The sequence below is a fragment of the Leptosomus discolor genome, chromosome 1 (genome assembly GCF_034619465.1).
Source record: "Leptosomus discolor isolate bLepDis1 chromosome 1, bLepDis1.hap2, whole genome shotgun sequence".
Lineage (NCBI taxonomy): Eukaryota > Metazoa > Chordata > Aves > Leptosomiformes > Leptosomidae > Leptosomus > Leptosomus discolor.
The window spans coordinates 15,241,344-15,385,522 of record NC_141391.1 but is presented as its reverse complement, the minus strand read 5'-3'; the positions used below and the strand labels follow the sequence as shown (position 1 = coordinate 15,385,522).

Genomic DNA, 144,179 nt, shown 5'->3' with positions numbered 1-144,179 from the left:
CAAGATTTTTACTGCAGAGAAACATCCTGCAACTTACTATTTACGAAACAGTTTATATAGAACAAACATAATGCAAGTTCAGTGCTCTGTGCTAAAAAGATGGTATTTCCAAAGTAAAAGGTGCGGGTTGGTGATTTATAGGTTCAAATGGCATCTAAAATTTTTGCAAATTATAACCTATAAGAGTAGTCTAAAAAATGGCTGATTTAAGATTACCTTCCAGATTTTAAATCACCATTCCAAAGACAGCAATCCTTAGAGCTTCAAGTACATACAGCAACTAAATTTTTATTTACACAAAAAGACAGTAACCCTGTGCCTTTGAAGATAACTTTGCAAGTGTTAATTGAGCTTAAGCAGATAGAGTCCTGCCTCCTCAAGACTGCTGACAGGTGCAAGGCCAGTAATGTGTCCAGGGAAAAACTACTATTTAGTTTTTATTGCAGCTATTTAAAAATACAAGACTCAAGACATAAGTCAGTATGCATCAAATTTGTTCCTTTTGCTGCTTCTATTTTAGAAATATGAGACTAACAGATGATGAGGGGGGCTTAAAGCACATGGCAGAACTATCAGATACTCTGTCGTGTGGCCACGAAGAGGGGAAAAATGTCACTGGTGCATCAGGCAAAAAAGTGCGGTGTGAAAATAGGTAATTAGGTATCTGTCTGATCAGGCGAAGCAGAGTAGAGAATACCCTTATGTATTGTTTACGTAAAATGTTGTATTTCACGTAATGTTAAAACTGGAGTCCTTGAGACAATGTACTATTGCGGGATCCTACCAGAAATCCCAGCATGTGGGGGAGCTGAGAAGAGAGGTACATGTGGCATTCCTTGGGGACCCCATGTTTTATGCCACCTTTTGATCTAACAGATGGAGACCGAGGATATTATGGTCTGATAACACTAAGGTGAGGATGAAAAGCAGTCAAGAGAAATAAAAAATTAGATTTGACACAGGAAAAAGTAATAAAGAACTTTCAGAAACAGATTTCAGGAAAAGTACATAGATAAGTTACAGAGAAGACCTAAATATGAAACTGAAACCATGCCCACTGAATTAGAAAGAAAAATAAGTTCTTAGTGAGAAGGTAAAAAGGGACCACAGCCTGGAAAAACACAAAGGGATTATGAAAACAACACTCTCGTAATGCTGTATTGATGTTTTATATAATGCTGACATCTTTCTGTGGGTCCATAAATACTTTCTGCCCAAGCTCATGGTGGGGAGGAGAAGGAAGGTTTCTAAGCACCTATCTAAACCCCACTTACATTATGTATCTAAAATATCTCCCCCCTGCAAAAAACTCCTAACATTTTTGTTTGCAAGAGAACAAATACAGTGATTAAATCAACCCAGATAATGTAATTTTCTTCAGATTTTCTAAAAAGCAATATAAGTTAATTTCCAGTATTTTCTTTCAAGAACAGGAACTTGTTTTTAAAAGACTCACACCACAGTGATAAGTAAATGGTATATCTGGATTAATGTATCGGCATGCCTGAAGAAGAAAATACTAGAAGATGATTTTTCACCTCCTCCCACTCAAAGCTAGTTCTTACTATATTTTCAAAAAATGCACATGAAGACTAAGTATAGAAAAATGTGCCAACATTCCTCACCAAAAATAGGCAAAGAATGGGAAGATGAAATTTTAAGAGCAAATGGGGTATACCAGCTGTTCAGGATTTAGAAAGGGAACCCTTCCAGTCCTCAGAACAAAATGCGTTACTTCTGTGCTGAGGAAGATAGAGCAGAATCAGGAGTTAAGCTGGAATACTTGGCAAGTGACCCTCCACTCTTAACACGAGGTATGTAACCTACTGACCTTCACGACAGGGGCTGGCAAGTCATAGGCTAGACAGATAGCCTAAAAAAATTCTTGCCTAAAGCAGGAAAAGGTTTACCCACTGTTTGAAATACATTTATTTTCTCTCTGCTTGCCAGAGTGAAGAAGAGGTACCTGAAGGGGGACTTGAGATATTTTTTGCATCTTATATATTTCAATTGTTTTAACAGCTGGATACAGTGTTTGGAAAATAGATTTTGCTGACAAGAAGGTGGCAATGTCTAGTGTCATTGCATATAAGGGGGAAAACCTATGCCAATTCCAGAGAGTTGAAATGGAAAAGTTAGACAATTCCCAAAGCTCCATTAAATATTTACACACAGTAAAGTATTTGCAGACAAACCAGAAGAACTGAGGACTTCCCACTACCCCCTTGTAAAATATTCCTATTAAGGAAAATCACTTTGGCAATGTCAGAGTTCATATTCTGCATAAAATCCCATTACATTATCACATACAATTTCCATGAAACTTTGTGTGTCATTTACATAATCAAAAATACAATTCCAAAGTGGTGCCATAAAATCATGTGCTGTTTGCTTCTGGTCTTTCTCCTTTAGTGTCTTATCTCCATCTACAGACATAATCAAGCATTATGAGCAGGTAATGATATGGCAACAAACTAGAAGTCAACCTTATGCCATGGCTGCAACCAGAGCAACCCATCCCATGGCGCTCTCTGCGCCTCGATCGCTTTGCTGTGCAGACAGCACATTTACACAGGCTCGGGGCTGTGCTCTAGCTCATCTCCTGCGCTCTCAGCTTTAATTTGTAACACAGCAAGAACCTCAGATCTGTCCTAAGCAAGATGGTTGCATCAATAGAACAGTGTCTTTCTTGAAATATTTCTGAGTAAGGTAGTACTATAATTCCACAATTAAGGCAGTTGATTATGTCTGGATACATGATCAGGTCAACTGGATGTCACAGACCATTTAAAACCAATTATAGCAGCTTGGTCTATGGATCGATGCAGGGATCAGGGAAAAAAGTGTAAAAGGTGACAATTTAGTAACAAGCTAGGTAAGAATCTTTTCTTTAGTAGAAGAAGTCATTCTTTAAGATATTTCAACCAGGTGAAGATACACATATACGAACTGTTGATATTAAAAATGGTAAATTAGAGGAAAATAGTTACAACACAGACTTTTTAAACATTAATTTATTCTAAATTTACCCAATGTAGTCCATTGTCCTGAAGCTGAGAGCAACTTTAAACTGGAGTTCACATTTTGATCATTAAAAAATGCCTAGGAAATTCAAATAAGAGAATAAAAGTTAATGAAATGAAACATAAACCCATCATTTATAGTGCCTTGGATACTTTCAAAGCAAATTATAATGATCCAATTAGTAAGTGGATTCTGTATGATCTTTCAGTTTGGATACTAAATATCACACCACCAAATACAGTTTTGTAACTTTGTTTTTGTAACTGTGTGGGGTTTATAACTTTGTGTTTGCCTTTTATATCTTCATGTACGTATTTATATATTCAGTATTAAGGTTTTGCAGTAAAGTACTTTTAGTCCAAGAACACACAAAAAGGCTGTATGAAATCCTTGGAGGTACAGAAAATGGAAGAAGAGAGGAAACAATTCTATCTCTGCATGCAATGTTGTTGAAGTAAAGAATGAAATGCCAAGTATGATTGTAAAATTTATATTTTTTAAATAAATTTGAAGCTTGGAGAAGCATAGAGACACACAAAAATTATTAAACAGATACAGAAGAAATCTGTAAGTTATTGAAGCGATGGAGATGTTCCACAGTAAGACTTGAAATATTCAATCTTACTGATTTGTCAATTAAAAAAGGGAGATATGCATAGTAATGTTGGTAGCTGACAAGTGATAGATAAGCCAATTAAGAAACCCCACACTTATGTATAGGCATACAAGCAGAGTGAATAATCATCGAAGAAGCTGCTAAGAAAATTATGAATTTTTCAGTCTCTGCATCACCAAACCTCTTTACCACCTCCCTGTGCTACAGAGATCTGACTATATAATGTAATGGTGTCTTTGTTCTCAGTTAATTCACAGCTACTCGGAGATCATCATCTCCTAGTGATATTTTTACACTTTTAATTCAAAAGAGAAAAGCATTGAGAAGGTAAATGTGTATTTTGTAAGCTTCAATAATTTGAAATGTTTATCCATGGGAGATGAAATATTGGTGTGTTTCTGTGTGAACTTCTTTAAAATACAAAGAGGCTGAATCCTTTATCCAGGATAACAATATAGACATACAACAAGTCAAAGAGTTGTTTTTAAAACAACAGATGTAAAAACCACACTGTTTTTAAAACCACAGATTATTATTCTTTCTGTCTGCAAACAGGTGAACACATTTGTCTTTGCAGACAACAAAAGTGGAGGACACAGAATCAGCAAGGGACTTGAGTCTCAAAAAGCCGAGAGCCTAAAACTCCAATATAAAGCAATGGTATCCAATAAATTTTAAAATCTTGTATTTTCAGATATATGGTGCATATGCATGCCTAATCGCACAGTGTATTTACTGTGACAAAGCAGTAATAGCTGTGAAGAAGGGTACTAACTGCACACACACTGTTTAAAGTCTCCCCCTGGGTGGACTTCCCAACATCAAATGTGGTGGCCAAGATCAGCATCCAGTTCAGATTCCCATTCTTGGGAATCTTGAATGATTAAATTGGTCCCTCTTAAAACAGAGTAACATTAGTACAGACTAAAATATTTTTACTGGACAATACAGTGGATCCACAAAGCAAGATTTGAGCACCACACCTAAATCACCTACTTTCAAGGAGACAGTGAGCAGGCAAATAGCATGCTAACAGAGCTACAACGTTTGCTGTTATGCAGTTTTCCAGTAGCTATAATTTCATGGGTAAAAAGTCAGCTTAAAATATAAAGGAGTTAGAACTACCATAACAAATTCATCCTTTTGGTAGGCCTTAAACTGCTGGTCAAAACTGAATGCTTGTGCCGTGATCCGGCCTTGCATGGACCTGAAATGGAAAAACGAGACTAAATATTGTGCAGACTTGTTAGGTATTTATTCACCCTACAAATTGGCCTAGGTAGGCTACATAAAGCCCTATTCTGACCAGTTATTACCCCTTTTTTTTTTTTTTTTTTTTTTTTTTCGTTTTCTTCTTTTCATTCTCACTTAGAACCGCCTCCCGCCCCGCCTCGGAGGGGAGGGGGAAGCACAATCACTACTCAAGCAGCATCAGAGGGACGCTGAGAAGCTGAAGTAGGCCCTGGAAGACGAGGATAAACAGTCCGCTCCTCAAAACAAGTGCTGAAAAACACTGAGGAGACTTCCAATTAAAGGGAAAATAAATTTTTAAAAAGAAAAAAAAGGGGAGAGAGACATGGACCCGCCGCCACTCCAGAGCGGGAGTCCTAAGGGCGCAGTGGTGGCCCCAGCCCTCAGCCCCCAGCGCCGCCCGCCCTTTCCCCTCTCTCCCGCGAGGCGCCCCCGCAGCGGGCTCTTCCCCCCCACCATTTGAGGAGCCGGTCCCGGACGTCCCTGTCCTGCAGGGAGGGGAAAGCTTTCTGGGGCAGAGGACGGAAGGCGAAGGCCGCCGCGCAGCGCCGGTCCCCGGCGGACATCTTCCCGCGCCGCCGCGGCTCGGCGGTTGCCGTGGAGACGGCGCCGCGCGGGCGGTGCTCTGCCGCCGCGCTCCCGCCGCTGGGCTCGGCCCCCTCACGATCGTTCCGCCTCCCGGCGCGGCCGCCGCGCAGCCTTCCCCCTCAGGGCGGGGGCCATAGCTGTTCTCCTTCTGACAGGATTTCTTTCGTTTTTACCTATAAAATCCCCTGATTAAACGTCAGTCTTCTCCCCTCCTCCCCTCTGCTCCTGCCTATGGAGGGGGAAAACCCAGGCTGGCCGACAGAGAGCTTGGCAGACCGGCACGCAGAGGCAGGGGCCACCCTTGCTGGCTTCGCCAGTGCCCCCTCCAGTGACATCGTGCGGAAAGAATTATGAAAAGCGCAAAGTTATGAATTATGAAGCTTTAAGGGATCAGGGCTGCTTGTTGCTTCCCAGGGTGTTGGGCCATTTGGGAATAGCGAGGCCGTGCTTGCAAGCTCTTCCCAGGGGAAGAGTTAAGGAAAGTACATCGTTACTTATGGAAGTTATTTTTAAAAGTCCATTAAGGCGAGAGACACCTTGCAAAATTTGGGGAATTTCCTGCTCCTTGCGTGGAAAGCAGTGAGAGTTTAAGGCTGCTGCACGTCTCACACTATATCCTTCAGCAATCCACCCCCCTCCGAAACTAGTTATCACTTTGCTGCAAATCTCCAAAGATGTAGTTTTCCTATTAACCTGTTGCTTGGGCTAAACAGCAGCCCCATTTCTAGGAAGTTTTGTTTGTTTCTAATTTGAAAAATAATAAAAATTAAGTGGAATCATATTCGATTTGATTAGAAAGCAGAAGCGAAGGTGCAGCATGCCACGACGGCAGGGAGCAAAGCTGAAACTGCCAACATGCACTCCCTTGTCTCATTGGCCTCTAAAAGACATGCTACAGATTTAACTTGTAAGACATGTCAGTGAAACAGACTCTTACCAAAAGAATCCAGAAGAAATAGATATCATAAGCCTGTTAAGAAACCCTGTTTAAACATAGTTTCAGTGGAATTCATTGCTCGCTACACACTCACTAATTTTGTAGAAGACTGCTTACACCAGCGGGCTGCCGTTCAGCAGACCAAGTTATTGTGCAGCAGCGATGTGACATTCAAGCAACCATTCCCCTGTATCTTCTCCATTCTGTTTTCTCCAGGTGTTTTCCCACACATTTCCTTTTTTTTTTCCCCAAAAATTTTACTTAGACTTAAACGATAGAAAATCAAGCTATGCTGTACTTCAAGATATTTAAATGGTAGAAACCATTCAAGAGGGGATAAAGAAAAACTGTGGTTTTCTTCTTGATATTTTGATATGATCTACAGAGGAGGCACCTGAAACAAATTATTGTAACTTTATTCTGAAGTTCTCCACCTACTCCAGCACTAACCCACCTGTTAAATTCCCCTTGCCACTAATATTACTAGCCAGAGATTAAATAGCCAAAGTGAAAGAACTGGTTTGGGCAAGGAGTGATGTGTAGCAACAACTACCAAACACATAAATTCTCAATTTCGAGTTGTCAGACTCAAATACAGGGTGAAAAAAAAAAAAAAAAAAAAAAAGGAAAAAAAAAGAATGAAACTTTAGGTCTTTTGGGGCAAAAGTTTCTACTGACTTTACTGAGGATTTTCTCTGATTAAAGTGTTGAATCAACAAGCATATGCTTAAATCCCACTGAAATCTAGAGTGTTTAAATGCTTTGATGAATCAGGGGTAAGGAAACGAGTAAGGACTTCAGGATTGGCTCAAGAGGATCAGGACAGGAAGTTCTAAACTACGGAGTTAATTTCTTTAATGTTGTGCCATCTACCTATTGTACTTTTATAATTCAACTTTTCCAATTTTAAGCAGTTTACAATAACAAAAGTTAAACTGGGACTTTCAGTTTAAACACTGACCTCATTATCTTCTGATGTCATTCACAACAGCCTGAAATAGAAAGTCAGGCACAGTCCTCTTTTAAACACAAACTTGGTTTTTAAAAAATTGAGGATCTTATGGTCTCACAGAAGATATTTGGAGGGTGGAAAACACATTTTTCTGCTGCAGAATGAAGTTTCAGAAGTATCTATTATTAAGCAATAGTAGTCCCTCACTTTTGACCAGACTAATTTTCAGCATTGTTTGTTTTTCACGTATTTACTTATATATGTGATTTTGAAGAGTTTTACAGTCCTGAATAAACTGTGTGCCTTAAGTGCAAAGCAAACAAACCAGTCTTTCCATGGCAAACAAAAATCAAATTACAGAGGACCAGCCCTATTGCACTTTTGAGAGGTGCATCAGTCTTCAAGGCAAAGGTCAGTTGGTGACGGAGTGGCAGCCCGTTCCAGTCAGGGAGGTAGCGAAGAACCTGAACAGCAGCTCTTCCCTCCCTCCTGCAGAAATCTTCAGCATTGCTGAGGGATAGTTAAGCCACATGAATTCACTGATTGGAGGAGGAAAGGGATAACTGTCAGTATACATCTGTGAAATAAATTAATCTTTCCAGTGTTAAAATACTGTAGGAAAAGTCTGATGGAGAGTAAACTAAAGTCCAGATCCTGCATCTTGTCTGTAATGAGGACTAGAATCCCCCAGAATCCCCCAGAATAGAAAGCACTGTACGCTACGATGAAGCTCAGCTCCCGCAAAAGACTTTCAGGGTATCAATGTCCAAATCTAGGCAATTGCACTGGTAAGAGACTCCAGGTCCAAGTCTGCGAGAGAGACAGAAGTCAATTAAAAATATCTCTAAATTAGCAAACAGAAAAGACTGTGGTATATCTGAACCCCCCCTTTACTCCACCCCCACTGCAAATGTTATTGTTCAGTGACCCAAGGCTGCAGGGCAGGGGTCCTTGTCTGCTCTAGAGCCAGGCAAAGGCGAAGGCACACACCAACACCTCTGCTTGCAGAGAGCTGGCAGAGGTTTTCTTTTAAAACACAGCCAAAGAATTCATGGTGGCCACCTTCATACCATACACCTCAAGCCCTCGCACTTCGAGCCCTCACCCAAGAAGAGGGAAATCTGGATTTTAGCCTCTTTCAGCAGGAAGAAGCTCACAGCTTTCACATCTAGCTACAAGGGCTGGTGTAATGTCCCCTGAGTTAACCTGCCACTGCCCTAGCAAGCTTACTTATGAATCACAGTGTCAGGGCTCTGCAGAGACTCAGCAACCACTTTTCCCCAGTGATGTGGCTACCTGCACTCAAGGCCAGCTCTGCCATAACTTTGGGTCAGATGTCTGTGAGAAGAGCTGGGTGGGACAGAGCTGTGAGGTGCCTTGATAGGAGCCTCAGCCTCTTGGCTTGGGAGCTGTGTTTCAGCCCCAGCCGTTGCCCTTGTTCCTCGCTGGAGCTGCATGGGCGACATGCCTGTGCCTGGCCGTGAACCCCACTGATCCTGAGCCTGACCTCAGACTCGACCTGTCTCGTCACTACGGCCAGGTCTGATGACATGGACTTGTGGGTGAATGTGGTCACCATCACCAGACCTGTTTCACTGTTCTGGTTGGGGTGCTGCTGGTTGGGGCTGTGTTGGGGGGGGGGACACATGGCACTGCCCTACCGGGCTCACTGTCACCCTCGGCTCCCAGCTCAGCCCATCTTACAGAGCAGCCCCCTCTTGCTGCTGCCGGGCACACACTATGTGGTTGGAAGATGGCTGTGCTTATGCTAGGTTTGCCCATGTTGCCTGTTTTAGTTTAAACAACTGGGTATTCCTGAGTGACTGTTCCATTAATAACCTCTGCTTCCAAAGGACATGCGATATCTTGCTTTATACATGCACTGCAGCCTATTGTGAGGCTTAATTCAAAAAGCAACGCTGAAATAGATAATTTACAATTTGCATCATAAAAATATTTAGAGATAAGCAGAAAAGAAAATATGTGAGGCTAAATACCAAAAGTGAGTTTAGACATCAAAGCATTGCAATGCCTGAATTTTCTTTGGTCCTCAGAAAAGAAACATGAGATGCTGGAGGAACACAGTAAGAATTAGAGGCCCAGGAAACCCAACACAGTGTTTGACACCATCCAGGCCTATCTAAAAGGGAAACAAAGATGAACCAGGCACTTAAGTCTCATTTCTCATACAATTTATGTACTCTCCTGGAGATTTCACTGCCTTAATGCTCTCCTTTGAAGGCTGGTGTCCAAACACCCTTTCTCTAAAGCGGATATGGCTTGCTGTTTCTTTTAAACCCAGCAGAAGAGAAAAGGGTTACTGAGCTGCTATTCCTCTTTTCAAGCAGTACATGAGCTGTTCATATACACAAGTAGCAACTGAGATGCCCAGGTTCAAATTCACCTTATGCTTTGAGAGTGCAGTGCGATACCCCCTTTCTTCTAGGACTGCAAGCCAAAACCACACAGCTTACATACATGGCTTTCATACACAAAAGCTTACAAGGCATCTGGGTAATTGTATCTCAGGAATTGTTGTTCCCTATGTAGAAAATAATGTTTTACTGTAGTAGCTGGAGAACATAAACATGGTTTTGTCTCTATAACTTCTTGGTTTTTAGGAAGGAAGGAGCAACTCTGGGGCCTGCTCAAGTGCCAAAGACTGCCTGGCTAAAATGAAATATTGAAGTAATCTTGGATTTAGGCATGCAAATCTTCAGCAACCTTATTTTAAATGCTTTTTACTGATTCTGACTAATTGGGTTTTTTTCATTATTTGTAGACCATTGTGTAGCCATACTGCAAGGTATTCTGCTGGTTACCCAGCACAGGTTTTACATATATAAAGAACTAAATTTTGCCTATAGACATGCTTTTGTTTTCATGGATTTTTGATACTCACAACTCTTGTGTGAAAACAAGTTCCTTTAAGGTGTAACAGTTCCTCTCCCTTCTAGGTGCATGAGTACAGCAGTACCAGGCTACAGGATGTGCTGCTTTTCTCTGGACAGTGATCAGGGTATTTGTAGGAGGTCTAGATGCTGGAGGTTTGATTCAGTTGCTTGAACTTGATGTCTTCTACCATTTAAGATCCCTCAAGGGACTGGAACATCTTCATGGGGCTGTCAGATACGACAGAAGACCTAGAGGAGACCTATGCTCCTCCAGACTGGTGGCTGGAGGTCAGGTGGGCATTTCAAATGGCACTAGACCTAGAGGTGAGAGCTGAGTCCTGAGGGTGTGTTTCAGCTTCAGAGACTTGATTTTAAATGCCTACTTGTAGAGGTTTACAGGTCAACTAAGCTTCCATTATTATCAGGGGAGATCAAGATCTCAATTTAATTGCATAGAGAGGCATTTCAGATGCCCAAGGTACCTTTCAGATTGCCCCAGATACCCCTTTTCTGATTTTCTGGAACGGCAGCTAAAGGCTAAGTCTACTCTAAGTAATGGTATATCTGCTGGCTCCATAAAGGCAATATTCTGCTTTGTCTCAGATGGAGCTCAGTGGCCATATGCAGGCGTCTGAATTAAGTCCCAAGCCAGTACTGTCCTTAGAGTCAACGGATTTATTCAGGTGATGAGATGTCTACCATAAGGTGAGCTCCACACACATCCTGAACTCCATACTTGAACTCTATTGAATGTATGATTGCATGGCTAGCTAAAGTACATGGCACATGTATACATCTAGCCATGAGGCACCTAAAGTTAGGATTCAGGGTTGAATTCCTGCTGTGGAGGTGCTGGCTGAATGCATGAAAAAGCACACCTGTCCCTTCTATTGCAAACTTACTTACTATCCCTCTTAGCTCTGGACACCTTAATCTCCACCTATACTGTTGATAAATCATCTAAGACTATTACCTTCCTGTCATTCCTGAGCATCTGTCATTCATTAGTGGCCATCCCAGCCCTAACCCATGACACTTCCCCACCAGTATTTTGTACATCCCAGTTTAGCCCCACTCCCCCATACCTATAAAAAAATTACAGCTATCTCCAGGATCCCAGTTCCCGTGCACCTTCCCTCACTCCCTCCCACCTTTGGCACATTGTACCCAACCTTGGGTTACTTTGTTCCTTCTCCTCCCTCTGATCCTCAGAGGTCTTTGCATCCTATGCTGCTCTCCGAACCATAGCATTTGTGTCTCACTCACAGCTCCTTCACTATACGTACCAAAGCCAGAGAGTTGTTGAGTTTTGTTAAAAATAGTGGGCGGAATATCACCACTATCTTTTTCATATTTTTTTTTTCTCTGAAAAGGGTTGTATGCAATACTATTACTATATTTAAAAGGATTCTTTTTGCATATTTTATATTGGAGTACTAAATTAGAGATGAGTCCTAAGCATAACACTAATGTATACTACTTGGGTGCTTATTCTGTTACTTATTCACCTTGATATTCCTTGACTGTCCTTCTTATCAAATGGAATTTTATAGAGTTTCCATTTTTGAGTTATATAAAATTCAGTCAGTGCTGAGGGCTTTACAGGGAATGATACTGCATTTAAGGAGTTTATGAAAGGTTTCAGTGAGGAAAAAGGAAAACTTCATTTCAGAAGGGAACTGAGTGTGGTTATCCATCAGGATAAATTTACCAAAAATATTGTTAGGGTGACTTTAGAGGAATGTGTATGTGTTGAAACTAGCAAGCAACAAGCAAAGGCTTGCTTACAGTATTGATTTTACACCAAGAGGGATACTTCAGTGACAAATCTCAAGGTAGCTTGACAGGAAAGTTTTGAAATTAGGATATTTGGGACCCACAGAGACTTTGATTTCTCTCCTGCAGTGCATGTGAGCTGAGTGTTTACAAACATGTCCCATGTACACAAGCTACCTATCAATACACTTTGCTTTGAAAAATTTACCTAGCAAAAAATCCGAGGGGTCTCAGCTGCTGTAAAAGTCAAAGGCTATGAAGGGTTAAGTCTAACTGCATTTTTTTCCTCATCAGGAGGGTGGGATTAAGGCAAGGAGGGAAGCAATAAACATGTAAGATTTGGAATGTAGCACTGTTGCCTAACAAGATCTCTGTCTTTGACATTAAATTCAGTCTTTTTTTCAGGGCTGGCAGGCAAGCAAGTTCTATTGCTGTCTTAAAGGCTGGGTAAGAGGTCATGTGATTTTTGGTTTCATAAAAATAGCTTTTATTGCAAAATCCACTTTCCTTTGTCTGCTGTTTATACTGTTTAAACAAAGTTTATGACGCGTTATAAAATAAGGAACCCAAATGTTGTCTTTCATTCAGTCGGACAAGCATCCTTCATTGCGTAATCATGAATCTTAACCTAGGCCATCTGAGAGACCGGCAATCAAAACCCTGAACCGGTCTGGGAGGGTGGAGAAACTGCTCTGGTTTTGGATCTGTTTACTAAAATTATGAGGTCTTTGCTGAACGGCAGTATTTGACCTTTATAAAATGCCTTATGTTTGAGGGGTTATTTTAAACCATTCAGTCTAAATTCCTATGCAGATTTTTTCTTGCTATTGTTTTCAATCATGTAAGGAAATCTAGTCTATTCTATTCTTCCTAGAAAGGGGAGGAAAGATGGGCTCCACTGTGAGTTTCTTCTTTTGGGCGTTGGAGAACTGGAGTCAGTTCCCAATGCGACCATAAAGCTTCTACTGCAATTTAAGCAAATGATTTAGCACCAGACCCACAAAGGACATAGAAGGTAGCATTGTTGGGCTGAGATGCCCATCAAGACCCAGATTCTTAGTTACATGTCTGGGCTACCACTTAAAAACATGAATAGTCACCATTCTTCCCCAAATAGCCACACTCTAAGCAAAAAAGTTGCCTGAACTAGCCAACAGGAAAGAGTATCTGACAAAAGGAGAAGTTTCGTATGAATTATGAGAACCGAGGCATGCCCTTGGATGAAGTCTCCTTGATTTCATTTGAATACTCCGGTGACGAATTCTACGGTCATTTTTGTGCTCTTCAGCCCAACAAGTATTACACTTCTACAGTTTCAACAGCGAGACTGACAAGAGATCTGTCCTATACTGCCCTCTGATCTGGAAGTTATAAAAGGTGATACGCATTTCCCCTGCGGGTAAAATCCAGCTTTACCCACACAGATGAAAGGATAAGGGTAACACAGCCACTGGCTCTCTCATTTTGTGCAAGATTCTGTCTACCAGGACAGCTCTAGGAGGGCTTACTGAATTGGGCTTGGGAAGTCACGTAAAAGAGGAAAGTCTACGTTTTGAATCCTGATGCTATTTAGGTGTAGGACAGATGTTCCATAAAGTCAAGATTAAGGTTGTTGTAGGCTTGTCCACTAAAATAAAGAAAATATCAAGAAAAATGTTTTTTGAGGGAAAATTTTCTTTTTTCTTTTCTTTGAAGTTTTATAGCCAACTATTTCACTGTTTTCCTCCACAATTATGACCTCCATAGCAGCCAACACACTATCAGCCAAGACATTTATTTCTAGAGGTAATACTAGTATCTCCTGTCATGGAAAAGGTAGAGTAAGTGAGATATTTCATGCAATTTGACCTGCTCAAAGTGCGATTAAGATTCTGCCAGAGAGTTGGTGATAATGGGTTCCTCACTAAGCATCAGGTGCTATGACTGTCCTTGTTCACCTCTGCAAGTTCCACTCTAGGACAGTCAAACATGTCTAGGGACCTAGGGATAATAAGTACCTGGAAGCAGATTGGCACCCATGTAATTGTCTGAAGAAAAAGGTTCTTGTTATTCTACTCAACCTAAGAGACAGGCTATAGCAATCAGGACTGATTGAAGAGCGAGGGTAGCCTTTCGAGGATATCTATTTTGGGTGCGTGAAGGCAGCACAGCCTGAAGTCAACAAATATAGGGTCAATTTAGGAGACACTGGTGTTGTCAAAACAAAAGCATCACCCAGTTTGAACAAAAACTTGACGTTTCTGAATTTCCTACAGAAGAAACAGGAAATAGGTTTGGAAGTAGGTAACTATTTTGGTTTGAGTTCCAGGAATTCTGTGGTTAATTCTCACCTGTTGGTGAATCTGGGGCTTTTTGTCAGTGTTGGAGAAGTCTACAGGGTTTCTAGTAGCCAGGAAAACCCCATGGAGTCTCCCAGGGCAGAGATGAAAGTCTAAAACTTGGGTTCCACAGCTTATGATGAAGGTCAGCAAGTGGTTTTCCTCAGTGCCAGGGTGAAGCCCTCATTAGAGTTAGAAATTTTAGGCTCTGAGAACAACAATATAGAGTCTAGAAATGCAGATCTAGCTGCACAACAGATCTGTCTTGAATTCACAGGCCAGGGAAGACCGAGCTTCCTGATTATCCTACCAAGCAGAGGTTTTTTTGACGTCAGGAAACTAAGAGTCTTTTTGTTCAGAATTCTGCATGAGTTTTGGTGAAGTTGGTTTAGATTCATACAAATTGAGATTATCTAATGAAAGCGTGCTTATCCAAAACCTCCAGTTACACAACAGAATAAAATAACATATCTGACAATGTGATTGCTACGTTATCTTTGCAAACTCCTCCTCCTGGATCAGTCGGTGTTTTTCTTCTCTATTTTCTATTCTAGGCTGCTGTGTGATTTGCTGTGCAGTGTTAAATACTGATCTCCTGATGGTAGTATGCCTCAGAATCCATGTTGAAGGAAGCAATTCCTCTCCCCAGATGCAGGTCCAAGACTGTAAGGAGAGTGTGGAACTCTTGTTTATGGATATAAAATGTGTGGCCTAAATCTTGTGCATGTCCTCTGGTAGGAAACTAAATCAGAGAGCTCACCACTTTGTCTACAGGTGCCAATAGATAAGAAGATACCTACACTAGTTTGCTTCTGTAATTTATCTGGTGAGAATAAATTTGCACCTGCAAAACAATTAAACAAAAAGGCTGCTGCAGATCCACAGTAAGCATAGCAGGATAGTGTACTTTGCAAGGGCAAAAAATTGTTGTAGAATGTGCCCTTATATTGTCTTCCCCACCAGCTGTTTCCATCTTCTTTTAGTCCTTGGGTCTTACAAATCATGCTGTGTAGTTAGAACGTCTGCATCAATCCCTTCTTCCCTTTGACTCCACTCTGAAAGAATCAGTATGAAAGAGATGAGCTTCCTCTCAGCCTTCCAAACGAGTGTGTATGTCTCAGTTACTAGATCAATACCGTCCTGATAGGAAAAGACAAACTCATTCTAAGATATGGGCCAGGTAAGAGCCTCACTTGTTTGTTATTCTGCACAGTATCATTTAAATAAAATGATATGCAAATGCTTTCTTAAAGTGTTTCTGAGAATATATGCCTTTTACTTGGAATAACAAGAAGCCAAATTGAGGCACAGACTATGAAAATTGATGGAAACCAATCAGTTCTATTCCCTGCGAAAGAGACTGGATTGTCCTTCCTATTCAGCTGACACGGTGAGAACGGATAATCTTATCAAAGAGTCTGAAAGAGAAGTGGCAACATTTTACTTTTGATTTTAATACTTTCTGTATTTCAGTGTCTAAATTAAAGTTTTCATTGCTAGAGCTTGAGCTAAGAAGTGATTGCTAAAGGTTTTCTATTTACAGACTTCAAAATCAGAAGTCCTGACAGAAGGATGTGAAGTCTTTTTCTGCTGAAGGATGCATGATTTACAGTGCCTGGTCTGGCTCCCAGAGGTAACAACAGGATCATTGCCATTTTCTCTAAAGTTGCAGTTGTCTTCCTATCCTGTTGTACTTCAGCTGAGGAATGTTTAGACTACAGCGTAAATGTTTGGGTATTAAGACCCTCTTAGAAAAAAAAATGGATCAGGGAAGCAGCATTTAGAGAAATTATTTATATAAAAATAGACCAAGAGGTCCTTGCCAAAATATAGATGAATTGTGCCAGATGTGTGCATACAATAAGAGTTGCTAATCTTAAGGAGAGGTGTTAAGGGTTTTCAAGCCCGTACCCAAGACACAACAAGTTGGGAAAGGATAAGGTGCTCTTAATAAATGCGCAACTTCCTTCTGAGCTTACAAAATCATCTTTCAAACGCATTCAGAATGGTACATTACCTGATCCTTTACAATTCTATCTAGAGATCTCCATACATTTCAGAAAACATTATTTTTGTAGAGAGCTTGTAGGCATTTCCTTATTCCGTAAGCACCAAGAGATACAAAGATTTTTTCAACAGAAAAAATTGTTCTAACAGAACTTATTATGCCTGACAAGCCTGGAATTTGCTGTAAGGTCTTTTTTTTTGTTTTTTCTCCTTGAAAGGTTGTTTTGTTTAACTTAATTCATAAACAAGCTTTGCTACTGTGGGGTTTTTTTGTTGTTATTGTTTTGGTTGCGGTTTTGGGGTTTTGTTTTGAGTTGGATTTTTTTCTTCTTTTTCTATTCTTGCTAGCCATTTCTCTTCTCCATTTTAGGTCCCTGAAATTGTTTCTGATGCTATTCCTACTACAGATATTGAGTTCTGCCTTTTATTTCAACAGCAGAAGGACTGGAGTCATACATATTATTCATATATGGTAATTAGGTTTTCAATCTTAATATGTAATTTTAAAGAACATACTTCAAATTTTAGATTTAGAACACACATTGAGAGTTACTAAAGAAACAGCAGAGTATTCAAGGGATAAACAAGGGGTCTCAGGAAGCAATTTTTTATACCTATGTATTTATAGCCTCTTATTTGTCATAAATTAGATCAATGATGACAAATATCCTGTGAACTGTAATTCTGGCAAATCATCTGGCATATCATCTGGCTATAAGGTAAAACTGATTCAGTTGGAAGCACTGAAGGTCGTATTAGATATTATGTAAAAGATGGCCCCTGCATAGAAGTATTCAGATGTTAACAGAAGAACTTCAAACTCATCGGCTTCTAGTTCCCTAAGGAAATTGAAAACATAGGGTTAACTTGTCCCCCTTCATTATGGGGTTATCAAGCAACTTAAAAGGTTAGCAAGCTCTACCTCTCCCCCTGGGGAAAAATAAACATAAAATTAAAGTGAATAACCTTCCTAAGACCCTGTTTATTTTGAATATCTTCCTTATTCCAGACTTTTATTTTACCAAAATCAACACGTTGACTATGTGGTAGTGAAGCATTGATAGTAAACCTGAACACTCCCTGCAACATTATCAGAACAGACAGATTTCTCAAACTCTCATCCTGTCATTGGACAAAAGCCCTTAGCTAGACAATACAACAGCTTGATTTGTGGGAAAGGCGATGTTAAGAGCCCTAAATTGGCATTAAATGGAATCGGAATTGTTTGCTCCTTTTCATCTCATTGAACATACAGACTGTTTGGCTGTGTTTATACTGCTGAGTTGATTCAAGCCTTGAGGCTGAATAGCACTGACTGGCTTGTGTCCACACCCCACAGGGTCAACTCCCTCTACAACTGACTCCTCTTAGTGACAGCTGAAGTGGTCGGAAATAGAGTCAAGAAGAGCACTCAGAATTAAGCAGTGTGACAATAAGTGTGAATGCCTGAGCTCATTACCTGGTCCTCTTTGGTTTAGCAGTATAGACACACCCTAAAGAAAAAAATACCCAGTTGCTGTGAAAACTTAAAAACAAGCTGCCAGAGCAACAGTGGTGATGAATCCATTCGATGTTTGACTCTGTAGGGGTACATGTTACAGCCTAGGAAAAAGGCTTCTCCCTAGGACTCTCAGTAATGTTCATGTCTGGAGAAGCGAAGCAGAGACCTGCTTCTCAAGGTCATGGTCACAGCAACCACGGGTCATGAAGAACTCTGCTGCAGCCGTGCTTACAAGGATCATGTACCTTGGTATAGCCTCGGCAGCTGTGCCTGCCTGCACCCAAGGGCTGGTTACCCCTCTTGCATGTATCTGCACACACACTCCTATACATATGAGAGACAAAATTCATATGCATATACATAGATACACAGACAGATATATGAAATAGAACCAGCACTGCTCTCGAGTTTGTATAAAGCCAGATTGTGCTATGGCACTAAGTATAATTTTAAACTGCTGCTAAGAAAGCTTGCCGACAATGGAACCGTTGATTTGAGTATGGTGCTTTTAAGATGTTGCCCTGGGCTGCTGTTGGGAAGCTGCTTCACAGGCTGCCAGATATGTCTTTTTGTTGTGTAACACCAGGGGTGGCTTAGGACATGAGGCCGTCTGAAATACTGGTTAGTCTGGGAGAAGCCAAGTCCAACATGAGTCACACTCATACTGTATCTTCATGCAGTGTGGGGGTGGGACACTGGCACATGCCATCTCTTAGTCTCTGTGTAGTTCTCAGCTCAGAAACAACTGAGCTTGCTCCAGAATGGAGCTTGAGTGTGAACTAACACTTAGGCAGCATGGACATTCAGGAGTTGGGCACAAAACTCCAGCAGACATGAATAAGACAGTATAGATGTGCTTTTTCTTTACTAAATTTGAAATAGCATTTTTTCCTATGTGTTAAAACTTCCATCTAGAGTAACTCAGGCCTTTATAGCAGAGTTGGTCAGGTTGGATCAGGAAAATCTTTTGGGTAATATTGAAAATTCTGCCTTGAACGATTGAGTCTAGAGCCTAGGAAGGTGTAATATCAAAACTCCACTCCAGTTTGATACTCAGCATGGTACTGCAATGTATTGTTTTCCCTTGATACCCTCACAATGTGATATGATATTGAAAATACAGCCAATTGTTCAATATTGATGGCCAGATTATCTTTGTTGAAGTTAAGCCATATCCTAGTCACAGAAACATATGATCTGGCTGCCTGATGGAAGCCCTAACCCGTGTTCACGCAGCAGTATGTCTGAGCCAATATATTTTATTAGACTCTTAAACCTCTATCCCTGTGCTGGAAGCAGATAGTAACACACAGGATGAGTTTAGACACTGACCTGTTAATGGTCTCTACAGTTTAACTGGTGGCACAGTCCCTGGCATGGTATGGCCTGTGCCAGCTAGCACTTTCCCAGACAATGTCCAAGCCTAGCTCAGGGCCTGGCACAGTCCTGAGACTCTTCCCAAATGCAATATGAACAAAGCCACCTGCTCTAGATGGAAAGAGAATTTAGCTATGTGGTTGCGAGATGCCGCATGCCCCTTACTTTCAGAGCTAGAGAGTTGGCTGTGGTCCGTTCTATTTACTGGTAGAGCTACAGCCAAACTGATCCATGCAGAGTCAGCCTAGCTGCTGTACACCCAGCATGCTGGTTGCACTGGACATGTTAGGAATTAGGATGCAGGGATTTCAGACTTCTTTGGTGTAGGTTTGGAAACACATTTTTTCATTTACTTGTGAAATCCCAATGCTTCAGTTACTTGGATAAAGGTGAATTGACTGTGAGTGAACAAAATATCTACAGGGACATGACTGGTTTGGCCAGGATATGCCACAGGTGCATATGCATTGGTGTTCATCAAGTTCTTATACATCCTTTTGTAGCTAACTTTGATAACCCCAGCTTGAGACCTAGTTTTAAAAAAACAAACAGTATGCCGAGAGAAGAAGTGAAGAAAAGAAGTCAGCAGAATTCTTCTGAGTCTGCCTACAATGGCATTCATATTACCCACCTTCTACACAGTGCTTATGTCTGAGCTAGTCTCTAAGCTCTTTCAAGTTCTTAGAGGCAAAGAGGTGCTTTTAGGGACTGATTCAACTGACCTATTTTAGATATATAGGGACAGATGAATTGTACCTTAAAATTGTCTATTTCTCTCCAGTTGTTATAAAGGAAGCACATGGCAGTTATCTCACACATAATTTCTACACATCTACAGGAGACATACAAAACTTGTAATTCCTCACTCTGCAATGGTACTGTACAATTATTTTAAACATTTTCTTCAACCCTTCTTCAACTCCATACACAGCAGCAGTAGGCCACCAAGGGGTAGCTTTTGGCTTACGTGGTGGCCAGGTAGTGAAGTGTAGGGGCGCAGACCTCAGTGCGATGTAGGTGACACAGGGTGGCCTCGGGGGGTGGCTTTGGGACCCTCCTCAGCACATGGCAAGCACAGTGGCCACGGACCTGGTGGGACTTGAGCTCTGTTACAGCTGCAGATTTACGGCATGTTAAACCTCCGGCTACTCAGCTGCCAAAGGAAACATGAGCGGCCACAGTAGTTACATTCTTTATAGGAAATGAATAAGCACAAAAGGGCAATCTGATACCCCACATAGTAATGTGCAAGTGCTGTCTTATTAGGGACAAAAGAGATCTGAGGAACAGGCAGAGATGTGGAATCTAGTGCTCCTGCTTTTAAAAATATGTTAATAATGCCATCCTCTTGAACCCTTCAGTTTTTCACCTCCAGAAAAAAAACCAAGAGTAACTTTTAGACTCATTTGGTTTACTATATCTTGCATTTAATAGTACCAGAAGGATCTTAAAATGCTGTATTAATTAGGGGCCAGATGTTGTATGCGGTGCCAAGCTAAATTGATAGCACTGTTCAGGGCTGCAAGTGCTGTGCCGCAAAGTTACATGTTTGTAGTCAGCTCTCGGGGGAAAGGTAACATGGCTGGCAGCTATACACCACTGAAAGGGAATTTTGACCCAGGCAGACAGGGAAAATCTGCATGATTTTAAGAATTATGTTATGGATTCTGGAAAGGATTTACACTTTAATATTCAGGAACTAACTAGGCATTTCCACTGGATTCACCTTGATCTCCTGCAACGTGCTCTGTACATTTATTGCTCTTTTTGGGTGCTGTGTTTGTACTTGGTTTATAAATCATACCTGAGATCTAAAATCTTTCAAAAAAATGTGGGCACCCGATTTCCATTAAAATGAATGGGAACTTTGAACGCTGTCCCTTCAGCTGTCACTAAAAGCTTCTGAAGCTGCCTTGCACTGTTACAACATTGTGTAAAACATTATTCATTTCAGTGTGCTGAATAGTTTATTTCACCTTTTCTCCTTCCCAAATGAAAAAAAAAAAAAAAAAAGCATTTCTTTTGATAATTTCATGGAAACATATTTGTCTTGAATTTGAATTTTTAGCAATAATACAAAAGCCAAATTAAAGTATTCTGCAGAGAGTAGCTCCACTTTGCTTCAGAATCATCTGTCTTTTACATTCAAAATAAAAGTAGTCACCGCCTGTATTTTCTATATTCCTAGCTCCATGCAGCAAGTCACAAAACTCAAGCATTTTTCTTGGCTTCTGATTTTGTAGAAGACACCAATATAAAAATAAGTATGTAAAGACATTATTAGCAACATATAGTAATATATGTATACTATATAGTATATATACTATGATACTAGTTACATATATTTTTATATCACAGTGTAAGAATATTGCAAAATAGCTTTTATAATGCTCCACCTCCCTGTGGTGTATCCCCAACATTTTTTAAATCTGTAAGTACAGATTCTGACCTATCAGCATGCTGAGTTACTAGGGATATCTGACTCCCCAAATGGCATCTGATCTGTTGTACCCACTTTGTTCTAGAATATAATCATACTTAACAAATGGCCATTTGGGTTTAGTGTAGCCCAATAACCTGCTTCATCTAAACTTTTAATGAAGAGATTTTGTCCTGTATATAGTTTCATTTTAAAATCTTTGATATGACCAATAGGGAACCTGAAAAGTCTTTCCTGGAGCAGCCTGTTTGTGTAAATGCTGCAAGCAAAAAAGGTCACTTGCAAAGACACGTAAAAGAATCTTAGTATTTACTGCTCTTGTTGGCATAACTGGGCCCAGATGACAGGACCTCAGAAAACAGACCCTTGCGGTGTTCTGCAGAGAGGTGGTACCAACTTTCCTTCATGCTGTTCTGGTGTTGGGTTGAAAGTATGGAGTTTTCTTCTGTGTGGGGTCTCTGTTCCCCCATTAACGGCAGATGCAGAACAACTTAGAACTGGTCTCAAAGTTTCATTTTGTGTTGGATGAAGAATGGAGATGAGCCACTCTCAAAACAATTTCAGCATAGTTTTCTGTATATTATTCAAGCAAAGTTTGCCCTGATGATGTTCTCATCATTTGTGTTACTGTAACACACAACTCTGCAATTATATTTGTACAGAATCTTTCAAACATTATCTACCCCATAGCATTTTCAGGAATCAGGTGAAAGAAGAGGTGAGACTGAGTCTGCTATAAATGGCAAAAAAAATTAACACAAACCTTGAGGCAATATGCTCTCTCCAACTAGTGTGCATGAAGGAGAGTTGCACTGGACCTTACATGGTGAATAAAGTAACACATTTAGACGACAGTTGTGCTGCAGGCAGTTCAGCAGATCTGGCTGTTGAAATTACCATGTGTGCCCAAATGGCTTTTGGCAAGCTCAGCACCTTGCTGCAGGTCTCCTGGGAACGGTGCTGCCCATAGTTAGCTCAGTTTGCAACTCCTCCTCCTTTCCTCTTCTCCTTCCCTGCCTGCCAAAGCTTGGGTCCAGAAGGCTCTGCCTCAGGCCCTGCAACCATTCTGCTTAGGTATTGATCTGGCAATGGATTTAAAGACAATAATTGAGAAAAGGAAAAAAAAAAAAAAAAAAGAATAGGCTTAAACTGAAAAGAAATCAAGCTTATTTTAGCTGCAATCAGAAATCCTTGAGATATTCATTGGTGTAGCCACCATCTACATATCTGCGTAGCCACTGTCTTGACATGCAGTGCCAGGTGCAGTTTCCTTGTTGGAAATGGTTCTGTGCAGTGTTGATTATAGTGTCATCTCCTCTCCTTTCCTGTCGTGTGCTTATGGCCAGAGAGAGCATAACGCTTCTACCAGGTCCCTGAAAAGAGGGGAAGGTAGGTGGGTATTGTGAGCATACAGGGGCTCTCTCTTTTGCAAGTATCTACTTTCTGTCCAATTACTTCTTCTTTGAATGCCCCTGTCTAATTCCAGTGAATAGCCTGGCCTTGGGAATAGCCTGGCAAAGAGCATTGCTGTGAGTGGTTTTACTTCCAGTGCTATCCATGAGGAGGCTTGTGAGTCAAAGCCCTAGGGTGCCCCAGGTGCCAGCCCTGGGTGTTAAGTAACATGTGCTGGGCTATGAAGTAGAGCTGAGCCATGGGGATGCAAATCTCCAGAGATGGGGAGGACGGACAAATGTGTGACTGTGACTCCTTAAGTGGCCCAACACTGGTCCACGGTTGGACTTGATGATCTTAAGGGTCTTTTCCAACCTAAATGATTCTATGATTCTAACACGAAATATCAGAGATTGTGAGGAAGGGGCCTAATAGGGGTTCAACGGCACTGGGGTTGGACCATGCGGTTGGACCATGGCAAGGAAAGGCTTGGGAGATAGCTGTATATTTATTAGAGTAGGACGTAACCTCAATAAGGTTGGAGAAGTCTTGTATATTCCTCTTCTCTAATTCATTGAGATAATGAGACAGCATAACTGCTATGAACTATTAGGGGGGGTGTATAACTATCTATCTATATATTAGAGTGACTAGAAGCCAGGAATAATTATTTAGTTCTCTGAAGGATATTAACTTCTGGGAAGATTCAGAATGACATGCACATATCTAAGTGGATAAATAAGATCAGGACACAGGTCCAATACCTAATCCATACCCAAAGTTTGGTTCTTGCCCATGCACAGAAATGCTACTACCTTGGGTTAACAGACTAGCATCAGTCCTAGCTCTAAGGCATCTGAGAGCCCAAATCTACATGTCCCTGAGTCTACGTGCTCTGAAAAATAAGGTACCCATAAAGTACACCTAACAATCGCTGGCAACATGGAACACACATCAGAGCAAGGTGAGGGGTTGAGGAGGTGGCCTTGGTTGCCTTTTGTGTAGGAGTCTAATGGTCAGAGCAGTCCTTCAGACAGTTAGTTTGCTGTAACCATTTGCTCTTACCAATAGAAGCCTTTCTGTCAAGTTTATCTTCTTCTAAACCAAAGTGTGTGGATCTAATAACAACGTGGCTCTTCTCATTTTGATTGTGTGAATACAAAATACGATTTAAGAAAACACATTGTGGAGTTTGATGCCAAAGCTGAGGCCAGAAGCTTTTGCATAGCATCCTCCTGCATAAACTCAGCCCTGCTTTTCCCACTCTGGGGCTGGGTCCTCAGGAACATGAAAAGTCCAGTTTTCAGAGAGGAGGCTGGGTGATCCTGCTGTAAGTGCTGCAGTAGGAAGGTGTGAATGGCACTGAGAGCTTTCCAAGAAGGAAAACAGAGAAGATAATTGGAAACATTTTTTGGTTGCAAAGATTTAACATAGTGTTAATCGCTTTAAGCATTGCCTTGTCAGATCGTTGGGCTTTGACAGAGCTTTAGTAGCTGGAGTAGAGCAAACTCTCTGGATTGTCTCTTCCAGCTCTTCATACTAAAGGAAGCATAAAAGGCAGAAATCAATCGCACTTAGATAGGAAACGCGTAAAGGAGAATTTCCTTGATGGAAAATAAAATTTATGGGAAATGTGGATGTTGTGGAGACAAAGAATAGTTAATACATTTGGGGGAAAAAAAGAAGGAAAAGTTCACATTTTTCTGTCACTTAACACCAAATATTCAGCCAAAGGAAAAAAGGTATGAATTAAGCAGGAGACTGCCAAAGTTAGTTAAAGCTTATCATTCACATATTGCCTAGAAAATGTCATCCATTACTATCCTAATTATTCCATATTTGGACTGTCTGGCATTCAGCGACAAGTCATTAGCAAGATAGAAAAGCTGCTATTGCAGTACAATCCGAACACTTCTGGAAAAAGCTTGCAAAAAATGAATAGCACAGAAAAAGTGAGCAAGATGTTCCTATTTCCTCAGGCTCACCAGAGAGCAAAGGTACGTGATACGAAGCTGAGATAACCTGAATCCATTTCAAAATCTTTTTAAAAGATGAAGGTTAAAAATACTTGCAATTCTTCTGTAACAGTGAGGCCAGGAGCCGATTGAGAGGGTGTTGCATTATTTCTTTTAATCTCTGTCCGGGCAGAGGAGACCAAAAGGAAGGTCTAGCTACAGTCCCTCAACAGGATGTAAGGATGATCTCTGTTGCTAATTCAACGTGCAAAGACTCAGCTGTTGTACCTTTACCGGGGAGAAATGCTGTCCTGTTTTCACAGTACAAGTCGAAGGTGCCAAAGATATCGCTGTCGACATGTCACAACACCCACTTTCTCCCATGCCTCTGCACTGCATACTGTTACTCTCTTCCTTTTGATGTGTGATGTGGCTCATCCACGGTCTTTGCAACAGTAGATGCTATTTAGCAGCAGTTTTCCATGATGTGGCACTGGCTGCCGTCTGAAGATTTGCCTGACAAATTTCCTTCTGTCTCCTCACCTAGCCTCAGCTGTTTAATGTATATAAACTGGACATCGAATCTGGGTTGGAGTGGCCTCTCATCTGACATGTGCATCAGCTTTTCTGGGAGAACATAGCTTACAGGAGTATTACTACAGCACTTAGTATCTGACAGGGCTGTGAAGGGTACGCTGATTGCATTGCCTGCTTATTTATACCAGCAATGGCACAAAAATCGGTGCAGGTGGAATTGGGAAGTCATATGCCTTGATAATGATACACTGTCCATGTTTCATAGGAGTATGGAAAAGTGGTGGTGACAGCTGGGTGGCACTGAGTTGCTTTGAAGTCAGATGCCTCCCATATTCCAGATACACTGTCCTTTAATCTCCTAAGAGCCGTGCTGGATTTTGCTGTGCTCTGTGTGACTTCATCTCTTGCTGTGACACTCTGAGACAGCCTCCTGCTGAGGTAGCAGAATTGGTCTGCAGGCTTCAGAGCTGCGTTGTCAACACACAAGGCTGGGCCAGTCTATTTTCTAGCGCAGTGAGACTAGGAAAGGACCACCACTTTCTTTTTACTGGTTGTCAGGATAAATTGCCTGCCAGCATTATTGAAACATTAATTAATGTGCTGCGCATCCTCTTCTGTGTGCACAATGACTACTCCACTGTCAGCGAAGAGCAGGTTCCAGGCCGTGTCTTTATGACCTCTCATTTAGCATAGAGGCTCTGGGGGTGGCAGGAGGGAAAGTAGCTCTCGGGAATATTATTGTTATTCCACCTACTAATGGTTCTTCTGCACTGGAAGAACATTCTTTCAGTGATTATGTGTGATTTGCAAATAATAAGCTATCTTAGAGTGACTCAACCGTGAACAAACATAAATATGTGAAAAGGCATTTTAAGCTGTGTCTCTACAAATCTTTACATGTAATAAGCTTGAGTGTGACATTTGATCCAGTAATCATTCTGAGACTTATTGAGGCCAGAAACATAAGCCACAGTAAGTGCAGATTGAGACCACTCTATATTTGACTAGCTGTTTTCCTGAGAACTTTCTGACCTAAGTGTGTGACAGAAGCTTTCTTTTTTAAATAACTTTATGAAAGTTTGCTGGCATGGCAAACCAAAAGAACAAGATACAATAGCCTCTTGGTATAAATCTCTGTTAATGAGATCAGGACTAGAAACCTCATTGTTCAACTCGCATTCTGTCTGAACGCAATCTGCTTCTCAAATTATAAATCAGGGGCAAGACACTGTACCATTGTGTAACCCTACACCCCGGCTCTGGAATGTTTCCTAGTCACAAGAGGATTGTCATCATTTCGTTTACAAGGGAACTATCAAACAGGCTTGGGCCATAGTTGGTCTAAAACTCCCCCTCAAATGAAGACAAATCCCACCCCCCCCTTGCAACAGGGTATTTTTGTAACAACAACGCAGAAGCATGCATTAAAGTGTGTCACATCCTGGAATCTAAAAACAAAAGAAAAAAGTTATTCTATCTATCACCCTCAGAAGCACTGCTAATTACTAAGGATTAAGAATTTGTTTATATATGCCCTATATATCTCCATTCCTTTAGAAAACAACACACATATGTGTAATAAGATCCAATTGAACCAGAAGGCTTAGTCGTGTCTGCAAAGGTGTATTGTGTGCGCAAAGCCTCTGCAGTCCCACAAGACCCTACAGCACATTGTGCTTCAGAAAGCAGTCCCTTCTGACGATCTCAGACAGTCAGAGACCGGGACTTAATCACAGGGTGCGGATGGTGCAGTAATTTTGAGAGGTCTGAAGGACGTAATTGCTTTCACATTTTCATCCAGCCTTCTAACAATCCAAGAAAAAGGGGAAAGAGTGACTATATTTATTAGTGGCTTAGGAGCTGTCTAGGAAACCCCAAGCTCGCTCTTCAGCTCCACCAAATATAGGCCATTATACACTTAACCTAAACGTACAATCTTTCTGGTCAGCCAAGTCGCCTTTCATTTCTGTAGGACTCGATCTACAGGAAGGCTCTCCAGGAAGAGAAAGAGGTTCACCCTTAGCAAACTGTGGTCTGTCTCCCTAGTTCTGTCTGCTGTCAAGAGCAATATCATGAACAGTTTGTGTAACTACTCATCCTTCTCCCCAGAACCCTGCTAGCTGCAACCTCCCTGTGCTGTTCTCAGCTACTGAGAATGTCCGTGGTGGTACCACCACAGCATCTGTGCAAGCAGTGCCATATAGCTCTGTTCTCCAAAGGGAGACCGTGGGCATGGCCTGACAAGAAAACACATACAGAGATCGGTGTCCCAGTGTGAATAACTAAGAGAAAATAACTCTAGCAAACCAACCATATGATCTCTGAGGCCATGTTCTCTAGTGCCAAACCCAAAATATTTAAATGGACCTGAAACTAAATATTTCACAAGGCTTTTGACTTATCTGATTAAGCTAAATCTAGTCTCAAAACCTTATCTTGGAGTGAAAGCCATATTTTTAAATATAAACAGAAATATTTCAACTTTAGTGATTTTTTTTCTTTGACCAAAAATGTTTGCTCAATATTAAGTATTTCAGGAGCATTTCCTTCTTTAGAAATAAATGTTTTCATTTATTTCAGTTTGCTTAATGGCACAGTTCTTCAAAGACCATCAAATAAGAGACAATGGTCCATTCTATTGGCATTTTTACCTAACTGCATGATGGCATAACCTTAAAAAGATTCGTCATCTTTTAGAGTGTCATCCCAGCACCCATAGGAGAGATTAAATATGAACAGACATCGCTGAAAAGCTGACAAAAGGCACAGGAAAGTGATTTTTCTCCTTCTTTTTTTGTTCTTACTCCTGGGGAGATTCCAATTGGACTCCAGAAGAAACTTTTTCACCATGAGGACAATTAGACATTGGAATAATCTCCCAAGGGAGAGTCCCCTACATTGGACAGTTTTAAGACTCAGCTTGACAGGGTGCTGGGCCTTATCATTTAAACTATATTTTCACCTTGAAAGGTTGGACTAGATGATCCTTGAGGTCCCTTCCAACCTGGTATTCTATGATTCTTCTCTCCTCTCCTCTCCTCTCCTCTCCTCTCCTCTCCTCTCCTCTCCTCTCCTCTCCTCTCCTCTCCTCTCCTCTCCTCTCCTCTCCTCTCCTCTCCTCTCCTCTCCTCTCCTCTCCTCTCCTCTCCTCTCCTCTCCTCTCCTCTCCTCTCCTCTCCTCTCCTCTCCTCTCCTCTCCTCTCCTCTTCTCTTTTCTCTTTTATTTTTTTATTTTCTATTTCTTCTTATTTTTCTTTTCCTGACACACTCCAAGAGTGTAAACTATTTGGTACAGATGAAATAAAATTGTTGAACAATTCCTTTCTTCTCAAAACAAGCACAAAATTAATATATACAATAATAGAGACTTCATATGTAGATTGGTGTCACCCGCAGACACTTCTGTCACCTGGATCATTGCCACCATTGTTGCTGGCTTGGGATTTATATTCAATATTGAAGGAATCCTGCAGCTATGATTTGAAATATAATTCCAAAAGCATTGTGGAGTCATCTCTAGTTATATGGGATCAAATTCACTCTGCGTGAATTTTCTCTTATAAAATCAGTGGCGTTAGAGCAGGAAACATTATAAGCCAGACTATTATGAACACTATGATGAAGGCCTTCGTCCCTTCACGTGCAGTTCTATTATCCTGTGAATCTGATAGCTACAGAAAAGACTTTTTCCCCATGAAAGAAAATTGGCCATGAACAATGTCTGGAGGAGGAAGGTCTCTGGCCTCTCCCAGTCCCCCTTTTCCCTCCCATTACCAGTGTAGTCCTTGCCATCACCAAGGCCTTATCAAACAGCATAGCAAGGACCCTGCTGCCTGATGCCCCTGGCTGGCAGAAAGCTCCAGAAGAGGATGGGGAATCAGAGTCTTCTTCAGAAAACCCAGGCTGCTGTGGCAGCTCCAGCTGCAGCCCAGAGAGTCCCTGTCTCCCTGCCTGTCCCTGCCAGCACTGAGGACATGGCATAGTCCCCATGTCACTGCAGCTTCACTTATCCCTTACATCCACAGCACCTTCAGGTCTGTCACCACTGCCTTCAGTGCCAAAGGCAGGCAGGGGCCCTTCTCATCCTGATCAGGAGGCCTGGGGTCCATTGCCTCCTGCCGCCCTAAAACCTCACTGCAGGTGCTGGAGTGGGTGGTGGCTATTAGCCTGTGGTGCCCTCCTAGATGTAAAGGTAGATAACATTCTTCCTAGCGTTGGAGGCTGCTGCACAGGAGATGGAGGAGAAGGTGGACCTTGGCAGGGGTGCTTTCACACCCTGCAAAGCCCTGATGAGGCATAAAGATTGTGTTAACGTCAGCCCATTTCTTCTAACCCTGACCTTCTCCCAGCCATGTCTGCACTTGGGAGGCTGCTTATCAATGACACCCTCACCTGGCTCTGCTCCACAGCCATTTGCAACCCATTTGGAACATTCTCCCACTACAAGGCTGCTGCCTTGTGTTAGCTGTTGGGCTGAAGACAATGCTGTGTCTACATGACCATTGTAACTTTTCCTGAGTAAAGCTGGAATGGGTTTATCATTACACACCCCATACTGCCATGGAGGAGCTGTGAAGCTGCCATCTTATGCTGAAATCTTGCATTCATTTGACCCTGGAGCCTTACTGCTTGCTTGCAGGCCTTGGATTTGTACAGTGTTCATCACAGCTGACTTTTCCTGGGCATTGCAGTAGTATAAGTAAAATATTATGCCACAGGTGAAGTTCCCTTATAAATCTATGATTTATGGTTGGGCCAATTTATGCAGTGTTGTGGCTCAAGGAGCAAATTAGACTAAGAGGGAAGCTGAGTGTAAAGCAGCAAATTTCTTTCCAAGAAGAAAAACATGTTTGCTTTCTGTGAAATGTGAAAATTTAATCTTAGAATCATAGAATCATAGAATAGTTTGGGTTGGAAGTACCTTTAAAGGTCATCTAGTCCAACCGCCCCTGCAGTAAGCAGGGACGTCTTTAGCTAGACCAGGTTGCTCAGAGCCCCGTCCAACCTGACCTTGAACGTTTCCAGAGTTGGGCATCTACACCATCTCTCTAGGCAACTTGTTCCGGTGTTTCACCACCCTCATTGTAAAGAATTTCCTCCTTGTATCTAGTCTGAATCTGAATCACAGAATCACTAGGTTGGAAAAGACCTCTAAGATCATCATGTCCAACCATCAACCCAACACCCCCATGCCCACTAAACTATGTCCCGAAGTGCCACATCTACACATTTGTTGAACACCTCAAGGGATGGTGACTCCACCACTTCCCTGCGCAGCCTGTTCCAATGCCTGACAACAGCTTTGGTGAAGAAATTTTTCCTAATACCCAATCTAAACTTCCCCTGGCACAACTTGAGGCCATTTCTTCTTGTCCTATCGCTTGTTACTTGGGAGTACAGACCAACTCCCACCTCACTACAGCCTCCTTTCAGGTAATTGTGGAGAGCAATAAGGTCTCCCCTCAGCCTCCTCTTCTCCAGACTAAACAACCCCAGTTCCCTCAGCTGCTTCTTCTAAGACCTGTTCTCCAGACCCTTCACCACCTTCATTGCCCTTCTCTGGACATGCTCCAGCACCTCAATGTCCTCCTTGTGTGAGGGGCCCAAAACTGCACACAGGATTCGAGGTGCGGCCTCACCAATGCCGAGTACAGGGACACAATCACCTCCCTACTCCTGCTGGCCACTCTATTGCTGATACAGACCAGGATGCTCTGCCCTCTTTTAGTTTAAAACCATCATTCCTTGTCCTATCGCAACAGGCTGTGCTAAAAAGATTGCTCCCACCTTTCCTGTAGGCCCCCTTAAAGTACTGGAAGGCCGCTATAAGGTCTCACCAGAGCTTTCTCTTCTCTGGGCTGAACAACCCCAACTCTCTCAGTCTGTCCTTATAGGGGAGGTGCTTCAGTCCCTGATCATTTCCGTGGCCCTCCTCTGGACCTGCTCAAGCAGGTCCATGTCTGTCTTGTGCTGAGGGCCCCAGAGCTGGACACAGCACTGCAGGTAGGGTCTCACAAGAGCAGAGTAGAGGGGGAGCATCACCTCCCTCGACCTGCTGGCCATGCTGCTTTTGATGCAGCCCAGGATGCGATTGGCTTTCTGGGCTGTGAGTGCACATTGCTGGCTCATATCCAGCTTTTTGTCTACCCACATCCCCAAGTGTTTCTCCCCAGGGCTGCTCTCAATTCCTTCATCCCCCAGCATGTATTGATTTGGGGATTGCCCTGACCCAGGTGCAGGACCCTGCCCTTGGCCTTGTTGAACCTCATGAGCTTCACACAGGTCCACCTCTCGTCCAGCTTCCTCTGGATAGCATCCCGTTCCTCCGGCATGTCAACTGCACCACTCATCTCGGTGTCATCAGCAAACTTGCTGAGGGTGCGCATAGTCCTGCTATGTCATTGATGAAGATATTAAAGACCACTGGTTATCTTATCAATGAAAAATTATTTTTTTCCTCTGGCTCCCCTGTACAACTTCATGTGACCTGTTGGTCTTTAGCCTTTTGCTTAAGGTACATGTCATTGCATGGGAAAGGATATGTGCTGAGCTCATGTGGTTATCTTTTGGGACCATTTGCATGTCATTCTCTGTAAAAACACTGAGGTGTAATTGCACCTGAAACCATCCCTACGGGTGCTCACCCGAGTTGAAAATCAGGCATATAGGTGCACATTTAAAGAAGCTTTGTGGCTGTTTTGTATTTAGGCTTGTACTGGAAACTATAACTTTAGCTTGGTTTTCATGTTTTCTTTTCATACTAAAATTTTATTGTTGAAAGCATATGGACTAATTTCCTTAAAAGGCAGCAAAAATGGTAGGCAGAGGGAAGAGTTTTTGAAAGAAATCTAAGGTATGCAACTCTTAGTATATTCGTATCTAAACCAAGCTTGTTGATTTTAACATAGTTACTTTTCTTCATATCTAAAATATAAAATTAATCCTTTAATTTTTTTTTTTTTCATTTCTATGCGATGAACAGAAAAGCCTGTAAACATCAGTCTGAGGAATAACTATCAATTAATGGGAACAAAAGACCTTGTTGGCTCTTCACAAGTGACTGAAGGCAGCAGCTGCCTCTGGGTCCACTCTTGTAGTGCACATTCCTGATGCCTGAGAGTCACACTGTTTAGACACCTGAACAAAACTTACACTTTAGTATTGTCGAAAGAGCCAAAGTGGTCTAGGAAACAAGGTTGTTATGTTTGAGCTGAAGCCTGTAACCCTAAATCAAATAACTCATTTGAAAATATTTTCCTAGAAATGTAAATGCAGGCAGGCGTTTCTGAAAAAAATCTCTCCATGTATGAAGCTGACTCACGGGCTCTGCTTTTGCCACCGAAACCGATTAACAGGAGAAGACACCTGGTTAAGCCGGTGCTCTGGCTTGCTGACTAGCCGGGTTGGTCTTGATCCATGGCCTCTGGTATTTGGATTATTTGCTTTCCCCTCTCTTAATCTCTGTGGGGAAACTTTCTCGCTATTTAAATATTAAATCCTTGCCATACTGGAATGTCGCAGTGTGCTGCATACAAACAGAGAAGTAAGGGCTCAGTATTTTCAGTGCAAACCAATGTTGAGTTCCAACTCAGAAGGCCTTTGTTCATTTGCTCTGTGGATACACGCATGTCTTTTGCTGGGAATTTGACATGTATTTGAGCCACAAAGGCCCAATAAGGAGTGACACACATCAGAATCCTTTCGGCATGTGGACCGCAGCTATAGCTTCCCCTTTCTGGCAGCAGTGTCAGGACAGATGGCAACAGAGATCGTAAGACAGCAAGTTTCTGCAATTTTGCTGTTTAAATACAGTTTATCTTAACAGGCTCCAGACTGAAGTCAGCCCCTTTAAGCCTATCAGATTTTTCCTCCAAAGATGTTGCAATGCCTAGCTAGAGGAGAAAGGTAGCATTATGTCATTCTTCAAAACATTGCTTTGAAAAAAATCAATCTTTCCCTAAACCTCCTTTGTAAAATTTCAGCTGCTAACCGTTTGCTATGTATGTAGTTCGCCTTGGTGTTGGCTGACACCACTCACCAGCAGGTAGCTTCAGTTCCCTGGTAAATTGTCCATTGTTACGATGGGCACAGGTTTTCCTTTTCTCCCATTTTTACAGGCTGGTTCCCTACTAAGCGGTGGCAGCACTTACTGGAGATAACGGTATGATGATTTTGGTATGATGGGAAATAATAAAGCATTAACTATACTTTAGACAAACAATCATTTAACTGCTTCTTTTGGGAAGCCGCATTCCATTTAAAGAAGTGTCAGCGTCCCTCTGGATGCCTGTTCCCATGGCTGCACTGGTACAGCACTGAGCCCGCTCCTGAAATACAACTCTCCAGAGCCCCCATACGCTTTAACAAAGACGAGCAGTACCACCGTGGGGTTCAGGCACATCTCTGGTGGAAATATGGTAGTGCTTAAGTCCCCAGACAAACCCCACCATTCTTTCTGTATAGATAGGAATGGAAATCAGGCATCTAATAGGAAGGTATAAATCCAGAGACTTGCTTTTATTGCTTCTTGCAGCTAATTACCAGCCTGGATTTGTTGATGGATTCTGTGCATTGTATCTACCTCCTACAGCTTGTTTCACTGTTTATCTCCTTTGTACTGAAACAGCAGAGGAAGAGGAAAGAGAGGAAGTTAGCACTCCATAGCAATTATCTGACTTCACAGATTGAGGTATCATGCCAGCTAACTAACAAAAGGCCTTTAACCTAGAACTGACATAATAATGCCCACAGGTTTATCACCAAACAGGTCAAAGCTGTTGACATGTCATCGTGCTACCGATTAATTTAAAATTGAGGGATCAATGTATAATCTGCCAATCCAAGACTGCCAAAACCAACCCGTCCCTCCAACATAACCACTTGCAAAGACAAGTGCAAGTGCACCTAGCTCTGCAGAAAGACACTCGGGCATGTTCTCAGGCTATATATACCCTTATGCAGAAAATACTAAAACTTGGCTCCATCTGGGCATCTTAAACACAGGAGTGGAGTCCTTATCTCCAGGCCTGTTGTCCCCACTTTCCTTCCTTTTATGTAGAGATTTTGTAATATGGATTACAAAGTTAAAGCCAATCAGGAAAGACAAAAACCAGCTTTTGCCGATGAGACAGCTGAGTGCTTATGGTTTTGAGTTTCTAGAATTGTTGTTTTAGCCTAAAGCTGACATTGATGCAGAGGGGTTTCCCTACGCGTTTCAGTGAAAGTGGATCTACATACCATTAGTTGTGCATTTTCTTCCAAAGCACTTTTTTAATTTCCTGAAGTTTTCAGCCTCTGTACATGAGGAGCTGAGGAAGAATTCCCTTTTAAGTGCAAGTGTTGATAAATGTTGTGGGGAAAATCTGGAGAACAGGAATCTCCAACAAATTCAGCAAGACCTGCAGGAGCATATTCTAGGAGAAGTATGAGCTGGGAGTCCAGACAGTTTTAGAGCCATCAGGTGTAGCTACTGAATAAGGGCAACACACCATCTGCAGTAATTCACAATACAGCCACAAATATAAAGATAAAAGGTGAAACTCCATGTATTATGCATTCATAATCAAATCACTTTTACAATATATATTTTACGAATGTTACAGAATCCATTAGTGAATCTTAAAAACTCAGGAAGTTAGGAAAGCGCTTGCTACCCTCCAGGTAATCACCCACCTGAGCTGGAAGACGGGGACCGAGAGCAGAATAAACCCCCTGTAATTCAGGAGGAAGCAGTTAAAAACCTGCTTTGCCACCTGGACACCCACAAGTCTATGGGGCCGGATGGGATCCACCCGGGAGTACTGAGGGAGCTGGTGGAGGAGCTGGGCAAACCACTCTCCATCATTTATCAGAAGTCCTGGTCGAGAGGGGAGGTCCCAGATGACTGGAGGCTTGCCATCTCCAAGAAGGGCCGGAAGGAGGATCCGGGGAACTACAGGCCTGTCAGCCTGACCTTGGCGCCGGGGAAGGTTATGGAGCAGTTCATGTTGAGGGCGCTCACATGGCAGGTGCAGGACAACCAGGGACTCAGGCCCAGGGTTCATGAAGGGCAGGTCCTGCTTAACCAGCCTGATCTCCTTTTATGACCAGGTCACCTGCCTAGTCAATGAGGGGAAGGCTGTGGATGACATCTACCTGGACATTAGTAAAGCCTTTGACATGATCTCCCACAGCATTCTCCTAAGAAAGCTGATGGCTCATGGCCTGGACAGGTGCACTCTAAGCTGGGATAAAAACTGACTGGACGGCCAAGCACAGAGAGTGGTGGTGAATGGAGTTTAATGCAGCTGGTGGCTGGTCACAAGTGGTGCCCCCCAGGGCTCAGTGTTGGGACTGGTCTTGTTTAACATCTTTATTGATGATCTCGATGAGGGGATTGAGTGCTGCCTCAGTGAGTTTGCAGATGACACTAAATTGGGTGGGAGTGTTGATGTGCTCAAGGGTAGGAAGGCTCTGCAGAGGGATCAGGACAGGCTGGATCGATGGGCTGAGGCCAATCGTGTGAGGTTTAACAAGGCCAAGTGCTGGGTCCTGCACTTGGGTCACAACAACCCCATGCAGCCCTACAGGTTTGGGGAGGAGTGGCTGGAAAGCTGCCCGGCAGAAAAGGACCTGGGGGTGCTGGTCGACAACCGGCTGAACATGAGCCAGCAGTTTGCCTAGGTGGCCAAGAAGGCCAACAGCATCCTGGCCTGTATCAGCAATAGAGTGGCCAGCAGGAGTAGGGAGGTGATCGTGCTCCTGTACTCGGCACTGGTGAGGCCGCACCTTGAATATCGTGTGCAGTTTTGGGCCCCTCACTACAAGAAGGACATTGAGGGGCTGGAGAATGTCCAGAGAAGGGCAACGAAGCTGGTGAAGGGTCTGGAGAACAGGTCTTGTGAGGAGCAGCTGAGGGATCTGGGGCTATTTAGCCTGGAGAAGAGGAGGCTGAGGGGAGACCTGATCGCTTTCTACAACTACCTGAAAGGAGGTTGTAGTGAGGTGGGGGTTGGTCTCCTAAGCAACAAGCGATAGGACGAGAGGAAATGGTCTCAAGTTGCACCAGCAGAAGTTTGGATTGGACATTAGGGAAAACTTCACTGAAAGCGTGGTCAAGTATTGGAACAGGCTGTGCAGGGAAGCGGTGGAGTCACCATCCCTTGAGGTGTTCAAAAAATGTGTAGACGTGGCACTTCGGAACACAGTTTAGTGGGCATGATGGTGTTGGGTTGATGGTTGGACATGATGATCTTAGCAGTCTAGTCCAGTCTAATGATTCTATGATTCTATTCTATGAGTCTATAATCTAAGTAGCAAAATATTTGTTTTCCTTTCACTTTAATTATGGGTACATGAAATTTACAGAAACAATACAAACACTAAAACTGTGAAATATTTTCATTCTTTTAATTTTACAAAAAAGTGCATAATAAAATAAGTTAATTATTCTAAAAATGCTTACCAGTCAATCGACATTCATTCATTGAGTTACTGCTGTCATCTTTATTTTGTAGCTAATTTCATAGTGTCGAATAGTATACACATTGTATATAAAGTACAAAAAGCTGCAATATCCTGGGGCAAATGTTAGTATCTCCTGTACAACTGCAATCGATTGCTAGGTGAGGCATGCTGGTACTGCTGTGAGGCTATTGTAGGGTTCACCAAAGGGGAGGATATACATTGCTGAATACTCTATAACAAAATGAAGAATAATGAGATACACATATATGTCCACAGATATATACGCATAACATTCAAGAAACATAATTTGATGACATCATGCGACCTGTTTTCCATTACATAAACAACTGTGCACCTTCATCTGGATTTAGAGGTTGGTATTACAGGATACATCATTCTCATGAATTACTGAGTCAATATCCCTACTTTATTTGGATGCTCTGAAACTAGGAGAGCTGAAAGCAGGTTGTTCTCTCGGTGAAGTAAAAATTTAAAATCCTATCGCTTCTCATAGCAGAAGATTTGATGAAATCTCAGTCATCTATACTTTTTCTGCAGCTGGGAACTTGTATGACAGTCGTTCACTCTTATCATGAAGAATTCCAAGGCCCTGCCTGAGATCTGAATGTGTATCTACAGCTGGACACCTGTTTAAATACTTAAGTATATACTTGTAGGGAAAGAAGGGTCTTAAATGTCCATCAGAGAACTTACAGTTCCAGAGACTGAATAGCCTGAGTCATGTCTAGTGTTTATACCTTACTCATGAAACAAAAATCTTGTAGATGAAGAGTTGGTGTGAGAACGCTTTGTCAGCCAAGAAGTACGACTACTGAAAGCCAGGAAAATGCATCGATGGGGGGAACAGCTTCTTTTTCTTTTTTTTTTTAAGTAGGACAGGCTATGAAGAGAGCCTCAGAGAACATACAAGCTCAAAAATGCTTTAGTAAAACACAGTTAGATCCACTAAAGGTGGCTATGCCAGACTAATTGCTGAAAAATACAAAATTTACAAGTTGTTTAGCCATTAAGAATTAACTTCATAAGACAGGAGGCAGAAGAGAGGAAGCTGAGGTTCCAAGTCACACCTACTACTAGAGTCACAAGAAAAGAGGTAATTATGTGCTCCGTGTTCTTTTCACCATCCCACTTCAAAACCAGGCAATCATTTTGAATTTAGGAGCCTGGATACTTCCTGGGGTTTTTCAGTCTCAAACTCAGTGAGTGGCAAAAGCCTTCTGAATAATGAGCATTTGCTCTAACACTTTTGGTAACGGTTTATCCAGTAAAGTATATGAAGTATGTGGAAGTATATAAAGTATGTGAAGCGTAGTCATCTGTCTATGTTTTTTCCTCAGCACAAATATATTGTGAAGGAGGAGACCGATCACACAGAACTATAAACACTAACGCCTGCATTATAAACTGAACATTTGAAATTTAAATTTCACACTTGACACTCATCTGGCTATTCAGTTCTTTATATTCCAGGTATTACAATTACTTTGTTTCAAACTGAAAAGATCTACAATATATGAAACAAAATACAAACACTTATTGAAGAAAGGTAACACCTATCACTTATAGAAGATGGCACATCTGCAGGTCAAAGTAAGAATTCATGGTATTACCAATTATTTTATGCACTACCATGCATCATTCCCCCTTTCCTCTTTCTGTTATAAAGAAATACAAATTAATTCTGAGCTATATATAGTTCAAATGGACCCTGCTAAATTACTGTTCCTTAAAAGTTCTTGGAACTTCCTGGACTTTGCAAGTGTCTTCAGATTCCAAAAGGAAAATTAAGCCAGAGGGTGAGGCAGTCTGGTATCAAGCCTGCTTACAGCACTACAACGTTCACATGTGTATTTTTTTTTTTTTACATAAATAGAAATCTGAGAATCTGGCAAGCCGGTTGAACGGATTGATGTCAATATTTTCAATTATATCTTTACTATAAAATAAATCATAAGATCAGTTTGTAGGAATTAAAGCTGAACATATTTAAATTAAATACTTACTAAAGGGGTCATTATCTGCAAAACATTTGAAGCAGATGGGTTTCTGGTAATGGCTTCTTGAACATCTAAAAATAGCATGAAAGTATATTATAAATATTATGTAAACCAAATACTGCAGTAGAAATACAGTTCACAGTCAAATATTCAACATAAAACTTCCTGAAGATGGTAGAAATGTAGTTTAATATCACTGTTCTTTTTTTTTCCCTACCAACAGCTGCTGAAGTATATGCCATATCTGTATTTTTAAAATCTGCAGCTAGATATCATTATCTGAACAAAACATTTGGTGTCAATAAAGAAATCTAAAGCTAGAGAACAGAATGGCAGCCACTCTAAGCTGGCAATAAAAATTTCAGACTTAGACTGGTTAGCGACTAACTTATTCATTAAAAAGACCACTATGAAGGTACACGGGTTTAGTCACTTAATTTGTTAACATGCAAAAACAAAGCCAAAGAAAGAGGTTCAAAAAGGTCACGGTTTAAAAAAGCAATGTACTCACATGACATGGAAGTACTTACAACACTTTACTTACAGGTACATTCTTACATGTACTCACATGTCCTGTAAGTCTACCTGTAAAATTTCCCAGCTTCTTATTACCAAATAATTAGTCAAGCTAATTAAATTTCTAAGGTACATATATACATATATTATTACATTACTTTTCACAGTTACTTCATTTGCCATCAGTTAACTCCTATGATTCTTTCATTGTTTCTTTCATTCCTTCTGTAGTTTTCTTATCGCTTTCATAGTTTTCACACTTTTCAAACCTGTTTTCTTGCTCCCAGTTCTTTTGCTGCATTTATGTTTGCCTCTATTTGTCATTTCTCTGTTGTTTTTTTTTTATACAGCAATTTCTTTTCTACTTTCTTGTATTTCTCTTTTCATATCTACTTTCCTAATGCGAGCACATCGTACTAGAACTCCTCTATGACAGAAGACAGAATTCTTCACTTCTATTTGCCTGGAAGCAATAACCATGAGGTACGATGTAAGGAAATTCTGAACTGCCATTTGACAGGAGCAGCAATTGTAAGCTACAGCTGCAGAAAGTTTCTAAGTGGTTGCAAAGTTCTTTTATTCTGCTGTTGCAGTTTACAGGAAACTGAAGCCTTTTTCCTCCAAGACAAGCAATCCACCATTTGAGGTAGAAAGGTATCAACAGTGTGCAGAAGCTTACTAAGCCCTGGTTTAGTTTGATTGGAGTCAATAAGGGGGTAGACTTGGGTAATCTAACCATGAAATGGTGCCATCGGGAAGGAAAAGTAGTGGAATAGTAAAATAAAATCAACAGACCTCAAGAAAGCAGACTCATATAAACTCAAATAATTGGCATGTAAAATTTCATATGAAAAAAGTAGAAGGAAACCATAGAATTCATGAGAGTTGGCAGTTCCATAAACAGCAAAAATGTCAAGCAGAAGTTATTCCAATGACATGGAAAGCCAAGCAGTCCAGTGAAGAAACCACATGGACTAAGTCACAAGGTCCCCATTGATTTCAAATATAGGATGAAGCACACAAACCCAGAAACTACGTCAAAATAATGAGAATTTTTATGAAAGACCTGTATGATCATGTAGGTGAAAGCAAATACTAACCATTAGATACAGCAGCAAGAGACCCAAGAAGTAAGTTTGTTCTAGGAGTATGTTGGCTATAACAGGGTAATGAATGAAACTCATCACTGGAGAGAAAAAGTTATCAAGAACAAGTACAGACTTTTCCCCAACATTCTTCAGCAAAATGGAGCCTGTGATTGGAGAGCTCACACAAAAAGCACCAGGATAAAGCAGGTAAGAAATCAGCCTGGCACAGAGAAAGACCAGGTGAGAGAACCCTTAGGAAAGTCTGATGTTTTTAAAAAGGTTGTGCAAGTGATATTCACTTAAACATTCAGATTTGGCTGCAGCAATCTCAGAACTCAGGATTTATGATCTTTAAGAACTCATGGAGAAGAGGAACATTCTGAAAGGCTAGAAGAAGAAAGAAAATGAAAAGCCATTCATTATAAAGCATTACACTTGCGAAAATATAGGATATATAATTTAAAGGGTAATTATTCACAAAAATAATTGAAAAAAAATGAAGATGGATAAGCATTGGAACAGATTCCCAAGTGAGGCTGATACATCTTTAAAGAACAATTTTGACAAACATCTGTTAGAAACAACAGCTACAGTTGGGCTGAGCCAGTTTCTGAAGGTGTCCTCCAGTCACGTTTTAGATGGTTTTTTTTTTTTGACCGAGGCAAAGTCACCATTATTTTAAATTAATTTCACTGACTTTAAGAAAGGTTTCATGATTTTGATCTACTGTTTGCTACATTTTGTAAAGAACAATAATAAAATAGAAGAAAAACATTTCAATCACAGGATTCATGTTTTCAATCCAAATTAATCCATGACAACAAAATACAAAGTTATTTAATCACTTGATGTAGCATCCTATTTATTATCAAACTTACTTTGTAGCCTTTGATTGAGATGATTGAGAGACTGGAAAATCTGCTGTTCTTCTACTGAAAGTGCACTCGTGCCTGGACGCAGAGCCCCGTGAAGCAGTAGGGGCTGGCGGGCTGGGTGCACGCTCTCCATGGCCGCCAGGATTTCATCCTCTGCAATGGAGGCACTTGCTAGTTTTTCTGCCACAAGGAACTGAACAGTGCTTTCTGAAACTGCAGAGGTTACAGGGGTAACTTCGAATGAGAAGAGCTCATGACATTTAAATATACTGCTTGCTTTCATGACTATAGGTCTGTGAAACACACAAAATTCACATTTAAAGATCAAGAAGGTGGCGAAGTCAAGAAGCAGATACGTTAGAAAATGCTGTAATTAAAATCACTAGTGCATCTTACAGCTGGCACCAGAGCAAGTTCTACCGACTTTGGAACTATGTAATGACAGCAATACCCGTCCATACCATACAGTTATGTACAACACACAGAGCTATCATACAGTTAAATACAAACAGGAATGGAATGAAACTTGAGTATATGTTGTAATGCATTTATAAAACCATCAATATCATAAAACATGATGCTGTATCTTACATTTCCATGAAAAAATTAGGTCTAGACAACAAACTATTCTTTCTTGCTTAGAATCACTGATGCCAAAACACACAAGTGATGTTACACAGTGGATATATTAGGCCACTCCCTTATGTATAACAAAAAATCGAAGTGAGATGCGTCACTATACCTCCATCAGACTTATAGATGTTATTCATATCTTGTACTGGATCAAATGCAGATTGAATAGGACTCAGCTGGACAGTGCATAATGAAGTCTATCAAAAATATTATAAGAACATTTTAAATGTAATTTAGGGTACCTAAACTACTTTCTGAACATTTCTTATTTATTTTATATTACTAAACATTTTCAGTACAAAAATATTAGTGTGTACTAATAGTGATGTATTCTAGTTGTTTTTATTCTTTTCACTAGCAGTGACAGCAAGCTAAGAACATTGATTTAAAATAGTGTGACACTGAACAAATCTTTGATAATCCTGCAATTCTTTCCATTTTGAAGATTAATAAGCTTTTTATTTTTTATAGTATTTAATATTTACCTGTGCCTGATGAGTAAGCTTCCATCTTTCAGAAGCTACACTTTGTCTTCCGTGTTCTGAAAAAGCTCTGTGTTTATTTTCATGGTTGTCAAAAACCTGCTTTTGTCTTGCAACAGGAAGAACACCTTAAATGACATGCATACAAAACCCCCCATAAATATGTAAAAACATGATAAAGATAGTGGTAACAAAACTAATGGAGTTCAATCCAGTTGGCGGCTGGTCACGAGTGGTGTCCCGCACGGCTCAGCACTGGGGCCACTCCTGTTTAACGTCTTTATCGATGATTTGGACGAAGGGATGGAGTGCACCCTTAGTAAGTTTGCAGATGACACCAAGCTGGGTGTCGATCTGCCTGAGGGTAGGGAAGCTCTACAGAGGGATCTAGACAGGCCAGATCACTGGGCCAAGGCCAATTCCATGAGTTTCGATAAGGCCAAGTGCTGGGTACTGCACTTCAGCCACAACAGCCCCCAGCAGCGCTACAGGCCTGGGGAGGAGTGGCTGGAGAGCGGCCAGGCACAGAGGGACCTGGGGGTGTTGATGGACAGCCGGCTGAACATGGAGTAGGGAGGTGATCATTCCCCTGTACTCGGCACTGGTGAGGCCGCACCTCGAGTACTGTGTCCAGTTTTGGGCCCCTCTCTACAAGAAGGACACTGAGGTGCTGGAGAGGGTACAGAGGCGGGCTACCAAGCTAGTAAAGGATTTGGAGCATGTCTCGTATGAGGAATGGCTGAGGGATCTGGAGCTGTTTAGCCTGGAGAAGAGGAGGCTGAGGGGAGACCTGATCGCTCTCTACAACTACCTGAAAGGAGGTTATAGCGAGGCTGGGGTCGGTCTCTTCTCCCTAGTAACAAGCGACAGAACAAGGGGAAATGGCCTTAAGCTGCACCAGGGGAGGTTCAGGCTGGATATTAGGAAGAATTTCTTTACTGAAAGGGTTGTCAGGCATTGGAATAGCCTGTCCAGGGAGCTGGTGGAGTCACCATCCCTGGAGGTGTTTAAGAGACGGGTAGATGTTTTACTTAGGGACATGGCTTAGTGGTGTTGGCAGAGCTAGGACAAAGGTTGGACTCGATGATCTTGAAGGTCTTTTCCAACCAAAACTGTTCTATGACTCTGTGATTTCAACAATGGTGATTAAATGTCTCTGTCCACATTTAGATGTTTACCTTGTGTATGTTTACATCTGATCTCACTAAATGTATTTTCTTCTAGTGAAAAGAGAGAAACAGGCACTTTTAAGGCATGTTTAATTTCATATTAGCATAGGACTATAAGATACAGATGTGGATTATATGTGGACATCTATAAGCAGGTAAAGTGAAGCCCCACTTTGAATCCCAGATAATAAAGACGGTCTGTGCAAAGATACAAGGTGGTCTTACCAAGTAAGACTGAACAGTGAACTATGATAAAACAAAGGTTGAATAACGTACCAAAAAATGTTTTAGAAAATAAATTGCATTAAGAGAATAATCCTAAAGTCTAATTGTCCAACACAGTAAATGTCTGTTGCCAACATGCTGTATCTTACATCTTAATGGATTCAACATTTGTTAAGATTTCAAAGCACCATGCAGAAAACATGTAATATTTCACATGGTTTACTTGATTCACAGAATCACAGTATGGTACAGGTGGGAAGGGACCTCTCAAGGTCATCTGGTCCAACCCAATTGGCTCAAGCAGGGCCACCTAAAGCCGGTTGCCCGGGACCATGTCCAGATGGCTTTTGAGTATCTCCAAGGAGGGAGACTCCACAAAATCTCTGGAAACCTGTGCCAGTGCTTGGTCACCCTCACAGTAAAAACCAGTCTTTCCTGATGTTCAGAGGGAGCCTCCTGTGTTTCAGCTTGTGCCTGTTGCCTCTGGTCCTTTCAGTGGGCACCACTGAAAAAAGCCTGGTTCTTCCTCTTTGCACCTTCCTTATAGGTGTTTGGAGATGTTGATAAGATCTCCCATGGCCTTCACTTCTGCAGGCTGAACAGTCCCAGCTCTCTCAGCCTTTCCTCCTAGGAGAAATGCTCCGGTCCCTTCAGTATCTTCGTGGCCCTTCATTGGACTGTCTCCAGTCTGTCCATGTCTCTCTTGTACTGGGGAGCCCAGAACTAGTCCTCCATGTGTGGCCTCACAGGTGTGATTCAAATGCAAAGTCATGGTTTAAAACCTTAGTTCTACAGCTTGGAATTTTGTAGTTAATCTTAGTAATTTATACATCTGTATACCAATTTTGATGACAGTAATGTTGTCCCTTGGCTAACCTAGACACTGTACCTCAAATTTATCTCAGTTTTTTCTGGTGTAATAATACATTTTCAAAATTAAAGCATCAAGTTTCAAAATGAAAACTAAGTTCTTAATTAAAGTCTTACGCATACAAACTGGAGAAGCAAATCAGCATTTTCATGTACAAGTCAGGGATCTACATCTCCGAGGAGATATTATATTCTTATTTGTAAATGCAGTTACTTGCTTTATACTTCAGAAGATAAATTACCTATTTATTTACATCATACATATTTACCTGTGCAGTTTAAGATACAGTTCATGATTAGACCAAGAGGTCTTTTAGTGATTTTAATAGGATTTTATTTCTTTAGTTGTTATTATAGTGATATTTAATAAAGCAGAATTCTTACCATTTGCAAAAAAAGAAAACAATTCATTGATCCTAGAAGCAGATTTGAAACTAGTCATCTGGCTGCTGCCATCAATAGTAACATGGGACACATTAGCTTTAAAAGGCTGACATTTAGCTACATGCGAATTATTCTACTGTGACACATGGTGCTGAATAGCACCTGAAAAGAAAAGGAAATGTGATCATGTTACATTAATATGCAGAAAAATTTTAAAAGAAGCAAAGAAGAAAGCCCTTGTTATACAGCGTCCTTCCAGTGCTTAAAGGGGGCCTACAGAAAAGGTGGGGAGGGACGCTTCATCAGGGAGTGCAGTGATAGGACGAGGGGTGAAGGTTTCAAACTGAAAGAGAGGAGATTTAGATTGGATATAAGGGAGAAGTTCTTCACTGTGAGGGTGGTGAGGCACTGGCACAGGTTGCCCAGAGAAGCTGTGGCTGCCCCCTCCCTGGCAGTGTTCAAGGCCAGGCTGGATGGGGCTTTGAGCAACCTGGTCTGGTGGAAGGTGTCCCTGCCCATGGCAGGGGGTTGGAACTAGGTGGTCTTCAAGTCCCTTCTGAACCAAACCATTCGATGGTTCTATGATTCCATGATGCTAGTAATCACATAATGTATTCTGTAAAATAAAATCCAAACTTGCTCTATTGATATGCATCAACACCTAATTGAATTGGTTTGCAAGACACGCTAGATCTATGCTAAGGAAAAGACTCCTTTGAGAAATGTAAGACAAAAATACAATAAGCAACAGTATCTGTAAGGGTATGATACTTAGCAGCCTATCCCTATTTGACTAGAAGCATGTGAATTAGTCCCATATTTGTTGCAGGCTAAATGTTAAATACATTTTTAAAGCATTTTACTTACTGAACACCAAAGGACTTAAAATAATTCTAATATCCAGCCACAGTATAGTATGTGTCAGCCAGAAGATATACCACTTGAAGCACGGAAACCAAATTAAAGGAAGATCCTCATGGACAACAATTTTATTTACTCATCTTGTTCTCACTTATTCTTTCTGGCCAAGCATTGCAACAGATCACATTTTCTACAGTGTCCTCACAGACCTCACTGAACTCTGCAATAGTGCCACAGCAGATATTTTACTCAAGAACAATGCAGTATTCAGCCTCTCACAGCAAGCACTTCAGGACAAAGACTATGGTGATCTGTGTACATTTGCAGGCAATAGAACAAATAATAACAAGTCATTAAGTGTTATCTAGAGTACTTAAATTAAAGAAGACTTTCAAAACACAATATATACTGAGAGAGGGCCACCACCCAAATTTTAAAGAGAGGTTACTCAGCTCTTCCTCTAAAAGAGCCAGAGCTATGTAACACTGGGGATGTAGCATTTAAAGTTGCAGTGAAGACAGCATTAGTACTGCACACAACGCTGACCCAGTAAATTTCCTGATTTATTGATTTGATGTGCAAATAAGGACATCAAGAGGCAAGTATCTCTGCTGGAGGCAAGGCATGGTAATGCAAGACTTCATTCATTCCCAATGTAAAATCAAGTAGGTTAACTTAAGTCACGCATATCTTAAGCTCATCTGTTTGATTTTGAACTGGGATGGACAAGTAGGTAACATTTCTCATTTCCCACCCCTGCTTTAGGCCATGAATATTCACCTACCTCTGCTCTTACACAACAAGGCTGCTCTGAATCACTCCGTACTTAAATACATAGGCAAAACCATGTATTACTGTAGATAAAACTAGAAATTTAGGTTTTTTAAGTTATGGGAATGACTTATTTTGCTAGAAAGTATCTTTGAGCTGCATGGCCAGTCCTCAGGGTGATGCCATACATGAAGTGGTCAGGAGTGGCTGCTTGTCCCTGAAGCATGGTCTGCGGCTTCAAGAGCTCTGCCTCTGCTGCAGCCCTCACTAGGAAGCAAACCAGCGTACAACATACAAACTGCAAGCACAAGGATGCCATCAGTGCCCAAGGCTCAGAATATAGCTAGGCTGCAGAGGAGAGACAAGACAAATCAAAAAGCATGAAACCTATTTTGAAATGTAAAAACCAGGAGATTAAAGTTTATTCTCCCCAAATTCCTTGTGCATCTTATGCATCAACCAATCTCTGCATCATATTGTTCCCAAGATTAATTTTTAATAAAATGCAGCATTGGTCCTCACATTTCTTAAAATTCTTTATAAATCAGACACACTTTGCAGCACAGCAGAATTGGTCTGGTAGAAGCTCTTTATTTTTAACTTACATTTAATTTTTTTGAGCGTTAATTGTATTACTGGGACTAAACTTAAATAATTTTAAGCATTTACAGTGTCAGCATTTTAAAAACATGGTAGATCTACATTTCTTTCACTCTCAGGTGGCAGTGACTGTTGGATAACAAGCTGTGACTCCCAGTTACCTTGTAAAACTTGCTCATATGAACTTAGTCACTTCCTCCTATATCATTATCTAGACCACCTGTCACACCTGCTCATTAGTCAGGAATATAATCGCAGGGAAAATACTTCCTTTCCATTTAATATTGTAGAGAGCTATTAAAAATGGGAATTGACGTTTGAGAGGCCTCTGGGCACCACTACGATAGAAATGACAATGACAAATGGTGGAAACTTATTAAAACTGGCCGTATTGTGTGAATGGATGAAAGGCTGCATGTTTTAACCGAAAACAAACTTGTGATGTAACAGCAAAAGACTTTCGTCTGAACATCCCCCCACCCCAAACCCAGAAACATGACTCTTACCAGTAGCAGAGCCTTTTGGAGCTCCGGCAGTAGGCGTTTCTTGCCAGGAGGTACTTGTTTTTCCAGCTGCTGGGTTATGATGGAGATGTAATCCATTTTCTGCATTAACAGGTCTTCTTTCAGTGCAGGTTACTGAATGAGCTTGACAGGCGTTTGTCTGACCACTGTTTACAGAACAAGTATTTTTTGCCCAAGGTTCACATTTGGCCGGACTGCAGCCAGGTGTGGGAATTGCAGTGGCCAAGTCAGAACGACAAGCAATAGCCTCACTGTTCTCTGTACTGTTTCTATTAAAAACCCGACCTGCTAACACAACATGCCTTTCCCTTAGATCATTCCTGCTTGCAGCGGCAGCTTGAAGGCTTGAAGGCGGCAGTGGCTGACACCCAGAGCTGGCTGCGTTTTTGCCACTTCGGTTTCCCAGCAGAGGTGCGGATGGTGGGTGAGGCGCTAGCAATTTCCCTGCAGCTTTCCGAGTTTTGCTGGCTTCAGTGGCTGACTGTGGTTGGATTATAGTGCCTGTTCTCTTCTTGGGCATAAAACTTGTCTGGGCTTTTACAGATGTTGTTCTTCTCATTATTTTTGCCTTATTTTTGAGTTGATCACCTTCATTAATTTTAGAATTATTACTATGTACTGGGAATAAACTTTCTTCAGCATTTGATACCATCCAAGCTTTTTTAGCAGAAGAGGGTCCAGTAGACATAAATATATTCAGAGATGTGCATTCTTTATTTGATTCTTCAGTATTAACATTTGATTTTGATATATGAGAGTCTTCCTGATGATTTTTTAGGAACATGGGGTTTGAAGGCTGGGCAACAATACTTAAATTAGTCTTAGGAGCATTATTTATAGTTTGAACATATTTCAGCTGTGCAGAAGATATGTCACCGGTACTTTTTTCATAGCATTTGTCATTATTTTCTATTATTATCGGGTTAATTTGATCACACCATCTTAACTTTCTATTGTATTTTTCATTTTCTGCACTTTTCTTTTTTATTTTTGCCAGTTCTAAACTGTCTTTGATAGAAGACATGGGCCGAGTTCCAAACCTGATCCCGTGGTTCATAACCACAGCTTTGCAATGACTGGGTTCATATTTAGAATCCTTCTTTAAGATACTTCTGAATAACTTTGCTCTTTTTCTTTCATGAATATTGTTTTTCAGGGTTTTGTGGTGTGCAGGAGTGCCAGAATTGAACTCTGTATCAGACACCAGTGACACAGTTTCAATCATATTTCCCTTTTCTTTCTCTTTGGTATTCTGTTGCTTAACATCGCACAGAACTGAGGCATTTGGTATGTCCTGAAATAAAGATGATTCTGGATTAATGTCATCAATACAGTTAATATTTTCTTCTTTTGATTCAGTCATTTTTCCCGAGGTGTTTTTTAAAAACTCCATACTGATGTTTTTGTCCTTTGGTAATGTATCAGCTGTGCTGGGAATGCCAGTGGAACATCCCTGATTAGGAAATGAGATTATAGATGTTGCAATAGGATGACTGGAGGTTTGCACAGATACAGTTCTTCTTTGTGGGGTCATTTTAAAACTCTGATCTTGCATCAGATCCTGAACTCTTTCTCCTGGAATAGAATCAGGGCTGGCCCAGGTTTTGCTAGGACTGAAAACAGGATGACCAGTGGCTAATGCACTAGCTGTTCCAGAAAATGGCTTGCTTCTTTCTTCTTTTATATTTTGGAGAAAACTAAATGCATTACTTACAGAGCTTTCTTGCTTACCAGAGGCAGAGAACTCTGTGGGTTTTTCTCCAGATCTATGAGAAGCAGATGGTTCCTCTTCTGAATTGTTTACCTTTTCAGCAGGAGTAAGAACATTATGTTTAGCTAAAAGATCATGAATAGGTAAATTGTGGTGGTATGGCGAATCTACATTTCTCAGACAATTATTTAGGTGCATATTTTTAGAAGAAGGACTTCGAGCTGCAGAAAGCAAACTATTATTCCTAGTCTGTGATTCTTCTGGATTGTACAGGGCACAGTCACACTGTGTAGTCAAAGATGATTCACTTGGTGTGGTGTAATTTCCATTTTGTTCTCCAGCCTCAAGACTGTCAAGGCTTGACAGGCTTTCTGAATCATCTGTTTTCTTGACTTCTTGATGGAAATTCTGAAATACAGGCATAAAACCAGACCGTTATATTTATCAGAAATTTTTTTGCTGATACTGATTTTTCATTAACGAGAGCTTAGGCTAAAACACAATCAATATTGAGCCCGGTGTTTTTTGACTCGGGGTGATAGCACCACGAGTGTTTCCATCAAGCCAAAATTCAGCTGTGTTCAGTTGCAAAAGAAAATTATGTAGTTTGGGTATGAAATTCAGAGGAAGGAGCTTCACGCTTCAACAAATTTAATCCTAATTTTTACATAAATTCTACAATATCAAAAACCGAACAAGATTTGTCTATACAACACCACTGTTTCTGGATTGCCCTATGACATGTATGGGAGTTTACAAGAATCCATGAAAATGCAGATTTGATAGTGGATCTGCCCCAAGGAGGAATTTTTCCATAATACTAATCTGAATAGGTTTATTTTCATACAAAGTGCCACAAGGGATGAGGATTTAAGCCTTGCCATGGCAAACACAGAAAACATCTCTCAGCTATCATGACCACAGTGACTAACACCTCCCCTCAGTGCACGCCCCTCTTCTCATCTTTCAGAAAGAGTAACATCTGATCTCTGACAACAGGTCAGGTCTAAGGGTATAGGGGAGTCCCACCCACTCCCCCAACTTCTTTGTTGAACTTTAATGTAGCGATGAATAAGAGCAAGTGGCACCATCCAAACCACCATCAGGACAACTTTATGTATGTACTATACAGGCATGTTCTTCACTATTACTTCTCCATCCAAACACTGAGATGCCTGACATGGTTGAAAATACATACTTTTTTTAAGTACAAGATTTCAAAATACACATAAACATAGAGCAAAACAAGCATATAAATTCTTTTCACAATTTTTTAAACTGTCTCTTGTGGAAGTTCACTTCCACACAACTCAGCAGTTAAGTGATTTTAAACCATATGTTGGAAAAAATTGGCATGAAAAACTACGAGAACCTACATGAGATACGCAAACTTATGCAATGAAGATTTTTTTTATTATTAGTGACTTTAAACGGAAAATGTTTCAAGTAGCAAAATCTGTTAACCTAGGCAACTGATTATATATCCTCTGGAAATTACTAGAATTAACATTTTGAAAACTTTTCAAAGAATGCATAAAATTCATTAGTGAATAAGAATGTATTTTTGTAGTAAACCTTTTTTTTTTTTTGTTCTAATAAAGTGTTCTACTGTCATATTGCATAGTTTATAGCTGTACAATAATTTTAAATTGCAGAATAAAAAGCTTAGTGAGTCCTGAAAGACTTTTTATGACTGAATTAAATCTTATCTTGCACTAAATGTTCAGAGGTTGGTGCAGTCTTCCATTATAGTTACGATCTGAGATAAAGAAACTAAGTAGAAGAACAAAGAACCAAGTGTAGGGAAAGATCCCTTTAGGGAACACTTTCAAACTAAAGCTATACAAACCAGTGTCTTTCTAATAGAAAAGAATAAATAATGCTTTGTTAGTTATTTATTAACCTTCATGTTTGGCTAAATTATATTGTTAACCTCTGCTTGAACCGCACCAAACAAGGAGAAGGCATAGGCATATGCTCTGAGTTTTCTGTACCAGGCTAAATTTAAGGACTAATTTTGAAATTTTCAGATGGGAAAAAAACAGTAAGAAGAAATTATAGGTGTCAGGCTCACTTCTTGTCTAACTTGGAAACCGCACCTGCATAGCTAAACATGTGTTTCTAAAATGACTAAGTTAAACAGAAGAAAAATTTTGTAAGGTTTGATTTTAAAAAACCTGTTCCAATAGCAGGTTAGCTTAACCTGGTAAAGCTGGGATGTGCAAGAAAAGTTGCAACTTTCAAGAATTAAGATAAAAATAATTCTACCCAGTTGTGCTCCAGAGGTTAAATATAGACTCGATCCCGCATTATATATAGTTTTACTCTCCTTGTAAAACAAAACCTCATGGGAACACAAAATCTCAGTTGAGGCAATCTTCAGAAATAACTTACAAACTAAAGAATTAAGAAGGGTTCCTCATTTAAACACACAGTCACTTTTATTTAGTTCATGCAAATTTAGTTCATTTACATGTATTTTGTTGCATCATACAATTTCATCATTTCACACATTAAAGGTGCTTCTCATTCTCACAAAAATATTAAATATTTTATTTCCCTTTCTAGCCTACTCTGTAATGAAAATGAATGTCATGTTTTCTTCTAAAAATGCATTACCAGAACTACTTCTGCAGATCTAAAAAAGCATTCAACTGTTATTCTTTTTTAGCGGTCAATAGCCACAGAGAAATAAACCTGGAAATCCCAATGATTTAGTTTGAGTTAATCTGTGAGAATATTATAGGATAAGTCCACAAAAATGTTAATGGAGTGTACTATCTTTTTATTTTCTAGATTTGAATATTGTTTCTGTTATATAAGTACTATTTATTGTATTGCCTGTTTCCTGCATTATCTTACGTCCTAATGCATGAAATCTAAACCCAGCTTGTCCACAAACTTGGTATTTTAGGAAAGGGAACACTTACAAGGCGTTAAAGAGGTCACTTGTGTGTCTTAAGACTTGGAACAGCTGTGTCAAGGAATTTCATTTCGGTAAAGCACCGAAAAGTGAAAACATGAACCTAAGATATCTTTCATGAGGCCAATGAAAGAACAACGTTGTAACAAGTAAAATTTCAGGAGAACCTGACAAGCGAATTTTCTGCCAAAGGACTCTGTCAGAAGGCTTTACACTAAAGAGCTGCTACGTGTGTATTTGATGTTTTCTGCCAAAGAAGTGCTGACTGTTTGCAATTCCAAGAGGTGAATGAGAACACTCTTGTAAAGACAAATGCTGGAAAAATGCTACCCACTCTGAAAACACAGGCCCCTCACCCGCACTACTTGCTATTTTTGAAGATTTCGACCGATTTATTTACAGGAGTTCTTTGTGTGTTTTATGTGTGTATATTGGCATAGCGGGGTTGGACTAGATGATCTTTAAGGTCCCTTCCAACCCAAACCATTCTATGATTCCATGATATATAATGTTATACTTCACACTCATTGTGAAGTAAAAGACACCAATGGTCATACAGATACAAAGCTACCTCTCAAAGCCAGTGAGGTACCTAAAATATCTTTGCTGGTCCTGAGTTTACCAACTGTAGAATGGGAAAGTCCATTAGAAAGTTAATAATCTGTTTTCTATGCAAATGTGAGAAACATAATGTACATGGCACTACACAATACTGATTTCACAGAAGAGCTGGGCAGACCCAAGAAAGCAAACGCCACAGACAAAGGATTTTGGTGCTTATGTTACACAAGAGATCCATTATACTCTGCCAAACCCACCAAAGAAGCTATGGGGGTGTAGGATGACCAGAGACAAGCTTCATATCAACACCCCTGTCTTTCCTAGGCTAACGCCTAGGTGCCTAATTTCCCCCCAAGCTATCTATGAACCTCAGTATTTAAAAGGACCTGATTTCCCTGTTTTGAAAATCATCACAGGATGCTAGAAATATAAGTTCAAACTTCTTGGGGTAAAAAGAACTCAAGTTTCCAATTTTGTAAGCACTCAGGCACTTCAGTAAGCCATACTGTACTGCAGGATTTTTAAAGAAAAGTGATCTGAACACTGAACGTCATGGTTTCAAGATCTGACTTCCAGTGTAAATGAAGTCCTGAGGCAAATGCACATAAGTGTGTAGGAAACAGGTTTGTAGCTAAACTTTTCTTTTTGTTGCTTTCTATTAATTATTTCAGCATGTCAATACTCAAGAGTGCTGCTTCTCAGGATCCCTGTTCCAGGTGCCTATCTCTCACAGACTAACCTAGTCACTCAGTTCCAGAAGTGGAATTCATAATGCTAATTTTTGAATTATTAAATGACGAAATGTTGAGGCACTGAGCACCACAATGCATTAGTCCCTTTTTTGTTTCTAACCCGTTAATAAATTTAGTTAGAGCAGGCACCATCTACCCTGCAAATTTAAGAGATGAGGCCATGTAAAAATAGTATGGAACTGCATAATTGAAAACCATCATAAGGCAAATAGACATGGAGAAAAATTGAGCATGCATATGCAATATTAATTCTAGAAGTTCTTAACTGCTTAACTAATAATAATTTTAATGTTATATAAAAATGCAATGACATAATTTAATGAGCAAATTCATAGTAATTTATAACCTATGTTATAGTCAATGTAATTTTTCTTATCCCAAAAAAGGAAAATGGAGATCAGCAAAAACTTATCCATTTTCACTTCTTTGGAATTTGCAGGTTGTAGGAGAAATGGTGTTTTAAAAATATTTCATAGATTAAGCTATTTCTAGACAATATTTTAGAGACAGAAATGAAAGGGAAACGATTCTCAGATTTTTTTTTTTTTCCATTTCAAAGCAAATAAATAATCCTCTCTCTCACTGATGGTTAAGGTTATACTGATGAGACTCAAAGCCCTGAAATTATCCTTTTCAGAAAAGTTTTCCAACAAAGTCTGATTTATGGGGAAAGAAGAAAAGAATAACTGATTGAGGAAAGTATTTCTTTGTCTCCTACAAATCTGTCTTCCTGGTTTATTCGTATTCACAAATACACAAATAAGGTAAAGCATTGGGGTTGATGGATTTGAATGCACTGGAGTTATAGCACCAGAAAAAAATTATTAATACTATTTGACCAGTACACATCTCCTAAAAGACTCACAACCATACAGTGTGTGAATATAATCTTAAAAATAATCCCTAGTTCATCTGAGGGACTATCCAACCAGATATCTCTGACTTGCTAAAATTTAGTATACATTTTTGCAGTCTATAAAAAGCATTAACCTTTCTTTTAGCAATGTAAATGCATTGCAAAGATGGAACAGTTTTTAACATGTTTCCACTCCTATCTTATGCTCTGCATGGCAGCAACCAAGGCAGAAGGTGGATTTATATTAGGAAATCCTAAAGGTCAGACACAGAAATATTTTTAGAATCACTGAATATCCTGAGTTGGAGGGGACCCACAAGGATCATTGAGTCCAAAGCCTGACTCCACACAGGGCAACCTAAAAGTTAAATCATACATCTAAGAGTGTTTTCTAACATTATATATTTCTACCTCTCCAGGAATAAGTTTATCCAATGAGACAGTTTCATGTAATTGCCAACATTCACTGCATGCTTCATTAATATAATTACTTATCTTGAAAAAAATACTTAGTGACTGTTACGTGTTACCTGTTTTACAAATTCCATTTTTTGAATCAGGTATTTTTCAAGACATACGTTCCTCTTAAGAACTTTACAGATATGATTTACAAGAGCATGTACAAGATTTCAGCATCTACCTTCCCCTAAACAGTCTACTGAATTTACAGGCTGATATTCTTTTTTCTTGCCACTACGCCACAGCGTAATTCTTTGTTTGTTACAAGATGGTTCAGTCTCCTGAGTCCCGGTTAGTCTCTGCTTATTCCTGTCCTCTGAATTCTGGCTATTTGGTTTAATGCTTTATTTCTCAGTTGGTGAGCCATACTTCCCTATGGAGATAGGTCAGTATCAGGCCTAAACTGCACAGCAAAGCTCAAGCTACTAAATACCACAGAAGTGCTTCTGCAGGTTTATAATAACTAATATTATATAAAAAATGAATGAAATGATTAGGCCACCATAAGCCTACTAGGACAGAATACTAGAAGAAAAAGGTAGTTAAATTCTCTTTTGCTTTCCACTTCACAAAAGGTTTATCTCTTAAAAAAAACCCCAAAACACAGCTCTGCTGTCGTCAAAGGGGCAGAATTACTCTGGACAGTAGTACTTTAATCTTGATGAGAAAGCAACAGATTTCCCAACATCCCCTTGAGACATTAGTATATACTATCTCTGATAATACCAAGTTATCATTATATAATACAGCATCCTGGCAGACCAGTATGCACAAACTTTTTTTATCTTCCACTCCCTTCCTGCAAGCAAACATTTTATTATTACCATAATTGCAATAAACTAAAGATCAGATACTGCTATTTTTTCCTCTGTTCCTTTGCTTCAGCTACCTTTATGAACATTGTACTCTGATGCATTAAAAGAAATCACTTCAAAAATAGCTACGAAGTATGGTAGAAATAATGTAGTGCATATCTACATATAAACATGTCATAGATACAGATATATATATGGATGTATGTATATGAATGTAACACCAAAATTGGAGTCATGCTAATACATATGGCAATTCTTATGAAAAAAGTATATGCTTGTAGAGGAGGATCAGGTATATATTAATGACGGTTCCCAATTTCCCTGTTTCTGTGGTTTGCGAGCCATGCTGTCTAGATAACAATCCTAACTTATCCACAAGCAAAGCCTTATTCATGTGTTCATCCACCTGTGAAACAAACCCTTCTGCACTGAAAATGCTGTTTCAGCTTCAATCCTACATTATCACCTGTTCAAGCAGGGCTTTGAATGGAGGCAAGACACTCTTCAAATGACTGAACGTCCAGATTGTCTGATACAAAGCTTGTAATGTCATTTTATACAGCACAGGCTTGGAATAAACCACTATTTTGCATAACACCCCCCCCTACTCTTAAGGAATACACAAACAAAACAAGTTTGAGTATTTGAGTAAAATAATTTAGTCTGGAGATACATTTCAATTTGCCTTTATAGCCAATGTGAATTTTGGGTTAGTGAAATAATGTGGAAGACAGTGGTACGTTGCAATATTGTTTGAAAGCCAAGAAAAACTGAATACCTCTGATCCTGCCAAATGAGTAGGGAAATCACTCTAGTTTGTCATATAAAGTGATCACCATAAAATATGATAACATTCAGTTATAAGTAAAAAACAGCCAATATTTCTAGATTTAGGGTGACCATAGAAGCCTATTTCAATTCTTTGGACGGTCTCTTCAAAATCAAGTCTGACTTCAGTTCCAATGTCATTTTATCCTAACCTTCCCCTTAAGAGACTGTTTTGCCACTAACTAGCCCTGAGCATTCTACAAGTTCTTGACACTCAGGAGAGACTGTACCCAGGCACTCCCTTTTTCCATGCTGGTCTTGTCTGTGTCTCTGAAGAGTTAGACTGATACAATACACCTTGCAGAAGGAACCCTTGTTGAACTCATTCCAGTCATACTACAAATGCACTTGAAAATGAATTCGTTTTTTCCATCAGTTACCTGAAACATCTCAATTTCAGAGACACAGTCCAACCTCAAAAGCATAGTAACGCAAACAGCTAACAGTCATGCAGGTCACCTCACTGACGGACAGTGCCTTACTTCAATGGCTGCTCAATATGCTTGGAAAAAAAGGAGAGCCAAGATAAAATTCCTGCTTCAGGTCAAACAGAAAGAGATTGAAATTTGGATTTCACAGATACCACTTGAATAACCTAATTATGGTCATATAAAGGAGGGAAGAGGAAAATACAATCTCCATGTTGTAATCTATACCTATTTTGTCTGTGAATTAGCTCTTACTTACAAGTATTTTGTCTAAAAAGTGAAACTATAGAGATAAAATGTTACATCAATCAAACAGTTTAATTCAAGCATAATGTATTTTCTGGAAGAGCATAAAAATATTGTACTGACCAAACCAATTTCGTATGGCCACCAAATTCAAGATGTGACGAAAAGAAAGACAAAAGATATCCAAATAACACCATTCCTTGTCTCAGTTGAGCCATTTTAATGAAAATTTTCTAAATAATTCCGTTCAAGGCAGGTGACAGAAATGGAAAATTTCAACATAAAGAGTTAACATTTGCAAAAATGATAAGCACTTGGGTGTAATGTCTTTTGGTGAAAAGCTGCATGCAGCTTTAGCTGAAGACGATGCTACCAGCTCCACCTTAAAGATTTTATTTATGCCTGCAGCAAAACCAGGAAAGGACTGTGCAACAAAACCTTTGATTGTGAATGAAGTTAACAATATCCATTTCTTCAATGGAACACAATTATTATAAAATAATAATCTGATGTACTGGCTCAGATGTAACTGTTGCACAAAATAAAATCTACTGCTATCAATATTTTAAGCAAAATAATTTTGGAGAATGGTAAAAGGGTCACTAAAAACCTTGTCTTACTGCTCAAACTATACAAATTTTTAGGGATGGAAAGCAGGGAACACACCAAATCTACTGGTAAGGGTCTACGTAGAACTTTATTGCCCAGTAGAAAAGAAAAGAATTTTAGGAATCTTTATAATCCTGCTGGGCCTGTGAAAACAGAAACAAAGAGAGGTCAAAGGATTTCAATGGAGACTGCAGAGCATGGGCACAGTGAAGTACTTTGACATTACTTTCAGAAAAGCAATCGCTGTTGAAATGACTTTGGACAACAGATGACTGAAGCCTATTCATGTCAATAAGAGTATTGTAAATAATTATAAATTATAAATTTTATTATTGAGTATTATAAATACTATTTCACATCATAGAAAGTCACAATGTACATGCACACCAGCACAATCCAAGTGTTAAACTTTCAAAACTCAGCCCTTAGAACAATGACAATAGCTTTCTTGAGTATTGTTCTAATCAGAGTCCAAAGCATGCAATTTCAGGAAAGTCCAAATGTTTGAAGTATAAATATTTACAATTTGAAACTATTTATCAGAGGGAAGAAGCTGAGCAACCCCTAGTGGTAGCAGAAAAATACACTCTAGAAAAAAAAAGCAACATTTTTTTACAGGACTAAAACATTTTCAAAAATATACTAATTTGTAAACACAAATTCCTATATGCCGTGTCCAAAGCTGATTATAACATTTAGAAAAAACTATAAGTAATAACCATGCATGACTCACAGCAGTTTTTCCCTAGAATTCAAATACAATGTGATAATTGTCTTTGATAAAATACACTACAATAGTTGTCTTACAATATCATAGAACCACAGAATCACAGAATGGTTTGGGTTGGAAGGGACCTTAAAGATCACCTAGTTCCAACCCCCCTGCCATGGCCAGGGACATCTTCCACTAGACCAGGTTGCTCAAAGCCCCATCCAGCCTGGCCTGGAACACTTCCAGGGAGGGGGCAGCCACAGCTTCTCTGGGAAACCTGTGCCAGTGTCTCACCACCCTCACAAGGAAGAATTTCTTCCAAACGTCTAATCTAAATCTCCCCTCTTTCAGTTAGAAACCATTACCCCCTGTCCTATCACTACACTCCCTAATCAAGAGTCCCTCCCCACCTTTCCTGCCCCCTTTAAGTACTGGAAGGCCACTATAAGGTTTCCCCGGAGCCTTCTCTTCTCCAGGCTGAACAACCCCAGCTCTCTCAGCCTGTCCTCACAGGGGAGGTGCTCCTGCCCCCGAACATCTTCATGGCCCTCCTCTGGACCCACTTGAGCAGGTCCGTGTCTTTGTTGTGCTGGGGGCCCCAGAGCTGGACACAGCACTGCAGGTGGGGTCTCACCAGAGCGGAGTACAGAGAGAGAATCACCTCCCTTGACCCGCTGGCCATGTTGCTTTTGATGCAGCCCAGGATGCAATTGGCTTTCTGGGCTGTGAGCACACATTGCTGGCTCATATTCAGTTTTTCATCCACCAGCACCCCCAAGTCCTTCTCCCTAGCGCTGCTCTCAACCCACTCACTGCTCAGCCTGTATCTGTGCTTGGGATTGCCCCAACCCAGGTGCAGGACCTTGCACTTGGCCTTGTTGAACTTCATGAGGTTTGCACAGGCCCACCTCTCCAGCCTGTCCAGGTCCCTCTGGATGGCCTCCCTTCCCTCACCGCACCACACGGCTTGGTGTCATCGGCAAACTTGCTGAGGGTGCACTCAAATATATTATATTATAAATATAAATATATTATTAATATATTATTATAATATATAAATATATTAAGAATATAATATATTCAACAACCTTTCCAGTACGAACGGTACTTTCTGTCTTCTCAACGTGTTTGAAATTTACTTCAGTTCAGTGAGATGTTCTGTTAGCCATCAGCTGCTCAAGATTCTCATGAATACCCACCAGAACAAAATAGGCACAAAGGCAGTGATGACTGTACCTGAAAACATCAATATCAAAGAACTAAAAATACATCTGGACTGTATACACACATATATGAAAAGGAAAAGCCCTTGCTGTATGGCAACCAATGATCCCACGCCTCTAGCCTTCACCAATATAGAGGGACGGTGCTTCACAGAGTCAAGGTTATTTCAGACACCACACGTCCAGCTACCAGTAGACAATATTATAGAAATAAAAGAATGAGTCCAAAATTATGTCCTCTTGTTTTCAAAAAATGTAATATTGAAGACAATAATTTCAAAATCAAAGACAGCACAGTGTCCTGGTTTGGCTGGGATAGAATCGCAGCCCAGCCATGCTCAGCAGGCTGTTAGCAGTTTCAGGGCAGCTGGCCTGAGTTACCTGCAGGTAACCCATACCATAATGTCATGATCATTATAAAGGGGGAAGGTCTGCTGAGGAAGGGGGAGTTTCTGTGGGGTTCCTGCTGGGGTTCTGCTCCTCCTCTGGCTTCTCCCTCCCTGCTCCTCCTTGAGGACTGCTCGCCTGTTGATTGTGACTGCTGCGTGTTCATTTGGCTGAGTATAACTTTGTATGTCTTTGTTGGTATTGGTGCTATTCCATTAAATCTGTTTTCACTTCAACCCATGGGTCGCCTCTCTTTTTCCTGATTCCCCTCCCGGGCTGGTGAGGGGTTGGATATGGGCTAAACGTAGTCACACTGACAGACCTAAATCACACTTAAGAGTGCAGTTATAAGAAAGCACTTTGTAGCTCAGTTTTTCTTGATTTTCACTGTGTTTATAAGGGGACTTTTGAAACTGATTTTGGGTCCAAAAATTAGTTTAGGCAGAAAGTTAATGGGTTTGTTACTGGAACACCTGCATCTAGTCCAAAGAGAATGAAAAGGGATCTCAAGACGCTTGAAGTCAATCCCTAAGAAATTGCCACGTATTGGGGGTGAAAAAAAAAACAACCCAAACCAAAAAAACCCCTAATATTTGACCTGTCATAATTATATTGCTATAGCCTCTTGTGCTGCGCTGTGGCAATCAGCAAAGCAGAAACTTCAGTGCGAATTGCAAGCTGTCAATTTAAGTTCGGAGCTAGCACAAGACTCCTGTGACAGACTAATTGCTAGCCACCTCAGAGCCAAGAAGTCTGACACACAAGCCTTCACAGAAAGTAAGACAACATGACTGATATCTTTGAAGGATTTGTCAAAATTATTCTTACAACCATTTTTAAAGATCTCAGATTTCTTACTGAAAAATATGTATAACATTACCATAAATAATCTGTTGGTAAGGCATAGTACAGTGTGCCCTCAGATGTTGTCTACTTGGTAAACAGTGCTTAACAGACCTTTAATTTTTATCACATTCAAGAAATTTTCTATTATATTTAAGAAGCATCATGTAACGAATCACATGGAAATATCATACCTCCAAGTTGCTGAGATGCTGTTTTTCAAGGAGATGTTGTATGTCTTTCAGCTTTTTCTGGAAGAGAAGTTTGTTACTATCCACGTTTGTTCTACTGCTCTCTTGTATTGTTTTATCCCAGCCAACCATTGCTGACATCTGCTTCTGATGGAAAGAATCGCTTCTAGGTGCTGATGAGGATGAAGCGTCATCTGTGGTTCTTGACGCAAGCAAAGAACTTGTTACTTTGGCTTATTTCTATGTGTCAACTGTACACTTTTACACATGTTTCTTTCCAAAAGTATACATCATCAATAAATGCCTGGCCAGTGAAAGACAGCTATACTATATGCAACTATAGGTGATGCTGTTAGTACTACCTAAAACTGTCCAACACTTCTCATTTTAAACCTTCTCTTCTGTTATTTATAAATAGCCAGACTTTTCTGATTGGTTTGTTGGGTGACTGCCTCAGGCTGAATTAATCTGGAAAATGTCAGCCAACAGTTTGGTCATTTACAGTAATGGAACATGGAACACTTTTATTTTTTTTTAAAAACCAACCAAATAAGCAAAATGGCCTTTATTTTTCCATAAGGTTGGCTTACATTGAGGATAACTATATACTGATGCTGTCAGATATTCCCTTACTTCAAATAGCAAGAAGGCTTTGTAGTATCTAGAGATCCCAACTCCATTGATGATGTGTAATGTCAGTAATGTGGTACACTAAAGAATTTGTATTATATACCCGAAAAAAAATAAATCTTTGGAGTAGCTAGTGTAGCTGGGTACTGGGGCCAGGGTAAGCCCAAATTAAGATAGAGGAAACCACAGGTTTCTTCTGCAGGATGAGAATCAGCAAGAACCATAATTAAGTTTCTATCCCAAGACTGAGCCTCATCAAATACAACTGTTTTTAAACACAAACAGGAAATATATCTCGTACAAAGAGCAGCATACCATTTACACACCTAATGTGCACACATCCTAATGCCTGTCAGCAATGAGCTGACCAAAATCTTTTCTTCAACATTTAATAACTAAACCTTACTAGGGGCAGAATAGCTCTACTGCAAGCACAGAATACAATCTCTCACTCATTAGGTATTTCAGGATTTTTTGTCTTTCTCCAAGAGGGGGTAATATGTTGCCGTTGCTTAATTTAATTTTTTACAACTTTTTAAATATAAACAACAAGAATTCCAGAACCTTATAAAATTCAACTATATCCAGCTGGTTTTGCAGCCATATTTATCTCAACTACTTAATAGAGTGTTCATTTCTTCTTTTAAAAGAGGACTGACAATCAATTCTATATATTCTATTTCTAAGGGAGAGTAAATTCTAAAGATGATACAAGATTTTTGGTTTGAGTGTTTATAGAAGTGTAAGAAGAGACAGAAATACAGAGAGGGATCTACCACCTCATCTGAGCTAGTTATTAGCTGACCCAAAATTTCCAGTTAAAGGGATTATAAGACATTTTTAATGCTTTACAGCTCAGAATTGGTGAGTTTTGAAGAACCTTCACCTTTGAGAACCTTCTCAAAATGCTTTTCTGTATCAAAGCTTACTTTGCCGCACTGATTCACAAGAAATTTATTTGCCCTCTAAGAGAATTTTGCACAATTTTTGGAACCATGTCTGAAAACACAGAAACGCCATTTTTATGACCCACACAAACCCTGGCTCCCAGGCCATAACTAGAAAGAACAACCCTGCACTAACACCTTCTGAAGCAGACCAGAAGAATCTATGCTGCATAGCACATGTTTAGTTTGAATCTCAGTGCTTAGTAAGGGATGGTGTGAGACGCAGACAGAAATGCAGTCTTTGCTGTCACAAGGAGGGAAGACAAATTGTTAGCACTAGAATAAGCAAGGCTTTATTTAATATTAATTTGTTTACCTTGCCCCTATGCACAATTCTGTACTGCAATAACTTAATTCTTTTTGTCTTATTACCATACCCTAAATATTCTCTACATCCTCCTTCACCTACCCCATATGTCTCCTACCTAAGCCTTCTAGTTACCAGCTGGGGAAAAGGCAGCATGTTCAGTGGCAGGTTCCAAAATATTCGTGTGCTGTCATATCCACACTAACTGGCTTGTGACCTGCCAATAGGTCAATGTGGACTCAACTTTTAAACCTTTTTCAGGCTGAGGTCACTTGTTTGAATAATCTCTTCCTTGTCCAATTGCCAATTTCAAACTTGTAGAAATACATTTATCTTTAGGATGCTTAGCTCTCTTTCAAATTTGGTTACTAGAGGAACAGAAACTGTAAAAGAATATGAACACATAAATTTAATTTCCTTAGGAAACTGGGTTATAAAAATGAAAATCGTGAAAAGAACATACTGTCATTATTACATGATAGTGAATTCTTAAAATTATTAAGTGGTTTGAAGAGGTCCTAAGAGGAATATATGAGCCCCTGAGGCACAACAAGCAGTTTGAAGAAAGATGAAAAATAAAGAAACAGATGATAAAGGCAAGGGGAAGAGACACTGAGCTGCTGTCCTTAATCGAGCCTATGAGTGAAATGAGACAAACGATCAGGAACTCTGAGACAGGGTTCAGAAACATCTGCATTTTTTTGCCATAATTCGAATTATGTTTAGCAGGGAGATTGTTTGTTTTTATGGCTGCAATCCTCCTTTATTATGTCAATCCAGTGTGGTAACTATACGTGTGTTGACTGGCAGATAGCATGAGTATTTAGCTCTAAGAGGTATGAAATATTTTCTCAAATGCCCAGTTTATTGCCTGCAAGCATGTACTACTCAGCAGTAAGTATGTAATCAAACTGAATATTAATGTCACAATGAAGAACACACTGAAGCTCAAAAGCAGGGAGATCCCTTTTACACAGAATTTATCTCTATTCTGAACATCTGCACAATTTACAGCATGCAGAAAATTATTAGAATAGTAATAACAAAAGCAGCAACAACAAAAATAATACCCTGAACTGAAATGTTAAAGAAATGAGAGATTAGAAAGGGGATAATCAGGAAGGAGTATCAAATACAGCAGACAGATAAACTCTGCTTGAAGAAACACTCTACAATAAGTCAAGATATCTTAGAAAAAGTGCTTGGGTCGAGTGAAAAGCATGCAGTTCAAATTGTATGTGATATAAAATGAAATTGCATGTGAAGTTGTTATCAGGATGTTCAAGATACATATAGAGGATGAGAAATTTAAAGGAATGACAGCTGGAAAGAAGATCCAGGGATGCATATACAAACTAAACTATCCTTGAATGTCAAAAGGAAAAAATCTGAACGAGAATAAGAAATCACCTAGATGGATTTACTTTATATCTCATAGAACAGTAGATGGTTTGATAACCATGGCAATCTGAGTCAGGCCGTAACTGCATGGGGACCGGGTTAGCCCCGACTATTCCCAGAATTCTGCTGAAGGGAAAAGGTTTGTGTCATCTCCTCTGCTGTTTTACCAAATGGACACAAACAACTCAAAGATGTTTCATAATGTTTCATTGGAACAGTTCACAGAAATGCTTTCTTTGCCACAAGAGAAATGGCCTACAATTTCTTAAAGAGTAATTGTCTGCTGTTTATTGAATACACTAAGCAATTTACTTCCTTTGATCATCAGCGTAAACAGAAATGCTTACCTGGAGTTGGTTTTGTTTCTGCTGGGCAAGCACAGTCCTGGTGTTAAAACCGATCCTTTAATTTGTTCAAGAGCTTCTTCTAACTGAAAAGCTGATTTTGTCTGGACTACAGGGACTGCAGTAAAAAACACAATGGGAAAAATATTTTAAAAATTGGAATATTTTACCGTAAATAGTTTTGTTAGTTCTGAAGTTTGGAAGCCTAAATCCAGACTGTTAGAATAAACTGAGTGGTTTAGCATCATTAAACATGCTGGAGCATCTCTAGTTCCTCTGAAACAAAACCCCAGTCTATTTATGTGTTTACACTAACACATGTATTCAACAGTTTTGCTATTTGTTTTTAGACTGTACTGTTGAAAAAGTAGGAGGTTAAAAAATCTAGCACTAACTTTGCTTTCACATCATGCTTACTCTGCTCATGCACTAAACCAAAGTTATGGCTTGCAGATATTTTATAGAGGCCAAATTGTAACTTAATAATTGAATCAGCGGAGAAAGAAAGAGTCCAGACAGGCACAAGGTGCTGCCTCTTTCAAGTATAAATAGGGTAGAAAGTGGCAGAGGTAGAATTGCTATAAAGGAAAACCAAGAAAAAAAATTGTGATTCATTATATTGCTACACAGCCTGGGCTGTCAGTAGAGTTATGAAGAAGCCCTAAGCCAGTACTGTTCTATTTTGTTATTTTAATCTGATATTTGATCCTGAAGTCAGAGACATTACCTCACAGCTGGCGCAACTGCAGTTGGGAGAGTAAATCTGTTAAAGAATACCTAAGTACTATACAATATCTTAAGAGTTTCAACACTGGAAAGTTGACTGGAAATCAGACTTGGCTGATGCTGTTAAAAACTCCTGCCAATCTGCACTGATTCCAAGAAAGCAGGAACTGAGTTGAAGTGATCGCTACTTCCCAGCAGCAAGAGAACAGCTTAAAAAGCTGACTAATTCAGCAAAAGTTATGTAATACATTACCACATGCTAAGACTGCGTTTACTTAATGATAAACAGAATGCACAGTCTTGAGCATTTCATATTTGAGGGTTCAAACAGTGGATCATTATACCATCCTAGTAACATTCAGTGGCCTTGTAACACCTCATACCTACCTTTAAAGGCTCAGTATTGTAAGCAATAAGCACACTACAGTGAAAAAAGTGGGGAAAACCCAGGAAGCCACAATATCCCAAGGAGGCAATGTACTTGCTGTGAATGGAATATAATGAAATATCTCACAATACAATTTTTAGAAAAGAAATGTTGGTTTTTCAAATTCCCTCTACCCAATTTTGTCATATGTATCAGATCTGAGCTTCTTGTCAGTTAAGTTCTGCTTATATGAATTCAATTAATTTGAGTGAAGTTAATTGTTCTTCTTGTCTTGATTATATTCTATTAATGGATAAACATTTGCATTGTGAATAATGGTTAAATTTTAATTTACAAACCTATTTGCTTATGCTGAGAAAGAGGCAGGTGAGCACGTTGGAACTTATCAGTTGCTTCCTGAAGTTTAATTTTCCTCTGCTGCAGAACTTGTTCTCTAAATCTTTGTTCTTTTTCTTCCTTTTGCTTCCTTCTTTCTTCAAAGGCTCTGTATTTAAGAGGCAAAAGTAGATGATCCTTATGTTTTCTAATTACATTTACCAAACTGTAGTAACTTACTTGCTTACCAGTTTGCAATTTTAGTACAAAATCTTGCTTGTCCGTAAATTAAATGCTATAAACTTCAGCATAGCTGGATTTTTATGGCTTGTCTGCATGTAGATGGGACAGTGGGTGGCAAAGAAGAGACATACCATAATCTTTTTAATTTTTAGCCTCAATCAGATATTTGATTCTTTCCTATACATGAATTAACGTGGAGACTTAATCAGTTCTTGTCACCAATGTGATTTCACCACAGTCTTTACGTTACCACGTAAATGTATCACAGTGGGCAGATCAATAGGAAGGTGAACTGCAGATGTTCTCTGTGTGTACCTTTCACGAGCTGTTGGGGAAATAGTTTAAAAGTTGTTATTCAGAAATAACACAAAGGAACTACAGCTTTTACCTCTAAATATGTAAGAGTTAGTATCAACTTATAGTTGTTGAGAAGCTTCCTGAAAGATAATCAGATTAGTATGGGATAAAACAGTAATGTGAAACTATGATTGACAGAATAAATTGTTAATATCAAATATGTTAAATGTGTCCTTCTACTGTCTGGAAAGCAAAGCAGGCTCTGATCAAAACCAACCATCATCATAAACCTTCCCTTTGGCAGGCACAAGCTTGATGAAGCTATGTGGAGCTTTTATTCCTGCTGACAAAATCATCAACTTTTACTGACAAACTTAAACTAGCTCAAAAAATACATTTATTGGCACAGTGCCTATGTAGGCAAGTCATATTTAAATAATGGTTTTAAACTAAAAGAAGGCAGATTTAGACGAGATATAAGAAGGAAATCTTTTACAATGAGAGCAGTGAAAAACTGGGAGCTTCCCATCTTTAAAGTTCTCTATGTGTTAGAAACGTGATTTGACAGGGCACTAGCGCCCTAAGTAGGGCCCCACTCCTAGCTAGCATTAGTGGAAAGAAAGGTAGGAACATTTAGCCACAGGTTCTTTGTTTCTCACATCACAATAAGATACTTTCCCATAATTTTAATCCCTTGCAGTTGCTTCATAGATCTTCTCGCTTAATGGAGCAAAGCTGCTACTTAACAGAGCTACTCCTTAACTCAAGATATTTTAATTATTCTTTCCTTTGCTTTTAAGGGAAAAAGTTCAAACTGAACTATTCAACTTGACCCTCCCTAGTGTCCCTTCAAAGTGCTGACTGATCACCTGTGAAAACAAACAGAGAAATAATTTGAAATAGGTACTTTTTATTTTAGAAACTCTAAAGGCTGTAATTGCACAACAGCAAAAAACAGGAAAACTGACAACTAATTCCTAAGTACACACTTTTACAGGAATATCCACTTCAATCCACCTGGAAGCTGAAGTGTAGCAGAAAGAGACATAAGGAACTTCCACTATTTTGAAAATTCGTATATGCATGGTTGTCAAAACATACTGAAACTATTGACTAAGACTTCCCAATTTTATGGACAAATTATTACATTTCATTAATAGAAACTGAAGACAAAATAGATACTATTTGTTTAAAGTGGAAATGCACTGTAAACAGATTCCATGCTTCAAACCTTAAACCACAAAAACTATGCACTTGCATTCCTGACATCGTTATGAGTGCACCTTAAAACTTCTCCCCATATCATAAGGAGAAACTGGAAGTCGTGTAACATCTGGTCTTCCTTTCTTCAGTACTACACCCCCAGTACTACCAATGTTAAGCTCAAGAAAGACACTAGTGGAGCATACGAAAAGCTGAAAGCAAGAAGAGTGACAGAACATGCAAAAGGATCTGCTGCTTTTGCTAATGTTCTCCAAGGTCAGAAATCAAAATGCCACTGAACAACATCACAGAATCACACAGAATCACAGAATGTTGGAGGTTGGAAGGGTCCTCGAAAGATCATCTATTCCAACCCCTCTGCCAGAGCAGGACCACCTAGAGCAGGTCACACAGGAACGCGTCCAGGTGGGTTTTGAATGTCTCCAGAGAAGGAGACTCCACAACATGTCTGGGCAGCCAGTTCTGACAGCCCCACAGTGAAAAAGTTTTTCCTTACGTTTTTCCTTATGTTAATTACTGCTTCTACTTTGGAAGTACATTTCCTTCAGAAAGCTCCAGATCTCCCAGCAGTATTCCTCACAATTGTCTTGGATCACAAGAGCTGCTGAGAGTACATTCTGTAATGTTTACAGAAGGTAGCTTACATTTTATTTTAACAACCTGTTTATTGCAAATGATATCTAAGTTACACTTTCAAAAATCTAGGTGAATTTCTACAATTCAAGGAAACTCTTATTCTAGAGATGAAATTAAACTCTACAGCTTCAAATGAAGGATAAGCCAGAAGACTGACTTATGCAGAGAACCAAATTAAAACCTGATGCCAACACTGCAAGTTTCATTTGCAAACTTCAGTTTGTCAGCAAGCAGGAATGGCTTTACTTGAGGCATGAGGTGAAACCAAAAAAAATCTGCAGAGAACTCTATCTACATAAAAAGTCTTATTGCAATTTGGTTAAAATTTCACAGGAACTTCAGTTGTTCATACAACCCAGAAGTTAGAACTAAAAAAGTAGAACTAGAGTTCATTGTCAAGTTTCAGTATTCCTGTATTTCACTCACATTAAAATCTGATGCAGGAATCTACAATATTTTACATATTTATCCTGACTAAAGAAATAGGAAAATCTCATCAGAGGAAACAGACTTGCTTATCCTAGTAAGTACTTTAAACACATTCTTCTTGATCCCCTTAATATTTCTAGAAGCTGCTCAAGAAGGCCTTTAGTTGAACTATAGTTGTTAAATTCAGGCATGTGGGAAATTCTACAACTTTGCATCTGGAGTAATTCCAGTGTACAACTCCAAAAAGGAAAGAGTAAATTCTGACAGTTTCTTTATTTATTTTTTTTTTAAATGATTTTGGAGAATGACTTAGCTGCACTCTTCCATATTCCTAATTAACTGGCATAAAAAAATGGACTGTTGTTCCATACAGCTGGAAATGGGCAAGTCCAAATGCTGATGCAAACGTCTTTTTCCCCACAGCTCATCATGATCACTATTTGGTTTGGATTAAGACGTGAGGGAGAAAAAGGATCTTATTTTAAATGTAAGGAAACGCATTAAAGATATTCAGTGAAGCCTGCACCATTAACTTCTTGACCTCACAGAATGTCGATTTTGACACCCAGGTGCATTTTGTAAAACAAATAATTTTACAAGTGCACATTGACATCTTACAGAAAAACAGTTAAAGCAAATGTTTGTTCATCCACTCCTCTTAAGCCACCAGCTTAGGTTCATATCACAGATGTAGCACTGGCAAAAGAGTACGGCTTTAAGATGGAGAGTTAGCAGAAGAATTTCCTGACTGGTGTTTTTTTAACCCAGTTTTTCTGTCTACTATAAACAACCCAGCAGTGCAGCAATTTTTGAAATGGCTGCCAAAATGTTTATAGTGAATTTGGAATATGAAACTTGAAATATTTAGTAGTTTCACATATACAGACATTATGTGGAAGGCATTTTTATGTTAAAAACAGTATGACTAGATGGTGGAACTATTTCCTGGTTAATTTTATTAAATTACCTTCACAGTGAAGTGACGGATGCTACATTCCCAGGAGGACTAAATGCTTACTACTGCCTTGGATGAAAACAAAAAAAAGGAATATATACAGTGCATATGGAATGTTATGAAATGAACCTTTTGATACTGAGTTAATATTATTCATCCAGTGCCATATCACGTTTGCAAACCAGTGCACAGTAATTTTAAAATTTAGGTAGGAGGGTATTTGTCTAATTAATGATTACAGCAAGATCAAGAAAAGGCCAGAATGGGGTGTCACACGCAAAATTCCCTTTATGGGCAAACATGAAACACACCATATATCCTCAAAAAGATCTGTGGACGGTGCTCATAAATACATTTTTTTCTTTTAGTGAGATGCTTGACAGGACCATGGGTACATGTATTAACTCTGTTCCCTCATCTTCTCTGATTGTCGTATGCTGAATATAAAAGGACAGCCTCAAATTGCTGTAAGGGCTTCAGAAGGACTGACCCTTACAGTGCCGTAAGGGTTCCCAAAGGGCTGTCCTCCAAAATGCCCCAAAGGTTCACAACAGGGCTGCCTGCACTTTCCACCAGTTGTTATACTCCAGATCTTGTTTATAGGGAAAAAGTAAGCACACCTTATATAAAGCAAGAATGTTTTTGTTAGCATAATTAAAATATTAAGAGTCTAATCATTATTAATCCAGATATAATTGTTACCAAAAAATAAAAATACAGCTAGAATACTTCTATACAGAGAAAGCCTCCTCAACAGTGACAGAACAGTTTGAACTGTTACTCTCACACTGAGTTTCTACACCTTTTCCTGGTGCTGACTCTTCCATTGCTCTTCGGTGTCCCAAGGCTAGCAATTTCATTCCGGAGGTGCTTGGGTTTTATGATGAGCTGTCAGCACCTGGCATCCCTTCACCAAGAACAATATGATATTCAGGTTAATGCTTTCTTCTTCCTCACCTCAGGCTCCACCATGAGTAATTTTTATATTTGCTAACACACTTCTAACACCTTTGCTCTTTCTTCGTTAATCTGCAGCTCCGCAGAACCTCCCGATATTCCATACATGGAGCCTTTTACATGTATTACATGCTGTTCTTTTGTTCTCTTTGTTACCCCTAAAGCCAGTTTTGTCAGATCTAGGTCTGCATCTCTTTAATGGACTATTGGTGAGTTATTTACAGCCGTGGGGTCTCCAGTGCCAAGCCTGTGCCCCACCTCTTATCATCCCCTGCCTGGACTTCTCTACGCCACATCCTCCACCTCCAGTTCTCAAGGCCTCTGCTGTTGTACCAGGCCTGTATTTCCCTACACTACCTCATTATGTTAGAGTCATAAATATCTTGTTCTCTACATAGAATAACTGCTTGCTACTGCTATCGATACAAAACTATGGCCATACCATAAAAAGATAAACAAAGGCAAAATAAAATTAGCCACAGACACCTGGTCAATTAGAGAAATTGCTGTTACAGCTAAACCAAGCAAAACAAAGCTGTGGGCAGGTCAAGAAAAGTTCAGAGACAGCCAGCTTGGCAAGCATCTGCCCTGAGGCCTTGCAAATTCAGCACAATCCTGTGGCCCATTACCAGAAATGGCAATACTGCATTTCAGGTCTACATGGTTACAGTGACCGCTACTTTTCACAGTTTTGTTCTGATGTAGAAGGCAATACAAAATTCTTAACACTTTGCCTTCTTTGTTTACCAAGTACTAACATTTTTCTCTGGCACTAGACTGCTTTTCATTCTCTATCGACAACACTGACGAATAATTTAGAGTTTTTATGTAATAATCAATGATAATCAGCCAGCAGGTGGAGCACAAAGCTTGTGCCTATGTTGAAAACAAAATATTTTTGGAAAAAAAAACAGTAATTGGAAGAGATTGGAAACTGATACAAACTGGGAAACCATTTCCTTCCCCAATTACAACAGATGGATCAGCTATTCAGATTTCAAGGTAATTCAAAACACTGAACGAAGATAGCTGACTGTCAGGTTTATTTAAATATGCACATAGACAACTGCGTCTCCAGAATGAACCAACTACCTGCAGCCAGTAACACCACAGTAAAATGGGATGCACATTTTGCACTAAGCAATAACAGTGGGAAGGCCACAGTCCCCAGCAAATTGGCAGCTGGCATTTAGAAAGTAGTGTGATACATAAACATAAAATATTATATCCTATTCATTTACATCAAATATGTGCTTAGTCAGTAGCTCTTATTTCCAGAATACTGTTATTTAAGCAAAATATCTGTCAGCTACTGCCCCAGAGCATATTTACTCCTCAAGCTGATCTTGAAATCGCAACTTCACATATCAGTGAGAAAATAAAGGAATTACTTTTTTGATACTCAGGCAGCTTGTGTAAAGACAATGAGTAGGCTGCTTTTTCTCTTTGTTAAAGTACTGCTGTTAACACAAAACTAAGGAGCTTGGTCAGTTCAACAGATGCAAAGAAACTGATGGCATCAGATGGGAAAACGGGTTCCTCTAAGTATTCCCTTTGAAAAAGATCTCTGACTTAAGTTACTGAGACTTTACCTTCCGAAGCTGTACTTGCTCTTTTCTGTGCAAGTGATGTTTTTGTGTCTTACTAATAAACCAATTAACTGATTACATCCTGTCAGAAGTTGAGTATTTTTAATGCTGAAGCTGCTGAATTTTAGAGGTATTGACAACAGATCAATACAACACTGTCAGGGAAAATTTCATTACAAGTACATCTAGAAAAGTTTGAAAACAGAAGACCTCAATCTGCAAGCTCTCTGTGTATGCAGTTCTCATTAGCTTAAAAAGTGCTGGGCACTAGGGGCTATCAGACTTGGGCTCAGCCTTGGTATAACCTTGTTTAAAGGTAGACTGGTGGTGGTTCTTCAAAAGAACACATACACAAAAAAAAAAAAAAAATACCCACAGAAAACTTTTCCTCTACAATGCAACACTAAGAGAATGAACCCAAATGACACAAGATTGAGAACAGAGCAGAAGCTCTGCTATATCTTCCCTAGACCATTGCTCAAGGGAATTCACTGCTATTACTTTTCAGCAGAGGCTTTACAAATTTAAGGTTGACATTAAATTTGGTCATGTTTGACCAACTTGATAAACTTCTACAAAGAAAATATTGGCTTGATAGATGAGGGGAAAGCAGTCCATATGTGGATTTCACTAAGGCTATTGATACTGTCTCCCATAAAATCCTCATAGACAAGCTGTTGAGGTACAGGTTGGATTAGTGGATGAGGAGGTGGACTGAAACTGGCTGAATGGCTGGGCCGAGAGAGTGGTGATTAGTGGCACAAAGCCTGGTTGGAGGCCAGTACCTAGTAGCGTACTCAAAGGGTCAATACTGCACCCAGTCCTGTTTAACATCTTCATTAATCACAGAATCATAGAATCATTCAGGTTGGAAAAGACCTTTAAGATCATCGAGTCCAACCGTTAACCTAGCACTGCCAAGTCCACCACTAAACCATGTCCCTAAGTGCCACATCTACACGTGTTCTAAACACCTCCAGGGGTGGTGACTCCACCACTTCCCTGGGCAGCCTGTTCCAGTGCTTGACAATCCTTTTGGTAAAGAAAGTTTCCCTACTATCCAATCTAAACTTCCTCTGGTACAACTTGAGGCCGTTTCCTCTCGTCCTATCACTTGTTACATGGGAGAAGAGACGGACCCCCACCTCACTACAAGCTCCTTTCAGGCAGTTGTAGAGAGCGATCAGGTCTCCCCTCAGCCTCCTCTTCTCCAGGCTAAACAACCCCAGTTCCCTCAGCCGCTCCTTACAAGACCTATTCTCCAGACCCTTCACCAGCTTCGTTGCCCTTCTCTGGACACGCTCCAGCACCTTGTAGTGAGAGGCTGAAAACTGCACACAGCATTCGAGGTGCAGCCTCACCAGTGCCAAGTACAGAGGCACGATCACCTCCCTACTGCTGCTGGCCACACTATTGCTGATACAGGCCAGGATGCTGTTTGCCTTCTTGGCCACCTAGGCAAACTGCTGGCTCATGTTCAGGTGTTTTTTGACTTAAAATGATCTGGATGACGCAGCAGACTTGCATCTCAGCAAGTTTGCATAGGTTACCAAACTGGGAGGAGTGGTTGATACACCAGAGAGTCATGCTGGCATCCAGAAGGACCTCAACAGAGTGAAGAAATGGGCTGACAGGAGCTTCATGAAGCTGAACAAGAGGAAATGCAAAGTCCTGCACCTGGGGAGGAACAACCCCAGGCACCAACATATGCTGAGGGACACCCAGCTGGAAAGCAGCTTGGCAGAAAAGGACTTGAAGGTCCTGGTGGACGCCAGGTTGAACACGAGCCAGCAATGGGCCCTTGCTGCAAAGAAGACCAGTGGTATCCTGGGCTGCACTAGGCGAAGAATTGCCAGCAGGTGAAGGGAGGCGATCCTTCCCCTCTGCTCAGCCCTGATGAGGCCACAGCTGAAGGACCGTGACCAGTGCTGGGCTCCTCAGTACAACAGAGACATAGACAGACTGGAGAGAGTCCAACAAAGGGCCACAAGCACATTCCTATGAGGAAAGGCTGAGAGCTGCGACTGTTCAGCCTGGTGAAGAGAAGGCTTCAGGAGGATCTTAGTAATGTCTATAAATACTGGAGGGAGGGTGCAAAGAGGACAGAGCCAGGCTCTTTTCAGTGGTGCCCAGTGCTGGGACCAGAGGCAATGGGCACAAACTGAAACACAGGACATTCCTGCTGTTCGTCAGGAAGCACTTTTTTTACTGTGAGGATGACCGAGCATGGCTCAGGTTGCCCAGAGAGGTTGTGGAGTCTTCAGCCTTGGAGATGCTCAAAAGCTGGTCCTGGGCAACTGGCTCTAGGTGGCCCTGCTTGGGCAGGGGGGTTGGACCAGATGACCTTGAGAGGTCCCTTCGAACCTCAACTCTTCTGTGTGAAGGTCAGAAGTAGAAAACGGACTGTCATACTTCACCATGCACTCATGTCTACTCTCCATGTGTTGAAAGAAAAAAAAAAATGAAAGAAACAATTTCAGTTTTGAAATTATAAACCAGCAGTGGCAAGAATTATTCTGATACATGCCTGTAAGCCCTGTCAGGGAGAATTTAGGGTGCTGCCAGGTGAGAAGGTGCAGCTGAAGGAAGTCATGCCTTGAGAAACCATCATCACAGCTAACACCTTCACATGTGTTACAAAGCTAATGGATCTTGGCTCATACATAGATTTGAGACATGACCTGATGGTTGATCAATCACTTCCTACCTACATAACCGGCAGGAAAAAAATACTCAGTTTTATGGAACTTTTTATGTCCAAATTACTTTTCCCCATATATTGCAATGCCTGTAATTTTGAATTGTATTTCACAGCTTATTAATAGTGTAGGCACTTTCTACCTTTCTAACATTAGACAACTAACTCCTTTTCAGTTATTAGGGGAAGACTTGTTACCACAGACATCCATTTGAACTGCTTATTCTGCTTATAGTTATGCCATTCTCAATTATCACAAATTGAAACAATTTCATTTTATGAATACCATACATGAATTTTTAACTGGCTCGCCTGAGTAACTTGGATTTATACGGTGTTTGTAAGAAGGATGCAATGAAATGAATATGGAAATGTATTTATGTGTCAACGAGTATTAGTTTACACCAGTCTGTCAAAAATACGCAGGCCGTCTGGTATTTGCTTTTACATTAGAGTATAATATTTCAAGACCAGTAATACAATAAACAGTGTTCATCTGAGATGCACAGTGTTACAGCAGTACCGTTCCAGAAAACTAAATAAGATATTTAATAAAACTAAGTAAGATATTTAATCTTTCAGCTGAGACGCTGTTTATTATCTGCAAAGGTTGTGGGTTGCACATTGTCTTTAATCGCTCCCAGGTGATTATACTTCCTCTTCCATTTTTCTTTATATTTCAAAACATAAGCTGACAGCACATACTTTCAAGCTAAAATGGCAGCATAAACAATATCTACCACTTCTCTTATGAGTTATCAACATATTTCAATAAGCATTGCACAACAGAAATCATCTGATACAGGAACTATGGGGGATAAGTGTTAACAAGTTAACACCAGGCAGAGGAACTTGCTGGGGGCTTGCAAGGAGGAACCCATCTGCCCCTACAGCACGTGCAGCTGAGCCTCCTGTATGTGCGAGTGCGGTCTCGGTGCTGGGGAAAAGCCCCCTACGCCTATTAAACGACTTAACAGCACTTCTCCGGAATGTCTCAGTTTATAATTGACTTAATCCATTTGACACAGAATATTTCATGACTTTGTATGCTTGTGAATGCAGAAAGCCAGAATCTTCAAAGCTCTGTTTAAAATATCAATGCAGAATAATTTTATTATAAATATAATCCTGTCTAGAAAGTCTTCGCATTGCGTTTATTGGGAAGTGGGAGCACAAAGCCCACCACGCAGGGGAGGCTGTGCAGCTGTTGTGCCATGCAGACGGAAATGCTCACACTTGAGAAGGCAACGACAACTGCCTGCCTGCTGACCCGCACCTGCACCTGAATGAATTTTCACACATCCACTGAAGCTACTAAATACCAGAAGAACACTAGAAATGCAGATCAGAGCCACAAGATGAAAGCACTACTTACCTTTACTTTATACGATAAGAGGTGACTACAGTGAGTTTCCAAAAGCAGTGAGTAAATCAGAATATTGTTCTTTTTATTTGTCCTATAGCAAGAAACTGAACTGGTGAAACTATTCAGCCTAGATTCCTCTAGAACAAAGCAGGGAGGCTATTTAACAAAGCAAACATGTAAATAGTAGAAATATATTGAGCAGTCTTGAAGTTTTGACTTTTTCTTTACAATCTCCCACCAAAGGAATCCTAGTTACTTACCTTCTTCTTCTGTTTGTCTCTATCGAATATTTCTGTGCCCTACTCCGACATGTTTTTTGATCTTCTTTCAATGCCTTACGTTCTTCTTCTAAATCCCATTCAAAATGCGAAGTTAAAGCTCTATCCCTAGTACTGTGTTAAGGACAATGCAAACTGCTGAACAGTATCATTAGAAGATATAATATCCTGTTTGATTGACTTGTATACCTTTTTGGGAAAGGGCAAACTTTATCCATGGGATACAAAATGCTGGTATGTCTTTTGACCAAGTACACAACAGTTGGTCTCATAATTGTGCATTATAGTCATAAGTAACTTTATATTCATCCACAAAAAATGTAATTGCTTTTTAGTGTTTACAGTGATCTTAACGGAGGCTTTGCACTCATCTCTCATGGTATCAGCAGATGAAAAATCTCACCTTTATTATGTTTATTTGAAGAAACATCTTTCTGTTGTTATCTAGATCCATTACACATGGATACAGGTATCACAGCGAAAACATTTTGATAGCGAAAGCAGCCACAGCCCCATCTAAAGGATTAGCTGTTTACATTGAAATTCAGCAACATCACTGGATAAAAGCTCTCCCCAGAGCAAGATCAGTCCTGCCTCACGTCAGTCATGAGTTAAGTAGCACTGCACAGGCAGAGCTTAGAACTTCTGTATTTATTACTTAAATTCGAGAAAATGAGGATCCCCAAGTTCGGATGGAAAATGCAATTTCCAATGGCAGTATCTCTTAGAAGACGGAAAACAAGAAAACTCCGAAGTTGCCCAAGAACTCAACTTTTCTACAGCAATTTAAAAACCCCAACGTGCCACTTTTACTTCCAGCCACCCCTGAGGCGGTCCCTGACGGCAGGGCAGGGGGAGGCCATCCCGCCGCCGCCGCCTCCGTCCCGCTCCCCGCTTCGCCCCGCGGGCGCTGCCCCTCTGCGGGGCGGCCCCGCCCGGGGGCCGCCCGAGGGCCGCCCCGACAGCCCGCCCGGGGGCCGCCCTCCCGGCCCGCTCCACCGCCCGCCCCAGCCCCTCACGGCCGGCGGGGCCCGCGGAAGGATATTCTGCAGCGCGCCGCCCGCTGCCCGCGCGGTCCGGGAGGCCGCCGGGGAGGTTTTGCCCCCGCGCCGCCCCGCCGCCCGTCCCGCTGGGCTCCATTCGGCGCCCCGGGCCCGCCGCCTCCCTACCGGACCGCGCCGCCGTCAGCGCTGGGCGCCGGCCCGCGCCGCTGCCTTTAGCAACGGGAGACGCCGCTTCCTTCGCAACGGGGCGGGGCCGCGGCCGAGGCGGCGGCGGGGAGCGGTTGATGGGCGGTGGCGGTTCGGCCGCCGCTGTCTCGACTGGACTTCAAACGGGCCGCGAGGGGCAGGGCGGGCTGGGCCCGGCGGGGAGCGCTCCTGCCGGCGGCCGGGCCGGGACTCGGCGGTCCCCGGCCCCGGGTGGAAGCCCGGCCTCGGCACCTCGCTCCGCCGCCGGGCACCCTCCGTGCCTGCCCGCCCCTTGAGGGCCACCGCTGCAGGGCTCGGCGCCCAGGCACGGTGCGCGGCTCTCACCGGGATCTGCATCATCTCTGCGCTTCTATAAACGGCAGGAGGGCAGTTAAAAAAACAACCAAACAAACACAAACGGTATCGGAACAAATAGATTTCTCATTAGTTTTGCAGCGCAAAGGAAATACTTCCTCGAGCCCGTTTGCTGCTTGTGGGTTTGCAGAGCTCTCTGTGGATGTCTGTAAAACCTGTTGGTGGTAAAGACTTGGGGTTAACAGGATAAACCGTACTTTTTTTTTTTTTTTTTTTTTTTTTTTTTTTTTTTAACCACAGGGTGCAGAAATCCCAATGTAAAAAAAAAAAAGTTTAAAATTCTATAGAAAAATATAAAAAGTATATAAAAATAAATTTGTTCTTAAGACTTCTAAACGTTTTTTTTTTTTTTTTTTTTTTTTTTTTTTTTTTTTTTTTTCAGGCAAAGCAGGGTGTGTTGTCTTGGGATATTGCTGTGCCTTGGATGAGCTGTCAGCATAAGGCTAAATGCCTTGGTGATTTCCTGGCGAGACATTTCTTGGCTGCTGTATTTCAGCTTAAACCAATTCATCTCTTTTTCAGTGTGCAGCTGTTCTACGTCTTTGACTAGGAGGGTAAAAATAGTACTCAGCATTTGTAAAATACTTTTCTCCACAGGACACCACCCCCACTCCCCCCATATTTGTAGCACAGATTGTGAGGCTGGCATTACCATTTTACAGTCAAGACCACTGATGCTCAGGTTGCCAAATGTATTTAACATTTATAATATCCCAGTTGCTACAGTTGAGAAGTTAACCCCAAAATGGAAGACTTTCACCTCTGGTTCAGAATACCAGCCCCAAATTCACCACCTCTTTGCCCAGTCTGAACTCTTCTGTGTTGCAGGTAGAAGACTGGTTGCCACTTAACTGCCATGTGCTTTTCAGCTCACACGCACTTTAAAATCCCAGTATGCCTGATAAAATGCAGTGTTTCATTTAGGATGCAGTAGAAGGCTTTATCAGTACGGAGAACTGAGTCACCCAAACAGGACTGAAGCAGAGCTGGGAAATAACTGCAGAGTTTGAGGCCATGTCATATCTAGGAAGATTCAAGCTCATGGTCAACTCATGCTGGCAGAATTTGAGCTTCTTTAGACTTACTGCAAATTTCAGTAATACCCAGCGCAACTGTCAGCTTCACCTGACATACCTGCTGAAATTTAGAGTTAAGAATAGTGTTTATATATCTTTCAGTATTTTCCTTTTTTAGCTTTTCCTTTTTCATACTTCTTCATAGCCCTCCTTTATGGTTATTAGGTAATTCCTCCTGGTGACTAACCTCACATCTTTCAGACTGTGGGATAAGGTGAATAGCTGAGGACCGTGCGTTTCAGAACTGTATGATTATCCTGGGACAGCAAGCAGCCTGATCTCAAGTGGTTACAAAATGGAAGGTCCCACTCTGGCAGCTGATTTGAAAGAAGCTTAATAAATTTTACTGTGGGATAAAGACTGATATTCCAGTGAATGCTGAAGATCAGCTCTTAAATCTTTGTGGGATAGACTCTGAATTTATTACAAATCTTACTTGAAGGCTGGAGCATAGTTATGCTGCTTCAGAAACAGATTTTTCTTTCCTTCTTGTTCCAGTGGGTGATTAATCTGCTAATGCCCTTTAGCTTTCCTCCAAGCTTCAGTTTAACTGTGTAGGTGACTGCACGGAGAAGGACTTCAGTCAATGTTCTGACAATTTTAACTATTCCTTCCTGAAACTTGTCACTTCTTCCTATTTCTGTGCAGAGGAAGAGGAATAAAAACTGTTCATTCCCCCTTAATGTCATGTATGGGTGGCCATGAAAATCTTGTCACCTTCTTCCAGAGACTGAACTATGGATCACAATCTGCATCTTCTTGAGAGAGCATCAGCTGATGCACTAGCAAAATTCTAGTAATTCTTATATTGGAAAACTATGATGTGCCATGTGGTACTTCATACAAATTAAAAGTTTGATTATGAGAGACACTGAAGAACTGTGAAAGCTGTTAAGAATTTCACAGGCAGTCGAATGTGCTTCTCTCAGGGAGAGGCCAGTACAGGTGCTTAGTGCCCTGTGGCTAATAATTGTGCAAGAAAACATTGGATTTAAATTGGGATTAAAATCTGGATTTAAAACTGTGTTAACCCGCCTCTCCCAATTGCTTTCAAATCTCTGTAGCGAAGGCTATTTCCAGTATATTCCAACTTCAGACAGGGATGGAGATAAACCACAGTATGGAGACAGATTTGGAACGTTGTCTGGCTGTACCAGCGTAAGGCGATGTTGAACAGTGTGTTCTGAAGAACCTTTAGACAGTGTATCTCCCAGTGGTATGTTAGAAACTGAGGTTTCATTTATTTAGCCAGATCACAAACAATTTATATTCTCTAATGTGCATGAGGAGTGGAAAATCTGTTGGACCTTTATAAACTTTCCAAATAATTTGCTTTTTGGTTAAAATACAGATCCAGTTTTTAAGATACAAAAATTGTGGATTTGAGTGTGTGAAAACTGTAAGTGCCTCATAGCTTTAATTAAGTTTCTGTGGACTGCACTTAAATTTCTCCTTTTTCAGGACATTCTCTTGTACTTTGACATTCTTCAGGGATAAAAATAATTGTATTTGAACGATTGTCTCACTCTCAATACCTGTGTTCCTACAGATGGGCTGCCACTGAGACCAAGAGACTGCTATTGTCCTGCCAGTAAACAATTCTTGAAGTAATAGAAAGTATTACTTTAAAATAATATTTTTCACTTTTCTATTTTGAATTGGCTTTTAGGGCATATTCCAAAATTGCCTCTACAGCCTGTTCTAGTGCACTACCACCACACCAATATAAACACCTTCATTTTAATGATAAAAACCTTTGTAAAAAGATGAAGACATCAATTAATACTAGTTTTTCTTTCAAGTAGCCCAGACTATTCACTACCAAATATATACCAATGCTCAAAAAATAGCATGTAAGAAAATTCATCGCAGTGTTATCACATTGAAAGTATGTGTGTTTGATGTGTCACGTAGAGGTGATAAGCAGTAATTGCTCTCAGCATACAAGCAGTAGTTTATAAAATCTACTGTGCAACTGAAATGTGGTTTATTAAATCCAGGCATTAAAGGAGTGATGTGTTGGCTGCTCTTTGTGCTGTAGACATTCCCAAATACTTAGCTCAGGACTTCATAGTGTACAATCCTTTCCACGGAAATTTGAAACCCGTCAAAACATTTGCATTTCTTCAAGTCAAAGATGAACTGCTTTAGCGTAACTTCACTGATCTGCCTTAATATTTTTTTGTTCAGTTTCGGAGAGACCGTCAAAAGTAACGTCAAGCCTTGTTCATCTAAGGTAAGATTTTTCAATTACTTTGCTTAGATAAGATAATGACTGTAACTGCATGATTTCTCAGAAAAGTGACAGATGTGTTTGAAATGTAGATTGCTTTATTTAGGATAGATACAAAAATACAGAAGAATCAGGTATTTTTAGATGGAGAAAACAAGCTACACTGACACTGTAGGAATTCAGTATATTAGAACACTTTTGTGTTAATGTCCTTCATCACAGCTGAGTTGTTAGGCCGTATTTTTAATCCCATCTGCATGACTGTAAATGCAGAGTAACTATTGTTTTTGGCAGAGTCACAGTTTTTGCTTGAAGTGCCGAGGTCAGATTTAATTGCCTGTTTCATGTTGGCTTTTGTTAAAAATAAATATTGATTTAAAATATTTGCTTGACAGTATTTAATTGAACATCTGGTGAGTAGCTGTGATAAAGCCCTGGAACAAACCATAGATTCAAGTGATCTATTTATAACTATCATAGAATTTTTCTTCCTTTATTTTGTGCTTATTTCAAAATTAAAGAAACATTCTTTTAGTTCTATAGCATTTATCTCCAGACACAAAATGCAAATACATTAATAATTCAGAAACCTTTTTTTTTTTTTGTAAAATCCCATTGTTAACAGTTTTATGTAATTTTTATGTTTCCTTTTTAAAAGCAAAAAGCAGGAAAAACCTGTTCAGTGCTTTGCCAGTGTAGTGCCAATACCAGAAAGAGAAAACTGAAGCAGGAAAGGAGAACAATTATGTTGAAGATATATTCAAGTCTAAATAAGTTTTCTTTTTCATTAAAATATTTGTGTTTCTAAGGATCCTATTTACATTTGAAAATACAGTATATGAACATATTACAGTGCTTTGCTGAGATTAAGGAATCAATGAACAGACTTAAATGAAAATATGTTTCTTAGTCTTTTGACAATGACACGTATTTCAGGAATTACTTTTAGCTTTTCTTTAAGTGGTGAGTCAGAGGCATTCCCTTATTTTATGTTACACGGTGCCATGGAAGAAAAAATATTAAATACGAAAATATTTTAAAAGAACATTAATAGGTGTAATGACTTTTTCAATTATTTTATTGTTACTATAATTGTGTGCCTGTGAATACTGTCCCTGTGTTCTTTCCTCTGTAAGAGCATTTAAAATATTTTTTTAATGCTGAGTTTGTTTATAAATCTGCTTGGGACTGCTTGTGTGCACAGATTAATAACTTGTGCAAGTATTTCCATGATCAGAATCTAAGAATTTAGAGACTTTCGAGAGTAAAACTGTTTGGTAATATGCGGAAAATCCAAAAGCCTGCTTCTTTCCAGTGAAAATAACTTTGTTAGCATGAGATGTCTGTTGGGTGTGGCAATTCCTAAAATGTGAGCTTCTTAAATGCAAGATTTGCAAGTTCTTGCCTCCAGTTCACAGTGCTCACAGGTGGAATACTTTACCAGAAATGTGGGTGGTATTTTTTAAACTTATAGAGATTATTCTTTATCTGTGGCACTCTCTTTCTCTTGTGAGTTATGGCTAAGCAGAAGACACCTATCAGGCCTTGGTCTCAGCTCTGTCAATTATTTCCTGATAAAGCTTTAAGAAAACAGGTTTTGAAGGAAGACCATGGAGTAATCTAATTCATTTTGGCAGAGTGAGCAATTTTATATATGCTTTATGATCAATTTATTTCCCCCTCCATTGTTTGGTACAACAGGGCACAAGGAATGTTGGAGCTGTGGAGGAACCACTCAAGGCAGAAGAGAAAAATAAATCTGCAGATATTTCAAAACAAAAAGAACAATGCCTTGTACCATGTGATGTTCAAGCTAAAATTTTACGAGGGGAAAAACATTACATGTGCAGTATGTATTCATAAAGAATACTCTCAGCGACAAGCTACGCAATGCCATGCTATGCAATCCTCTGCCATGCTACGCTATGCTGTGCTAATTTATTTTTTAATCTTCTCGAGCACATGTGACAGCCTTTGACCCTGCTGCCCGGGCTGAGTATTGTTGAGAAAATTTGGGGGTTTTGGGGTGCATCTGGCGTGACAAAGTATAATCACGCTAGTCTCCCTTTATAATCACTAGTGAAGACGGGCAAATCCAGGCAGCAGCTCAGCCCCCCTAGATCTGTGTTACCCTCTGAATGTCGGTAGCTCTCTCCATCACACAGGAGGAGTAGGGTGTCTGTCCCTCATTTAAACATCAGAGTTCGATGTGGGGCAGTTAAGTGGGAATTAGGTAGATAGGCAGGCAGGTAGTTAGTTCATTAGTTAAAGTGGGAGGAAATCTATGCTTCAGCTTGCCTGTTACAGGTGCTTGTGCAGGACATTCTTTATTCACTGCCTTGACAACTACACAGCAAATGATGTAATCAGCCTCACAAAAAAATTGTCAAAATTCTTGTCTTTCACATATGATTTTTAAAATACGTATTATTAATTACCTGACAGGTTTACTTTTTAAAATTTTTATTTTTAGCATCAGGGCAAAAAACAGGAGTAGCAGAGTGAATAAGTAAATGTAGGATGACAAGGAACCTTATATATCTGTCTTTTATTATTTGCATTTGTATTTCTGAAATATCCACTAACTGGTCATCTGTGTTGCCCAAGGATAAGACGAAATTCTTCTTCAAATCTTAAGAAAAGTGATCACTTCTTAAGATATCTTAAGATATCAGCAAGGCTGAGGTTTTTAGCAAATTTGGCTTAAACCTGTGGTCTCTGTACTACTTTGGGTTCACTTTTAGGTACCCTAAGGTGAAAGATCTTTGACATTCACTTAGATATCATAAATAAGTGTGTCGTCATTCAGTCAAGGATATCTCTAGATTTATGATAACGAAGTGGATGAACATATTTCTTTTAAAGGAAATTTGCAGAACTCTCTTGTTGAATATGCAAGAAGTACAAAAAAACTGATAAGAAACATGATGGATGATCAACAGTCTTCTTTGGATTACCTTTCTAATCAGGTACTTTTTTCTTTATCATAAAGATTTTTATTTATTATTTATCACTACAGGTATTGTCTAACTGAGGAAAATTAAGCATGTACATTGTCATTAAAACAGTAGAATTAGAGTCTATCACCATTCCTTCTGCCTTGGGTAGGGTGTGAGTTCCATTTCTATGAAGAGTGATAAGCACCACCTGGTCCACAACTTAGTGGCGTGCATGGCAGTAGGGTAAGTGGAGGACTATTCCTCCACATTGCTTGCTATCTCCAGTCCTGTTGTATTTGTGCAGATGATATATTATCAGTAACTCTGATGACAGTAGTTTACAAATACTGTGCATCACTCAGTGCAGATATAAAGCCTTAATCAAACTGAAGAACGTTTTTTGAATTGTCTGGAATTGTGCCTAAAAATTATTTTGAATGAAAAAAAAGTAAAAAATCAGACCAATTCACCTAGTGAAGGTATGAATCACTAACACATCACAAAAATGAACTTCAGATTATATTTAGCAGGAGTCAAAAAGAACATCTTTAGAATGTAAAATTCCTCACTGCAACCTAATTAGAGATCTTTTATTTGCATTGGCAGGTAAATGAACTCATGAACAGACTTCTTCTTTTGAATGCAGAAGTTTTGCGAAAGCATTTGGATCCACTTCCTTACAAAGCAGTTCAATCTCATGGTAAGTATTTTTCACATTTGATCTTGACCTCTTCCCTTTTTATCTTTGTATCTTGACAATGAGCTAATTAAAGCAAAGGTAAGCAATTATGACATTTACAGTATTTATTCTATGTTAGTAACATATAAACTCCAGAAAATTTGTAAACTGTTTAAGAATGCCGTCATAAAGACTGCTTTAAATCATCTGCAACTGATAATTCTGGGCATCCTGTTTAGCATCTTGTTGGGGTTTTTTTATGCAGAATACCAAGTATGATCATCAGTTCATAAGTGATCTGATGGTGCCAAATGGCACTTTCTTTTGCAATGAAATGAAGTGTGATCTGCATTTGCAACATGCTTCTTCAAATGGGACAGAAGTCACTTCTACACTGGACAGTTAATCTTCTTTGTAGCGTCCATCCCAACTAAAGGAAACATTACCTCTAAGCAGTCCTATGGCCATAGAAACTGCTTGAGTATGTTTCACACAGACCCATCTTAACACTTAGAAACAAAGGGGGCTTAATCTATACACTATGATGTAAAAGCTTTTACTATACATTATGATGTAAAGGCTTTTACAAGTATAAAACCAAATATCTGCAGGAAAAAAACATCCTTCCCCAGATAATAACAATGTCTTTTTTTCAGTACAAGTGTTACCCAAATAAAATCTGTAATATAACCCAGATACATAATCTTTCATTTCTGTGTTCTATCTGTTAAGATTAGAAAGAACTTTCTCTATACAATATAGTTTATACTTCTTTCTGAGCTTAATGGAGTTCAGAGAATTTTAATTTCTAAGGTAAATTCACAACAAAACATGATTTTAAAGACAAGAAATTGCTATTTGAAGTCATTCATATGCTACCAAGAAAAGTAATATCTCTGTGCTTAAGCTGTATTTGTTTTTTTTGGTGTAACATAATGAACTTCATTAAATACTTTGTTCTCTAGGGTTGGATTGCACTGATATTAAAGATACCATTGGTTCAGTTTCAAAAACTCCAACTGGTCTGTACATTATCCATCCAGAAGGATCAAATTATCCTTTTGAGGTAAGAAATTTATCTCTCAGGGTAGTCACAATTTGCTTGAGGATATGCACTTAGAATATATTTAATAAAGTGTTTTCCTTGACGATTTCACAACAGAAGAATAAGAAATGTATTAACTCATGCAAATGTGTCTGCCATTTCTAGAATTCTGACGAGTTTCTTGTTTTCTACAAAGAAACTTAATCTCTGTCATAAGACCCCATCATCAGTTTTCATATACAGTGAAAACTGTACTGAAGAGGAAAACCGGGTATTTTCCAGCACCCCTTTTGGACATGGAGAAGTGCTGTTCTTTTCTGTTCTAGAGATGGAAAACTGAGGAGCCAAGTGAGACTGATCCATTTGGTCTCTAAAATGGGACCTTTGGCTTTTGGAATTATTCTGCTGGATGACTGTATAGCATTGCGTTCTCTTGCGAAGTGACTCTGCTGATGCTGGTACCTTGGAGCGTGATATTGTATAGGCATCTAAATATAGGTGCAGAGGTACATTAGCTTGAGGAGCAGGTGCTTAGCTCTTGTCTGAGCATAATTATAACTCAGTCTTGAGGCAGGCAGGCATCTAAACTTCTAGTCTTCATATCCAGTTTGCAGGATACACATTCTTAAGACAAAGAAAGAAGGATGAAATTCAGCACGAACTGCAGCAGTCATGCTTCCTGTCCCCACCTGCGTTTTCTGTAATTGCTCAGAGTTATCATGCTCATCTGGGAGAAGAGAGCTTTGGGTTAATTTCCTCAGGCTCAGGACATTCAGATCCTTGCAAACACAAGAAATATTTTGTTTTGTCTGTTTATTTCCATTTCAGGCTGTTCTACTTGGGGAAGTCCTCATGTGTAGTGGAAAGCCAGATATGGCACTTTAAACCTTTTATTTTGCAGTACATGCTGGGGTCATTAGTTTCTGGAGAAAAAATATGGAGTTAAAGCCAGCTAATAAATAGGAAAATTTAATATCTAACTTTATAGTCTTCCTTTATATATAACAAAGGAAGGATGAAACCCTTTATCTCTAGCCAATTAGAACCCTACAAAATGCTACAAAAAAAGAACGCAAAGTGGTTATGAAAAGGCTTTAGAAGTATGCTGGGATCTCAAAAGAAAAAAATGAACTTGGTTCTGCAGACCCCTGATAGAAAAACCTGTCATTCTCCGTATACAGTGCAGCGAGCTCAGGGAAAAGACCTGTAACTTATTGGCAAGTTCCCTCCAGGTAAAAGACAGGTAGAAGCATTCACAGAACAACCATAATTATAGCATAAAGAAAATGCCGTCTGCCTCACCCCAGGATGAACCATAGCACAAAATGCATCTGTTTCAGAATTTCTTCTGGATTGAGGGGGATTCCATTGAGGAAATATTCATACCTCACCCAAATTACTTTTCCTGAGAGATGGTATGACTAGTCTGTGTCAGAAAAGTGATTTTTCAGTTCACTTACAGCTTTTGGCAAAAAAATCTGAAATGATAAAGTTCCTTTCACTTCAAAAGTATTTTTGACACTTTTCCACATGTAAAGTTACTGCCAGAATCTGAGAATCAGTTATATGAGTGGAAAAGTTCCTTAAGGAGAATAGAAACAAAAAGAAAAAAAACATAATAATTTGATTAAAAGCACAAGGTAACATTAAATAATGAGAAGAAATGTCTGCACTCATTTCATGAGTTCTCATTTCTTGTCTGGTAGATGTTACACAGAACTGAAAGGATAGTGCCAAAAAGTTCTCAGAGAAAAATATCTAAAATATGTGTGTTCCATAAAGAATGTTATTCTAAGGAAAATTGTTTAATGCAAATTCTTCCATGTGCTGAAGCATAAAAAAGGTATAAGAGAAATGATAGATGAACAAAAATATCAAGGCACTAAAGCATAAACAAGAAATTGTAATGCATTTTAAGGGGCTAATAGCAAGAGTCCTGGAAGTTCTGCAGACTAGTGAAATAAGAAAAATACAAAGAGGCAGAAAACCGTAGTAAGCTAAAACATCAGAAAACAAAGCCACCATGAAACAATTTATTTCAATGAGGACCTCTTCAGCAATAAGCTGCCCTTCAAATGTAACTGAAACTAAACAGAAATGTCTTTAGAATATTTGCATGAAGATACCAGATAAATGAAGCAAACCATTTAGACAATTTGATCCTCTTCTCCTGTTTTCATGTTTGAAACCTCATGTTTTCAAAAGTGAGTTGAGATTTTGATGCTTAACTCGGGCTAATTGCAATCTGAATTCCAGGAGCGCTAAGAATATCCAGTTTCAGTGGCAGGTTCTTGTCACCTCAGAAAATTAGTCCCAAATGAGCATTCAAACATGAGACAACTAAAATCAATTTCACTTCTGGGAAACTGAATCATGATCACTTTCTGATACGTTTTTTCAATGAGTAAATTTAGATCAATGATATTTCTAAGGTGGGTCAGACAAACTTAAACAGTTGTTTGGAATATACCTCTTATACACACTAAAGATGGAAAGGGAAGAAATTCAGTAGAAGCATCCTCCTGCTGATTTAATTTAAATTGTACAGTCACGCCCCTCATACATTGCATGGTATGAGACACAGAACAAGCTGTAAAGTGGATTAACTATTATAAGGCTTTAAGAAAGAAAATTGCATCTTTTCCAGCATATAAGGGATTAGGAAACTACACAGCAATTTCTGGTTTTTGGGTATCTATCTCATATTTTTACTTGGCTGGTGTATGTGTTGGTGCCATATCTAATCGGCTCGTGACCTTTCATGTAGAACCAAATCTGTTCCTTCTGAGAATTATCAACACTCCCACTGATTTATATTGGACTGAAGATTGATGTTGCGACCAAGTGAGCTCCTCTTTGTAGTTCTGACTCACAGTGAGAGGAGTAGCCAAGCATGTAATCATCTTCTCAAGACAGTGGATGAGGCAATGGGATTATTTTTAATGAGTTTTAGGTGGTTGCATCTAAATATTCATTTTGGAATCTTCTATATTTCTTTTTATTCCAGTTCCACCCTCCTTGGGTGACTGAAATAAGCATATGACTCTCCAGGGAATAAAGCTTATAATTTTCTTTCATGCACCTGACCCTTACTATAATTCATTCAGTATTTGTGTTGCAAGGCTTGCTCAAAGCATCCAATGGTGCTGACTTACTTGAAGATCCGAGATTCCCCAGGTTGTACTACATATTGCAGCTCTGTCCTGTCGCTTTCTTGTCATTCATACAGAAGATGTTATTAAGTTACAGAGGTTCTGAATATGATGTTGATTTGTTGTTCCTGCCGAGGACCAAATCTTTGGTTTCATGGAAAGTATCTGGCTGTTACAGGCAATGGAGGTGCAATGTATAAAGCTTAGACTGCCACAGTTTTTTTCAGAGTTAAACTGACTTCCACCTAGACTCTACTTTTAACAACTGGCTAAGAATGCAGATCTCTCTTTTCTGAAACATGTTTCGTGGTGTACATTTGCTGTAACATGAACAAAAAATTCCTACTTTACTCCATCACTTGTGCATCTGCTTACTGTTATGATTTACTGATAGCTAACTTTATATTTTGACCTCACTTTTGTTGTCACAAGTAGCTTAATGGCTCCATAGCTATATGCATTTTCCAGGTTAATTCTCCTGATATTAGTCACATTGGGAGACACTTACAAAAGAGCCTCTGTTTTTAAACACTAATTTAAGCATAGTATCCCCTTTGAACAGCTTAGGTGGTGCAGTGTCTAAATGTGCAATATGCATCTTTCTATACCAGCATGCCAAGACTTTCTAATCTGTGTTAGAACTGGTGGAGCTCTGCCACTGGGGACATACTTGAAAATACCCAGAGTGACCTGGATACTTTCCACTTAACTTCAGGCACTTAGCTGAAATCCCTAGAGAGCAGCCAAGGGTCTAGGGGCCCTTTCTGTAGCCGGCGGAGGTGACTAACATCTGCAGAGGGTGATTTAGATCTTGCTTTCCCAGAGCCACGCTATGAATGCACATAGGAGGATTAGAGGGGAGACAAGGGCAATAAGATTCCTCATTAGGGAACTCAATTACGTGTCTAAAGTTAAATGGGCTGAGGAGAAAATGTGGCACATGTGATATTCCATAGCAGACCAGAGAGCACCTGGACCACTGCCATTTGACATGCTGTTGGGCACAAATTTTAGCAAAGATTCATTAATTGGAAGTTGATCTTCTGCATTCAGAGGGACTGCTCAGTTGCAGGCTGTTATTGGGACCCCTTCTTATGTAGAGTTTTTGCTGCTTCAGCGTAAATTATTATATACTGGGTTATTGCTGTCACTTTTTCCATTTCCTCACCTTTATTAAGGGCTTTACATTTCCCAGGCATCACAGTATTTCTGGGGAAGAAATAAGAAGTTGTGCCTATTTTGCTTTGCTGAAATAGAAATATATTCAGTGTTAGTGCCTGTATCTGTAACATTTTGCACGATTAATACATGACATTGCATGTTGCTTCCACTTCAGGCTATTATTAATACACAGTAACATTTATCAAAGCTTATTTGTTATATTTGATATGAGCAGACATTTGCACACTACAGTTTCTACTGGTTGAGGAAATATCCAAACCAAGCAGACCAACAAGAACATTCTGCAGCTTCAATTTTATTTTCTTTGAGCTTTTTCTTAAGATATTTAAAGGTATGTTGCTTAGCAAAACTCTGAATAGTCCACCTTTACTTAATTAAAATGTTTTCTTCATAACAGTTGCTTCAAGAATGCTTAATCATATCTATGTCTATTTTAGGTTTTGTGTGACATGCATTTTCAAGGAGGTGGATGGACTGTGGTTCAGAAAAGAACTGATGGAATCATTCCATTTCAGAGAACATGGTCTGAGTATCTGGACGGATTTGGTGACCTTTCTGGTAGTAATTTTAAATACTCTTAAAGCACTTTGGACCCAATGTTTCTGCTGTCTGCATGTGAGCTACATTCCACTAAATTGTGTGGGATTTTTAGTAGTATAGAGGGTAAAGTTCTTGTTTCTTAAAAGTCTTATTTATACTTAAGAGGGTTTTTTTTATCAGTTCTATTGTGTGATCTCAATAATGACTATCACCCTGCTAGAGTCTTTAGCTATCGCCCATCCTCAGTCTCGCAAGAGGTGTTTAAAACGTTGTGATATTTTCTTCCTGAAATAATGTAGATATTATATATTCCCTTTTTTTTTCAGATTAAAAAAAGTTTCCTTATTTGGTTTTAATCACATTTGTGAAATATTTCCTTAAAGCAGAGAGAAATCAGTAGTATTTCATGATGGGGCATGCAAAGTTGGAAACAGAATGGCAGTATTTCAGTAGCTAATACCAACATAACTGTGATATTACTTTTTTACTGCCACCTTTCATCCAGCAAGTCTAAAAAGTGGCTTTTTCAGGAGTTTATCTAGGATTGCAATAGAAGCACACAACTTTTCAACTATACACATGGGGCAAACTTTCATGGAAAAAAGTATGGTTTACAGAGGCAGCAAATCTCGAGAACCGGGTTTGAGTGTTGCGTTTCATAGAATGCTAAGATTTCGCTGTATTGCCTTTAGGAACACTACTGAATTCTGTTTAATCAAGTGGCTCTTTAGCACATCTAGTTTTTGTGGTCTTCTAAGGTGTATTGAAGATGAACACTTGAAAGTTATCATGCAGGCAATTTTCTAGAAATGTCACAGAGAAAAAAGATGATGCGCACATGGGAATTCTTTCCATGGATTTCCCACTGAAGTAGGAAGATTACTCTGTAACTTCAGTAGTCTTTCAAAGGAATATGAGCCTATCATACAACTTCTATTACACTTGATTCAGGAAGGAAAATAAAAAACCTAGTAGAATCAATTTTTTCTTTTACACTTTCCATTTCTGGAAGTTTATTGACTCTATATTATATTTCTGTTTTAGGGGAATTTTGGCTTGGACTGAGGAAGATTTTTCACATAGTAAATCAAAAAGCCACTAGTTTCAGTCTTTATGTGGATTTGGAATCAGAAAATGACAAGCATGCCTATGCATCGTATGATGGATTTTGGATAGAGGATGAAGCATGTTCTTTTAAGATCCATTTGGGGCGTTATTCAGGAAATGCTGGTAAGAACCTCCTTCTTTAAGATATTTAAAGATAGCTGTTCCCTTTCTTAATGTGAAAAAATGCATTCAAAAGAGTAATGCTTAATTAAGATAACTTTAAAAATGTTTATTTCTACTCTGTTTTTCTGTATTTGGTACATAATGAACACTTATGCAGACAAATGGTTAATGGTGTAGCGATTGGTTATGCCGACATCAGTCTTTACATAGTAAGAAATCATCTTATTCTGTTGCTTCAAAGTCTCTAATGGAATAATTGAATAAACACTCCTTTAATAAAGAAAAATAATAAAGAAAATAAAGGAACATTAATGGATTCAAGTCCACAGAATATATATATAATGCATGAGGGCTTTTGTGTGTGTTTGTGTATATCTCTCTAATGGCTCAATTCTTTAGATGTTCATTACCTCATCCAAACTTGCTGATGTTAGTGTGAGTCTTCCTGATGCTGTTGCTTTGGTTAGTTCAGAAGTGCCCAGACAGTGGTGTAGAAAGGACAGAGCACGAAACCGACTGGAACAAATTAGGCCTACAGTGTATAACAGTTACTGGCTGATACATAGACACAAATTAATTTATAATTCCAGACCTCCCTTAATATCATAGCTATACTCAATGTGCAAAGATTTGTGTGAAATATTGCGCTAAGGATTGCTGGAGCGTGTCCAGAGAAGGGCAGTGGAGCTGGTGAAGGGTCTAGAGCGCAAGTCCTGTGAGGAGCGGCTGAGGGAACTGGGGTTGTTTAGCCTGGAGAAGAGGAGGCTGAGGGGAGACCTGATCGCTCTCTACGACCACCTGAAAGGAGGCTGTAGTGAGGTGGGGGTCAGTCTCTTCTCCCATGTAACAAGCGATAGGATGAGAAAAAATGGACTCAAATTGCACCTGGGGAGGTTTAGATTGGACACTAGGAAAAATTTCCCTACTGAAAGAGTGGTCAAGCATTGGAACAGGCTGCCCAGGGAAGTGGTGGAGTCACTGTCTCCGAAGGCTGATGTTCAAAAAACATGTTGATGTAGTGCTTCTAGACCTGGTTTAGTGGGCATGGTGGTGTTGGGTTGACAGCTGGACTCGACGATCTTAGGGGTCTTTGCCAACCTTAATGATTCTATGGTTCTATGTTTTACTGCTTTTTTCCTGATTTTTGTTGAACGTTTACTAATATGCAAGAATGTTCCTCATTCCTAATATAATAGTTATTCTCTAAATGTGTTGGTGCTTTACTCTACATGTATTTGTAAGAAACACTATTCCTTTAGTAAGACAACAGAACCAGTAACCACTGATCTTGGTGTTTTAACAATTCCATTTTATCTCATTCCTCACTCTGGGACTTTGGGCACATCACTGGAAAATCTGAAATTAACAACCTTTTTTATTTCTTTTATCTCTTCTTCCACTGCCTTTGAGAACAGAAGCCTTTACCTCCATAGCTGGTGTGTGTCACTAAAAGCAACAACAACATAAAGATGTTTCATCGAATTTCAACTTCTTCCACACTTCTCAGTATTTTATACTTTTTCTTTCCAACATTTTTAACACATTGCCAGCTCATTATCTGGTAATCTGGAACTGCTTTTGAAAAACTCTTTTTCTAATAAATTCAGAGGAAAAGTTTGTGAGGTATGCCACAAGTAAGAAATGTTATGATTCTCCATAAATAACCCTTTTATCCTTCTGTTTTATCTGCTGTGCTTAGGTGATGCATTTAGAGGATATAGAAAAGAAGATAACCAGAATTCAATGCCTTTCAGCACATTTGATGTTGATAATGATGGATGCAGGCCAACGTGCACTATTAAAGAACAGCCTGTAAAGAGCTGCAGCAACTTCAGTGATAACACTGGATGGTGGTTCAACCAGTGTGGCCTGGCAAATCTTAATGGTGTTCATCGCTACACAGGTAGATTTCTAGCAACTGGGATTCACTGGGATACATGGACAATGAACAATAAACCAGTCAAAATTAAATCAGTATCAATGAAAATTCGGAGAACCTATAATCCATATTTCCGTTAACCTATGAAAATAGAAACTTATCTCTTCTTGCAATTATGTGGTATAGTGTATCACTGCATCATAAATACCTTTCATTTTCACTTGAACAGTTCAGTCTTAAAACTTTATTAGATATTTCCATAATACAGTTACTCATTTTTATTATGAAATGTCAGCATTTATAGTGCTCCCTCTTGAGTACAAAGATCCTAAGAATAAGGTTTTCAGAAAACAGATGAAGCTTAGTGTTTGTCAGCTTTTATTCAACTGCCTCTTATGCAATCTCAGAGTCAGTGGAAAATTTATAAAAAGGAGTGTAATGCTGACTTTTGAATGTGTTTTTTCCTATGCTGTCTGCATATCTGAACTGCCAAGAAATTTCATCAAATTTTCTTTTAAAAAGCCATATACCTGCCATTTTCATCATTGTATTTTGGAAGAATACCTTTTCTTCACTTTAGGTTAATTTTCCAGAATCAGCTCTTCTTTATATAGTCCTTAACAGACAAGGTAACACTGACTTAGTGCAACACGTATGTGAGGTTCTGTGTGCTCCCAGGGCCTGATTTTTATACAAGTAATGTAGATATTGACATGCAAGGACTATGGTCTGGTTTGTATTTCATTTTCACAATCAATGTGTTTCATACTCAGATTTTTACCATTGTCTATTTCACAATTCACTACAAATGAACACTTTTTTTATAAAAGAAAATGTGTAACATTTCATGTAACTTTTGGAGTTTAAATTTTTGGATATATGGGCCTGATGTTATGTTTTTCATTCTTACTCGCATTCACTTTGTGAACAATCATATGGCAATGAACAAAACCAATTTGAGTACATTTTAAATTAAGTAGTGTGAATTGTTTGAATTTCTGTCAGTAAAAATAGATTAATATCAATAAAAATGAGAATATTGTCAGTACAGCAGTATTTCTGGAACCTGGCATCTATTGTTGAGAAACTAGGCATGGCATTTCTGATCTCTGCTTCAGTTTCAGTAGATCTGTGGAATGGAATCAGTTAAAAACTCTACAGGTTTCCTCTTTGCTGTCTTGCACTTTGACCAAGCATTAACACAGTGAGAAGCAACTATCATCAGTTCAGAACCACCATGTTTTAGAACTTCTTTCCAAAGATATATGTAGCTATAGGAGGAAATTAAGCTTTTGATAGGGTGTGTTACAAGGTTAAGGGAGAGCAAAAATTCCTCTTTTCTTCTATGCTTGCCTACTCCTTGCCGATTGGAGGTAACAACTTGCTAAAAGCAGAAGGTTTCTCTCTGCTAGAGAGAAACTGAGGATTATCCCTACAGCAGTGGCCTACAGTAGAAGCACGGTGGGAAGTAGCTTGATGAAAAATATCACAAGCCCTGTAGAGGGACTGTGGGAAAGGGGGTAGCTCATGCTTTTGGGGGAGACTGAATTCTCTGAGCGTGGGGGGATTTTAGTGTCAGACCCTGCAGCCTTTGGAATTAGAGGTGGACAGATAGTATGTACACCCACTTTAGCCCTCCCTCTCACTCCAGGCTTGTTAGGAATGCAATGCCTTCTAACAGCAACGTGGGCCCAGCAGACCTATAAAGGCAGATGCTAAAATGAAAGAGCTTACGCACTAAGATTAACAAGCATTAGAGCAGTGTGTGATTGTTTAGGTTGAAGCCTGTGAGCAGAAAGGAAGAGTCTAAGCAGGGAATTTGGATGCCTCAGTGTAGAGCTAGAGTCTACTGACACCCTGAGGCTCCTTTTGGCTTTATTAGAATCCCTGCTTAAAAATGAAGACGTAAAATGAAGATTGTAGATCTGTGCTGGCAGATATAACCATGTTTAATTACCAGGTTTAGTCTCTCCTTTGTCAGCATTGGTTAGATGAGCTGGCAGTAACAAATCACAGAGGAGACGGGCCTGAAAAGATAACTAAAGCTTGAAGGATCATTCTTGCAAATAGACATTAGCTCTTAAAGTCAAGTCAAGTTGTAAACCTACACAATAAATGAATTGCATTCTCCGTATCAGTACAGGGTGTTTGTGGGGGGCATTTGAATATTTACTGTTCCTTGGAAGGTAAAAACATTTCCAAGACTATTTGCAGTGACTGCTTTGAACTCAATGCATATGCTTTAATACCTTTAAGTACTGCTCTGCTAGCAAGGTCACAGGTAGGCACTGTGTTCTCTGTGGCTTAGAGTTCCTTCCCTTTGCAGATAGAATGAATTCATTTTGCCCCAGGCTTGACTTGTGTCTTTGTTGTGCTGTGAGAGGTGGATGATCTGCAGTGTACACTGCAAACAGGATGATGTCCAAATTGCAAATTAGTCAGGTTTTAACTCCTTTAGATCACTGAGGTATGAGTTTTCAATATAGTGTTCTTAAGCAAAAGATGGACAATGCTTTACTCCTTTTTCAGATTAGAAACCATACATGAAAATAGAGATTGTTATGAATTTCTCCTCTTGTATTTGCCATATTATCTACTAGTCATGATCACAGTGCTTCTGGGGCACCAAAACCAAGTAATTAGATAATAACTAATATAATTTAATGACTTTATTTCCTTTCATGGAGTCTAGCAGCTGAGAGGATCTGAATAAGTTTTCTGTGAAAAGCTTTTGAGTGTGGGAATGTCATAGTTTTATCATCATTTGAATGTTCTGAAGTGTGAGTATTGGTATGGTCTGGTTTTGTTTTAAAATTTAGGGTATGCTTAGAAAAGCAGAGTGCTAGAGATTAGTTGGCAGCTTGCTTGGTGCAAATCTGAAATACAGTAATGACAATAGAACATTTTCCATGTGACAGTTGGCTACCGTCTTCAAAGGTTCATTCCGTTTCCTCTCTAAGAATAAAACAACTGTGAAAATAAGTAATTTTTTAGTTAAACACAGAGAATTTACAAGGACATTAAACTGATTCCAGGAGCCTATGTTCCATATTTACAGCTGATGGTTCCCAACCACCATACACAAGGTTTTCGTGGTCATATTTAGGACTGGTAATCAGCTGGTTATTGCCCAAACAGTCTTGTTTCAACTAAATAAAAAGGAACATGTAGTATGTAGCATATTAAGAGAAACTGATTGAGTGTTCCAAATAAAAAGCAGCTTGGTTAAACTACACGTATCCAGGAATGATACTTCAGAGTATGAGAAGTTGTCTTTAAAGGACATGTAATCTCTGATGTTATGAAACTGCATTTCTTTCTTTTGTTTTCTTTTTCCAAGAGTATGTCTTCAATTTGTAAATCTTGGTTTGGTGAACTCAAATTATTTGACCCAGTTTATGATGCTACAGTAATATAAATAAATGACAGCATGGTTTCCACAGCCTGAGTATTACTGACGTGGCAGTGCAGGGTTCAGTGTATCAGACATCTGGAAATAACAAAACAGTACAACTAAAGGCATTTTACTTTCCACTTGGAAAATCCTTAATTGGGCAGTAAACGATCCTCTAAACTACTTAGATCACTTTTTTTTTTTTTTTTTTTTTTTAAACTGTAAATTCTGGCATGTATTTACAACTTTATAATCAGTCATGTCTCATTAACATGAAAAAAAATTTCAGTTTTATTACTGGTCTCTGTTATGGAACATATTTATGAAATAATCCTCTAACACTACGTTGTATTGATACTTCACTGCAAAACATACAGCATGTTTATGTGCATTGTATGGTACTCCAAGCTGCAAGTAGGAAGCTTTGACTCATAGCTTGACTCTAAATTTTAGTTGGTTGATTGCAAGAGTTTCCATCAATCTTCCCAATTATTTAAGGATCACTAATGTAATGCACAATTAATGCAATTATTTAAAATACCATCTCAAGAACTTGTTGGATGTGCTGCAAATGTTGGAAGCATGATCATTAATGGGAAGATTCTGCAATCTGAAAGGCACAATACCAAGAAATTCCGATGTGGGTTAAAGCAGAGTGCACAGCTTCAGACCAATGTACAATGTGATACGAAGCACAAAGAAGTTTCTGAGACTGAAGGAATATCTACTTTTCCCTCCTTCCCATCTGATATGTAAAAGATAAAACACTAAAACACTAAATGCAGTAAAATGGTAAAGTTCCCTTTAGCCTTACTCTAATCTCTGTAGACTCCCTTGAGGGGAATCTGAAGTGGTTTTAATCGAAATATTAGCTTGTCAGGATACAGGGCTCAACAAGAACTCAACGTTGCAGTGAGCAAGGAAGAATGGAATGTGAGATGTGACTGGGCCTATAGTTTAACTTGTACATGGCTGCATTTCGAAGACAAGAAAGAAGAAGTAATGGCAGATGATTAAAATTCAAAATCTCCCCACTGCTGCTTGTTTTGAATGTCCAAGACCACTATGCTTTTCATGAAGGCTGTAACTATCAGTTACATGTAGTTCATCACATACATGCCCACAGCTTCATCTGGAAACTCCATTGTCTGGTCTGCGTAGAGCAGGTTAGTTTTCCTGCTTACTTGAAGGTGTACCAACTAAGCCCATAGGTAGTCTCATAAGCATGGGCTCTCAGTCTTCCTGACTAAGGTTGCTGGATAATCCAGTAAAACAGCAACAGTCCTGACTTGTCCTGATCTTCACAGCAAATAGTGATCCTGTTTTGTACAAGCCATCCCGAATTATCAGCCCCAACAAGTGCAGCCATTACTTTTACTAGAAAGCTAAATAGATACTAGTAGCTCCTTATGACTCCTGTGGTCAGATGATCTTGCTGGGTCAGTTTAAGGACCAGACTCCATCCAGGCTCATATAAAGCCAGGAGAAAAAACTTACATCCTTTAGAGTATTTGTGTGTGTGCAGACACGGCATTGCATACATTTCGATGATTTAACATGTACTTTCTGCAAACCTTCATTATAGCCCTTATTCTCTCTCATCTGTTCTAGTTACATTTTGCCATGGTGCACGTAAAGAATGTAGAGACAGAAGTATTCATTATATGGGGTTCATAGAATCATAGATGACCTCTGGAGCTCATCTAGTCCAGCTCCCCAATAACAGCACATCTAATTAGATCAGATTGCTCAGAGACTCTTCTATTCGAGTCTTGGACACCTCCAAATATGAAGATCCCACAGCCTCTCTGGGCAACATGTTCCAGTATTTGGCCACTCTCATGGTGCTTCTTCTTCTCTAATATCTGATTGGAATTTCCCATGTTCCGACTTGTGTCTGCTGCCATTTGTCCTGTCCCAACTGACTGACTTCTTGTGTATGTCTGAAGTGGGTTAAGTGATCCCAAACTCTCTCCTCCTCTACAGTCCTGCTTCAGTCCCACAGACTCTGCTAGTAGGCTTGGTGGAATAGGGAAGCCTAAGGACAAGCCTTGCCAGTGAAAACTGATGCAAACAAGCCATTGAGTACCTTGTCCTTTCTCATGTCCCTGGTCATGAGGTCCCCTGCCCCCTTGAGCAACAGACCACATGCTCCTTAACTTTTCTTTTGTTGTCAGTGTAATTATAAAACCCTTTCTTGTTGTTGCCCTTCACCTCTCGCTAGTTTCACCACCGGCTGAGCTTTGGCTTTGCAAACTTTACTCTGACACATGCAGGCAAAATCTTTGTGTTCCTCTCAAATAGCCTGTCGCTGCTTCCACCTTCTCAGTCATTCTTTGTGTCTAAGCTCAGTCAGGAGCTCCATGATCATCCACGCTGGCCTCCTGCCATGCTTGCTCACCTTCCTGTTCCCTGGAATGGATAAGCACATGTATGTGTTTTGGGGTGGTCTTCTAGATTCTAAATCTCTCTGATGATCACCTTTCTTATTGTGTGGGTTTTTTACAGCAAATATTACAACAGAGCAGGGATCAGAGCCTGAGGGCATTACTACAGTTCACCTACAAGAACTCTGCTTTTCTAAGAATTTATTACTCCCTGTTCTGGAGAAAAATCTAGCTCTGCACAGTATATACTAAGTCTTTAATTAAAAAAACCCCAAGTTCATTGCAGTGCAATTATTTGTTACAAAAGTGGTGACATCATCCCAGTTACAGAACTACAGACCAACAGCAAACAATAACATCATTTTTCTTTGTAAAGTCAAGTTTCTGCAATAAGTCTGTAATGCATAGGGAAATAAATAGATGTGAGCTCTTCCTGCCATAATAGTAAATTGAATGCCTTTGCCAGGAATGAAACAGGAGGATAGGACTGCTCTCTTCAAACTTAGAATAAAAAATCCTTAGAACTTCTTAGCAGAATTTTATTTTTTCCTACTTCCAAAGTTGTAAGGTGACTGAAAAGTGATGTGACAATGGCAAAAAAATAAGACTTCAGCATACAAAATATCCACTCTGCAGAAGTTAGGTTCTTCAAATAAGTACTAAAATTGCAGTGTGGTGGTTTATTTTCTGAATCTCTGCCTAAACTAGGAACTTAAGTTAGGACCCCGTGTCCACAGTGTAGGCCCAGATGCACGTGAAATACAGCTGCCTAGTCCTGAGCAATGACTATGACACTTTTTTTGGGGATACTGTTTCAACTTCCAATAAAATCAATGGAGAGACATCACAGAATTACACAGTCACTGAGGCTGGAAGGGAGCTCTCAAGATCATGTACTCAATCAGGTTGTCCAGGACCATGTCCTGTCGCATTCTGAACATCTCCACAGATGGAGGCTCCACAACCTCTCTGGGCAACCTACTCCAGTGTTCAACCACCATCATAGTAAAAAAAGTTTTCCACTTTCCAGACATCCACCTTGTGAGGTCCTCCAGAAAAAGTGCCAATGTTTTATTCCCTTCATTGACTATACAGTAAAAAAGAAATTTTAGTGCTCTCATTCACTCAGGATCCTAACTCCTCCCCTTTTGTGAGGACACATTTGGATTTTATATTTAAAAAAAAAATAATTGCAGTGGAAATGCTCCCCATTTGCATAATGGCTTACAGTTTTCAGTGTCTGCAACACTTTGCCATGAAGTAGGAGTTTAGATTAAGTTGAAGCTTAGAGTTTATATCAGATCACCTGTATGTAGCAGATTATTTTGGCTATAAGCTCTAGGGCAACCTCTTTTCGGAACTGGCCACTCAACAGTCATGAATATAAGAGTCAAGGGACGAGACAGAGATTGCTTTCAGTAAGAAACTAGTCTAGTGGATAGCACATGTTTCTGCTGGACTTCTGGCTGAAGACTGCCTAAAACTAGATGTCCCATTTCATGGGTGGCTCTAACCACTGACGCATTAGTCAGAAGATAGTTGTCATCATGATAAGCCATGTCATGACAAAAACGCTTGAATGAATCTTTTAAAAAAAAATGGTAGGAAACAATAGTCTCTGAGCTGGCACTACGGCATACCTGAATTTTGAGAAATACAGTTCTAAACCACAGTAGATGATTTCACTGCCAGTAATAGACAAAATTAGGTTTTGTAACACCATATCTTAAACTAAAAGCAAAGAGAGTGAACTCAAACTACGTGTTCCCTACAGAGGAAAAACATAATTGGTTTCTGATGGTAAGACAAGAGTATTACTGGACTAAGCCTAGTAATGATGCAGTAATTGAATCACTGTTCAAACTTAAGGAGAGATTTATGTGCACAAAAAGTTCTAGTACGCAACATTCCTGTAATAGTTGGAATGTCACACAAGAAAGTTCATAAAGTATTGAGAGGCCGATTACAGAATTCCCATGCATGAAAGATATTCAAGAGCAAGACTGTAAAGATGGCACTGGGAGAATAAAAAACATATACTTGTCTTAGAATATGTGGGAAAAAAAAAAAGAGAACATTGCTAAATTTGCCAATCTTCCCTGCTTATAGATGCTTTTGAAACTTGAAGACTCCAGTGCATAAAGGAGAAAGTCCAAGTTTATACCGCTCAGCAGACATTTAGACAACAAGTGTGCAGAAGCTGTGTACCTCTGTAACAGGCCCCGACAAACTGCGTGCGACTCCTGTGACGTAAATGAGCAGAAGCTGAGAATGAATGCTATCTGCTAGCATTTTGCTAGTCTGAATCAAGATATGATCACTGTGGAAAAACCCTAACCTAGGTGCCATGGAGCACTTTGACATGATTTTTTAGAAATGAGGTTAATTTTCTGTTGGCTTTGCAATTTATATTATTTACGCGTGCAACACAGTCTCAGACAAGTACATTTTGAAAGACAGACAATACCTCCTTTGAACTTGCTAGGTGCTGCAAAATAGACTGTAGGCATAAACCACAAATGTTTAATGACCCCTCTTTCCTTGGCAGGATCATTATCATTACTGAAGGCATGCTCCAGCTGCAGATAAAGTGCACGGGACCTGTCTTCTCTTTGAATTGTTTTGAAATTTGAGAGAAGAATCCAATAGAATATAATAAAGGTTGAAGTTGTGTTGCAATGAAGAAAACTGAATAGAAGACAAACTCTAGTGACTTGGCTAGATCATTTGTAGCTCTCTGTTTAAAAGCAACTTTCAGGAGAAACTTGCTAAAGATAAAAGAACAAATAATAGCTTTTCAAACACCTCACTACTCAGAAGCCTGCCAAAGAGTTCATGGGACCAAGAAATAATCTAGGTATGGTGTGCCTGCATCTTGAACACTATGTGCAGTTCTGGCCACTCCACCTGCGGAAGGTCACAGCAGAAGTACAAAGAAGTGTGACAAGAACAACTCGCATGTTAGATAAACTAAAGGGAAAGAAACTCTCTAGGTTAGAAAACCAAGGGTACAATTAGGAGATCTGTGATTAACTGTTAATGTCATGGAGAAGACAAATCCTTGCTCATTATTTGTGAAGTGGCTCCCAGTGTAATCTGTGAGCAGATGACACAATACAAATAGAGGAAATATTTTTCATGTATGTGATTAAATTGTAGGACTCATTGCCATCATGCATTGTGAAGGCCAAAAATACAAGGGCACAAGGGACAAGACATATTCATGACTCCAAATGATGCAAACTCCCAATGTAAGATCCAGTTCAGGAAGTTCCTAAACATCAAACTTCCAGAAGGGTGGGAAAGTATAAGGGAGAAATCACTCTTTACTGCTCTTATCTCACAGATTCCTTGAGCATCTGAAACATCCACTGCAGGCCAGGTCTAGAAGGAGATATGAGGCTGGGTATGTCTCTGAGCTGTGCTTGGGGTCTGGTGCTCAGTGCGTAACAGAGTGATGGATTATCTACCTTGCAGCAGGGGAAAGACCTCTTTTTAACAAAGAAGAATTAAATTCCAAAAGGAGAAGTAGGTTGCAATGCTGCTAAGAACTTCTTTGGAATAAGTGCAATTCCTGACCTGAAAGTAGCAAGAATAAGGACGACACTGTGGCTATAAGAACACATGCTGTGAGGGAGAAGACAGAGGAAGAGAAAGGTGGCGGCTTTTTTTGCTCTGAAACCAGAGAGGGTGGTGAGGGTAACTGTGCACCCTAAGCAATTTATTATGAAACGCAAAGGGAAGAGACCAAAGTAGCCAAATCACCACGTTCTGTGGCTTGACTGAGAGAGACCTGAGAAGGCTGTGCAGGAAGGTTCTTTTTTGATCAAAATAAAACTAAAGCCACTGTGTAAAGCTGGCATTCAGCAGCGAGAGGAGACTGCAGTGGGTAAGGAAGTTTTGGTGTGTGGGTCTTTCTCCTGGTGGGCAAAATGAATGGATCCACTAAGAAGTGAGGTGCAACAAGCACACATGCATTACATCTGGAGCCCATTGAAACAGAACTTTTCCAGGATTAAAACAGAACAAAATAATTATTTTTTTTTTTGATCAAAACAGTGACCTGACCAGGCTAGGCCTACCACTTTTATTGCAGAAAAATGATAAAGGAAATAGTAAGATAGTTCTCTTGAGCAGCTGCTCCCACAATATGAATAACAACAGGCAGCATTTTTTAAACATAGCTTTAGTTAGATTAGTAGGAAATCAGATGACTTGGAAAACGTTGCAGATAAGAAGTTGCAGAAGAGAGAAATAAACTAATACCTTCCACGTGCAAAGGTCAGAAAGCCAGTCAACATAAATTAATCAAGTCTTCAAAACTTACAGGACAGGATAATACTGCTTATGACTTTGTATGGATCAAGATTATTTTGTGTTAGTGGTAAGTCAGTAAAATAAGGAATCTGCACCAGTGGTGCTCCTCCAGCACTGCAGCTGTGCTCACACAGAGGTTTCCATCTGCAGGTGCCCTGAAGTCGTCGCCTACTTTCTGAATTTGTGACCAGTGCTCAGGCTTAACAAATAACCATCTGAGCAGCCAGAACTCTATGCTGGCCTCATCACTGGAATTAAAAAAAAAAAAAAAGAAGAAGAAGAAAAAAAGCTTATATTCTGACATGGTGAGATTTTACTTTGGGAGTATAGTTCCTCAGTGCTCCCCATCTCATCAGTGGAAGGTGTGCACATCAAGAGCTTGAGCCACATCTTAAAGGCCCTGAGGAAGGTCAGATGGTCTCTATCGATTACACAGGCAGCAAAGGAAACCTGCACTTCTTACCTGAGCTGCCCTGGAGGGTACTGGGAGCTCAGCAGGACAATCAAGTCCTGGGGGCATAGAGACCTTCAGAAAGGTCTGCACAGAGGCATCAGAGCCCTTGGAAATGTCCTGGCACTGTAATGACAGAGAAGAGGTTAGAAACACCTTTGACAGTGACATCCTGGCGGGGCAGGCCAGTATGAAACTGGTCTCCATGGGAGCGAAACCGTGTCCCGCCCCGAGGTCTTATGAGATACAGCCCAATGTTATCTGTTCTCTCTTTTAATCTCCACAGTGGTGGTTCATACCAGAAATGCTGCCATAGATGTATCTGGTGTCGTGGCTGGACATGACCTTCCAGCTGGCGAACTGCATCAAGCCATACGTCATCAGAGAGTTGCCAAGATGTTGCACGTACACCAACTCTACTTTTGACTTAGATCCTCTCTAAATGCAGGCATTGCAACTACGTTTGCATTTACTACACCTAGCCCTGAAGAATAGGAGCTATTTTACAGTCACAATCAGTGAATCAGAAACCTTTCTGGTGACTTTGAATTTGTTTTGCACTGCTCTCTCTGGAGCACGCCCTGCAGGAGACCCATTACGGACCCAGAAGCCAGCAGAGATAATCCATCGGCACGGGAGATCTGCTCTGTGGGATTTCTGTTTGCATGGCTGTACAGAGAACGGAAGCTGTTTACAAAAGGAGTACTGGAAACATGCACACCCATTTCCAGGTGGGGTATTGATCTGCTACGTGTTCTAATCTATAAAGATGGGCTGCACTCCATTTTGCAGCTCATTGTAAAACGAGTTAATATTGAGGAAAGAAAGGCATCCTTGGCTTTCAGCGGACAGCAAGTTTTGCTGACTTGTTCTATATTCATCGACCAGAAGTTAAATTCTTACTTTGCAACATGCTCTAATAAATATGTCTTATATGGAACAATACAAACAACACTATGCTGTGCAGTATTGTAGAAAGATACACCTCATGTAAAGAAGGGCACAGTTTCTTTCATTAAAGAAAACTTTTTTGCGCCATGATTTCAAATTTTAGCTTTGTGTGTGCAATTGTATGTGTAGAAATCACATGTGAGCAGACATTCGCAGGTATGTATTTCTGATGGAATTCTCAGTGAGAGAGAAGCCTGGTAAGACCAGGACAAAACAGGCTTGCAAGCACTTATTTTCCTCATGCATTTCTCCATTGCCTCAGCTTTTCCCCAGCCTCATACAGTCTGACAGCTTTGTTTTTTATTTTTTATTTTTGCAGAAGACTGTCCTTGGCAGGTGGCTTGCAGCAAGGCTGTAACAAAAACAAGCCCTCAGAAGCAAATACCAGGCTCAGCTTTGAGGCCAGCAAAGCTTTGTTACAAAACCATTCAAGACTTAGAGAGTTTTTCCAGGTACACCTCTTCCCTCTGTCAACTACGGAGGGCTGCCAAGTGCCGAAATTCCGCTCGATTCCAGATCCCAGGAGCGTGGCGGGAGGGAAGGCCCGTCTGGTCGTGTCCCAGTGGGTCCAAACAGGGGGGACGGCCCGGCTCGGGCGGCGGCGGCGCGGGGCCCTCCGCCAAGGGGCCTCCGCCTCTCTCCAGAGAGCGGTCGGCCTCCGCGGCTTCACTCCTGCGAGACGGGGATGCGCGGCCCCCGGCAGGCCCTGGGTACCCCGCGGGCCCCGGAGGCTGCGCTCCCTCAGGCCCCGGCCGGACCGGGCTTGGGGCCACGGGGCCGGCGCTGGCAGGCGCTGCGCTTGCGCGAGGGCGGCCGGCAGGGGGCGCCAAAGCGTCGGGCGCGGCCACGTCTCGTCCACCGCGGCCGCACTGCGGCGGCGGCTGGGCCCGGCCCCGGCCCCGGCCCCGGCCCCGGCCCCCGCGGCACCCCGGGACGCGGCCCCCGCGGCACCCCCGGCAGGGCGGCCCCGCGCCCCCCGCTTCACACAGCCGGGGCTCCGCCGTGCTGGCATCTCCCTGGGAAGGCGGTGACCCGCGGGGAAGAGGTCCCTCGGGAAGGGAGGGAAGAGGGGGGTTGTTCTTCCCAGCCTCCGTGGTTCCGCTTTCCAAGAAATGTTTCTTTTTATTTTATATTTTATTTTATTTTGTTTTATTTTTTAAAATATTTTTTATATTTTTTAATTTTATATTTTTATTTTATTTGATTTTTCTTAACCCGAACTTATTTTGCACACAGTGCCCTCCAGCTGTGATGCCGATTGCTGCCTACCTGCCTTGCATCAGCCCAGGGTGCACGGTGGCAGGAGGCACAGCCTGTGCTGGGCTCCCCTTGTAGCCCAGGACCGCAGCCGCTGGTGTTCGCTTTCTTTGAGAAAACCATTGGAGCAGGCACTGCCCATCAGAGCTCCCATACGCTGCGGTTTTCAGGCATCTCATTTTTTTTTTTTAATATTGTATGCTTTTGTATTTGCTCTCTGCAGTGCCATGCAATACTTTAAGGAGTGTTTTATATTTAGCACTAGGGAAGAGGGGCTCATGGCCATGAATCTTGACACATAAAAGTAACTATGCTGGGTTCCCTGTGACTCTGCTGTGCCACAGGCACTGAATGTTACACAGTAAAACAGAAGGTACAAATGTAGTCGCACTGGATGTTTCCAGGGTGTTCAAACTGTGGCAACCAAAGTCACTGAGGCACCATCACAGGGTCCATCCACAGGGCAGCACAGAGGCAGCTGTGGCTGCTACCTACTGCTGGATGGGTGATGGAACTTCAGGGAAAGTGCTGGAGTGGCTGGGACAAGATTTATGACCCTCTGTAGGCAGTATGACACATGAAATTTGGAAAATAAAAAAACAAATGAAGCAATAAAGTCACTCCCAAACTTTTTCAGAGCTCAAGCAGAACCCTGGTGGTGAGGAAGAGGGAAGGAGGAGAAGCTTGTGGTCCAGTAGCCTCAATGTTCATCTCATTTACGTAGCGGGACCAGAGATGATGCAAGCTACAAAGAGAGAAGATACAAAGAAAGAAGGCAAAGATGATTCAAGGTAGGGAATGGCTTCCATGTGGGAGCAAATGAATGCATTAAGACTCTTAAATGTTGACCCTCTTGGGGAGCAGAGAATATAAAAGGGATTTATTGCGTCCGTAATGATATGGAAAGGATGAAGAGGGAAGATCTGTCATGTAGCTTCCAAACCAAGACCTAGCAAATAAAATCAGCAGAAAACAAGTTCAAAATAAACAAAAAGCAGTATGTCTGCACACGTTTCTAGCAAAGCTTTGGAGTTTGCTAAAAAGACAGTAAAAGTTTGCATGTATTCAAAAAGGAGTTGAATGGATTCATGGAAGACAAATGTATGAAGACTATTATGTCCACAGACATTGACAGTAGATCAGGAAACCCCTGCACCAGAGGTTTCTGGAGGCTGACTGAGTCTTGTTTTGCCTTGATAGCTTCCACAGGCATCTGCTATTGGCTCCCATCAGGTGTGGGGCTTGCTTAGATGGACCTTTGGATGAAGACATTGTAATGGGAATGTGTGCAGTGGGTAGTCTCCTTATGTAAGCGTTCAGAAGTTGCATATATAGTATAGATACTATAGGGAAGCACTTCCTAGTTCCCAAGGTGGGACAGGTAAGTTTGGCAGTGGCTTAGTGACACTTGTGCTTAACTCCTCTTGTGCTTAGGTGCATGCCAGACCCTTATGCCTCTTACGCACCTGGGTTTTCATGCAGAAGTAACACGTGGTGTTTCCCAGGCAGGCATTGCAGCACACTTTGGCCAGGTGCTGGTCAGAGCACTTTGCAGACCAGGACTTCTGAGTTCACCATGCACCTGCACCTAAGTGCAGAAAGAGAACGTATTGCCCTCTCCCTCCTTGTGCCTCCTCTCCTGCACCGTGTTGTTGTGGATGAGTGTTTTAGTATCCTGGTTGCTTTGTCAATTTGTCATAAAATGAATGATTATAGATTTTACACAACTTGGAGGTAGCAGCAATTTAAGATTTATTAACACTGTTATGGTAAATCCCAAGATTAGGTTGAATGATTTTTAATAATATCTAATCATTAGCCAGTTATCAGAGTGATTTAATAAAATGTACTATACTCAACACAGTGACTTAATTAAAGATTTGAAAATGTCAAGATTCATCCAAGACTTATGACAAAGTTTCCTAAATCAAGTCACACACACACACACAGATATATTGAGATTAACACCCCTCTGCCTGCCCCAATATACAGTTTAATCTATTTTCTCTTTGGAAGTTGTAATAAATTATTTGTACGAAATGATTTTTAAAACTTCTTGAAATCCAATTGTAGTCAGTTACTCACTGTTATCCTTCATCAGCATTTGTCAGCAGATATTCTTTGAACCTTGTCTCTGCATTTCAGTGGATGGTCTTGGAAAATCTTGCAAAGTCTATTCTTTGAAGTCCTTGCAAAATCTACCCTGAGAGGGATCTCAATTCAGGGTGAAGGGGTCACAGCCTGCTGCAGTCCCAGAGATCTCTAGGGGTCTCATGTAGGATTGGTATTTATAGGATCGCAAGATGATTTTGGTCAGTAATTTTTTTCATTTGTCCACAATTCTTGTCAGGTAGTTCTGGCTTCTTCCAGCGTGGGGTATGATCCAGGCAGCAGGAGTTTCCCAGGCAGCAGGAGTTCCAGGTACAGTTAGGGAGTGCTTGATTGTCCCAACTCACTGCACTTGTAGCCAAATCAAGAAAATGCCAGAATGTCCCAGCCCATGGCACTTGTAACCAAGACAAGAACACAATGTTGGCTGGTTCTGGCATTGCAATGTGGCCCAGAGAATCTGTACCACCACACGTGTACAAAAATGTAGGTTTGGTCTTGGTGCTCCGGTTCAAGCCAGCATGCGGGGTGTGAGGAGGAGGAGCCGGTGTGCTGTGAACGAGGATGCACCTTTATGTGTGTGCTAACGTCTCCCTGCAGGCGAGCCTTAGGGACAGGTGCTGTTGACTGCAGCAGTAATAAAGTTCGTTGGCACTTCTGAAAGTCACCTCTGTTTCTGATGTATTTATATAGTCATAGAATCATCGAATTGTAAAGGTTGGAGAAGACCTCTAGGATCATCAAGTCCAACTGTTGACCCAACACCCCCATGCCCACTAAACCATGTCCCGAAGTGCCACATCAACACGTTTTTTTGAACACCTCCAGGGATGATCACTCCACCACTTCTCTGGGCAGCCTGTTCCAATGCTTGACCACTCTTTCAGTAAAGAAATTTTTCCTAATATCCAATCTAAACCTCCCCTGGCACAACTTGAGGCCATTTCCTCTTGTCCTATCACTTATTACTTGGGAGAAGAGACCGACCCCCACCTCACTGCAACCTCCTTTCAGGTGGTTGTAGAGAGTGATCAGGTCTCCCCTCAGCCTCCTCTTCTCCAGGCTGAACAGCCCCAATTCCCTCAGCTGCTCCTTGTAAGATGACCTGTTCTCTAGACCCTTCACCAGCTTTATTGCCCCTCTCTGCACTCTCTCCAGCACCTCAATGTCTTTCTTGCAGTGAGGGGCCCAAACCTACACATGGTGTTCGAGGTGTGGCCTCACCAGTGCCGAGTACAGGGACAAAACCCACGCATGCTGTGTCATTTCCTGTAAACTAATACCCAGACACATTTCTGAGACGGCAATCCCTGAATTTTTGTTAATATTGTGATACAGTTCAGGCCACCAGCACTAGGCTTATGCAAAATATTTTGTAAATTTTCACTGGCTAGGAATTTAGGAAACAGTTAATATTTTGTTTGCCGTTGAACTGCAAATCAGGAAACAGTTTAATTGCCAGCGCCAGCAGACATCACTTTTAGGAAGTTGTTTCATGGCTATTCTGAATATGGCAAATACATCTTTATAAATTGACACAAGAAGACACTTTCTTTATAAAACAATTTCTTCCCAACTTCCTTTTTCTACTTTCCCTTAAATTTTTTTTGCAGATTGTAATTTTGTGTTTTCTTTCAACATTTGGTTGACAACAAAATTCTGACAAAGCTGTTAAACGGAATCAGGGTGGGGAAACTATGACCTATAGAGGAAAATGCAGTACATGTTTCCAGGTCTCAGCTATTTTGCGGCATGTACCTACAGATAAAAAATGTCAAAACCCAATTAATTTTCTACAATGAGCGGATATAAAATAGAAGTTCTTTATTCTTCTGTGTCTTTTTGGTTGCAAAAGTAAATACATGAGTTAGAAACTGAGAATTCAGCACAGACACACAAGTACAAAACTACTTAAAAATAAGGCTTAATTTTGTATGTCTCTTGCCTATGACAGCAGATTCATTTTTATATTTGCAGCTATTTTTGCCTCATAATATTCAATAAGGTCCTGAACTATTGCAAGGTTAAATATTTTGCAAACCTTTTTAGTGCTCTGATTTAATTCTGATCCAATCACATAGATTGACAATCACAAAATGCTGAGAAATAAACAGAATAGAATTCAACAGACCAGAGTACAAAAGCTGAGACAGTTCAAGTAATGTAAAAGAATATTTTGATACAAAGCCTGTTAGATACTACAATTTTAATAACTTTTTTCTTATTATAAAATTGCAATCAGAAGGAAAAGGACATTATTTTCTAGTGAAATATTTGAAGGAATGCAATTGTATAATTTTTCAGATTTTGCTGTACATTCTTTTGCTAATATCTCTTTTGATGCTTAAACAAATCGTCTCCACTTCCCTTCTGTACTTTTTAATTAATAATTAAAAGGGAGAAGCAGGAATAATTAGTTCATTCTGATGAAAATGGATGATTGATTAGCGCTTACCATTCTAAAATGCTATATTGGGTTTGCACAACAAGGTTTTCGTAGCGGGGGGGTTACAGGGGTGGCTTCTGTGAGAAGCTGCCAGAAACTTCCCCTATGTCTGATACAGCCAGTGCCAGCCGGCTCCAAGATGGACCTGCCGCTGGCCAAAGCTGAGCCCATCAGTGACAGTGGCAGAGCCTCTGGGACAACGTGTTTAAGAAGGGGGAAAAACTGCTGTGCAACTGGGCAACTGTAGCTGGGGAGAGGAGTGAGAATATGTGAGAGGGACATTTCTGCAGACACCAAGGTCAGTGAAGCAGGAGGGGGAGGTGGTGCTCCAGGTATCAGAGCAGCGATTCCCCTGCGGCCTGTGGTGAAGACCATGGTGGGGCAGGCTGTGCCCTTGCAGCCCATGGAGGTTCACAGTGGAGCGGTTATCCACCTGCAGCCAATGGAGGACCCCAGACCAGATCAGATGGATGCCCGAAGGAGGCTGTGACCCTGTGGGAAGCCCATGCTGGAGCAGGCTCCTGGCAGGATCTGTGGGCTCATGGAGAAAGAGATGCCCACGCTGGAGCAGGTTTGCTGGCAGGACTTGAGACCCCATGGGGGACACACGCTGGAGCAGTCTCTTCCTGAGGGACTGCATCTGTGGAGGAGACCCATGCTGGAGCAGTTTGTGAAGAACTGCAGCCTGTGGGAAGAGCTCACGTTGGAGAACTTCAGGGAGGACTGTCTTCCATGGGAGGGACCCCACACAGGAGCAGAGGAAGAGTGTGAGGAGTCCTCCCCCTGAGGAGGAAGGAGTGTCAGAGACAACGTGTGATGAACTGACTGCAACCAGCATTCCCCATCCCGCTGTGCTGCTGGCGGGGAGGTAGAGAAAATCAGGAGTGAAGTTGAGCCTGGGAAGGAGAGAGAGATGGGGGGAAGGTGTTTTAAAATTTAGTTTTTGTTTCTTATTATCCTACTTTGATTTGATTTGTAATAAATTAAACTAATTTCCCCAAATCGAGTCTGTTTTGCCTGTGAAAGTAATTGGTGAGTGGTCTGAAGTTTTCACTGTGACAGTGACAGAGCACTGGAACAGGCTGCCCAGAGAGGTTGTGGAGTCTCCTCTGGAGACATTCAAAACCCACCTGGACGCATTCCTGTGTGATCTACTCTTGGTGGTCCTGCTCCGGCATGGGGGTTGGACTAGATGATCTTTTGAGTTCCCTTCCAATCCCTAACATTCTGTGATTCTGTGATTCTGTGATCTCCCTGTCCTTACCTCAACCCATGAGCCTTTCATTCTGCTTTCTTTCCCCTGTCCAGCTGAGGACGGGAGTGATAGAGCAGCTTTGGTGGGCACCTGGCATCCAGCCAGGGTCAACCCACCACAAACACCTTTTATTTAGAGGATTTAAAAAAAGTCTTCAGGTGTGACCTATTGTACAAGTTACTGCTTTGCCATGGTGTATATCAAACAAGCACTTTAATTCCCAGTGAGATACAGATACCATCGGGGTGAAATAAAGCAGTATGCTCAGTAGCCTGATCCTGTCTTTGGTAATTTAAGGTAGGCAGCACCTGATTTGCACCCGGGCAGCTCACCAGGACATTTCGCAACAGCTCGGCTCTGGCAATGAGCATTATCAAATAGTACAGGGCTAGAAGTGTGTTCAGTAGGGATCTGTCTTGTAAGAGAGTGCACCTCCTGGGTTGCCTTTACACTTTTCCTGCATTAGAAAAGGTGGTGTGCATGTATGTACGTGCATGTACATGCCAGCTACACATGGCATAGCCTCTGTGTACAAAAACCTCAGCCAGTAAAGTAGAGCCAGCCTTCTGGTGTCCTCTGGGCTCTGACAGATGAAGGTGGCTACCTGGGGAGATGCTCATTCTTTGCACTGGGTACATCATCTGTATTGGGAATTTGGGAACACCTGGATTTGCACACCCTGATTTTCCCTGTCTGGGCCCTGGGAATGGACCTTCTCTCTGCACAGCTGGGGCCCCATTGGGGCCGGAGGGTGAGAGTGCCTGCACCCTCCAGGGGCTCCTTGGTCCTCCTGCAGCTTGGGCACCCCTATCCAAACTAGCTGCAGGTTGAGTTCATTATATATTTAGCAGAATCGGTGTCTGGCATTTTTCTGGAAGCTGAAATCTCAGTTTAGGACCCAATTAGTCAATGAAGGTAAAAGATCTTTAGCTGAAATCTTTAATTAAATTTAGTATCAAACATATTGGTGCAAGGTGTTCCTTTGAGTTGCGTTTATAGAGTGTACTTCAGCTTTGTTATAAAGTGAAACCACAGCCTTTCCTGGAAGCACAGTGAAGGGCAAGGGCATATTATCTGCTCTAAGCCATAGGCTGGATCCTCTCCAGACAGATGTTGGCAAAGAATAAAGTGGGGCTCATGTTTGTCCTTTCACTGGGCATGAAGAACATCTGTGAATCAATATTAATCACTGAGGAAGATTTATAGAAATATATACACTTGGGAATGATTCTCCAATTATCAGCTGGCAGATTTTATACCTGCTTCTTAGCTACTCTCTTTTTAATTGACATGTTAGAGTACTGTTTTTTTATTCAGCAATAGTAAATAGTAGCAAAGTGGATGCCTTATAAACTCTTACATTTTTGCTTCTGCCTGTGTAAATCAGGTGCATAATCTGATCATGAAAGACAATCTTGTTCATTTGATGAGATCTGGTTCCTTTAAAGCCCTGCAGACTGGTATTTTGCTATTCTTGTCCTTCCATATTAATCAGATCCCTTGTAGAACTTACTATTTTTGCAGTTTGCAAACTGTCATTGGATTCTGTCAGACAACCTGCTTGCGTTTTTTTAGTATTGGTACAACTTTTGCAGACCTTTAGTTCCCTCATATTTCAAGATGTATTAAAATTTAATACCAGTAAGTCATATTTCTCCTCATCAAAACTGTCTGTGGTATGTGGATGCAAGTTAATGAATCTTGTTGATTTAAAATGCTTCTGCTTGGTAAATGCTGTTTTACCTCTCCAATTAATAATGCTAGCAATTATTTTGCCATCCTCCCATGATACACCTTTTGGGTATACCTGGAGCCAGCTGCATTTTGTCCCAGATGCTTATTTGTTTCTGCACTGGGAAATGAGAAGGACAGGACTTTCCGTGTTTGCATGTGTATGTATAATATATGTATTTATTGTATACCATATGTGTACAATGTATGTGTGTGTAATACCACTATATGTGTTCAGCAGATCCAGGAACAGGTTGTTGACAGCCCTGTGACCTGGCAGTTCAACCGACTTTCAATCCACCTCACTGTCATCCATTCATCTTTTGCATAATTCCTCAGCTTGTCTTGAAGGAGGCAACGATGGGAAAGATTGTCCAAAGCTTTGCTGAAGTCAAGATGACATCCATGGCTTTCCCCTCATCCACTAAGCCAGTCATCTCCTTGTATCCTTTTATCCATCCGTCTCCTACCAGCTTGGTCAAGCATGATTTCCCCCTCATAAATCCATGCATTTTGGAGAGGTGCCCACTCTTCTTGATTTCCCAGAAAGGGTATGAGAGCTTCCCCCATCATCCTGTCCTCTCACTACTTCCGTATTTGTGTACATACGTTTGAAGTGAGCCTCCTTCAGCCCATAATGAGGTCTCTCTTGTCCATGTCCCTTTGCTTGCCAAGCCAGGCCTTCATGCCCTCACTTGGTTGTGGTTTGTCGTCTCCCTTCCCTGTTGCTCATAGTTTAAAGCTCTCATCTCACAGGACACTCCTGAAGGCTTGTAATTATGGACAAGTGAAGCAGAGTAATGCAGATGTCTTCTGAAAATCCTCTTGGGAAAGAAAGAAAAAAAGAAAAAAAGTTGCACCTGAAGCATGTAATGTTAGATTAAGAAATGTGGGGTTTTTTGAAAAAAAACCTTCAAAAAACATTTTAACTGAGAGTAGAGTATGTTTTTCTGTAGTTAATGACAATCAGGATTATTCTGGAATCAGGTCTGCTGTAGAAATATGTGGTTATTCTTGCTAGATAGGCAGATCTCAGACGATCCACTTGGATCAAGTCTATTTGTAAATTATATAAGACTTTTTTGAAGAGGCTGATCTTTAGAAAATTTCAAGTTCCTTAGATATAAAGAAAAGACCAAAAATATTATGTAAGTTTTTGAAGGCACTGATATGAAATATCCGTTGTTTGAGTTCTTTACAGCTGTAAGTATAATGAGTTGATTAAATTCTTGAGGTAGCAGGATGTTTCCTTGTTTCTGAATTTGCAACCTGTGCAACAATTTTCTCCAGAAATACTGAATGTATTTTAAGGTGTTTGCTTGTTAGCTGAACCTCTGTACATTGTTCTTAGAGAAATAAAAGAATCTCTTTTACAGCTGGGAAAACATAAATAAGTAAATTTAGCGGAGCTGGTCAGAAGTTTTTCTGACCAAGAGTTTTCTGTTGAAAAATGCCATTTTTAGAAGTTGTTGGAAGCTTGTTTGCTATCTCGTCTTCTATTTATTTGCTGTTTTTTCAGCTGGGTTCTTCAGAATCTCAGTGTGACCTGCAGTGTTGGACCCCACAGGAGATCTAAAAATCTCCTTTGACATTTGAACAGGGAGCACACAGTTATTTGAGAGGTGGCAAAAGCACAGCGGTAGCGATCAGGCCCTACAGCACCTTTTCTGCTCCAAGGGCCTTAGATGTATCCCAGGAGCAGTTGGCTGAGAGCTGAGACCGAAAAAAATCCCTACTCCCCGTGTGTGGCCCTGCTGCCCTGTGCCAAGCCCCAGCCCCATGTGTCCCTGTCTGCTGGCAGCACTGCGGCTGGGGGCTCAGGGAGCCGGCACTCCTCCATGCCTTCCCAGCCCCTGCTGCAGAAATAGCTTTCTCCAACAGGATGTTCTGAAATGCTGACTTTGCAGTTGTTTTCCAAATTAATTTGACCCTATGTCCATCCCACCCCCAGCATTTCCAGTGGAAGAGGATTTGGGGAGGAGGGGCTGAATTGGGGCAGGGTAAGATTTGCTAGAACACGGCATGGAGATATCTGGAGGGGGAAAAGGGGGGAAAAGAAAGGAAAACTGACAGCTATTTGTTGATTCAGACAGAGTCAGGGAACTCTGCTTTTTCACGTATGTCATATTTATCTTTTGCCAAGCATATTCCCTTAAAACGTTCACATTGGCATGAAACAAAAGGTCTTCACTAGATACCTAACACATATCTGTCCAGGAGGAGCCCTCTTCATCTCTCTGTCAGTGTTCTGCCAAATGTTGAAACCAACTGATCCGCATTAGAAGAATCATTTCCTCCTTGTAGCTATCTCTGCTTCTAGGCTTTGCTATCTTGTCGAGCCTTTCTAGTTCATCTCTGATCTCAGCCTGACCCCCAAAGCCAGTCCCTGATCAAGGGAGAGAATGGAAGTGGTGTCTGGAGAAACAAGTTGTGGGGGAAATGTGTGAGGTAAGGTAGGCTTTTCCTTCCAAGGTATTGACCTGACCCCACTTTCAATCCTCAGGTGCTCTTCTGTATCCTCTCAGAGTGACTAGCCTAGAAATTGGCTAATTCTGGATGATGTCTGCCTTGGGATTAGCATCATGACAGAGAAGTCCCTGCTTTATGTTAATGATGATCTCGTTTGAACAGATAGAAGTCAGACCATCAGACCATCATAAGGGGCTTATCATGAACGTGGGAGTCCAAGTAACATCATGAAGGCAAGATAGTGAATTTTTAAGGAATTAATATGGAGAAACAGAAAATTACCTAATGGAAAGGCACTAGAAATCTATTCCATGTGTTGGCAGAAAACAAGCACAAAGGACAGGAGAAGGTGGAGAGTTAGTCGAGGAAAGGACTGAGCAGAAGGTAGAGATGGAGAGAGGTGAAGGATGAGGCAGAACCAGAGACTAGACTATGGGCAGCACTCTCCTTGAAGAATTAAGAAGGTGAGGTCAAGAAATATGACTGTTGTAAAAACAGAGAGGATGCCAGTGCAGGCGTGGAAGAAAGCAGGAGATGTATTTTTTTGTAGTTGTGGTTAGATAGATGCAGGATGTTGTTTTGATCTCTAAACTGAAGTTTTTGCAGAGCTTCGGAAAACAGAGAACTGAATTTTGTCATTGTCAACAAAGCTTAGCTAGTAAGGATGCATTGCCATGAAGATGGTTAAGCAATACAGACGTGTCAGTTATACACACTCTGAGTTAAATGATATCCTGTTATGGTTTTCTTATAGTGTTGGATAAACAAGTTGCCATTTTGAAAATTACTGAGGCTGGGAAAATATTCCTCATGAGTTCTTATTTGACTGCACAAATGGGAGGGAGTTTCCTGCTGCTGTGGTTTCCCCTGGGGGATTGTTTTGCCCTGTCCACCAGATTTGTGCCTGCTGTGAATAAAAGCTTTTCTTTGTTCACTCACTTGAACAAAATTTGTCATCGAATCCCAGAACCCCAAAGACAGTAGGATCATGTGAACAGAGGATCTTGTTAAAGACTTCCCAACTAGCGCTGGTTTGTTGAAATGCCAGTGATAACTTGAAGATACCGGTACCTTATGTGAGTCATTCCTAACTCAAATGAGTAATGCAACATCACTGGAAGTACTGGTGAGACTTAAAAGCAGCAGGTCCTTATAGCAAGTTAAAAAATGGAATTTAATTTTTATTGCATTTAAAAATTACTACACAAATACATATAATTCACCTTTGCTTCCAACAGTACTTTAATAAAAGATTATCTCAATGTGGTTTGTGTCATTAAACAGCAAAATTGTAAGGTTCATTGCTCACTATTTGAACATTAAAATGTTATAGGAAAAAAGAAAAGAAATGCTTTCAGAACTACCCTGAAAAGAAACAGAGCTGATGAAAAAAAGCAGAAATGCCACTGCATGTACAGGAGCTCCAGCAGAGGAAGCTTTTAATATACTGATAGCAATGTTATAGGACAGGAAGAAGAGGAGGTAGTTTTTAATGTTAAAAGTCATTAATGCAAAGATTTTGTGAAGTGTTCCTATATACATGTATGTATAGATAGATACGTGTGTGTGTGTATAGGTACACTCTTCTATATAGAGAGAGTTATGCATGAGTGTGTATATAGATAAACAATTTTATTGAATGATCAGAGTGGGAAAGTTGTAGAGCAAAGCACTTGAAAATACCCGTGTGTGACTAAATGTTTCATGACATGATTGAGTATTCTCTTTGCAGAGGTACACTGCCTCCTCCAGTGCACAAGATGGACTGACTGTGTTACACTGGCCAGTATTTTGTTGTATATTCATTGTTCAAGCTATGGCCTTGTCCTTTATTTACTACACGGTTCTCTGAAAATAAACCAAATCATTTTCTGGTGGTGTTTCCATGGTGATCATCGTGTGGAATATAAGACTTTCTAACATACTACTTTAGTTCCACAAAAATACTGTTAGATGAAGGACTGTTTTTATCCCCATTGCACATCTTGGGATCTGAGGCACACTGAGATGTCTACTAAAGACTAAGCTTTTCAAAATACTTTGTATTATATAACACAAATGGAAATGCTCAGTGCTTCAGAAAAATAGACCCTGGGGCTGCTTGTCAGGTATCCGGAAAACAAGAAACATGCAGTTCAGTCACAACTCATGAAAATCTTGTCTTAAGTTAGTTATGCACAATCAAATTGACATCAGAGGCAGATTCATGAATATATTTGTCTTTCAGCGCAGTCATTGAGCTGATCTCTGAGATCTGCTTTGCTTTTCCTCACTCAGCATCCACAGTGCGTAAGACAATCTCTTTGAAACAGGAGGGGCTCTTACTGCGCATCCCTGGCCCAGCTGTGTTGTCTTCTCCCTCCTATGCCAGGAGGAAGAACCTGGAGGTGGAAGGGGGAAGGACTCGAGTATTTCACTTTCTCCCATGTGAGACTGACTGGAGTCAGAGCTTGAAACCCTATCCCTTATTTGAGTGCTTTAATTGTCTTTTGAACTGTAGATAACTAGGTCATAGTTTGTTTTGAAAGGAAATGGCCTCAAGTTGTGCCAGGGGAAGTTTAGATTGGACATTAGGAAAAATTTCTTCACTGAAAGAGTGGTCAAACGTTGGAACAGGCTGCCCAGGGAGATGGTGGAGTCAGCATCCCTGGAGGTGTTCAAAAACTGTGTAGATGTGGCACTTTGGGACCTGGCTTAGTGGGAGTCGTGGTGTTGGGTTGACAGTTGGATTTTATGATCTTAGAGGTATCTTCCAACCTAATGATTCTATGATACTACGATGCTGTGAATGGATGAAACAAGTTATTGGAGAGCTCCAGAAAGTAGGCTGCACTCTCCAGCCTGAGAGGGATCAAGCTTACATTTTTCACTAGGTGCATAATTAAGTTTAATAATGTACCCAAAGGCAACATTTCATATTTCATTAAAGCTTCTGTTTCACATTGACCTCCGTCACCCAGGAGATTGCTCCTGCTTTGAATATCTGTTGTGTATGGCAGTGATAATAATAATGGTTGTGGTTCTCCAGTTGAGGCTGGTGTAGGTCTGTGTGCCTGGAAAAGTAGGTAATCGCTATTCTGACACATATCTATGTATGGTAAATCGGACAATAGACACCAGACTAGACAAGTAGGGATTGGTGAGTGGAGTGACACTTTGGAAGAAATAAACAAGAATGAAAAAGAATAGGAGAGATGATTGTAACTGTCCTGAAGAAATTTATGACACATTATTTATTTATTCATACTGGGTCCTGCTTCGTTGAAGATAATATTTGCAATGAAAATGTTGAATGGCAAGGGGATTTCTGTAGAAGATGCAAGGAACACAAAGTCCTCTAAGCCAAGTTTTGCAATAAGGCTATGGCAGCCATATGGCTTCCAAACAAATGCCAGGAATGGGTACAGTCATAAGATGAGCTGGGACATGATAGTCACAGAAGAAAGAAGTTTCATTTAAAATTTCACCAATATAAGATGTTCTCTGTAAGGAGAGACAGTATCTTAGCAAAACAGACATCCATCTACAAAGACTTAGAGAAGGAATGCAGAAGAGGGCTCTTTAACTTAATCTAAACATAAAAAAATTGTGTAAACTGCTTCAGCCTCATAATAGCTATGTGTAACACAGATGGACTGCAAATCCGCATGCATTCAGTCTAAGAGTGATGCTGCTGACTGGTTGCTTTAATAATGTTCGATAATATTAAATTCATTGTGTGTGGAACCTGTAAAAGGATCCACCTGTGCAGGTCCTTAATCCTGCTGGTAGCAGTAAATTGATGCAGGGTTGTAATCATTTACCCCTTCCACTCTCTGTGCAGGGTCAAGCACTTTATTCTATTCTCAAATTGACCCAAGCTACTGTAGTCACTTATAAGTGTCACTAAACATGGATGAGACCTTCCAGGAACACAGTGGGACGCATCCAGAGACAGTGGCTGTCCAGATTCTTATGGCTCCAAGTTACTTAAGGCCTCTCATCACTACTACCTACAACAGGAGCACAGATCTTTGTCAGATCCTTGGTGATTAGCTCTGTGTGGACCTTGACATTCACACAGTTTTGGGAACAAGTTGCTGCAACATTTCATTACTTTTCTTTTGCTGCAGAATGGGACAGCATAGATGATATTCAGTGGGGCCAGCCAATATTTAGCTTTTGGTGGCCTCCTGTATGAGTGATTTGGCTCAGCCTGGTAACTTATTTAAAGGAAAAGCAGTGATAAACACACATGTAAACTTGAATTTGGTATTTGGACAGATGAATTAGCCTAACTGAAAATGAAATACCAATTCCTTGTGTAAGAATCTAAGCCAGTTCTTGTAGGGACAGAGTACAAACTCCTCAGTAAATACACCAGTAGGACATTTAGACCAATAAGATGTTCAATGAGAGGGCTTTAAGTAGAATTTCCATGAAAATAAATGTTAGGTAGTTTTTGCCCCTACCCAACATTGTACTGTGAACTAGGTAGAGGAAACAGCTGAGGGTAGCCTATACTGCATATGGAATGGGACAATTAGATAGATCTCCTACTGTAATAGTTTGCCAGTGTGCACCATGGACACACACAGGGCATGATTCTGAACTTGGTTTTACAGCAATTTAAGTCTGTAGTTCTTAGTGTTGCTGCCACAGTCTTCGTATGGTGTGAGTAAGAAAAGAGAATTAATAATACTTAGGGGATCCTATCCTTTGCTTACTTATTCTTACTGCAAAAGGTTAAAAAGAAAGGTGGTTTTAAATCTTAAAAATGGAGAGGAAAGGTCAGCTCTTGGTGTTCTTAGTTTTACTGGCTAAGCTGCCAAAGGTTTACAAAAGATTTACTGGACCTCTGGAAACTGTAGGATTTGATTACTGGTAACGTCTGGAGAATTTTTTTGTGCTCTGATAAAATTTGATTTGCTCTCCAACAATATCGATTGTGTTCACCCTGCTGTTTACTTGCTTTTAACTTTTACAAGGTCACCTTCATCAGATTCGCGTTCTAAATACTTCTCTTGAGTGACTCTGGTGATCTCACACTTCTATAAATTTTACTTAACCAATCAACAATATTGGATTGACCACTATTCTATTTCATCATAATTATGAAAAACTGCACTTACAAATTTGGTCAATGCCTTAACGAGGCCCCATTTCTTACTAAGTAGTTCCTGAATATACCGAATTAGTACTACAGAGCATTATTCTTTGTTTTCACTTCCTGACAAGAGTAACAATAGTGTAATTTTATGAAGACTGATACTCAGTAAACTGGGTAATTTTTAACTCTGCATAATAATACCTACTCTGATTTACAGTGAATTACTTTACGATTTATACAAGTATCATGCTTTCTTTTATCTCCACCCAGAACAGTAGCACACATAAGGCTGGAAGCAACACAAAAATAGTGTTTCTTAACAGATGTCTTTGATTCTCCTGAGTAAATGTTGGACAGTAATTCAGTTTTTAAGAAAAAATTACTCCAGAAGGACAGCCTTAATTTATTTATATCCACATCTTGTTATTCTTTATACTACCAGTGAGTTTAAACTGATTATACTCTTATGTAACATTGCTTTGACTCTTGGAGACAGAAATCTTTGCAATATGTATGTGTATATGTATGTGTGTATATACTTATATATGTAAACACGCAGAGGCTATAATATACAGATAAAGTATAACAAGTTGATAGCAGTATTTACATCACAAATAGAAAAATACTGATGTTACAACAACAAACATTTTAGCACTTGGTGTCTAATATTATTTTTTAAATACTGCTTTTTTTCTTTCTTGGGGAAGATTGGGAGATTTCAATGCAGAAGAGCAAACCAGTGAATCAAACTAAGTCAGTGTTAGCATTGGGAATACTACTTGTGTATTATAGGTATTTATATGGCCCTCCTCGCTAGGGTAACATCTGAATGCCTTGCAGTTTTTAATATGTTCTTCCTTACCTGTAAAGGAGGAATGCTGTTGTCTCCAATTTATCAACTGGGAAATTGAACAAAAAGAAGCAAACATGGGGATTTAGAAGGCTTAAATTTCTTTTAGATCTCTGATCTTAATATCATCTCCTGGATGTCTGTGAAGGCCATCAGGCCACCTAGAGCCAAACGGCTAGAAAATTAATCATAGGGAATTGAAGCTGTTTGACTATGGCCTTTACCAACCACCTCATAAGAAACTTTTGGTAACAATAAGGACTTGGGCGTTTTGTTTTCCACATTCACTGTCATGTCTTTATCACTGGATCATCAGACCTGATTTTGCCCCAAAGAATGGGAGACTCACACAATTTCATTGGATCAGGTTCCTTATTCAACTTACTTGCAGATTTTGGTTTACACACTTAGACTTAAACAAAAAGGTCCTTTTATGAATGGTGAACTGATGCAAAATTGTGCTTGGAGGCTGAGCTCCTGTGGAGTCCTCAGATTTGTAAAAGGGACTGAGCCTGTAGCCATTCCCTCCACAGAGGGAAATGGGAGTTATAGTAAGCTCTAAGAAGCCCTAATATATTCAAATAAGTTCCAATTAGAACTTATTCTTACAGAAATGAGAGTTTTAATACAATTTATCTCCCTGGCTGCCTAAACTTGCTATACCTGTGTGATTCTTACTGCAGGTGAATTTGACTGAAGTTGACCAATGTGGTGAAAAATTTTCAGGGACAGAGAAAGAAGAAAGGGGAAGAAGACTGGCAAAATGACAGAAGTCTATACAGTTAAATATCATGCATGCACAAAGAAGAGGTGTGTACCAACACTGCAGAACAGGATGCGTTGTTTAGAAGAACTAACTAACTACATATGAGTTAACAGTGGGACACCACTGTAAAACATCAAGCCTTGTTATGATGACTAATGTCCATGGACATTAGTAGGACTGTCCTATGTAAGACACCACAGATTATCATACTCATTGGTGCTGGCATCGCCTCTTTCCATCTGATGTACCGTCAGTCACCATTTAACGTGCTTTTGACAGAAAACAGAAGAATCTGGCACTTTGTGTAAAATAAAGAATAGAGAATGAGAAAATTGCATTACTTTAAAAATATTTTCGACTAAGTTGCTGAAATTGTGGGCACTGTAAAGACCAGTCAGGAGACCCACTGAGCCAGGGCAGCCCTTGGGAGGGCACAAAGACGGAACAGTAGCAATGCCTACCTGGGTGGACAACTCTACCCAGAGGAGGAGAAAAGGGTGTGAAACAAAAGCTAAGTCAGCCATGTAGTAGTGACACCATTTCTGAGGCCAAAGAGCCAGACAGGAGTTTTCCTTAAGAGGATGATATGTGAAACATAAAGGAAGGGAAAAGGCCCCGGAAAGGCGAGAGTTGTGCGGGGCAGGTGCAGGAGGACTGTGAGGATTTTTGCTATGTTTTTACTGCACACAGCACATTTTTCCTGGTCACAACATCTCTCCCTAGGCATGCTGGTGTACCTTAAACACAGCCGAACTTAGGGCAACCATTTCATGTTTTACTAAAGTACTTACTTCCTATTCCCTTTTACTCTTGTAGGGGCAATGGTCCTCTTCAGGCAAACTGCAGTGTTGTTGAACATGTGCCTGTCCCATTTTCCCATCACTCTTCAGCTCTACTGAAACTTTTGCCCAGTGTCTGATACCAGTGGGGGCACAGGGAGGATAGTATGGGTGGCTGGTTCACCTGGCCACTGTTTTTTTTTATGAAAAAACCTCTACTGTTTTGATTTCACCATCATTTGAGCAGTGGAGAATCAGGCCAGAGATCACGTTGCTGAATTCACTGCTGAGAAGACAGTTTCATAGCAGTTTCTCACTTTCCACGGGTTCTGGTGGCACCATTTGCCTTCATAGCACAGACCTAGTGATGGCTGTCACAACATCAATTTCAAAAAAGAGACATTGATGTAATATTGGTGTGTTTGACTAGTAACTAGGGATCCTGCTTTCCATTTGTTTGGTAAGAACTCAATGCTATAGGTAGACACTAGTGCAGAAACAATTATTAATCATAGAACATAGAATCTTGGAAAAGACCTTTGAGATCATCAAGTCCAGCCATCAACCCTACTCTACCAAGCACACCCCTAAACGTATCTCCAAGCACCACATCAAAATGACATTCAAACACATTAAGGGATGGTGACTCAACCACCTCTCTGGCAGTATTCCAATGTCTGACAACCCTTTCAGTGAAAATTTTTTCCTAATGTCAAGCCTAAACCTACCCTAGTGGAGCTTGAGTCCGTTCCCTCTTGTTCTACCATTAATTACCAGTAAGAAGAGATCAGCACCTATGTCTCTACAATGTCCTCTCAGGTAGCTGTAGAAAGCAATAAGGACTCCCCTCAGCCTCCTTTCCTTAAGACTAAATAGCCCCAGTTCCCTCAGCCGCTCTTTGTAAGACTTAATGTCTAGGCCTTTCACCATCTTCGTTGCCCTTCTCTGTGCTCCTTCCAGCACCTCAATGTCTTTCTTGTATTGGGGTGCCCAAAACTGAACACAGTACTCAAGGTGTGGCCTCACCAGTGCCGAGTACAGGGACACGATCACCTCCCTGCTCCTGCTGGCCACACTATTTCTGATACAAGCCAGGATGCATTGGCTTTTTTGGCCACCTGGGCACACTGCTGACTCTTATTCAGCCGCTTGTCAACCAGCAGCCCCAGGTCCTTTTCTGCCGGGCAGCTTTCCAGCCACTCTTCCCCAAGCCTGTAGCGCTGCATGGGGTTGTTGTGGCAAAAGTGCAGGACCTGGCACTTGGCCTTGTTGAAGCTCATACAGTTGGCCTTGGCCCATTGGTCCAGCCTTTCCAGGACCCTCTGTAGAGCCTCCCTACCCTTGAGCAGATGAACTCTCCCACCTAACTTGGTGTCGTCTGCAAACATACTAAGGGTGCATTCTATCCCTTCATCAAGATCAATGAGAATTCTGAGAAGAATTTTATGCATAAAGAAAGCTGTAAAAATATAATAAATGATTTTTGAACTGGAATTAAAAAGAAAGCAAACCTTGCTATGTACTACCCAGAGATCTTGAGCTCTAGTACTAACAGATGAAGACATATTGGAATAAGATTACAAAACTACATGTTTTCCCTCACAATAAAAAAGGGATTTAATTTCTTAACAGGAAACTGGACTTGCTTCATTTTGTATTGTTGGTAAATTGGAACATTTTTGCCCCAGTGATTCATATTGCATGAGTAGATGGTCCTCATTAGATATGCTTCTTTTCTTAATAAAGTAAAAACATGAGCTTGTGTCACCAGCCACAAGCTATTTAGGGTTTCTCAGTATTTGAGGTCACTGGATTTAACACAGGAAATGGAGGCATGCTGTAGGAAAAAATCTCTTGTGTAAATGTTTGAACAATACTTACATAGTGTAAAAATCAACTGCACGCAATTAGAATTAGAAGTAAAGTCTTAGTGAATGTGCGCACTATGGATACAAATCTAGCATCTATTAAGGTAACAATTTATTTATTATGATTCTTATGTCTATCTGCTACTATGATTCTGCTCATTAATTAGCCATTCCCTCAGTAAAGATCATGTGGATGTACGCTATCTGCCGCTATTATTTATTCATATTCTTCGCAAGGTCACTGTGAAGAACCATGTTCTGATCAACTCCTGAGTCAACCCAAGGGACGTCTAGCCCCACTGCCACAAACCCTTCATTCCTTTGGCAAAACCCCTTCATCTGAAATGGCTGGGCCACTGTTCAGAGAGGAAGGAAAGATTCAAGGGGCTAGAGACAGACAGAACTAACAAGAGGAAGCTTGGATCCCAGGTCTGGCAGATGGGGACTCCCCAGAGAGAGAAGGAATCCTGGTCTTCATCTTGTCTCTTACTGCTGACTCTCCAAGGAAAATGTCTTGGCAGACTGAGGAGGATGGATGGCTCTTAAAGAGTTTCCATCCCAGTACGCTTCTGCATTTGGTCCCTGCTATGTGTTTTTTTTCCATCACCAGGATTTTTACATTGTTCTCAGTAGCAACGTAGCCACCTTGTTTCAGTGATCACTTTTACAGAGCTGCTCTGCAAACAGCTATCTCAACGCAGCTAGTGGGGCTGCAAGCTATGGCACTGGGGAGCGAAAAGGTGTGAGACAAACATCTTCAGATGAATCATGAACAGCAGATCTGCAGAACAAGTGATCTGAGCCCAACAGATTCAATTCCTCATTGCTCTTTCTTGGGGATTCAGTGCAGCAGGGCTACTTTACCTGGGATGGAGTTGTTGCTGTGTTCCAGCTCAAGGTCAGGAGGTTGTCCTTACTAATGGGATTTCATATAAGTAAAGAGAGCCACTATGCTGCCATCACAGCTTATTAAGAGGTAAAGAGGGAGGCTTAAGCATCATCTTCAAGGTCAAAGTTCAATAACTTTATACAACCTGTTGGGATTAGCCACAGGACACCAAGTCCAAAGCTGCTAATGGGGGTTATATCACGTTTTGTGGCCAGTGTCTATCCTGAGCAGCCATTTTCCACAGCAGTTAGCATGGTGGTGCTGGCTGCACATGTCTGATGAGGCCTGTTGTTGCCCTGTCTCTTGGACATCCTCCTGCCACTTTTCTTGAGGATAAGAGGTAAATTTGTTATTTTCCATTGGGGAGTTAATACCTCTGCTCAGTCCTTGCTCTCATACTTGTAGTTTCATGTTCCTTCAGCATCCTGGGATAAAGATGACCCTGTTTATACAGGTAAAATCCATCAAGCACATGCCAAAATTTGTTTCAACCTCAGGTTTGGTAGTTTCTGGTTTTTTCTCATTCCCACTAGGTAACCTGACTTTGTCTCCAAGCTCAACTTTGTAACTCAGCATTCAGGTAAAGCAGTTATTGTGGGAACATGCTGAGATTATTTATTATCATTCCTCAGAAAAACCATTTTTTCCTTTTCTCTCTTCCTTTATCCCTGTACTCCCTGGCTTCTTTAACTGTAGGTTTCTTTCACAATCAGCCTTTTTTTTTTTTTTGCATTCTTTATAGACTTGCCATTTCTACCTACTACTGGTTCTTATGAGTTCCATAATTTTTTTTTCTCCCCTTACCTAAGATACAAATTCAAGCTAGAGTTTACCTTTTTGGCTTGTCGATATCTGCTATTCTTTTAATCTGTTATCAAGTATATATAGACTTTAGAACATACTTTGAGGGAAAGAATTATCAAAGATATAGAAGGAAATGGAAAATAGGTTAAAATGCTACACGGATTTACCAAAGGTACATTGTACTTCATTAGCCCACTATTTTTATTTAGAAAGAGTAACTCTCTGAGTCAGCCTCACCTCCATCCCTGGAAAGGTGATGGAGCAACTTATCCTCGGTGCTGTCTCTAGACATATCAAGGATAAGAGAGCCATTAGGAGCAGTCACCAAGGGGAAGTCATGTTTGACCAACCTGGTAGCCTTTTATGAAGACATAACCAGGTGGATAGATGATGGCAGTACAGTGGATGTGGTTTATCTTGATTTCAGTAAAGCATTTGACACCGTCTCTCACAGCATCCTCGCAGCTAAACTGAGGAAGTGTGGTCTGGATGATCAGGCAGGGAGGTAGATTGTGCACTGGTTGAATGAAAGAAGTCGGAGAGTTGTGGTCAATGGGACAGAATTTACCTGGAGGCCTGTATCTAGTGGAGTCCCTCAGGGATCGGTACTAGGACCAGAACTATTCAATATATTCATCAATGACCTGGATGGGGGAACAGAGTGCACTGTCAGCAAGTTTGCTGATGACACAGAACTGGGAGGAGTGGCTGACACACCAGAAGGCTGTGCTGCCCTTCAGAGAGACCTGGACAGGCTGGAGAGCTGGGTGGGGAGAAATTTAATGAAATACAAGGGCAAGTGTAGAGTCTTGCATCTGGGAAAGGACGACTCCATGGACCAGTACAGGTTGGGGACTGAGCTGTTAGAGAGTAGCGTAGGGGAAAGGGCCCCAGGGGTCCTGGTGGACAGCAGGATAACCATGAGCCAGCAATGTGCCCTTGTGGCCAAGAAGGCCCATGGCATCCTGGGGTGTGTTAGAAGGGGTGTGGTCAGTAGGTTGAGAGAGGTTCTCCTCCCCCTCTCCTCTGCCCTGGTGAGACCCCATCTGGAATAGTGTGTCCAGTTCTGGGCCTCTCAGTTCAGGAAGGACAGGGAACTATTTGAAACAGTCCAGTGCAGAGCCACAAAGATGGTTAAGGGAGTGGAACATCTCCCTTATGAGGAAAGGCTGAGGGAGCTGGATGTCTTTAGCTTGAAGAAAAGGAGACTGAGAGGTGACCTTATTAGTGTTTATAAATGAGTAAAGGGTGAGTGTCAGGAGGATGGAGCTGGGCTGTTCTTGTTGATGACTAATGGTAGGACAAGGGGTGCAAGCTGGAGCACAGGAGGTTCCACATTAACAGAAGGAAAAACTTTTTCCCTGTGAGGGTGACAGAGCACTGGAACAGGCTGCCCAGAGAGGTTGTGGAGTCTCCTTTTCTGGAGACTTTCAAAACCCACCTGGACGCGTTCCTGTGTGCTCTACTCTAGGTGTTCCTGCTCTGGCAGGCGGGTTGGACTAGATGACCTTTCAAGATCCCTTCCAACCCCTAACATTCTGTGATTCTGTGATTAAATACAAAAAAGAAGTGATATAGTACCATGGAATTATTAATTACATGGAAGAAGTGGGAATTAAGGCAGAAATTACAAAGTGGGCGATGAACTGACCAAATGAAAGATGGCAATGCGTAGAGCTAAAGGGTAGGAATCAGCCTTGAGGGATTTTACTACTGGAATTCCTCAAAAATTGCTTTTGAGATTGGTTTCTTTTATATTTTGATTCATAACTGGGACAAACAATGTTCGCATTCTCAAAAATGGAGACTGATTGCTGGCATGAAGGAATGCTCAGACGGTGCTGAGCATTGATATCTCTGACATCTCAGTTTGAGGATGACCATGAGTCTCAGACCTTCTCCCTTTTCTGCTTATTGGAGGAGCCTGTCTTTCTGTGTTACCACCTTCCCAAACAGTCCTTGCAAGTTCATAATGAAAATCTCTGCACAATACGAAGGAACTCATGGTACTACGTGGAGGGTCAATGTGATAGAAAATCAGTAAAATGTCAGTGCTTCAGAAATCAGCTGCGTGAAGAAAAGAAATTATTTGGTTTGTCAGCCATCATGAAATCTTTTTTTAAGACTACAAAAACTGAGTAAGATTTACATGAGTTTATTATACTGAGATGCAAATCTCAAGAAATCAGCTTTTAGAGTTGAAGACAGACACTAGATGATGAAGTCCAAGATGCTTCAAAGCAACCGAGAGTCTGATACAACTTCAACTTGTTTCCACTGCTCCCTACAGTTAGTGGAACTCAGTACCTAACATAAAATTATGTCAATATTGCAGCTTTATTCTTTCTGCTTTTATGCATCTCTTCCTACTGTTGTGTAAAACAAAATTTAATAGAGAAAACTACCAGAAGCTGAATTTATTCAATTTCCTTGAAACCCTTGTACTGTTAGCAATGAAGGATGTCATGAGTAACACAAGGGCAGTACTTTTTGATGTTGTTCTAAGGAAGTTTTCACTGACAAAAAACGTACACTGCATAATTCAGAATCTAAAATCTTCTCATTGATTAATGTTATTGATAATTTTTCTAACTTTTGAATCATGTGGTGATATAAAATTGTTCCTGGAAGCCAGTAACTTGCATGAATACATCCAACGGGGCAGCACTTTCAATGGGAGCCAGGTGCAGATATAAATACATTCTGTTATTTTATGCTCTACAAACTTCACATCACTGGTGGAATTGCTTGCATGAGTAGTGATACAGTAACTTAAATCAGTGTTGATTTACCTCAATTTAATTCATTGTGTACATATTCAGTATTACACAGAAGGCCTTAAAGACCCTTTCAGATCCATAGGGGCGGTGCAAGAGCGTACACACAGATGTTTAGTGTGCAGCTTCTTACATGTGAAATATAGCTTCATCCTCCATACCTGCCTGATCTCCCCAATGCATTACACCAGAATAGGTCTCGTAACCTGCCTGGCTTACTGGAGCCTGAGAGGGTGAGAAAGAAACTTATTACTCAGGATCCACCCGAGAGTACTGAGGGATCTGGTGGAGGAGCTGGCCAAACCAGTCTCCATCGTTTATCAGAAGTCCTGGTCAACGAGGTCCCAGATGACTGGAGGCTTGCCAAGGTGATGGCCATCTCCAAGAAGGGCCAGAAGGAGTATCTGGGGAACTACAGACCAGTCACCCTGACCTCAGTACGGGGGAAGATTATGGAGCGGTTCATGTTGAGGGCACTCACATGACATGTGCAGGACAACCAGGGACTCAGGCCCAGGATTCATGAAGGGCAGGTCCTGCTTAACCAACCTGGTCTCCTTCTATGACCAAGTGACCTACCTAGTCGATGAGGGGAAGGCTGTGGATGACATCTACTTGGACTTTAGTAAAGCCTTTGACACTGTCTCCCACAGCATTCTCCTAAGAAAGCTGACGACTCATGGCCTAGACAGGTGCACTCCAAGCTGGGTTAAAAACTGGCTGGACAGCCGAGCACAGAGAGTGGTGGTGAATGGAGTTCAATGCAGCTGGTGGCTGGTCACAAGTGGTGACCCCCAGGGCTCAGTATTGGGACTGGTCTTGTTTAACATCTTTATTGATGATCTCGATGAGGGGGATTGAGTGCTGCCTCAGTGAGTTTGCAGATGACACTATATTGGGTGGGAGTGTTGATCTGCTCAAAGGTAGGAAGGTTCTGCAGAGGGATCAGGACAGGCTGGATCAATGGGCTGAGGCCAATCGTGTGAGGTTTAACAAGACCAAGTGCCAGGTCCTGCACTTGGGTCACAACAACCCCATGCAGCGCTACAGGCTTGGGGAGGAGTGGCTGGAAAGCTGCCCAGCAGAAAAGGACCTGGGGGTGCTGGTCGACAGCCAGCTGAACATGAGCCAGCAGTGTACCCAGGTGGCCAAGAAGGCCAACAGCATCCTGGCCTGTATCAGCAATAATGTGGCCAGCAGGATTAGGGAGGTGATCGTGTCCCTGTACTCGGCACTGGTGAGGCCACGCCTCGAACCCTGTGTGCAGTTTTGTGCCCCTCACTACAGGAAAGACATTGAGGTGCTGGAGCGTGTCCAGAGAAGGGAAACAAAGCTGGAGAACAGTTCTGATGAGGATTGGCTGAGGGAACAGTTGTTGTTTATCCCGGAGAAGAGGAAGCTGAGAGGAGACCTTATTGCTCTCTACAACCACCTGAAAGGAGGTTATAGTGAGGTGGGGGTCAGTCTCTTCTCCCAAGTAACTAGTGATAATACAATAGGAAATGGGCTCAAATTGCGCCAGGGACAGTTTAAATTGGACATTAGGAAATACTTCTTCACTGAAAGGGTTGTCAAACATTGGAACAGGCTGCCCAGGGAAGTGGTGGTGTCACCATTCCTGGAGGTGTTCGAGAAACGAGTTGATGTGGTCCTTCTGAACATGGTTTAGTGGACATGGTGGTGTTGGATCGGTGGTTGGACATGATGATCTTAGAAGTCTATTCCAACCTAATGGTTCTATGATTCTGTACTTCATCTTCAGTCAGTGAGAAATGAACCAGTGCTATTTCCCTGGAACAGTGATTAATTCCTAGTGGAAAAAGTTTTAGACTAATGGTCACACAGTCGTTGAACTAGCAAACAAATGAGTAAGCACAATAGCAAGCCATGTCATCATTAATCAGGAATTTAAAGAGCTGGGAAGACTTTAAAATCACTTTAATAGTTACTTCTTAAGGAAATTCTTGTGCTCCAAAGTAAATTGTTATTATTTGGTAATAAGAAGAAGTAAGCGTGTTTGAAAACAATTTGGATTTGCACAAAGAAGAAAATTGCATCAGCACAAACAGTGACTGTTTCACATGTTGTTTAACATGGCCCTTCCTTTCTGGAGCATGGGTTTGCTGGAGTCAACTGCTGTCCCGAAGCCTGTTTTCTTATTAGTTGGATACTGTCAGCAAGACTGCTGAGAGCTTGTACTTTTTAAAGTGAAACAAACATATGCTCCACCAACATCGCCCTTTCTTCTCCAGCTAGTGGGCACAAGGGTTTAATTCTGAGCTAATAATGGGCCATTTCTCTGCAGAAACACCCACTGCTCCCATCGAGACCACAGAAAACAGCAGGATTGGACTTGCTGGCTGTCCATGGTTCAACCTTGACAGTGAAGCCCAAGCACAGATCTAGAAACAGGCTAAGGGGCCTATGAGAAGGCAGGGGAAGAACTGTTCACAAGGGTTTGTAGCAATAGGACGAGGGGTAATGGTTTTAAGCTAGAAAAGGGCAGATTTAAGTTGGACATTAGGAAAAAGTTCTTTAATAGGAAGGTGGTGGATCACTGGAACCAATTGGCCAGAGAAGTAGTGGAAGCCCCATCCCTGGAGACATTCAAGGTCAGGCTTGATGGGGCTCTGAGCAACCTGACCTAGTTAGAGATGTCCCTGCTTATCACAGGGGTTTGGACTAGATGACCTTTAGAGGTGCCTTCCAACCCAATGCATTCTATGATTCTATGATTCTAATTAATATTAGCTTGCTTTGAACTCAGACATAAACACACTAACATAGCGTAACTGGTAATGAATGTATAAGCATTTTTGTACACAGTGTCCCAGTACAAATAATATTGTTATTGCTTGTAGCAGGAGACATGCCTTATGCTGTATCTTCTGCTAACTGTGCCTTATGCTAACTACATAAGCCCAGTCTGGACTTGTTGCCAACTTGCTGTGAGAGCTAGCTGTGTGAACTGGAACTTGGTACCAGGTGTCTTCTGTTATGATGTGAAGTTGAAGCATGAGGTAACAATGAAGGCCTTGAAAGTACAGGCACAGGTTGAAAAGAGAGGCCCAAGAACTATGAGCAACTAGCTGATGGTCACCTACTGTTTAAGGGCTGGCAAGACTTCTTTTGCTTTAAGACAAGAAGATGCAGTTAAGCAAGAAAGAAAAACAGCCAAGTGACACAATAAGGTCCCTGCTACAGCCTGGAAAATAACCCCACCTAAGAATCACCCAGCCTATAGTTCAGGAACAGAGATAGAGTGTTCAGAACTGTCTGGAGACTGAAAAATCATATGAAAGGAGATCTCAGATTTAAGGGCGGTGTGGGGGGAGAAAGACAAGACCCGCATCAGGTCCTTCTTCCCTTGTCAAAGAGCTCTCAGGCTTGATTGCCTCTACCTGGGTAACTAAGACCATCAAGGGTCATAGCCACCAGCACCGACTATGTGGCTTCAGCTTCATGATACTGTATAGCAATCTGTATTTTAATCAGTACCAATCTAGTAACTCTTCTGTTTTGAAGTTTGATTTATCAGTCTCCCATCACAGCAATCTCTAATTTGTAGATATATACATACATTCATTTGCAACAATAGGCAAACAATGAAGACACATTTTGGCAGATACTGTTATCTGTGTACTTTCTGTTGGAAGTGCTATAAACACTAGAAATTCCTTACTATAATCTTAAGCCCTTTAAGGTTAGAACGTGACGAGCCACTGTGTACTCTGTGAAGCACCAGGCAAACTACTTCTGCCATTATTGCTCCATGTCATGTGTTCATTGAAGCAGGCCTGTGTTACAAAAGTGAATTTCAGCTTTTCTTTGCTATATTTTGGAAATTAAAAGGTGTATCCATTTCACCTGTCAATTCCCAGCATTTTGCAGAATAGATGATTTTTATGCTGATCTGCTTGAATTTTATTCTTACTTGTCTTGGATCTTACCCTGCTTTTGTGGACTGCAATCACAATCTACCTGACAAGATGTGTTCTCTCCCCAGTCAATGTTTTGTAGAGCGTTTTGTAGAACACATTTTAGCTGTGATTTCTTAGTGAAAAGATTTGAGCTCACAGTTAGAAACAAAACACTTCAGAAACCTCTATGAAAGAGAAATCTCCTCTAGGCCTCTGTCTTCTTTCTGTGATGCCTGCAATATTTTTCCTTTGGTAAGCAATATGAAAAATGTCAATGGAATTCCAAAGAACCCTATGGTTTCAATCCTTTCAAATTATTTCCATGATGTAATGAGCTGAAACCTACAACTTCGAGGCAGACAATTCCTACAACATCTGCATTACAGGAAGGGAGGCAATACAGTACACAGTCAAACAGGACTCAGCCAAATGGGTGGTCATCAGGAATGGAAAACTGATATTGCTCTGCAGTTCAGGCTAAAACATTTATGACTAAGGAACTGCAACAAAATCTTTCCTTGACGGGAGGTGTAATGCATAAAGACAAACTCCCAGTCTTTAACACTTCTCCAAATAGGAAACTTGAAGAGTATAAGCTCTCACTAAATTCATTGGCGGCAAAAAATACTCAGCATATTTTCCTAACAATGTTAATTATTTTAGAGACATCCCCCACCTTTCAGAGATACCTATTGAATTGGACAACTGACATGCAGTGTCTCAGTATTGTATTTTCTGAGTAGATAATCGGGAAAGAAGAATGAGTGGATTAAGCTGCAGGAATAAAAGAGAAGCTTGTTGTTTTCAGATGATGGAAATGTTTGAATTCTTATGATATTTTATGTTAAATTGTTGTCCTACCATTGGATTCTACCTCTCAAGCATACTTCCATACTTAGTTTTGCCCTTGAAAGGTGTAAAAGTTGACAGGAATCAGGACTTGCCCAGTTTCACTAGTGCTGGGCTTTAGTCATACCACCTTTTCGCACTTCAATTTTCCTAGCTATAACTTTTTTTCCTAAAGGTCTGTGACGCCTTATGTGTTAATCTGAGTGCTTTGAGATCTTCACCTGAGATATATGTAGGTTATTGTTTTATTACTGTTATTAACTCATCTCAGTTTGAAATTACTTGCTCCATATTTTATAACTCTTTCAAAACATGCTACACTAAAAGCTGCCTTAGTATCCTGAGAATCAAATGGTGAACATAAAGCAGGAAAAGTGTGGAAGAAAAAAAGCAGAAACATGTAGAGACATATAATTTTATTTAGCCTCTGGTTTTCTATATTCTCATATTTCATATCCAATATTTTGTTGTAAATAATTGGCAATGAAAATTAAGAAATTCAAACATGGAATGAGTAGTTTGGACCAAGTACCAAAAAAATATAAAACAAGAGCATGTGTACCTTAAAGAGCTGTTCCATTACAGGTACACATCAACACTCCGCAGATGTGTCTCTGTCCATTGACAACATGGCCCTAGGAAGCTGGAGAGCACCTGCCTCTGATGTTTACCTCTTATTTGAAGAAGAAGAGGCATTGGTTGTGGAGAACTTCACAGAATCACAGAATGGCAGGGGTTGGAAGGGACCTCTGGAGATCATCTAGTCCAACTCCCTGCTAAAGCAAGTTCACCTACAGCAGGTCACAGGGGATTGCCTCCAGGCGGGTATTGAATATCTCTAGGGAAAGACACTCCACAACCTCCCTGGGCAGCCTGTTCCAGTGCTCTTCCATCCTCAAAGTAAAGAAGCTTTTCCTCATTTTGAGGCAGAACTTCCTGTTCTCCAGTTTGTTCCTGTTGCCTCTTGTCCTATCATTGGGCACCACTGAAAAAAGCCTGGCCCCATCCTCTTGACTCCCACTCTTTAGATATTTATAAGCATTGATAAGATCTCCTCTTTTCTCCAGGCTAAAGAGACCCAGGTCTCTCCGCTTTTCCTCATAGGGGAGATGCTCCAGTCCCCTTATCATTTTGATACCCCTCCACTAGACTCTCTCCGGTAGCTCCCTGTCCCTCTTGAACTGAGGGGCCCAGAACTGGGCACAGTACTCCAGATGTGGCCTCACCAGGGCAGAGTTACAGGGGCAGGAGAACCTCCCTCAACCTGCTGGCCACTTGTCTCCACTTCAATTATTTGTCTCACTTGAATTATACATGCAAAACTAAAGTAGTAATCTTCCTGCACCTGGAAATGATAAACCTCTAAGTAAAAGCATTTTATACTGGAACAGCAACACCTACAGTAAGAGAATACAGGGCTGTTGGGAGATGTTCAATCAGCAAACAGCTTCATTGATTGACAGCATGTCTGTCCTTCAGCTGAAGGTTATTGCCCCTATAGCTTTTCCTGAAGAGTTGTTCATCTCTGTGCCCTGCACTTTGCTTCAAGTAAAACTATTTTAAAGAGTGTAACAAAGACTCTGGATTATTCTGACCAAATAGACTAGGGAACATCCACATGAAACACTTCTTTGACAGTCATCTTCAGCGGGTAAGCGACGACAGGGACCTGGACACAAACAAGCCATCAGTGTCACAGCTGGAGCCAGGTAAGTGCTGCCTGCTTTGTTCCACACCAGTATAAAAAAATCTCTAACAGTCAACCTGTGTTCATCTGGATGGGATCTTTCTGAGAGTGGATTCCTATGGTTGATTGAATTGGGTCTGTAACTGAAGGTGGATTGATACAGGGATAACCTGGAGAAACACTGCAAGCAGAATTCAATGCTACTGAGTGCTGGCCCTTTTCTTAGATGCTTCAGCCATCAGCCTGACACTCCGAGGTCAGCAACTCAATTTTTAACACCAACAGGTCAGTCAACTGCTGCATGAACAAGAGTATTGGAGACTGGTGCACAGCAAATCCGTAGCCCTGAATAGACTGGCAAAAAGCAAACATAATTATTATCAACTTTATTTAAAATAACAAGCCTGAAATAATGCCTTGGCTTTACCAGCTGGTGTTTCCTCTAAGCTAATTTAGAGTACTAAAGCTGTTATCAGGCATTCATTCCAAAGCATTTCAACTGCATTAATGGATACATGCACAAGCGTATTGCCTTGATATTTACTGTCAGTGCGTCAAATGGGACTCATAGGGGTGTGCATGAAATCTCATTGCTGCTAATGATGGCTGTAATGCTATGTTGAGTTTTGGGGTCCCCAGCGCGTAGTGATTGTCTGGCTGTAAGTGGTATCTTATGGGTTGTGCTTTAGTATTACTGCCAGTACTGGGTACATTAGCAAGTGTATTGTATCGCTTTTGTGTTCACTCCTCCTGTTTTTTCTGATAAGGAACTGAGTACAGCCTCCACTGGTGCAAATTGAGTTAACTTTCATTTGTTTCGGTGGGAGCAGGCCCCTAATGGCTGCATTTGTGTATGTATGCATCTAGCATATATTGCTAGGTTTGGCAGTGAAAAGTGGTGTCCAGTGGGCAGCTGGAAAATTTCAACTTCATGTGAGCACTGCTGACGTGAAGTCTTCACATCTGAGTCCAAGAGTAATTCCAGAGGGCCCATGGCCAAAGTCAAGCTGGTGACAGTATATAGGGCAATTCTACAACAATGTGTGTTGGTGCTCTCTGTCATCTCAAAGCACAGGTGCATGATAGCACATCTTTTGCTGACTGATGAGTATGCGTGAGATGCAGCCCAAGTGGGGTGTAGCTCAGCAGAGGTCCACTTGCAGTCACTGCAGTCTTGCGGAGTGTGAACCTTGTCAGGAGCTGAGCCAGCTCCGTGCCTCTTGGGCTGGGAATGGCTGGAGCATACCTCCGTCAGTGAGTGCAGTCTGAGCTTAGTTCAGGCTCATCCTGGTGCCAGCAGGATGGAAAAACAAGGTGTGGAGGCACTCAAGCTGTCTTAGCATGAGCTGGTACAAACCTCATGTAGTATAGCCACAGTCATGCAGTATTTGCCTAATATTGCGATCGAGCTAAACACACGTGCCAAGAGCCGGTATTAGTAGTAAGTGCTGCCTGAGGACAGCAAACCTATAGCTAGATCTTCTCTGATCAGTCCTCCTGGCGGTGCTGCACTAGTATGGATACCAAAGATCCCTGCCACAGGCTCCTTTTGCAGGGCAAATGAACTTCTGTCCTTCTTCTTCACCCTCTATGCTCTGATATTGTAGCTGGAGTATTCAGCACGCTCTGTTTCTGTTTAGAGAGGAGGCAGTGTATAGCTTTTCAAAAAGTTTTTTATTTTAAGGTTTCTAAGAAGCCAAAATTATCTGACATGTTGAATCGAGCACTTGCAAGTCCCGGTTGACAGCCAGAAGCTGAAATATGCAGGAGAATGAGCCCCGCATCCTTTCTGGAAGTTAATTTAGTTCATTTGATGGTGCAGTAGGAAAGCAAAAGCTGGCTTTTTCCAGCAGGCTGAGTCATCGGAGAAGGATTTAATTTCTAAATGGTAATAGCAAGTGATGGCTTTACTGGTGAACGCTGCTTGGAAACTGGCTTCCAAAGTAAAGGTAACACAGGAAAGAGAAAAAAGTAGGACAGAGTCAGCAAATTGTTTCAAAAACTCACTAGCTGCATGGTGATGTTGAACACTAAAAGCTTTTGATAACCGCTGAGCTGAATTATTTTTGTTGATATTGTCTTGCTTTTGCCAAACGGACTGTGCCTGGCCTGTAAAGAGTATAACCGTGATTTGCAGCATGTGAGGTCAACTGGCTGTGACTGGCTGGTGTGGCAGTGTAATAAAATACACTGGGTTGTTTTGAGTAGTGTAAAACTATCTTGAGGCAAAAGGCAACTTGTTTTTGAACAAACTTCTGTGAGCTGATTGTTATCAGACTTTTGATCCCCACATACAACTAATTTCATGCTGCTGGACTCTGTCTTTGAATTAATAATGTTATACTCAGCACCAAGTCTCCAGTGCAGGAGAGTGAGGCACCTTTGAATGCATCTATGCTAGCCTCTTAGTTTAAGTTAGGAGTACACTTCAGAAGTGAATCCTAGTCTTAATGTGCACACTGTGCATCAGTTCATATTGTGGTTTGGTATCACAGCACACAGACTCCAATTCTTTCTGGAGAAACTTGGAACTGGGAGATCTGTTCCAAGATCTCATCCAATGCACTCTGCCTGCTAAGGGGTGTTAAATTCCCAGGGCTGGACTAGCTCTAGTCTGAAGTGAAACCTCCCAGTGTGTATCTATTGTGCGCATTGGACCCTCGGTACCAACCCCCTTCCACTGCACCGCACTGCTTTTCATGCAAGGGAAGTCTTAAGATAGGATCCAGCACCCAAAGCAGCCCCAGTCCCTGTGCCCGCCAGGGAGAGGACTCAAAGCAGAAACAACAGGGAGGGCAGGAGCCAGCAGTCAGCTGTGCTCGGCCCAAGAGCCTCCGTCTGCCTGAGAACCGCAGGCCAAGACCTTCTCCAGAAATAAGCGCCCACATCTTTGTCTTTTGAAAACTAGAGAAAGGGTCAGTCTTCATAAAAGAAAGCAAACCAAAAACTGGGTGATGGGCCTTTGCTGATGCCCTTCTTCTTCGGCAGCTAGGAGGTTAGAAAATATGCTTACCTTTCAAAAGGTTTTTAAGGTGGGAATTGAAAATTTTCCTTTTTGCATTTGAAAGTCAGATTTCTTGTGTGTACTTTTGTATGAAAGGTCCGTGGACAGACCACTCACTTTCCTGTGTGCCTGCAACACATACTTCTTTTGTCTCTGCTGAATCATGCAGTAGAGGTATCAGACAATATTAAATATATTAAAATTAGTAATGCCACACATTCAATTATTACACAAATTCATTCTATATCCTTACTACTAATTTATTTCTTTAACATTGCAGCATCCTTGCCAGAAAATATACTTAGGGACACCTTAATTTTGGTAAAAGCCTAAAAATATAGTTTGAATAGCCTAGTGACTTATTAGATGGGAATATAGCTTTTGCTTCACATGACCCATCTCTATATTAGATTCAACTTGGACGGTGACCCTCCAAATTATCTAGTTATCTTTTGGAATCTCCATTATAGAAAGTGAAAATAATCTACCGGTTTGGGGCCAGTCCCCAAAGTGTTCTGAGAATGGAAAAGCATCATTTTGGCCTTGCAGAATACAGGATTCCGGAAAGCGGATGCAGTTAAATGCTGCTTCATGCTCTGTGTCTGAGAGCTGGTTACTCTACAGTAACACAGTTACAGGTTTTTTTGAAATTACTTTTTGAAAGATTTGAATAAACAGGCTGTTTGCAGTTTCAAGGCAAGAAGAAATGTCTTTGCAAGGTATAAAATCTTAAAAGAATAACAGACCTGTGTGCTATGACCTCCTCGGTATTTTTCCAGTCAAGTTTTCTTCTCAGACACAGGACTTAGACATCAGAGCATTAAAGAAAATAGATTTACAATATATATTTCTCTAGCTGGAAAGTGGATAGAACATAGTTTTCTCCTCTTTTTGTGTGCAGAATAGCAAAACTCCCTCTCCAAATAGGTTTTATAACAAAACTGGAAAGCTAGAGGTGTTTCTTGTATCAATTTAATCAGTAATTTCACTATATGGAAAAAAAAAAAAGTAGCAGTGGCATGACAACTGAATACAATGCTTTTCACAGTTCTTGTGCAGAGCCAGAATTAAAGTTTGTCTAAAAGAAAAAATCATGATTATTGCAACATTATTTATACAAAGCTTGAAGAGACTTCTTTTAAGCATTTGGACTAACTTTATTTTGAACCAGTTTCAACTCTCACTACTGTCCAGTCTAACATTGGAAAACGCTTAAGTTAGCTTGAACATAAATTCAAATGTGAAACCTCAGACAATGTGAAATAAACCAAGATTGTTTTCAATAAGAACTTTAGCAGATGGAAAAGCCTGAGTTTTTCACTACCTTGGTGTGGAGTACAGCCAGCTGCTCTAATTTCAAATATCGTAATGTTGTTAAAGCAGCTTCAAATTAGTTACCGTGGTTTAGAAAATGCTTGATAAAACCACTTGAGTGTAACTTGTTACAACACGACTTGGAAGGAAGTCTGATTTTGACCTGGTTTGTAGCAGCAAATAAAGTATCTCCCCAGAAATTGATGATTACCTTTACAGAGATGTAAATGAAAACAAACCAGCTCCACTAAGTGCACTTTCAAATCATCTGTTACAAAAGATAGCATGAAAACAAACTCAAGGTCCTGCAGTTAACAGAGTCATTGTAGAAATTCAGCATGAATAATGTGAATCAGGTTACATACGAAGAATGGGGAAGAAATTACTTTCCTACATCACAGCAAATTTTGAAAAAAATGAATCCTGTCTGAAACTATTCTTAAAATTCTCAATATTTTCATGAGTTTTAGATTTTAAAATATAGTCTGTTTCAGATAGTAGAAACTTTGGCTTTGAATTTAACACTTCTTCTAAAACTTTAACTTTTTTAACTTAGAATATACTAGATTTTGTAATGAAAATGATTTGACTTAAAAGAATTCTTCATATGGAAAACAGGTCACTATGACAATTATGAAATTATTAGGTGACAGAAGCACAACATAATTTTATTTCCATCAGTTTTTTCGTTCAATTCATGGCTAAAATTAAGAGTTATTTTTGACAAAAAGCAGTCTTTGAAAATTTTCTAATTAATTCTAATATATACATTCCACTTTTAGGTTACCATTGAATTGATGAATCAGTTTGAAGCACAAATCCGGTTATTTTCCAAAATCTCATTTCATATTCCATGGTTTTATTTTGTTGATTCTACTCTTCTGAAGTATTAATGAGTTACATTATCTAAAGACTCGAATGGCTGCTGTGAATTACCTTATCAATGCCTTCTTCATGCAGAGGAAATGCTGTTAGGGGAGCAAAAGGTTAACCAGTCAGAATTGTCTTCTCTTATAAGAGACTAGGTGCAGTGGGCAAGTCTACAGTATATGGTTTTTTAAAAGTCAGAATCAAGTGCTAACTTTTGATCTTTTGGACTGTTTTTTCAGTCAGTCTTGACTCTTTCGTTTAGTATGATTTGACCCGCCTTGAGCCCCATTGGCAGTTCTGAAGCACCCAGTATAAAGTTGTGGAACAATCACTCTACATAGCCGTTGAGTAAAACTTGTGCACTTGTATTAAAAACAGTTTGTACATGTGGAAATATTTAATGGTTTCTCAGGAAAGAAAAATGCATACAGAAGTATGTAGTTCTTAGAATCCATGTGTTAGACAGAACGCACAGTGCTTGTTTTGAACTTAATCTCTCAAAGGGAAATTTGTGAGGAGAAGAGTGTAGAGATTGAAGTCAACCATACTGATATTGGCAGGCTATCTCTTGAGGGCCCTGTGGTCAACAGCAAAACTCCTGTGACTGGGATGTACCCCAGCAAAAATTAATACTATGCCCTCACTTCTAAACAAAATATCTTTGGCCTTTGGGGGCAAGTGGCCTGGCAATATGAAATATCTTCTTTGTATTAGTGTAACAACAGCCATAAAAGCTTCTTATAAATTAGTATTTCCTCTGCCCTGTTTCTCTCTGACCCATTTTGTATGTCAGTTCTGGCTGAATCATCAGATCTTTTGCTGTTCACTATCTGCAGCTAAATGTGAAGCTGTAAGACAGACATGGTGTTCCTACCACTCAATACATGTTTATTTTTATCAAACGCAGGATTTTGCTCTGTCAAGTCCCCTTTAAGTGGATGAGATTTCTTTTCCTCTGATTTCATTCCAGGTTCACTTAGGAAAAATGATAGTCTGTGGTATCATATAATGGATTCTCATGTAACAGAAAATAACTGTTATTGCCTCTCTGTGAAAACATGGCTAGTTTGAGAAGAGGTCAGAGAAGAGCTTCTGTCCAGTGCAAGTCTTGTCTTTACAGAATGTA

The 144,179-nt window shown here is 40.5% G+C and overlaps 3 protein-coding genes across 3 annotated transcripts in view; 1 reads left to right on the top strand and 2 right to left on the bottom strand.

Moving 5' to 3' along the window:
* Positions 1 to 5,457, bottom strand: part of CFAP300 (cilia and flagella associated protein 300) — a 22,990-nt gene extending 17,533 nt beyond the window's left edge. The window contains exons 1-3 of the mRNA XM_086481752.1: positions 5,348 to 5,457; positions 4,766 to 4,847; positions 3,030 to 3,102 (exon numbers count right to left, since the gene is read on the bottom strand). Of these exons, the coding sequence (XP_086337878.1) occupies positions 3,030 to 3,102; positions 4,766 to 4,847; positions 5,348 to 5,457 (265 nt within the window). The remainder of the gene's footprint in view (positions 1 to 3,029; positions 3,103 to 4,765; positions 4,848 to 5,347) is intronic.
* A 31,676-nt stretch (positions 5,458 to 37,133) lies between these two features.
* Positions 37,134 to 78,440, bottom strand: CEP126 (centrosomal protein 126). Its single transcript, XM_086474293.1, has 11 exons — positions 78,124 to 78,440; positions 77,283 to 77,414; positions 66,652 to 66,797; positions 65,203 to 65,308; positions 61,574 to 61,772; positions 48,009 to 50,145; positions 42,626 to 42,750; positions 42,250 to 42,337; positions 41,511 to 41,720; positions 39,035 to 39,099; positions 37,134 to 37,241 (listed from the first exon to the last, which is right to left on the bottom strand). Exons 1-11 carry the CDS (start codon positions 78,438 to 78,440, stop codon positions 37,134 to 37,136), a joined length of 3,633 nt encoding a protein of 1,210 aa, XP_086330419.1.
* Positions 78,441 to 82,078: 3,638 nt separating this feature from the next.
* ANGPTL5 (angiopoietin like 5) lies at positions 82,079 to 94,960 on the top strand. Its single transcript, XM_009950554.2, has 8 exons — positions 82,079 to 82,177; positions 83,876 to 84,023; positions 85,040 to 85,143; positions 85,720 to 85,813; positions 86,758 to 86,858; positions 91,609 to 91,729; positions 92,756 to 92,941; positions 94,641 to 94,960. The coding sequence occupies exons 1-8, from the start codon at positions 82,079 to 82,081 to the stop codon at positions 94,958 to 94,960; spliced, it is 1,173 nt and encodes a 390-aa protein (XP_009948856.1).
* Positions 94,961 to 144,179: the final 49,219 nt, after the last annotated feature.

Excerpts from the sequence above, each read along its gene's own strand:
- CEP126 (XM_086474293.1), bottom strand. The coding sequence starts at position 78,440 with ATGGAGCCCAGCGGGACGGGCGGCGGGGCGGCGCGGGGGCAAAACCTC. Across the intron at positions 50,146-61,573 it reads AGCATCTCAGCAACTTGGAG|AATTTCCATCAAGAAGTCAA; the intron begins GTATGATATTTC and ends CCTGTATTTCAG. Across the intron at positions 42,338-42,625 it reads AGCTTACTCATCAGGCACAG|ACTTCATTATGCACTGTCCA; the intron begins GTAAATATTAAA and ends TATTTTTGATAG.
- ANGPTL5 (XM_009950554.2), top strand. The coding sequence starts at position 82,079 with ATGAACTGCTTTAGCGTAACTTCACTGATCTGCCTTAATATTTTTTTG. Across the intron at positions 86,859-91,608 it reads GATCAAATTATCCTTTTGAG|GTTTTGTGTGACATGCATTT; the intron begins GTAAGAAATTTA and ends TGTCTATTTTAG. Across the intron at positions 92,942-94,640 it reads GCGTTATTCAGGAAATGCTG|GTGATGCATTTAGAGGATAT; the intron begins GTAAGAACCTCC and ends TGCTGTGCTTAG.